Genomic DNA, 144,179 nt, shown 5'->3' with positions numbered 1-144,179 from the left:
TCTCTGTTGTCCATGATCGGCGTCTGAACAGATGCCGCACCGAAGTACCATTTCAATTCTCCTTTCGAAGCAACGCTCCATCTTTCCCCAAATACTATGTAGTCCACAGTGAAAGCAACACGCCTGTTAGAAAGCTCTCTCCATTCTTGGTAGCCAAATGCCTGAAAGATAAAATCGGACAGACATACAAAGCCTCCAAAATGTCTAGCGTGGACCTCCTCCTAGAACTGAATAATAAAGATCAAGCAGATAAGCTGTCTCAACTTACCAGTATTGGCGAGGCGACAGTGATTGTTTCAGCCCATAGAACACTTAATACAAGCAGGGGAGTAGAAGACGACTGAAGAAGACTTTATTGGTTTAAGCGACGAGGAACTGCTGGAAGGTTTCCAGGAACAAAATGTCACCGAAGTACAAAGAATAGTAATCCGCAGAAACGATCAAGAGATCCCCACTAAACATGTTATACTCACCTGCGGAACAAGCGTAATGCCTACCTCTCTCGATGCCGGTTATGTCAAAGTCAATGTGAGACCATATATCCCAAACCCCAGACGATGTTTCAAATGCCAAAGGTTTTGAGACGCGTTACATGCATGCCGAGGACAAACAACTTGCGCTAAATGCAGCTCCAACGAACACCAATCTGAGAATTGCACCTCTTCCCCACATTTTGTTAACTGCAAGGGAGATCACCCAGCTTATTCGCGGTGCTGCGCTTGCTGGAAAAAAGAAAAAGAAGTCATTGCAGTAACTGTTAAAGAAAAAATCTCGTTCTTCGAAGCCCGAAAACGACTGCCATACATTTCGCGACGCAGTTATGCCGATGTGACGAAGGTGGGGGCATCGTCACAGAGGCCTGAGGAGTCCTGCGAGCCCACGCACAGTGGTCCCGTAGTGACGCCTCCCGCCCCCGTGGTGGAAGCAGCCAGACCTGCTCCATCATCTTCGCAAGCCCTGCAGACACCAGTCCCGCAGGGCCCTAAGATCAAGCGATCACCAAGGCACGAGACACGTGTCTCGGCGCCAAACTCTCGGTCCTCCAGCGCCTCAGAGAGGGCGATGGAGGTCGACGCAAAAACCCCGGTGTCATCGACACCCAAGGACAAGCGCTCTCTTGAGCGCTTAAAGAGGGACAAACTCCCAATAACTACCCTAAATAAGAAGGCGATAACCTAATGGGTTATCGCTCCAGGGTATCTGCCTTCTTCAGATCAATGTCACCTAACATCTTTATTATCTCCTATTCACTCGTTAATATAATTTTTTTACCTTTTAATTTTATAATGGCTTTTATGATCCATTCGAATTGTAGAGGTCTCTTACATAACTTGGGTGACATCAAAGACATGTTAATGAACTTCTCTCCTGTGGCCCTGTGCCTACAGGAAACAAACCTAGGCGAAAAACTCAAAAACATTTTAAAAGGTTTCACTGTTGTACGGCGAGACCGTACGCAGACGAGCCGGCTGTCAGGTGGTGTAGCCATTGTTCTGCAGGGCGGTATTGCAGCCAGAGAAGTTCCTATTACCAGTCACATAGATGCTGTTGCTGTCACCGTTTTAGCTCATAAAGCCATCACCATTTGTTCTGTATACATTCTGCCGTGTTCATATTTTACCGTGAAAGATCTAGACTTAATTTTAGACCAGCTACCTGAACCATTTTTAATAGGCAGTGATTTTAACGCACATAACACGTTGTGGGGTAGCAAAACAACTGACACCAGGGGTCAAACACTTGAAGATTTTATCCTAACAAACGACATATGCCTTTTAAACACCGGTGCGGCAACTACTGCCCAAGCACAGGAGCTCTGAGTTGCCTAGATCTGGCACTGTGTTTTCCCTCTCTTTTTGGAGATATTAAGTGGAGTGTTATTGATATACCCTAGGCTAGCGACCATATGCCTGCTGTCATTAAAAGAACATCTCCTTTTCCTACCATCGCACTGAGGCCACCCCGCTGGAAACTCCATCTAGCAGACTGGCCTCTCTTTACTGAAAATGCCACTCTGGATAACATACCAGATGAGCTAACCATAGATGAAATGAATGATAAGATCACTGCCTGTATACTTGCTGCCGCAGCAGAAACAATCCCACAATCATCTGGCTTCCTAAGAAAAAAACCTAAACCCTGGTGGACGAAAGAATGTACGCAAACAAAAAACTACAAAACAAAGCGTGGGGTATCTTTCGGCGATATCCAACACAAGATAATATACTCTCCTTCAAAAAAGCAAAAGCGAAAGCCAGGTACGCATGAAGACAGGCCGAAAGACAGTCATGGAAAATTTATGTCTCCTCAATAAATAGCTCGATAACTTCCAAAAGAATGTGGGATAAGGTTCGTAAGTTTAAAGGCGACTACGCTCCTTACACGATACCCATACTTTCACCCCCAGACACGCAAACGAATTTAGTAGAACAAGCAGATACATTAGGGCAGCACTTTCATGATATATCAAGCTCAGTAAACTACTCTGCAGAATTTCTAAAACATAAACAGTTAGCAGAAAAACTAAAGCTTCCGACCACAGGAAGTTCAGAAACACTGTATAATGCCGCTTTAACACTTCCAGAAATCAATAGAGTACTTACTACTGGCAAAAAAAACAGCACCTGGTCCGGACAGAGTACATTACGCGATGCTGGCTCATTTATCTCCTAATGCAGTTGAAACCTTGCTTCGTTTTTTTAATAAAATCTGGGAAACGGGAAAATTGCCAAAAGAGTGAAAGAACGCCATCATTATCCCTTTTTTGAAAGGTGGAAAACCTCCCACAACAGCAACCAGCTACAGACCGATAGCACTCACAAGTTTTCTTGCAAAGTCCTATCAAGCCATCATCAACATAAGATTGACATACGTCCTTGACACAGAGAACATGCTAGATAACCATCAGTGTCGATACAAGAAAGGTCGCTCCACAACAGATCACCTAGTCCGGCTAGAAGACGAGATACGTGCGGCCTTTCTACACAAACAATATTGTCTCACTGTTTTCTTTGGCTTAGAAAAGGCGTATGACACAACATGGAGATTTGGTATATTAAGGTACTTGGCAGATTTAGGATTCCAAGGTAGAATGCTCAAATGTCTAGCCGATCTCATGTCGGACCGAACATCCCAGGTGCGTTTAGGAACGGCGCTGTCACGTATATTCACCCAGGAAAATGGTGTGCCACAAGGATGCGTATTAAGCACAACATTGTTTGTGGTGAAAATGAACTCGGTCAATAAGGTAATTCCATCCTCTGTAATGCATTCATTATATGTGGATGATCTACAAATTGCGTGTCGTGCATCCAACCTGACCTCCCGCGAGCGGCAAATTCAAATTACATTAAACAAACTAACACAGTGGGCGTCTGAAAACGGTTTTCGTTTCTCAAATGAAAAAACTATTAGTGTTGTCTTTACACAAAAAAGAGGCCTACAACCAGAACCCACCCTTAAGCTACAACAAGCCACACTACCAGTAAAACAAGAACACAAGTTTCTGGGTATTCTGTTTGATAAAAAGTTAAACTTCCTGGCACACATAAAGATCCTTAAAATAAAAACAAACAATGCACTTAACGTCCTCAAAGTCCTGTCCCGGAAGCGCTGGGGCTCTGACCGTGAATGCCTGCTACGCATCTACCGTACTTTGGTGCGCAGCATATTAGATTATGGCAGCATCGTATACGGTTCATCTAGACAATCCTACGTCCGTCGACTTGATCCAGTTCACAACCTTGGACTGCGACTGGCAAGTGGCGCTTACAGAACATCGCCTGTCCAGAGTTTGTATGTTGACTGTAATGAACCTCCTATACAGCAGCGTAGAGAGCTACTAACTTGTTCTTACGTACTCAGAATCCAGTCCTCACCACAAAACATATGTTTCAACGTTGTCACACAGTGTAACTCACGTTTACACTATACAAACAAACCAAACATGATTAAGCCGCTTGTCCTACGATATGAGGAATATATTCGGGATTATAACATTCTTCGCGAAGTCCTTCAGGTTGCGAGAAAACCACAGCGTTTGCCGCCGTGGCACGTTTTCGCACCGGTATGTGACTGGACATTGACACATTTAAAATGAAACACACCCCACATGAACACATTATACAAGAATTCCGCTTTCTACATGACAAATATGAAAATTACACAGAATTTTACACTGACGGCTCTAAAACAAAAGAACACGTGGGTGTGGGGGCCGTAACAGAACATTGGGACGTAAGTATTCCTTTGCCACAGCACGCCTCTGTCTACACAGCTGAAGTCTATGCATTATGGACTGTGGTGAAAAAGATCATCGCTGAAAAACACGAAAACACAATCATATACACTGACTCGTTAGCACGCTGAAGGATCTTCACCTGAAATCCGAATGTGAACCCCTGATAGGGGATATCTTGAACATGATAACAATAAACAAATACGGCCAGTCAATTAGGTTTTGCTGGGTACCAAGTCATGTTGGTATACCGGGCAACGAAGCGGCGGATAGATGCGCATCAATGGCAGTGCACAAAGACATACTAAACACAACACTTCCATATAAAGATAGTATCCGTGCCATTAGGAAGGCCTTAACATCAAAGTGCCAACACGAATGGGACCATTGTACAGAAAACAAGCTACATCTTATTAAACCTGTATTTAGAGAGTGGAAATCATGCAGTCACCAGCAACGGTTCTACGAGGTGATCTTGTATCGACTTCGAATTGGACACACACATTTGACGCACAGTTTCCTCCTCCCAAAAGAAAACCCGCCAACCTGCGTAAGATGCCTTGAACCTCTCACAGTCATACACATCCTAATAACATGTCCACACATCGACACACTGAGACAGAGGTTTTCACACAGCCTATATAATTTGCACACTCCATTACACCCTGGCATATTACTAGCAGATGACCCCCTAGTGCCATTTGCTAACCTGTGCGACTTTTTAGAAAAAAGTGGTTATTTGCACCAGCTATAACGTAATACAGGTTTACCTACTCTAACGTTGCATTTCATTTTGTCTTGTGTGTGGCGCAGCATGGCCTTAGTTGCCTTTGTGCCATTAAACCCAAACTAACCAACCAACCAACCAACCAACCAAATTAAGCAAACATAAATTTCCGTCCTTTATAGATGAACTGCGAGAACCTTATGTTGTTCTTGGCGATTTCAATGCACACAGCTACCTGTGGGGCGACCCTAGTATAGATGCGCGAGGATGTCTTGTTGAACAGTTCCTTTTTTCTTCTGGTGCGTGCCTGCTGAAAAAGAAGCAACCCACATATTACTCTCTTGCAAACAGAACCTTTTCTTCAATAGATCTTAGCATAACTTCCCCGTCTATACTGCCTGAACTTGAACGGGAAGTAAACAACAGCCCTTACGGCAGCGACCACTTCCCTATACTGCTAAGAAGATCTAAAGAAAACGAATATCCACCACAGACTCCTAGGTGGAAGGTCGATACAGCCGATTGGGAGAAATTCCGAACTCTCAGTAGTATCGCATGGGCTGATATGTCGTCTGTAGAAAATGGTGCTGCTGTGGAGTACTTTACAGCATTCATTATAGATGCCGCATCTAAATGTATATCTGAAGTAAGTGGCTTGGCATGCAAACGGCGCGTCCCGTGGTGGAATGACGAATGTAGGATCGCCCTTAAGAAACAGAACAAAGCGTGGGGGTTGCTACGCGCTTCTCCCACTGCGGAGAATCTTATCAACTTTAAAAAAAGTTAAATCCCAAAGCATACGAACCCGCCGACAGGCAGAAGAGAAAGTTGGCAGAAGTTTCTATCGAGTATCAACTCGTTTACAGATGAGGCCAAAGCCTGGAACAGGGTTAATAGGACAAGAGAGCTACAAACATATTCACCCCTTTGGTAAACACACATGGCGATACACTGCAAGATCAGGCAGACTCACTGGGGAGCACTTTGAGAGCGTGTCAAGTTCAACAAATTATTCACAATCCGTTCTCAAATATAAACAAACAGAAGAATGTAAGCCATTCATCCGAATATGTCGACAATATGAACCGTCCAACCGTCCATTCAGTATTACAGAGTTGTGAGCTGCCTTGAGCGCATGCAAGAGCTCTGCACCAGGATCTGATAGAATCATGTATGAAATGCTCAAAAACTTACACAATGATACGCAAGTTACACTACTTACACTTTTCAACACTATCTGGGATGCAGCGTACCTTCCAATCGCCCCCGCAGGGGCGTCTGCGTCAACAGGCGTTTGGTGTGTGGCGACACCACGTACCCGAGCACACGAGGGTTGGACCCTCCTGCGTGTAGCCGTGCGCGGCTTAGCCGTGTCTGGGGAAAAGGGGATCCTGGGGGTTGAGCCGATGCTGGGTCTTTGGACCTTTAAGGCCCCCCCGACGGACGCAACACACCTCTTCGGCCTCGGCTTCACATAGACGGCACCTCCAGACTGACCCACCTGGAGGACATCGGCAGTCACCTTTTCCTGTCTCTCTGTACTCGAATCTTCGTCTTTATCTCTCACTTTTTGACCTTTCCAGTCTCCTTCGCTTTTCTATTTACTTCCTTTCTCCTGGCGGCAAGGGTTAACCTTGTGTGAATAGCCAACCTAGGTTATTTCATATTTGGTTATAGTGGTAACGTACAGCTGGCGTTTGCAGGCCGTGTTTCACGGGTCCTGCAGCGTCCCCTTGTAGGACACCACGGTGGGTGGCTGGCGTTACTGCCGAAATCTCACATATCTTTATGGATAGCTTCTTTCCTCCACTCCCTGGTCGCCCTCAGAAAAGAGGGCGCACCGATGAAGTTTTTCACTTTTTCGGACGCCAAGTCCACAACTTCCCACGTTTCCATGTAGTTCACTCGGAAAAACCCGGCAAACCAGTACGCCCTATTTCACCGTTCCTTGTATCAAGGACTTTGACTGATCTTTTTGGAGCCGGATATAAAGCGACCAGGTTGGCAAGCGGTGATCTCCTCCTGGAGCTCCGCGATAAGAAGCAATACGAGAGACTGCCTAAGCTAGTGTCATTTGGAAATAGCCAACTAACAGTAACCCCGCACCGTAGTATGAACACCACCCGCGGCGTTGTGTCCGACGATGACTTGCGGGAGCTCACTGAGGCTGAACTCTTGGAGGGCTTCAGCGAGCAAAATGTTATCAATGTCAGAAGAACAAAGATGAGGCGAGATGGTAAAGAGATCCAAACCAAGCACCTAATAATCACCTTTGGTTCAAGTGCCCTGCCCGAGTCAATCGAGGCCGGGTACATCAAGCTCCGTATCAGGCCATACGTGCCCAATCCACTTTGATGTTTCAAATGCCAGCGCTTCGGCCACAGTTCGCAGAGCTGCCGAGGCCGCCAAACATGTGCGAAATGCAGGGCCCACGAACACACCTCTGAAGCTTGTGAGAATGCTCTCCACTGTGTAAACTGTGATGGGGAGCACGCCGCGTACTCGCGGTCGTGCCCATCCTGGAAAAAAGAAAAGTAAATTGTAACAGTTAAAGTAAAAGAAAATATAAGTTTCAATGAGGCACGCAGGCGGGTATCTTACCTGCCCAAGAAAGCTTTTGCCGATGTGGCGCGTCAGGGGGCAGCGTCACAACGGCCTTCGGTGGCTGTCCGACCCACAAGCAGTGAGTCGGCAGTTACGCCATCTGCCCCCGCGGCGGTTGCAGCTAGCGCTGCTCCGTCAACTGAGGAGAAGGGACCATCGACCCCGAATGTGGGCGCAGCCGAGGCTGCCTCAACCTCCCAGGTCCCTTTCAGCGCTGGCAACGGCCGGCGCACCCAAATCCGCCAGGGAGCCCCATCGACCTCCGGGCTGGTGGGCGCAGGGGCCTTGCCCTCCAACATCTCGCTGGCAAGAGCATCTGTCCGGCGCCTCACAAGAGGCAATGGACACTACACCTGTCCTCACGGCGCGCCAAGCGCCTAAGGAGCGGCGAGGCTCCCTCGAACGCTCCAGAAAGGGCAAGACCCCAATTACAGGGCCTCGAAAGAGCTCTGTAATCTAATCTGTGAAATCTCTGTAAATAACACTTCTGTTTCTGTACACACAGAACCTATTTACTACCAACATGGATACACAGATAATTCAATGGAACGTCAGAGGTCTTCTTAGAAACCTTGATGATGTGCAGGAACTCATCCAAAAACACAATCCAAAAGTGCTATGTTTACAGGAAACACATCTAAAACGAACACAGTCAGGCTTTCTGACGCAATTCGCCATTTTTCGCAAGGACCGTGACGATGCCAACACCTCATCCAGCGGTGTAGCACTAATAGATGATAAGTCCGTTGCATGCCGTGCTCTGGAACTTCAAACATCTCTTGAGGCAGTTGCGGTTCGGGCCTTATTGTTTGGAAGACTAATTAGTATTTGTTCTATCTACATACCGCCTTACTTTCGGCTCCATCGAACAGAACTCGAGGGATTAATTAATAGATGCCCTGCCAGACCCATACATACTGGTTGGGGACTTCGATGCACACAATACTCGTTGGGAGGATTCCCGATACGATGTAAGAGGTCGAATAATAGAACAAATCCTGTTTTCTTCAGGCGCCTGCGTGCTAAATAAGAAACAGCCAACATTTTACAGCCTTGCACATAACACATACAGTTTCGTAGACTTAAGCATAGCATCCCCGACCTTAGTACGCCGTTTAGATTGGAAAGTTATTCAGAACCCCTACGGTATTGACCATTTTCCTGTGATCCTCGAATCTACAAAAGAACATGATCCTTGCCCACGCGCCCCTCGATGGAAGATTGCATTTGCAGACTGGGAAAAATTTAAAACCCTGACGTATATGCTCCGAAACGCTCTTAACAATTTTAATATAAACGACGCTGTTGCTTATTTTACCGCTTTTATGATTGACGCTGCATTGGAGTGTATCCCACAAACGAACGGGACCCCGAAGAAAAGGCGGGTGCCCTGATGGAACGAGGATTGCAGGAATGTACGGAATAAACAGAATAAGGCTTGGGACAAGCTGCGCCACTCTCCAACAACTGAGAACCTTATTAACTTCAAACACATAAAGTCCCAAGGAAGACGAACACGGCGCACTGCTAAAAGGGAAAGCTGGGAAAAATACGTCTCCGGCATTAACTCCTACAAACAAGAAGGAAAAGTATGGAGACGGTTGAAAACATTAGTAGGCCACCAACCTTACCTCCTGCCTTTGGTTGATGTCCAAGGAAATAACCTTGAAGGCCAGGCTAAGGCCCTTGGACAGCATTTCGAGCATGTGTCCAGCTCCCAAAGTTATTCGGAGTCTTTGCATAAACTAAAACAATCTGCAGAAAGCAAGCCGCTCAATAGAAAGTGTGGTGAAAATGAACCTTACAACCGTCCCTTCAGTGTTGTGGAATTCAGAGCATCATTAAGCACTTGTCAAAGCTCTGCCCCCGGAGCCGACCGAATTATGTATGAGATGATCAAGCATCTGGACTCTAATGCTCAAATGGCTCTGCTGTCCCTCTTTAACACTATTTGGACTACTGGGTTCCCTCCACTGGCATGGAGAGAGCCCTCGTAGTACCCATTCTAAAATAAGGTAAATATGCATCCTCAGTGGACATTTACCGTCCCATAGCTTTAACAAGTTGTCTTTGCAAACTTTATGAAAAAATGATGAACCGCAGGCTCTTACATTTTCTTGAAGAAAACAAACTGTTCGATCCGTATCAGTGCGGCTTTAGAGAAGGCCGTTCTACAACAGACATTCTTGTTCGCATAGAAGCAACTATCCGCGACGCTTTTATAGACAAACAGTTTCTTTTTCTGTCTGTCTTCCTCGACATGGAAAAAGCATATGATACAACATGGCGGTTTGGAATATTACAAGATCTTTCAGAAATTGTTATCCGCGGGAATATGCTTAACATAATTGAAAGCTACCTATCAAATCCCACGTCCCGCGTTAGAGTTGGGAATGCTCTGTCCAGACCATATACACAGGAAACTGGGGTGCCGCAGGGAGGCGTACTCAGCTGTACGCTACGTTCAGCAATACCGCACGGCATGTTCTACTCCCTATATGTAGATGATATACAGATCGGTTTTAAGTCCTGTAACCTCGGGATCTGTGAACGACACATCCAAATTCGACTGAACAGAGTGTGTAAATGGCCCAGAGAAAATGACTTTAAAATCAATCCCAATAAAAGTGCATGCGTGGTATTCACACCAAATACCCGCCGTGGTTGCTCAGTGGCTATGGTGTTAGGCTGCTGAGCACGAGGTCGCGGGATCGAATCCCGGCCATGGCGGCCGCATTTCGATGGGGGCGAAATGCGAAAACACCCGTGTACTTAGATTTAGGTGCACGTTAAAGAACCCCAGGTGGTCGAAATTTCCGGAGTCCTCCACTACGGCGTGCCTCATAATCAGAAAGTGGTTTTGGCACGTAAAACCTCATAATTTTTTTTTATTCACACCAAAGAGAGGACTGACCGCAGATCCCAATATAGACTTAAATGGAGAGCGCATACCTGTAAACACAGAACACAAGTTCCTGGTCATTATTCTGGATAAAAAATTAACTTTCATTCCGCACCTAAGATATCTTAAGCACAAATGCCTAAAAACAATGAACATTCTGAAAATCTTGTCGCACGCAACATGGGGCAGTGACAGGAAGTGCCTCATGAATGTCTACAAAAGCCTTATACGTACACGCCTAGACTACGGGGCAGTGGTTTACCAGTCTGCCACTCCAAGCGCCATAAAGATTCTTGACCCTATTCATCACTTAGGTATCCGCCTGGCTACCGGTGCCGTCAGGACGAGTCCTGTAGAGAGTCTCTATGTTGAAGCCAACGAGTGGTCGCTTCATCTTCAGAGGTCGTACTGCAGTTTCCTTTACTTTCTGAAAGTTAACGCGAACCGCGACCATCCGTGTTACGAAACCATAAACGACCTCGCATCTGCAACGCTGTTTGCTAATCGGCCTGCAGCTAGAGAACCATTTTCTCTGCGCGTTAGAAAACTTTCTGAGGAAATGCAAGTTCCGACTCTTGAGCAAAACCATATGGTCCCAGCAAAGCCACTGCCGCCGTGGCAGTGGCAGAATACAGAATGCGATACATCCTTCGTAGACGTTACAAAACACGCTCCAGAGGCACACATAAGAATGCATTTCTTAGAACTCCAGCACAAGTACCCGTACACAGAATTTTACACTGACGCTTCGAAGTCGCACGCTGGCGTTGCCTATGCAGCTGTCGGCCCATCGTTCTCCGAATCGAACGTTATGCACCCGGAAACTAGCATCTTCACCGCAGAGGCTTACGCAATACTGTCTGCTGTTCAAGAAATCAAGAAAAGAAAGCTACACAAAGCCATTGTATTTACAGACTCCCCATCTGTCGTAAAATCTCTGATGTCACTCAAGAACCTCAAGAATCCCATACTCATTAATCTATATTCACTCCTGTGCAAATTATATTCGTGTAATAAACACGTCATAGTATGTTGGGTGCCTGGGCACAGGGGCATCGAGGGCAACACGCTCGCTGATGAAATTGCCAAATCCATTACAAAAAAAAAGCTAGCAACTCTTCCATAGGTATCGCACCTTCAGACCTAAAGCTATTCTTGCGCAAAAAACTTAGAAGGCATTGGCAACGGATGTGGGATACTGAAACGTCCAATAAACTCCATTTAATTAAGCCACACTTAGGAAACTACGCACCAATAACAAAAACACGGCGAAATGAAGTCATTTTCTGCCGCCTTAGGATAGGCCATACCTATGGCACACACTCTTACCTATTGACCGGTAGCGAAGCTCCAACCAGTTGTAAATGTTTAGAGACACTGACCGTCCTCCATGTCCTGCTGGAGTGTCGGGAAGTGGAATCTCAAAGGAAAAAACACTTCCCTCTAGCGTACCGACAGCAGATTCCTTTACACCCATGTATGTTTCTTGGTGCTGACCCGCTTTTTAACCCAAAAACAGTTTTTAACTTTTTACAGGATGTTGACGCATTAAAAATACTAGGCCCACAAGTTTCGTAGCACGACCTCTAATCAGAGGCTCCTGCTACGAAAACAACGCTTTGTATAGCACTTGCCTCCGGGCCCTTTCACTTAAGGACCTTGTTGAGGCAGTAGTGGTACTGACACATACACATTTTTAGTACCTCACACCTTCATGGTATAACCTTTTAGGTAAACGGCACACCTCACAAGCCATTGTCATTATGTTAACATGTTCATTTCCTGCGTCTTGCCTTATGCCTCTATACAGCCACACCATCTCGTCATAGACAGCCACCATACCCTTTCTTGTTATTTCTCTCACCGAGTAAATAACACCATTGCTTGGCGCTCTTTGGCCATGACTGGCCCTTGCGCCACAAAACCCTATACATCATCATCATCATCACCTTCCAACCGCATGGAAAGAAGCCATTGTGGTCCCTGTTTTGAAACAAGGCAAAGACACTTCCTCAGTGGCAAGTTACTGCCTGATAGCCCTCACAAGTTGCATTTGTAAGGTATTTGAAAAAAAATGATAAACCGGCGACTCATCCATTACCTTAAACTGAGCAATATGCTTGATCTCTATCAGTGAGCCTTCTGAGAAGGGCGCTCCACAACCGACCATCTTGTACGTATTGAAGGAAATATCTGTGACTCATCTGTACGCAAACAGTTTTTCTTATCGATATTCCTCGATATGGAGAAGGCGTACGATACAACATGGCGCTACAGAATCTTGAGAGATTTGTCAGAAATGGGCATTCATGGTAATATGCTAAACGTAATAAAAAGCTACTTGTCCAATCTTACCTTCCGGGTAAAAGTCGGCAATGTGCTGTCACTTCCTTTTACACAAGAAACTGGTGTACCCTAGGGAGGCGTGTTCTGTTCCACACTCGTTATTGTTAAGGCGACACCACTTCGTGATTCCTTAGCACCGGCCATAGTGTATTCCGTCTATGTGGACGACATTCAAATACGTTTCAAATCCTGTAACCTCGCAGTGTGCGAGAGACAGGTACGGCATGGTTTGAACAAGTTGTCAAAGTGGGCAGAGAAAAAAGGATTTAAAATCAATCCTCACAAGAGTTCTTGCGTTCTGTTTAGAAGGTAGAGAGGCCTGGTTCCGAATCGTTGCTTAGAACTGTGTGGGCAACAGATACCTGTAAACAAAGAGCCCAAATTTCTAGGTGTTATACTTGACAATAGACTCACTTTCGTCCCACACATTAAACATCTTAAAGAAATATGTCTGAAAACAATGTGCCTGATGAAACTTCTATCCCAGACTACGTGGGGTAGTGACAGCAAGTGCTTAATGAATCTCTGTAAGTGCCGGATTGGGTAACGATTAGATTATGGTGCCGTGGTATATAACTCTGCCTCCCCGAGCCCGCTAAAGATGCTAGACCCTGTTCACCATCAAGGTATCCGCTTAGCCACGAGCGCTTTCAGAACAAGCCCGATAGAAAGCTTATATGCCGAAATGAATGAGTGGTCACCCCACCTGCAGACATCATACATGAGCTTTACATATTTCCTTCAACTGCGCTCTAATCTTGAACACCCATGTTTTGGTACCGTTACCGACATGACGTGCGCTACACTTTTCAGCAATCGCCCCTCTATAATACAGCCTTTCTCACTGCGTGTGAAGGAGCTTAGCGATGAAATGCATGTCCCGCTCCTTTAGCATCGCTTAATGCAGCTAACCAAGTTCTTACCTTCTTGGGAGTGGCACGTGATAGAATGTAACATATCCTTTATAAACGTTACAAAGCACGCTCCTGAGGCCGAAATCAGAATGCATTTCCTAGAACTTCAGTACAAGCACTCCTGCGCAGAGTTCTACACAGACGCTTCGAAGTCAAATGCCGGGGTATTCTATGCAGCCGTCGGCCCATCCTTCTCGGAATCCGATGTACTGCATCCGGAAACAACCATCTTTACGGCTGAGGCCTACGCATAACTCTCTGCTGTGAAGCATATAAGAAGATCAAAACTTCCAAAAGCAGCGATCTATACAGACTCTCTAAGCATCGTGAAGACCTTAATGTCACTCAGCAAACGTAAAAATCCCGTATTTAATGAACTCTATTCGGTCTTGTGTAAAGCGTACTCATCTAACCAGAATATCGTATGCTGGGTACCTGAACATAGGGGAATCGAAGGTAACGTTCTGGCGGACGAGATGGCCACGTCAATTACATCGCAAGCTGTTAACCCTACCGCAGATGTGCCTGTCATAGATCTGAGGCTTTTCTTACGAAAGAAACTGCGAAACGACTGGCAGTGCACGTGAGACGCGCAAAAAAATAATAAACTGCACGTTATAAAGCCCCAGTTAGGTTTTTGGCCCTCCCTAACAATATCTCGGCGAACAGATGTCCTATTCTGTCGCCTCTGAATAGGACACACATTTGGCACCCATAATTTTCTGCTTACTGGAAGCGAACCTCCAACCTGTGGTAGATGCGGCAAGAGGCTGACCGTCCTCCATGTGCACCTGGAGTGTCGGGAAGCCGAAACGGAGAGAATCAAACATTTTCCGCTTGCATACCATTATTACATCCCTCTACGCCCGGCTATGTTTCTTGGTAAGGAACCGCTTTTTAACACCAAGGCAGTCCTCAACTTTTTAAATGGTGTTGTCCTACATGTTATAAGCCCATTAACTTCGTAGAGCATCCTCGTTCCAGAGGATGCTGCTGTGATAATTGTTTTGCGTAGCACATGCCTCCAGGCCCTTGTGTTTCAAGGACTCTAAGGCGGCAGTAGTGCTCTAGCAAATATTATAACCTGATATATTTTACACATCGTATCATTCTTCTGAAATGGATCTTTATGTTCATAGTACACGTCATACGTCATCGTCATATTCTTATACACACTTTACGCACTTCAGAGCGACTATTTTTAGGGCCCCTTTACAGCCACGTCACACCAACCTCATAGAAATCATAATTACACTGCAAACTCATTACCACAGATATGGCGCTCTTTGGTCATACTTGGCCCTTGCGCCATTAAACATCACACATTCATTCATTCATTTATTAATGATAAAATGGAATATCAGCATACGGAAAACTTCCGGTACTCAATTGCTGTGACGTGCCATTGGCTCTTCATCCTTCTTTAGCGTCCTGAAAAGTATTTCTAAAGAACGCTTCCAAAACCTAGGCGTTAATTTGACTCTTCGGGTAAACCTTTCCTTTGGGGCTACCATACTGGATTATAGCCACTCGAACGTTTGTGAAACCCTCTGCTACTTTCTGAGCGAGAAATAAAAATAATTGCAAGCGAAAACTGCTACTTTTACTTCTTATGCTCGCCAAATGTGGTCCGCAATATTTAGAAGTTTAAACCTTCATATCTGTAACAATAGACGTTTATTTCACATTTACAAGGCACTTATTCAATTTCACCTTATTCTCCTGAAAAATTATAACAGTCTTTCGCCGCCCAATTCATGGTCGATCGCCCTGAGTGGGTTGGACCATTTCACTGGGACTAAAAGCAAGAGCGGATTTGTGGGCCGCGTGAACCTTTAACCGAAGAGGAAGATCAGGCAGGAGTGCGCAAAAAATGGCGGCCGAGGTGTCGACGTCGAGTGACGCGCTCGATATCCGCCTCGAGCTGACCTGGTCGGGCGTTCGCGACCAGCGCAGCCACACGGGCACGTGGCTGGACACGTTCGCCGTCTACTCGGTGAGCGACGGCCCGGATCGAGCTGTCTTCCGCGAGCTGGACCGTTCCAAACCAGGCAAGGACTGCGCGGCCGTCTTCGCCACCTCGTACTGCTTCGGCGAGACGCACCTGCTGCTCTTCGAGCTGTTCAGCGTGAACCGCATATCCAAAGCGAACGAGCCCATAGGTCGCGCTGTGTGCGGCGCCATTGACATGCTCGTCTACCTGGACACGCCCTACACGCGGACTCTGGTGGACAGGAAAGGAGCCAAGGTACCCGGCAGCATCACGGTGGTTCCCCGCGCCGCCAGTCACCCGGGCGGTTTTGTGGCGCTCGAGTTCTCGGCCCGCTCGCTTCCGGTCAAGAAGCTGTTCCGCTCGAGCGACCCCATGCTGGAGCTCTGCGCCCAGGACGGCAACGCGGTCCTCGTCACCGAGGTGGTCTCGCGCAACCGGACGCCGCGCTGGAAGCCGCAGGTGGTCAACTCCGACCGCTTTCCCGGCGGCGTTCTGAAGGCTCGCTGCTACGACGTGAGCCTGACCGGGGAGCGCACCTTAATCGGCCAGGCGATCGTGCTGCTCGACGAGGTCGAGACCGGCACCGTGCTCCCGCTAGAGGTGCCCGCGGTCGCGGCGGCGGGTCTTGAGCCCAGCTTGGGTGACGAGCTGCCCGCGCTGCTCGTGGAGCGGTGTCGCCAGTTTCCCTGGACGCTCATCGACTACCTGCACGGCGACTTCTCGCTGCACTTCGCCTTCGTGGTGGACCTGAGCTCCTCGAACGGCGACCTGAGCGCCGGAAGCGAGATGCGGCGCCAGTACGAGTCGGTCATCCTCGCGTTCGACGACGTCGTGCAGCAGTTCGACGAAGACCAGCTCCTGCCGGCGCTGGCCTTCGGCGCCCGCTCCTCAGCCGGTTTGATCAGCGAACCTTTCGCATTCCTCTCGGCCAAGGGACAGCCTCGCGTCAACGGCGTTCAGGGAGTGCTGGAGGCGTACACCCAGAGCCTCGAACGGCTGCTCCCGTCCGAGCCTTCGGAACTGGCGCCTGCCCTGATGTACCTGGCCCAGCTTTCGCAACCGGCCCGGTATCACGTGGTGCTGGTCCTAACGGACGGCCGACTGGACTACGGGCTGAGCACGCTGGACTGCCTGGCGAAGGCGTCGACGTGCGCCATGTCCGTCGTGCTCCTGGTGATCGGCGAAGAAGGCTGCAGCCGCGCGCTTCGCCGGGACTTGCTGTCGCGCCGTCGTGCGGGCTTACGAGAGTGCGTGCACGTACTCGAAGTGGCACCATACCGCGACCGCATGCACTTGCTGCCGCGAGAGGCGCTGGTCGCAGTGCCGGAGCAGGTGGTGCAGTTCCTGGCGCTCAACGACGTCGAGCCCGCACTTGGCGTCCAGTGATGCGCGCGGCCTGGACTGCTTCGACGCGCACCGTCCGTGCAGGCTGCTTGGTCCTCTGCTCCCGCACGCGCGATGGTTGTGTAAAAATTACGCGACAAAAATTTCAGAGTTTGGTAGTATTTTTTTCATTGTGACGGGCACAGGATAACACATGTATCTCTTTCGAACGTTAAATACTGCGCCCGCATAATGCTTTTTACGTTAACTGCATTAGTGTGACATGCAGTAGAATAATGCCTGTGACACCAAAATTCGTTAAAAAATGCTCTCAAAATGTAAAACATGGTGTTGATGAAGATTGATGTGACATTAAGCGAATAACTCAAGGAAAGAGTCGATTCGCCTCTTCACTGCGCTCGTCTTTCGAAGAATTTGTCTACGATGCCACACGAAGCTGTTTTTTTTGGCAGATGTCGCGCTGCGCTTCTGGTATCTCTGTACCGGGAGCGCGAAGAATTAGAGATCATACCTTCTCTTATAGCAATGCTTTTTCAAACAAGAACAATATGTTTGTTGCAATTTTTTAGTTTCTTATATTGCAATTGTGAAACTTCTCCACTAGGACTTCATTCAGCCTAACTGACTAAAATTGCCTGTATGTTCCGATTGCACTATTGCTTATGCTGGCTAGTGTTTCCAAAATAGCAAGCTTTTGTGAGCGTACAGAAATACGTGGCCGTTTGTTAGTTTCCCTTTCACTGACGCTTCCATACAAAGAAGCGCAGTAGGTTTATATAGTGGAAATGAGGCATCACTTTAAGGGTTACGTGACTGCAGAAATCTCTTAGGACTTTATTATCCTTGCATAGAGAATGCTCTACTGTTCACTCTGCAGCCTATATGGCTGCCTAATATCGTTCATTTGTTTTTCAAGTCCATCACACGCGATGTCCTCCAAGTGACGAACAAACAGGAACATACCACTGACGCTAGAAAACCTTACGGCTAGTTCTCCAATAGAGTTACTTTATATGGCTCCCAAAGTGACTCATATACAGTAGCTTTAGTGAAGAACTGCAAGGGTTACTGTACACGCTTCCCGCAGTAACATCCTCCACCACAGGGGAGCACCACCTACACAAACGACGACTCGGGCTACAGGCACGGAAGGTTTCTTCGCATTAATGCGAATAGCATGGTTTGCCTACTTCAGCCGTTCTGAATCTATCTATCTATCTATCTATCTATCTATCTATCTATCTATCTATCTATCTATCTATCTATCTATCTATCTATCTACTATCTATCTATCTATCTATCTATCTATCTATCTATCTATCTATCTATGTATCTATCTATCTATATATCTATCTATCTATCTTCTTACCCGCCCACTGGCTCAAGTTTTCTACCTGCTTTATCAACTCGGTATGTGCCCCTTGTCGTGAAGCTCTCATTGTCGTTCTCTTGTCATCTAAACTTCGTGACCTTACTCTCGTGTCGTTGTCGTCACGCCATTTAGGCCAACCCAGATCACACTTTTTCACTCAACACTCATCATGCCGACATCGTGACGCCATCGTCGTCGTGCCGTCGTCATACATTCAGTGTCACACCGCCATCCTGGTGCCAGCGCGTACGTTCAATCGTCATTCCAGCTTCGTGATCTTACTGTTGTCAAGCCGTCGTCGTCCTGCCTTCTAACGCCCTACCTTGTGGTTAACAGATTTAGATGGGCTAGTTGGTTCCATCAACCCACCCTGTGGTCCAAGTTGTCTAACACCTTAAGCTATTAGAGATGGGCTCGTGGTCGTGATGCCGTCGTGGTCTTTCCATTGTCAGGGTCGACGTTATTCGGGTTCTGGGCATGTTTGTCGAATTGAACGGCGGGGATGGAACGGCTCTCCGCAAGATCATCGCAAAGACGGACAACGCATTCCGCCTCGTTGGCATAATAGCAAACCGGCACCGAGGAATGAAGGAAAACAATCTCCTCACGCTTATCAACACCTTCGTACTATGTCACTTTACGTACACAATTTCTATGCACAACTGGCTCACAGCGGAGCGAGACAAGCTCAACGCTCTCATCCGCAAAGTGGTCACGAGGGCTCTCAGGCTACCCATTAGGACCCATACCGAGGATCTCCTCAAGCTGCGGGTGCATAACACTGCCGAGGAGATTGCCAAAGCCCAAGAGCGTGCGCAACACTCGCCTGAGCAACACAGCGGCAGGTAAACACATCCTCGAAGAGCTGGGTTACCACCCTGCGGGATTCCCGATGATCAGTACCCCGATCCCTAGGTGCATTCAAGACAAGTTCGAAGTGGCTCCTGTGCCCCGAAACGTCCATCCCGTCCATAACGAGGGCAGACGCAAGGCCAGAGCAGCAGCCATCCCCAAACAAATCAAGCAACGAGACATTAGAGCAAGCTTCGTCGACGCCGTGGAGTACAGCGATGGGAAGACCTTTGCCATCGTTGTGGTCGACTCCAGGGGCAATATTTCCATTAGCGCCTCCATTCGCACTTCAGACCCCGGAGTCGCCTAGCAAGCCGCCATCGCTCTCGCTCTGCTAGACGGTTGTGGGTCCGAGATCTATAGCGATTCGAAAACGGCAGTTAGGGCTTTTCAGAAGGGTTGCATCGCCAAGCAAGCTGGTAGTCTTCTTAGCAGCTCGAGTCGATATGCTCTGACGCATCATTCAATCCACTGGTTTCCCGCTCACGTAGGGTCGGTCGAGGGTGTTCTCCCGAACCTGAATGAGTCTGCTCACGAGGCTGCGCGTGACGTCAGTGACCGCGCTTCCTCTGCAAGAAGCACCGACTCCCCTCCTCCCTACGGCCACAGGGACGCTCCCGCTACTGACAACGAGATTATTAAATTCTTCTACATGTCTAGAAGGGTCTTTCCGCCCCCTCACCCCATGTTGAATAGGGGGCAAGCCGTTTCGCTTAGACTTCTGCAGAGCAGCACGTATCCTTCTATGTCCGTTCTCCACGAGGCTTACCCATACGTGTATCGCGATGACGCCTGCCCCTCCTGCGGGCAGACCTCCACTCTAGCGCACATGCTCTGGGAGTGCGGGTCGACATACCCCAAGTTCATCAAGGAGGAGTGGGACTCGCTTCTGCGTAGCCCCGCTCTAGAAAAGCAAATTCTGGCTGTCCGGCGTGCCCGCGACTGGGCCGGTGGGCTAGACCTGCCGGTGCCGACGTGGGACTAGCCGGGTGAGCGACGAGTTCGCAGTAAAGTTTCTTCACTCACTCACTCAATTACACGTGTTCTCGAAGAATACTGGAGGATGCTCTGCCGACTACTATGATCTCCTCTATGTTGCACTGCATGAAGGCTTCTACCTGCATCCGCTTCGTCCACTCGAAAGGCTACGCGAAACTTCTGCAAAGCATGTTTGATAGAGAGAAAGCAAGGAGCTGAAATATAGGGAGGTCAACCAGACGAGCGTCCTATTTGCTACCCTGTATATGGGGGATAGGGGAACGGGAAATTGAGAGGGGGAAACGAGGAACGGAGTGAGCACCGCACGCACACAATTTGCCGCACAACCGGAGTGCAAACAGTCACCGCGGTCTACACCATTGACGGATGTTACCAGAGTCCTTAATTTTTCGTTACAGAAAATGTTCTGGATTTCGGCCGGTTTTGTGTGGTCTGCTAGAAAGATGACCTCGACGTCGTATTGTGGGCAAGTTGACAAGAGGTGTTCGAATATGGTGTGCGAGGCCTTTCAGAACAATCTTTAATCTCCCCCAAAATACCTTTCGTGTATCTTACCTGCGAGGAGCTCTTGTCAGGACATCTGTTTGGTTTCAGCTTGTCTATACGGCGGAGAAAAGATTGTGCACTAATCATCAAAGAGGTTTGCCGAAGTAAGCGGATAGTTTGTTTCCGAGTCCGTTGAATTATATGCGAAAGTCGTTGGCGCAGCGCTCCTTTTCGTTCCTAGGCGGTCATGGTATCTGCACGGAAGCCGTTGCCGAGCCTCGCGTCGTTGGTACCATGTTTCTTCTCTGTTAAGCCTAGACCACACGAACGCTTGCGGACGCGCGCAAGCTCGCGTGCGCGCGCCCACGCATACACCGACGGTACCGCACGGCTCGTACGCGTTGAAACACAGTGCGATCCAGGTGATAAGCTCCTCTCTGCTATCTCGCGCTCGAAATGCCTCGCGTCAGCGTGCCTAGCTGCGGTGTAGTGCAAGCAACTCTCACTGAGGCAAATTTGTGTGATGCAGTAAAGTAATTTTTTTCTCTTTGCGATGATTTACTAACTCAAAACAAGAACAATGACGCTTACACGTGTTTAAACATCTTGGAGCAGTGTCAATTTACGAAGCGTTGTCTGCTAAACGTCCATGTGTGAGCGCGCGCTCCTGTGGATGCAAACCGCAATTCCTCGCTAGGTGCGGCAGGCGCTAGGCGCGTACTCGAGCTTGCGCGTGTCCGCAAGCGTACGCGTGGTCTGGGCTTTAGCCGCGGTCATAACCGCCACCTGTTGACATCTTGCCTATCGTCATTTTTTAAAATAATTTCTGTTCCTTTTCGGCCGAAGTCATCTCAGCGATTCGCTGGACCACCGCTTCGCCGACACACAAGCTTCGCCTACCTCTGGCGTGACGTCGCCGCCTCTCCCACAAGCCAGCAGGGTCCGGAGGACACCGCCACTTTTCTCTCTTTGTTCTGAAACTCGTTTCTCTGAAAGCTGTTACTACTGGTGTTTAGCACTGTTGTGCCCTGCATCCTTTTCCGACAAATAATCCTTCGCCGGCGAAGTGCAGGTATGAAAGACCCTTCACGCTGCAACGTCGTTTTCACAGGACCGGGGAGCTGGCAACTAAATCAGTGTCACCAGAGATGATGAGCGAGGCGAGCGCACGCCTAGGCTAGACTGAACCCGCATAGACTGACACGCAAAACAAGCTGCTCACTTCGAGCCTACAACAGCCGCCACTCTTCGTGGAAGCAATAACTGCCGTGAAGACCGCTCTACCTGAACGTGACAAGTGGACCGTCACGAATGGCCCACTAATTGATAAAAGGCGTCAACGTCGAGGAATTCCGTGGGAACGGCGTCGACATCAGATTCCCGGTTTGCCACGTCGTCGCCTCGTCTGTGGGGGCAATCGCTCAACATTGGAAGCGGAGTCCGGCGGAACGGTGCGACGTCATGGGCGGGAGTTTGCGACCGATTCGACGTTTGTGGTTGGCCAAGAAGAACAGTGAATTTCTATGACTAGAGAAAGGGGCAAAAGAAGTGCTTATAAATGGATCTTCAATGTAACGTGTGTATGTGAGGGGGGGGGGGGGGTGTTCATGCTCGTTATCTCGATGGCCCGGCACCCGGCACATTACCAGAAACGGAAACGCAATGACCACTGGCACTCCCGAGTCGCAACAGCTGTATGACAGCGGTGGGATACGCTACACTGGGTCCCAACAAAGCTCCACCTCCGTGGCAGCCCTCCCCTCCTTACTGCGCTAGTCTCTCGCCATTCCTTTAGCGCAGAAAGCGCGGCCGTCATGGGAATGACGGTATATGTGTCTGCGAGGCTTGTGTTGGCTGGTTGTAAGAGGCTTCGTCTAAAACATGGATATGGCTACACAAATAACGCGTTCTTAAAGTAAAATCTTCATAAAATGTTTCCGTTCACGCATATTACATCTTCCAGTGAATTTTACTCACCTACAATGCATAACCAAGCGAAGAAAAGCAAGAACAGACTGTTCCAAAGCGAACACGAATCTTGTCTTCTGTTCTCCAACTTTAGCGGCCCACTGATACTTTTTACGTTTCATATAATTGTACATGCCACAACAAGTTCTCATAGTTGAACAAAACATGTTTTTGTGTGATAATAAAGCTAAAGCATTTTACGCGCTGTTCTGCCAGAAAATTAATCGTTGTGGCAATCGGAACTGTGCTTGCTTGGGTATCACAATATACCGGCATTCCCATGCATACCACAGCGCAGCAGCGCCAGATTTCGCTCTAGGTAACATAATGAGAAACTCTATGCCAGTGACAGCATGCCCCAAGCCAATCCAAAACTGCTGCGCCGTCAAAGAGACTACAGCATGCACGAGTGAGAATGACTTTTATTGAAGACAACTAGACGGGTTAATGTTGCCGCGCTTGTACTCCGATGAAGAAGATGACAATGCGAGTATGCATCAGCGTTTTTATTAAGGCGCATCGAAGAAGAAGTCGCGGTTGCGCTCTGTATTAAAAAGGCGACAAGCCGCTGTGCCTCTTGAATAGTGCGCTACGACCCCTGTTTTTGACGTTGCGACAATATTAAAGTGCACTTGTACTAAAGCTAACAATACATAACAGCCCTTCAGCAATAAAGAAAACGTTCGTGCGTTGCGTTTCGCCATTGAAGTGCAGAGGCTGCTTAAACTTTCCTCTGTGACAGACGACGACCATATAAATATCCCGCAATTACCAAAGATTACGCAGTTGATCGTAACAGTTTCTTGTGATAATTTGAGGGGATTCGGACAAACGAAAATTCGGCATGTAGGCTGCAGAAGCGTACGAACTTGGGCTGGTTTTGTTCGTGACTTGAGCGGGAACAGCGCAAAATAACAGGACGTGATAAAAGAACAGGCAGCGGCGCTTACTAAAAGCAAATTTCACTTCCTCCGAAGTAAATGTCATCGTTATCGAGGTGATTACATTCTTCTGTTTACTTACACGCATGGTCCCTTCACATGTTTCCTGGTTTCTCTTGCAAAGTGCTACACGTATATATGCTGCTTGGAAGAAAATAAACATGTCGTTGTCGGTCAGAGCTGTTAACTGTCCCTTTCTCACGTCCTGTTATTTCGCGCTGTTTCCGCTAAAGCCTATAGGGTACTTGCTGGTGCCAACATTTACCACACTCATGGCAAATAAACAGTATCGTGTTAAAGTAATTGCTTACGTGCCTTCCGTTTGCGACTAAAACGATGGTTTCCGCGAGACTACTGTTCCCGTGAAATTTTTTTTAGCCTTTGAAGTCGCATAACGGACAAAAGACATAATTAACGGCTTGAGTGAAACGTGAGCAATGCGGTTTCAGACGAAATGATCCACAGTGTCTGCATCGGAAAGCGAAGCACTATACATATCATAGCGCGGAGAGACAGGGGTAAAGATACAGTTAACGGAAAAGGCGCTCAACTTCCAACTAAGGTTTACTGAAAAGAACGTCGGGCTCTAAATTCAAGCACATTATCATTCATTGGGCATCACATTGGTGACATAAGACTAAGGCCACCAAAACGAAACTCACAAGACACGGGTACCAGCCGCATCTGTGCTGAACTTCATGGCGGAAACGCGCAGACTACCGTAACAGGACGGTAAAGGGCAATCAAGATTGCCTTTAACACTATACTGCAAACTTCTGACGTATATAAAACGTCGCCCACACGCAGAAGCCCTGAAAATCTTGTAAATAAGATCTCACAAGAACAGCTAACAGTTACTTACAGAATTAAAAAGTTAACGAGATGACAAATAATTTTAACAGCAATGCTGCGTCAAAAACCAATAACAAGGAAAAGATACTGTGCGCTGTCTTTGTCGCAGTTTTTATTGCGCTATGATTTTTACTTTTTTTAATGAATGAACTCGCCGAAGAAAATGTGTTGCTACACCACAAATTGTTCAACAGTAGTGAAGGCAATATATTGCACACATTTAAACGACAATCTTAAAGAAAACCACGAAGCCCTGAAACGACGGGCTCGCGTTAGTCCGTCATATCCGCTCGGTGGTCCTGGTTGCGTTGGGGAGTGCCCAGTAAGGAAATGAATCCAGGTCGAACATGGCGTAACCAACTGTCAGGATGCTGAGTAACTCCAGCACCGCGAACACGATGTGTAGCTGTCCTCCAATGGTAATCTGCAAGAACAGCAGTACGCATTCTGTGGATGCACGAATTTGTGTCTGAGATGACATCTGTACCTCTCGCCTACAAACGCTCATTATCCAGCACTTGACCGGAATTTGCTTATCGCCCGAAGACGGTTACATGAGGATGGTTACATGAGTTGAGCAACCGCGCCGCGGTAGCTCAACTGGTTAGAGCATCGCAAGCGTAATGCGAAAACGTGGGATCGTTTTCCGGCTGCGGCAAGTTGTTTTTTCAACCACTTTGATCGTCATTAATTTATCATTTCCTTAATTCAATTAGTAAGTACAAGTAATTTCTCCTATGTGTTCCTTGGTGTCCTTGTTTGTTGGCTTCTCATGATATGATTAATAAAATTGGGCCCCTCGGTTTACCCCCTTTCTTCAATATCTCAACGAAGTGATTATTAAGTGCAACAGTAAGTACCGGTTGTGAAACATCTCACGCTAGCAGCGGATAACGTTGCAAAGTGCGCACGAGCGAGGTCTTGTGGCAGCAGCGGCAGCGCAGCCAACACGCTGTCTTAAACTGTCCTGCAATTTTTTACAGTTGCTGCAGCTCTTGTGCTGGGAACTTGGCTTTGCTCGGATCGACCTAAGCGCCTGTCTGGAATCTAATCGTCAAGATCAAGCTACCTGTGACAGTTGTCTTCACCAAGTCCTGCGTCACGGCCCAAGCAGCCGAAGCGCCACCATCCGCTACATAAGTGGTCGCCAAGCGCTTCCTCGTCTTGTGGCAGCAGCGGCAGCGCAGCCAACACGCTGTCTTAAACTGTCCTGCAATTTTTTACAGTTGCTGCTGCTCTTGTGCTGGGAATGTGGCTTTGCTCGGATCGACCTAAGCGCCTGTCTGGAATCTAATCGTCAAGATCAAGCTACCTGTGGCAGTTGTCTTCACCAAGTCCTGCGTCACGGCCCAAGCAGCTGAAGCGCCACCATCCGCTACATAAGTGGTCGCCAAGCGCTTCCTCGTCTTGTGGCAGCAGCGGCAGCGCAGCCAACACGCTGTCTTAAACTGTCCTGCAATTTTTTACAGTTGCTGCTGCTCTTGTGCTGGGAACGTGGCTTTGCTCGGATCGACGTAAGCGCCTGTCTGGAATCTAATCGTCAAGATCAAGCTACCTGTGACAGTTGTCTTCACCAAGTCCTGCGTCACGGCCCAAGCAGCTGAAGCGCCACCATCCGCTACATAAGTGGTCGCCAAGCGCTTCCTCGTCTTGTGGCAGCAGCGGCAGCGCAGCCAACACGCTGTCTTAAACTGTCCTGCAATTTTTTACAGTTGCTGCTGCTCTTGTGCTGGGAACTTGGCTTTGCTCGGATCGACGTAAGCGCCTGTCTGGAATCTAATCGTCAAGATCAAGCTACCTGTGACAGTTGTCTTCACCAAGTCCTGCGTCACGGCCCAAGCAGCTGAAGCGCCACCATCCGCTACATAAGTGGTCGCCAAGCGCTTCCTCGTCTTGTGGCAGCAGCGGCAGCGCAGCCAACACGCTGTCTTAAACTGTCCTGCAATTTTTTACAGTTGCTGCTGCTCTTGTGCTGGGAACGTGGCTTTGCTCTGATCGACCTAAGCGCCTGTCTGGAATCTGATCGTCAAGATCAAGCTACCTGTGACAGTTGTCTTCACCAAGTCCTGCGTCACGGCCCAAGCAGCTGAAGCGCCACCATCCGCTACATAAGTGGTCGCCAAGCGCTTCCTCGTCTTGTGGCAGCAGCGGCAGCGCAGCCAACACGCTGTCTTAAACTGTCCTGCAATTTTTTACAGTTGATGCAGCTCTTGTGCTGGGAACTTGGCTTTGCTCGGATCGACGTAAGCGCCTGTCTGGAATCTAATCGTCAAGATCAAGCTACCTGTGACAGTTGTCTTCACCAAGTCCTGCGTCACGGCCCAAGCAGCTGAAGCGCCACCATCCGCTACATAAGTGGTCGCCAAGCGCTTCCTCGTCTTGTGGCAGCAGCGGCAGCGCAGCCAACACGCTGTCTTAAACTGTCCTGCAATTTTTTACAGTTGCTGCTGCTCTTGTGCTGGGAACTTGGCTTTGCTCGGATCGACGTAAGCGCCTGTCTGGAATCTAATCGTCAAGATCAAGCTACCTGTGACAGTTGTCTTCACCAAGTCCTGCGTCACGGCCCAAGCAGCTGAAGCGCCACCATCCGCTACATAAGTGGTCGCCAAGCGCTTCCTCGTCTTGTGGCAGCAGCGGCAGCGCAGCCAACACGCTGTCTTAAGCTGTCCTGCAATTTTTTACAGTTGCTGCTGCTCTTGTGCTGGGAACGTGGCTTTGCTCGGATCGACCTAAGCGCCTGTCTGGAATCTAATCGTCAAGATCAAGCTACCTGTGGCAGTTGTCTTCACCAAGTCCTGCGTCACGGCCCAAGCAGCTGAAGCGCCACCATCCGCTACATAAGTGGTCGCCAAGCGCTTCCTCGTCTTGTGGCAGCAGCGGCAGCGCAGCCAACACGCTGTCTTAAACTGTCCTGCAATTTTTTACAGTTGCTGCTGCTCTTGTGCTGGGAACGTGCCTTTGCTCGGATCGACCTAAGCGCCTGTCTGGAATCTAATCGTCAAGATCAAGCTACCTGTGACAGTTGTCTTCACCAAGTCCTGCGTCACGGCCCAAGCAGCTGAAGCGCCACCATCCGCTACATAAGTGGTCGCCAAGCGCTTCCTCGTCTTGTGGCAGCAGCGGCAGCGCAGCCAACACGCTGTCTTAAACTGTCCTGCAATTTTTTACAGTTGCTGCTGCTCTTGTGCTGGGAACGTGGCTTTGCTCTGATCGACCTAAGCGCCTGTCTGGAATCTGATCGTCAAGATCAAGCTACCTGTGACAGTTGTCTTCACCAAGTCCTGCGTCACGGCCCAAGCAGCTGAAGCGCCACCATCCGCTACATAAGTGGTCGCCAAGCGCTTCCTCGTCTTGTGGCAGCAGCGGCAGCGCAGCCAACACGCTGTCTTAAACTGTCCTGCAATTTTTTACAGTTGATGCAGCTCTTGTGCTGGGAACTTGGCTTTGCTCGGATCGACGTAAGCGCCTGTCTGGAATCTAATCGTCAAGATCAAGCTACCTGTGACAGTTGTCTTCACCAAGTCCTGCGTCACGGCCCAAGCAGCTGAAGCGCCACCATCCGCTACATAAGTGGTCGCCAAGCGCTTCCTCGTCTTGTGGCAGCAGCGGCAGCGCAGCCAACACGCTGTCTTAAACTGTCCTGCAATTTTTTACAGTTGCTGCTGCTCTTGTGCTGGGAACTTGGCTTTGCTCGGATCGACGTAAGCGCCTGTCTGGAATCTAATCGTCAAGATCAAGCTACCTGTGACAGTTGTCTTCACCAAGTCCTGCGTCACGGCCCAAGCAGCTGAAGCGCCACCATCCGCTACATAAGTGGTCGCCAAGCGCTTCCTCGTCTTGTGGCAGCAGCGGCAGCGCAGCCAACACGCTGTCTTAAGCTGTCCTGCAATTTTTTACAGTTGCTGCTGCTCTTGTGCTGGGAACGTGGCTTTGCTCGGATCGACCTAAGCGCCTGTCTGGAATCTAATCGTCAAGATCAAGCTACCTGTGGCAGTTGTCTTCACCAAGTCCTGCGTCACGGCCCAAGCAGCTGAAGCGCCACCATCCGCTACATAAGTGGTCGCCAAGCGCTTCCTCGTCTTGTGGCAGCAGCGGCAGCGCAGCCAACACGCTGTCTTAAACTGTCCTGCAATTTTTTACAGTTGCTGCTGCTCTTGTGCTGGGAACGTGCCTTTGCTCGGATCGACCTAAGCGCCTGTCTGGAATCTAATCGTCAAGATCAAGCTACCTGTGACAGTTGTCTTCACCAAGTCCTGCGTCACGGCCCAAGCAGCTGAAGCGCCACCATCCGCTACATAAGTGGTCGCCAAGCGCTTCCTCGTCTTGTGGCAGCAGCGGCAGCGCAGCCAACACGCTGTCTTAAACTGTCCTGCAATTTTTTACAGTTGCTGCTGCTCTTGTGCTGGGAACGTGGCTTTGCTCGGATCGACGTAAGCGCCTGTCTGGAATCTAATCGTCAAGATCAAGCTACCTGTGACAGTTGTCTTCACCAAGTCCTGCGTCACGGCCCAAGCAGCTGAAGCGCCACCATCCGCTACATAAGTGGTCGCCAAGCGCTTCCTCGTCTTGTGGCAGCAGCGGCAGCGCAGCCAACACGCTGTCTTAAACTGTCCTGCAATTTTTTACAGTTGCTGCTGCTCTTGTCCTGGGAACTTGGCTTTGCTCGGATCGACGTAAGCGCCTGTCTGGAATCTAATCGTCAAGATCAAGCTACCTGTGACAGTTGTCTTCACCAAGTCCTGCGTCACGGCCCAAGCAGCTGAAGCGCCACCATCCGCTACATAAGTGGTCGCCAAGCGCTTCCTCGTCTTGTGGCAGCAGCGGCAGCGCAGCCAACACGCTGTCTTAAACTGTCCTGCAATTTTTTACAGTTGCTGCAGCTCTTGTGCTGGGAACTTGGCTTTGCTCGGATCGACGTAAGCGCCTGTCTGGAATCTGATCGTCAAGATCAAGCTACCTGTGACAGTTGTCTTCACCAAGTCCTGCGTCACGGCCCAAGCAGCTGAAGCGCCACCATCCGCTACATAAGTGGTCGCCAAGCGCTTCCTCGTCTTGTGGCAGCAGCGGCAGCGCAGCCAACACGCTGTCTTAAACTGTCCTGCAATTTTTTACAGTTGCTGCTGCTCTTGTGCTGGGAACGTGGCTTTGCTCGGATCGACGTAAGCGCCTGTCTGGAATCTAATCGTCAAGATCAAGCTACCTGTGACAGTTGTCTTCACCAAGTCCTGCGTCACGGCCCAAGCAGCTGAAGCGCCACCATCCGCTACATAAGTGGTCGCCAAGCGCTTCCTCGTCTTGTGGCAGCAGCGGCAGCGCAGCCAACACGCTGTCTTAAACTGTCCTGCAATTTTTTACAGTTGCTGCTGCTCTTGTGCTGGGAACGTGGCTTTGCTCGGATCGACCTAAGCGCCTGTCTGGAATCTAATCGTCAAGATCAAGCTACCTGTGACAGTTGTCTTCACCAAGTCCTGCGTCACGGCCCAAGCAGCTGAAGCGCCACCATCCGCTACATAAGTGGTCGCCAAGCGCTTCCTCGTCTTGTGGCAGCAGCGGCAGCGCAGCCAACACGCTGTCTTAAACTGTCCTGCAATTTTTTACAGTTGCTGCTGCTCTTGTGCTGGGAACGTGGCTTTGCTCTGATCGACCTAAGCGCCTGTCTGGAATCTAATCGTCAAGATCAAGCTACCTGTGGCAGTTGTCTTCACCAAGTCCTGCGTCACGGCCCAAGCAGCTGAAGTGCCACCATCCGCTACATAAGTGGTCGCCAAGCGCTTCCTCGTCTTGTGGCAGCAGCGGCAGCGCAGCCAACACGCTGTCTTAAACTGTCCTGCAATTTTTTACAGTTGCTGCAGCTCTTGTGCTGGGAACTTGGCTTTGCTCGGATCGACCTAAGCGCCTGTCTGGAATCTAATCGTCAAGATCAAGCTACCTGTGACAGTTGTCTTCACCAAGTCCTGCGTCACGGCCCAAGCAGCCGAAGCGCCACCATCCGCTACATAAGTGGTCGCCAAGCGCTTCCTCGTCTTGTGGCAGCAGCGGCAGCGCAGCCAACACGCTGTCTTAAACTGTCCTGCAATTTTTTACAGTTGCTGCTGCTCTTGTGCTGGGAATGTGGCTTTGCTCGGATCGACCTAAGCGCCTGTCTGGAATCTAATCGTCAAGATCAAGCTACCTGTGGCAGTTGTCTTCACCAAGTCCTGCGTCACGGCCCAAGCAGCTGAAGCGCCACCATCCGCTACATAAGTGGTCGCCAAGCGCTTCCTCGTCTTGTGGCAGCAGCGGCAGCGCAGCCAACACGCTGTCTTAAACTGTCCTGCAATTTTTTACAGTTGCTGCTGCTCTTGTGCTGGGAACGTGGCTTTGCTCGGATCGACGTAAGCGCCTGTCTGGAATCTAATCGTCAAGATCAAGCTACCTGTGACAGTTGTCTTCACCAAGTCCTGCGTCACGGCCCAAGCAGCTGAAGCGCCACCATCCGCTACATAAGTGGTCGCCAAGCGCTTCCTCGTCTTGTGGCAGCAGCGGCAGCGCAGCCAACACGCTGTCTTAAACTGTCCTGCAATTTTTTACAGTTGCTGCTGCTCTTGTGCTGGGAACTTGGCTTTGCTCGGATCGACGTAAGCGCCTGTCTGGAATCTAATCGTCAAGATCAAGCTACCTGTGACAGTTGTCTTCACCAAGTCCTGCGTCACGGCCCAAGCAGCTGAAGCGCCACCATCCGCTACATAAGTGGTCGCCAAGCGCTTCCTCGTCTTGTGGCAGCAGCGGCAGCGCAGCCAACACGCTGTCTTAAACTGTCCTGCAATTTTTTACAGTTGCTGCTGCTCTTGTGCTGGGAACGTGGCTTTGCTCTGATCGACCTAAGCGCCTGTCTGGAATCTGATCGTCAAGATCAAGCTACCTGTGACAGTTGTCTTCACCAAGTCCTGCGTCACGGCCCAAGCAGCTGAAGCGCCACCATCCGCTACATAAGTGGTCGCCAAGCGCTTCCTCGTCTTGTGGCAGCAGCGGCAGCGCAGCCAACACGCTGTCTTAAACTGTCCTGCAATTTTTTACAGTTGATGCAGCTCTTGTGCTGGGAACTTGGCTTTGCTCGGATCGACGTAAGCGCCTGTCTGGAATCTAATCGTCAAGATCAAGCTACCTGTGACAGTTGTCTTCACCAAGTCCTGCGTCACGGCCCAAGCAGCTGAAGCGCCACCATCCGCTACATAAGTGGTCGCCAAGCGCTTCCTCGTCTTGTGGCAGCAGCGGCAGCGCAGCCAACACGCTGTCTTAAACTGTCCTGCAATTTTTTACAGTTGCTGCTGCTCTTGTGCTGGGAACTTGGCTTTGCTCGGATCGACGTAAGCGCCTGTCTGGAATCTAATCGTCAAGATCAAGCTACCTGTGACAGTTGTCTTCACCAAGTCCTGCGTCACGGCCCAAGCAGCTGAAGCGCCACCATCCGCTACATAAGTGGTCGCCAAGCGCTTCCTCGTCTTGTGGCAGCAGCGGCAGCGCAGCCAACACGCTGTCTTAAGCTGTCCTGCAATTTTTTACAGTTGCTGCTGCTCTTGTGCTGGGAACGTGGCTTTGCTCGGATCGACCTAAGCGCCTGTCTGGAATCTAATCGTCAAGATCAAGCTACCTGTGGCAGTTGTCTTCACCAAGTCCTGCGTCACGGCCCAAGCAGCTGAAGCGCCACCATCCGCTACATAAGTGGTCGCCAAGCGCTTCCTCGTCTTGTGGCAGCAGCGGCAGCGCAGCCAACACGCTGTCTTAAACTGTCCTGCAATTTTTTACAGTTGCTGCTGCTCTTGTGCTGGGAACGTGCCTTTGCTCGGATCGACCTAAGCGCCTGTCTGGAATCTAATCGTCAAGATCAAGCTACCTGTGACAGTTGTCTTCACCAAGTCCTGCGTCACGGCCCAAGCAGCTGAAGCGCCACCATCCGCTACATAAGTGGTCGCCAAGCGCTTCCTCGTCTTGTGGCAGCAGCGGCAGCGCAGCCAACACGCTGTCTTAAACTGTCCTGCAATTTTTTACAGTTGCTGCTGCTCTTGTGCTGGGAACGTGGCTTTGCTCGGATCGACGTAAGCGCCTGTCTGGAATCTAATCGTCAAGATCAAGCTACCTGTGACAGTTGTCTTCACCAAGTCCTGCGTCACGGCCCAAGCAGCTGAAGCGCCACCATCCGCTACATAAGTGGTCGCCAAGCGCTTCCTCGTCTTGTGGCAGCAGCGGCAGCGCAGCCAACACGCTGTCTTAAACTGTCCTGCAATTTTTTACAGTTGCTGCTGCTCTTGTCCTGGGAACTTGGCTTTGCTCGGATCGACGTAAGCGCCTGTCTGGAATCTAATCGTCAAGATCAAGCTACCTGTGACAGTTGTCTTCACCAAGTCCTGCGTCACGGCCCAAGCAGCTGAAGCGCCACCATCCGCTACATAAGTGGTCGCCAAGCGCTTCCTCGTCTTGTGGCAGCAGCGGCAGCGCAGCCAACACGCTGTCTTAAACTGTCCTGCAATTTTTTACAGTTGCTGCAGCTCTTGTGCTGGGAACTTGGCTTTGCTCGGATCGACGTAAGCGCCTGTCTGGAATCTGATCGTCAAGATCAAGCTACCTGTGACAGTTGTCTTCACCAAGTCCTGCGTCACGGCCCAAGCAGCTGAAGCGCCACCATCCGCTACATAAGTGGTCGCCAAGCGCTTCCTCGTCTTGTGGCAGCAGCGGCAGCGCAGCCAACACGCTGTCTTAAACTGTCCTGCAATTTTTTACAGTTGCTGCTGCTCTTGTGCTGGGAACGTGGCTTTGCTCGGATCGACGTAAGCGCCTGTCTGGAATCTAATCGTCAAGATCAAGCTACCTGTGACAGTTGTCTTCACCAAGTCCTGCGTCACGGCCCAAGCAGCTGAAGCGCCACCATCCGCTACATAAGTGGTCGCCAAGCGCTTCCTCGTCTTGTGGCAGCAGCGGCAGCGCAGCCAACACGCTGTCTTAAACTGTCCTGCAATTTTTTACAGTTGCTGCTGCTCTTGTGCTGGGAACGTGGCTTTGCTCGGATCGACCTAAGCGCCTGTCTGGAATCTAATCGTCAAGATCAAGCTACCTGTGACAGTTGTCTTCACCAAGTCCTGCGTCACGGCCCAAGCAGCTGAAGCGCCACCATCCGCTACATAAGTGGTCGCCAAGCGCTTCCTCGTCTTGTGGCAGCAGCGGCAGCGCAGCCAACACGCTGTCTTAAACTGTCCTGCAATTTTTTACAGTTGCTGCTGCTCTTGTGCTGGGAACGTGGCTTTGCTCTGATCGACCTAAGCGCCTGTCTGGAATCTAATCGTCAAGATCAAGCTACCTGTGGCAGTTGTCTTCACCAAGTCCTGCGTCACGGCCCAAGCAGCTGAAGTGCCACCATCCGCTACATAAGTGGTCGCCAAGCGCTTCCTCGTCTTGTGGCAGCAGCGGCAGCGCAGCCAACACGCTGTCTTAAACTGTCCTGCAATTTTTTACAGTTGCTGCTGCTCTTGTGCTGGGAACGTGGCTTTGCTCGGATCGACCTAGGCGCCTGTCTGGAATCTAATCGTCAAGATCAAGCTACCTGTGGCAGTTGTCTTCACCAAGTCCTGCGTCACGGCCCAAGCAGCTGAAGCGCCACCATCCGCTACATAAGAAGTGGTCGCCAAGCGCTTCCTCGTCTTGTGGCAGCAGCGGCAGCGCAGCCAACACGCTGTCTTAAATTGTCCTGCAATTTTTTACAGTTGCTGCTGCTCTTGTGCTGGGAACGTGGCTTTGCTCGGATCGACGTAAGCGCCGGTCTGGAATCTAATCGTCAAGATCAAGCTACCTGTGACAGTTGTCTTCACCAAGTCCTGCGTCACGGCCCAAGCAGCTGAAGCGCCACCATTCGCTACATAAGTGGTCGCCAAGCGCTTCCTCGTCTTGTGGCAGCAGCGGCAGCGCAGCCAACACGCTGTCTTAAACTGTCCTGCAATTTTTTACAGTTGCTGCAGCTCTTGTGCTGGGAACTTGGCTTTGCTCGGATCGACGTAAGCGCCGGTCTGGAATCTAATCGTCAAGATCAAGCTACCTGTGACAGTTGTCTTCACCAAGTCCTGCGTCACGGCCCAAGCAGCTGAAGCGCCACCATCCGCTACATAAGAAGTGGTCGCCAAGCGCTTCCTCGTCTTGTGGCAGCAGCGGCAGCGCAGCCAACACGCTGTCTTAAATTGTCCTGCAATTTTTTACAGTTGCTGCTGCTCTTGTGCTGGGAACGTGGCTTTGCTCGGATCGACGTAAGCGCCGGTCTGGAATCTAATCGTCAAGATCAAGCTACCTGTGACAGTTGTCTTCACCAAGTCCTGCGTCACGGCCCAAGCAGCTGAAGCGCCACCATCCGCTACATAAGAAGTGGTCGCCAAGCGCTTCCTCGTCTTGTGGCAGCAGCGGCAGCGCAGCCAACACGCTGTCTTAAATTGTCCTGCAATTTTTTACAGTTGCTGCTGCTCTTGTGCTGGGAACGTGGCTTTGCTCGGATCGACGTAAGCGCCGGTCTGGAATCTAATCGTCAAGATCAAGCTACCTGTGGCAGTTGTCTTCACCAAGTCCTGCGTCACGGCCCAAGCAGCTGAAGCGCCACCATTCGCTACATAAGTGGTCGCCAAGCGCTTCCTCGTCTTGTGGCAGCAGCGGCAGCGCAGCCAACACGCTGTCTTAAACTGTCCTGCAATTTTTTACAGTTGCTGCTGCTCTTGTGCTGGGAACGTGGCTTTGCTCGGATCGACGTAAGCGCCGGTCTGGAATCTAATCGTCAAGATCAAGCTACCTGTGACAGTTGTCTTCACCAAGTCCTGCGTCACGGCCCAAGCAGCTGAAGCGCCACCATCCGCTACATAAGAAGTGGTCGTCAAGCGCTTCCTCGTCTTGTGGCAGCAGCGGCAGCGCAGCCAACACGCTGTCTTAAATTGTCCTGCAATTTTTTACAGTTGCTGCTGCTCTTGTGCTGGGAACGTGGCTTTGCTCGGATCGACGTAAGCGCCGGTCTTGAATCTAATCGTCAAGATCAAGCTACCTGTGACAGTTGTCTTCACCAAGTCCTGCGTCACGGCCCAAGCAGCTGAAGCGCCACCATCCGCTACATAAGAAGTGGTCGCCAAGCGCTTCCTCGTCTTGTGGCAGCAGCGGCAGCGCAGCCAACACGCTGTCTTAAATTGTCCTGCAATTTTTTACAGTTGCTGCTGCTCTTGTGCTGGGAACGTGGCTTTGCTCGGATCGACGTAAGCGCCGGTCTTCAATCTAATCGTCAAGATCAAGCTACCTGTGACAGTTGTCTTCACCAAGTCCTGCGTCACGGCCCAAGCAGCTGAAGTGCCACCATCCGCTACATAAGTGGTCGCCAAGCGCTTCCTCGTCTTGTGGCAGCAGCGGCAGCGCAGCCAACACGCTGTCTTAAACTGTCCTGCAATTTTTTACAGTTGCTGCTGCTCTTGTGCTGGGAACGTGGCTTTGCTCGGATCGACCTAGGCGCCTGTCTGGAATCTAATCGTCAAGATCAAGCTACCTGTGGCAGTTGTCTTCACCAAGTCCTGCGTCACGGCCCAAGCAGCTGAAGCGCCACCATTCGCTACATAAGTGGTCGCCAAGCGCTTCCTCGTCTTGTGGCAGCAGCGGCAGCGCAGCCAACACGCTGTCTTAAACTGTCCTGCAATTTTTTACAGTTGCTGCTGCTCTTGTGCTGGGAACGTGGCTTTGCTCGGATCGACGTAAGCGCCGGTCTGGAATCTAATCGTCAAGATCAAGCTACCTGTGACAGTTGTCTTCACCAAGTCCTGCGTCACGGCCCAAGCAGCTGAAGCGCCACCATCCGCTACATAAGAAGTGGTCGCCAAGCGCTTCCTCGTCTTGTGGCAGCAGCGGCAGCGCAGCCAACACGCTGTCTTAAATTGTCCTGCAATTTTTTACAGTTGCTGCTGCTCTTGTGCTGGGAACGTGGCTTTGCTCGGATCGACGTAAGCGCCGGTCTGGAATCTAATCGTCAAGATCAAGCTACCTGTGACAGTTGTCTTCACCAAGTCCTGCGTCACGGCCCAAGCAGCTGAAGCGCCACCATTCGCTACATAAGTGGTCGCCAAGCGCTTCCTCGTCTTGTGGCAGCAGCGGCAGCGCAGCCAACACGCTGTCTTAAACTGTCCTGCAATTTTTTACAGTTGCTGCAGCTCTTGTGCTGGGAACTTGGCTTTGCTCGGATCGACGTAAGCGCCGGTCTGGAATCTAATCGTCAAGATCAAGCTACCTGTGACAGTTGTCTTCACCAAGTCCTGCGTCACGGCCCAAGCAGCTGAAGCGCCACCATCCGCTACATAAGAAGTGGTCGCCAAGCGCTTCCTCGTGTTGTGGCAGCAGCGGCAGCGCAGCCAACACGCTGTCTTAAATTGTCCTGCAATTTTTTACAGTTGCTGCTGCTCTTGTGCTGGGAACGTGGCTTTGCTCGGATCGACGTAAGCGCCGGTCTGGAATCTAATCGTCAAGATCAAGCTACCTGTGACAGTTGTCTTCACCAAGTCCTGCGTCACGGCCCAAGCAGCTGAAGCGCCACCATCCGCTACATAAGAAGTGGTCGCCAAGCGCTTCCTCGTCTTGTGGCAGCAGCGGCAGCGCAGCCAACACGCTGTCTTAAATTGTCCTGCAATTTTTTACAGTTGATGCTGCTCTTGTGCTGGGAACGTGGCTTTGCTCGGATCGACGTAAGCGCCGGTCTGGAATCTAATCGTCAAGATCAAGCTACCTGTGGCAGTTGTCTTCACCAAGTCCTGCGTCACGGCCCAAGCAGCTGAAGCGCCACCATTCGCTACATAAGTGGTCGCCAAGCGCTTCCTCGTCTTGTGGCAGCAGCGGCAGCGCAGCCAACACGCTGTCTTAAACTGTCCTGCAATTTTTTACAGTTGCTGCTGCTCTTGTGCTGGGAACGTGGCTTTGCTCGGATCGACGTAAGCGCCGGTCTGGAATCTAATCGTCAAGATCAAGCTACCTGTGACAGTTGTCTTCACCAAGTCCTGCGTCACGGCCCAAGCAGCTGAAGCGCCACCATCCGCTACATAAGAAGTGGTCGTCAAGCGCTTCCTCGTCTTGTGGCAGCAGCGGCAGCGCAGCCAACACGCTGTCTTAAATTGTCCTGCAATTTATTACAGTTGCTGCTGCTCTTGTGCTGGGAACGTGGCTTTGCTCGGATCGACGTAAGCGCCGGTCTTGAATCTAATCGTCAAGATCAAGCTACCTGTGACAGTTGTCTTCACCAAGTCCTGCGTCACGGCCCAAGCAGCTGAAGCGCCACCATCCGCTACATAAGAAGTGGTCGCCAAGCGCTTCCTCGTCTTGTGGCAGCAGCGGCAGCGCAGCCAACACGCTGTCTTAAATTGTCCTGCAATTTTTTACAGTTGCTGCTGCTCTTGTGCTGGGAACGTGGCTTTGCTCGGATCGACGTAAGCGCCGGTCTTCAATCTAATCGTCAAGATCAAGCTACCTGTGACAGTTGTCTTCACCAAGTCCTGCGTCACGGCCCAAGCAGCTGAAGCGCCACCATCCGCTACATAAGAAGTGGTCGCCAAGCGCTTCCTCGTCTTGTGGCAGCAGCGGCAGCGCAGCCAACACGCTGTCTTAAACTGTCCTGCAATTTTTTACAGTTGCTGCTGCTCTTGTGTTGGGAACGTGGCTTTGCTCGGATCGACGTAAGCGCCGGTCTGGAATCTAATCGTCAAGATCAAGCTACCTGTGACAGTTGTCTTCACCAAGTCCTGCGTCACGGCCCAAGCAGCTGAAGCGCCACCATCCGCTACATAAGAAGTGGTCGCCAAGCGCTTCCTCGTCTTGTGGCAGCAGCGGCAGCGCAGCCAACACGCTGTCTTAAACTGTCCTGCAATTTTTTACAGTTGCTGCTGCTCTTGTGCTGGGAACGTGGCTTTGCTCGGATCGACGTAAGCGCCGGTCTGGAATCTAATCGTCAAGATCAAGCTACCTGTGACAGTTGTCTTCACCAAGTCCTGCGTCACGGCCCAAGCAGCTGAAGCGCCACCATCCGCTACATAAGAAGTGGTCGCCAAGCGCTTCCTCGTCTTGTGGCAGCAGCGGCAGCGCAGCCAACACGCTGTCTTAAATTGTCCTGCAATTTTTTTACAGTTGCTGCTGCTCTTGTGCTGGGAACGTGGCTTTGCTCGGATCGACGTAAGCGCCGGTCTTGAATCTAATCGTCAAGATCAAGCTACCTGTGACAGTTGTCTTCACCAAGTCCTGCGTCACGGCCCAAGCAGCTGAAGCGCCACCATCCGCTACATAAGTGGTCGCCAAGCGCTTCCTCGTCTTGTGGCAGCAGCGGCAGCGCAGCCAACACGCTGTCTTAAACTGTCCTGCAATTTTTTACAGTTGCTGCTGCTCTTGTGCTGGGAACGTGGCTTTGCTCTGATCGACCTAAGCGCCTGTCTGGAATCTAATCGTCAAGATCAAGCTACCTGTGGCAGTTGTCTTCACCAAGTCCTGCGTCACGGCCCAAGCAGCTGAAGTGCCACCATCCGCTACATAAGTGGTCGCCAAGCGCTTCCTCGTCTTGTGGCAGCAGCGGCAGCGCAGCCAACACGCTGTCTTAAACTGTCCTGCAATTTTTTACAGTTGCTGCTGCTCTTGTGCTGGGAACGTGGCTTTGCTCGGATCGACCTAGGCGCCTGTCTGGAATCTAATCGTCAAGATCAAGCTACCTGTGGCAGTTGTCTTCACCAAGTCCTGCGTCACGGCCCAAGCAGCTGAAGCGCCACCATTCGCTACATAAGTGGTCGCCAAGCGCTTCCTCGTCTTGTGGCAGCAGCGGCAGCGCAGCCAACACGCTGTCTTAAACTGTCCTGCAATTTTTTACAGTTGCTGCTGCTCTTGTGCTGGGAACGTGGCTTTGCTCGGATCGACGTAAGCGCCGGTCTGGAATCTAATCGTCAAGATCAAGCTACCTGTGACAGTTGTCTTCACCAAGTCCTGCGTCACGGCCCAAGCAGCTGAAGCGCCACCATCCGCTACATAAGAAGTGGTCGCCAAGCGCTTCCTCGTCTTGTGGCAGCAGCGGCAGCGCAGCCAACACGCTGTCTTAAATTGTCCTGCAATTTTTTACAGTTGCTGCTGCTCTTGTGCTGGGAACGTGGCTTTGCTCGGATCGACGTAAGCGCCGGTCTGGAATCTAATCGTCAAGATCAAGCTACCTGTGACAGTTGTCTTCACCAAGTCCTGCGTCACGGCCCAAGCAGCTGAAGCGCCACCATTCGCTACATAAGTGGTCGCCAAGCGCTTCCTCGTCTTGTGGCAGCAGCGGCAGCGCAGCCAACACGCTGTCTTAAATTGTCCTGCAATTTATTACAGTTGCTGCTGCTCTTGTGCTGGGAACGTGGCTTTGCTCGGATCGACGTAAGCGCCGGTCTTGAATCTAATCGTCAAGATCAAGCTACCTGTGACAGTTGTCTTCACCAAGTCCTGCGTCACGGCCCAAGCAGCTGAAGCGCCACCATCCGCTATATAAGAAGTGGTCGCCAAGCGCTTCCTCGTCTTGTGGCAGCAGCGGCAGCGCAGCCAACACGCTGTCTTAAATTGTCCTGCAATTTTTTACAGTTGCTGCTGCTCTTGTGCTGGGAACGTGGCTTTGCTCGGATCGACGTAAGCGCCGGTCTTCAATCTAATCGTCAAGATCAAGCTACCTGTGACAGTTGTCTTCACCAAGTCCTGCGTCACGGCCCAAGCAGCTGAAGCGCCACCATCCGCTACATAAGAAGTGGTCGCCAAGCGCTTCCTCGTCTTGTGGCAGCAGCGGCAGCGCAGCCAACACGCTGTCTTAAACTGTCCTGCAATTTTTTACAGTTGCTGCTGCTCTTGTGTTGGGAACGTGGCTTTGCTCGGATCGACGTAAGCGCCGGTCTGGAATCTAATCGTCAAGATCAAGCTACCTGTGACAGTTGTCTTCACCAAGTCCTGCGTCACGGCCCAAGCAGCTGAAGCGCCACCATCCGCTACATAAGAAGTGGTCGCCAAGCGCTTCCTCGTCTTGTGGCAGCAGCGGCAGCGCAGCCAACACGCTGTCTTAAACTGTCCTGCAATTTTTTACAGTTGCTGCTGCTCTTGTGCTGGGAACGTGGCTTTGCTCGGATCGACGTAAGCGCCGGTCTGGAATCTAATCGTCAAGATCAAGCTACCTGTGACAGTTGTCTTCACCAAGTCCTGCGTCACGGCCCAAGCAGCTGAAGCGCCACCATCCGCTACATAAGAAGTGGTCGCCAAGCGCTTCCTCGTCTTGTGGCAGCAGCGGCAGCGCAGCCAACACGCTGTCTTAAATTGTCCTGCAATTTTTTTACAGTTGCTGCTGCTCTTGTGCTGGGAACGTGGCTTTGCTCGGATCGACGTAAGCGCCGGTCTTGAATCTAATCGTCAAGATCAAGCTACCTGTGACAGTTTTCTTCACCAAGTCCTGCGTCACGGCCCAAGCAGCTGAAGCGCCACCATCCGCTACATAAGTGGTCGCCAAGCGCTTCCTCGTCTTGTGGCAGCAGCGGCAGCGCAGCCAACACGCTGTCTTAAACTGTCCTGCAATTTTTTACAGTTGCTGCTGCTCTTGTGCTGGGAACGTGGCTTTGCTCTGATCGACCTAAGCGCCTGTCTGGAATCTAATCGTCAAGATCAAGCTACCTGTGGCAGTTGTCTTCACCAAGTCCTGCGTCACGGCCCAAGCAGCTGAAGTGCCACCATCCGCTACATAAGTGGTCGCCAAGCGCTTCCTCGTCTTGTGGCAGCAGCGGCAGCGCAGCCAACACGCTGTCTTAAACTGTCCTGCAATTTTTTACAGTTGCTGCTGCTCTTGTGCTGGGAACGTGGCTTTGCTCGGATCGACCTAGGCGCCTGTCTGGAATCTAATCGTCAAGATCAAGCTACCTGTGGCAGTTGTCTTCACCAAGTCCTGCGTCACGGCCCAAGCAGCTGAAGCGCCACCATTCGCTACATAAGTGGTCGCCAAGCGCTTCCTCGTCTTGTGGCAGCAGCGGCAGCGCAGCCAACACGCTGTCTTAAACTGTCCTGCAATTTTTTACAGTTGCTGCTGCTCTTGTGCTGGGAACGTGGCTTTGCTCGGATCGACGTAAGCGCCGGTCTGGAATCTAATCGTCAAGATCAAGCTACCTGTGACAGTTGTCTTCACCAAGTCCTGCGTCACGGCCCAAGCAGCTGAAGCGCCACCATCCGCTACATAAGAAGTGGTCGCCAAGCGCTTCCTCGTCTTGTGGCAGCAGCGGCAGCGCAGCCAACACGCTGTCTTAAATTGTCCTGCAATTTTTTACAGTTGCTGCTGCTCTTGTGCTGGGAACGTGGCTTTGCTCGGATCGACGTAAGCGCCGGTCTGGAATCTAATCGTCAAGATCAAGCTACCTGTGACAGTTGTCTTCACCAAGTCCTGCGTCACGGCCCAAGCAGCTGAAGCGCCACCATTCGCTACATAAGTGGTCGCCAAGCGCTTCCTCGTCTTGTGGCAGCAGCGGCAGCGCAGCCAACACGCTGTCTTAAACTGTCCTGCAATTTTTTACAGTTGCTGCAGCTCTTGTGCTGGGAACTTGGCTTTGCTCGGATCGACATAAGCGCCGGTCTGGAATCTAATCGTCAAGATCAAGCTACCTGTGACAGTTGTCTTCACCAAGTCCTGCGTCACGGCCCAAGCAGCTGAAGCGCCACCATCCGCTACATAAGAAGTGGTCGCCAAGCGCTTCCTCGTCTTGTGGCAGCAGCGGCAGCGCAGCCAACACGCTGTCTTAAATTGTCCTGCAATTTTTTACAGTTGCTGCTGCTCTTGTGCTGGGAACGTGGCTTTGCTCGGATCGACGTAAGCGCCGGTCTGGAATCTAATCGTCAAGATCAAGCTACCTGTGACAGTTGTCTTCACCAAGTCCTGCGTCACGGCCCAAGCAGCTGAAGCGCCACCATCCGCTACATAAGAAGTGGTCGCCAAGCGCTTCCTCGTCTTGTGGCAGCAGCGGCAGCGCAGCCAACACGCTGTCTTAAACTGTCCTGCAATTTTTTACAGTTGCTGCTGCTCTTGTGCTGGGAACGTGGCTTTGCTCGGATCGACGTAAGCGCCGGTCTGGAATCTAATCGTCAAGATCAAGCTACCTGTGACAGTTGTCTTCACCAAGTCCTGCGTCACGGCCCAAGCAGCTGAAGCGCCACCATCCGCTACATAAGAAGTGGTCGCCAAGCGCTTCCTCGTCTTGTGGCAGCAGCGGCAGCGCAGCCAACACGCTGTCTTAAATTGTCCTGCAATTTTTTTACAGTTGCTGCTGCTCTTGTGCTGGGAACGTGGCTTTGCTCGGATCGACGTAAGCGCCGGTCTTGAATCTAATCGTCAAGATCAAGCTACCTGTGACAGTTGTCTTCACCAAGTCCTGCGTCACGGCCCAAGCAGCTGAAGCGCCACCATCCGCTACATAAGTGGTCGCCAAGCGCTTCCTCGTCTTGTGGCAGCAGCGGCAGCGCAGCCAACACGCTGTCTTAAACTGTCCTGCAATTTTTTACAGTTGCTGCTGCTCTTGTGCTGGGAACGTGGCTTTGCTCTGATCGACCTAAGCGCCTGTCTGGAATCTAATCGTCAAGATCAAGCTACCTGTGGCAGTTGTCTTCACCAAGTCCTGCGTCACGGCCCAAGCAGCTGAAGTGCCACCATCCGCTACATAAGTGGTCGCCAAGCGCTTCCTCGTCTTGTGGCAGCAGCGGCAGCGCAGCCAACACGCTGTCTTAAACTGTCCTGCAATTTTTTACAGTTGCTGCTGCTCTTGTGCTGGGAACGTGGCTTTGCTCGGATCGACCTAGGCGCCTGTCTGGAATCTAATCGTCAAGATCAAGCTACCTGTGGCAGTTGTCTTCACCAAGTCCTGCGTCACGGCCCAAGCAGCTGAAGCGCCACCATTCGCTACATAAGTGGTCGCCAAGCGCTTCCTCGTCTTGTGGCAGCAGCGGCAGCGCAGCCAACACGCTGTCTTAAACTGTCCTGCAATTTTTTACAGTTGCTGCTGCTCTTGTGCTGGGAACGTGGCTTTGCTCGGATCGACGTAAGCGCCGGTCTGGAATCTAATCGTCAAGATCAAGCTACCTGTGACAGTTGTCTTCACCAAGTCCTGCGTCACGGCCCAAGCAGCTGAAGCGCCACCATCCGCTACATAAGAAGTGGTCGCCAAGCGCTTCCTCGTCTTGTGGCAGCAGCGGCAGCGCAGCCAACACGCTGTCTTAAATTGTCCTGCAATTTTTTACAGTTGCTGCTGCTCTTGTGCTGGGAACGTGGCTTTGCTCGGATCGACGTAAGCGCCGGTCTGGAATCTAATCGTCAAGATCAAGCTACCTGTGACAGTTGTCTTCACCAAGTCCTGCGTCACGGCCCAAGCAGCTGAAGCGCCACCATTCGCTACATAAGTGGTCGCCAAGCGCTTCCTCGTCTTGTGGCAGCAGCGGCAGCGCAGCCAACACGCTGTCTTAAACTGTCCTGCAATTTTTTACAGTTGCTGCAGCTCTTGTGCTGGGAACTTGGCTTTGCTCGGATCGACGTAAGCGCCGGTCTGGAATCTAATCGTCAAGATCAAGCTACCTGTGACAGTTGTCTTCACCAAGTCCTGCGTCACGGCCCAAGCAGCTGAAGCGCCACCATCCGCTACATAAGAAGTGGTCGCCAAGCGCTTCCTCGTCTTGTGGCAGCAGCGGCAGCGCAGCCAACACGCTGTCTTAAATTGTCCTGCAATTTTTTACAGTTGCTGCTGCTCTTGTGCTGGGAACGTGGCTTTGCTCGGATCGACGTAAGCGCCGGTCTGGAATCTAATCGTCAAGATCAAGCTACCTGTGACAGTTGTCTTCACCAAGTCCTGCGTCACGGCCCAAGCAGCTGAAGCGCCACCATCCGCTACATAAGAAGTGGTCGCCAAGCGCTTCCTCGTCTTGTGGCAGCAGCGGCAGCGCAGCCAACACGCTGTCTTAAATTGTCCTGCAATTTTTTACAGTTGCTGCTGCTCTTGTGCTGGGAACGTGGCTTTGCTCGGATCGACGTAAGCGCCGGTCTGGAATCTAATCGTCAAGATCAAGCTACCTGTGGCAGTTGTCTTCACCAAGTCCTGCGTCACGGCCCAAGCAGCTGAAGCGCCACCATCCGCTACATAAGAAGTGGTCGCCAAGCGCTTCCTCGTCTTGTGGCAGCAGCGGCAGCGCAGCCAACACGCTGTCTTAAATTGTCCTGCAATTTTTTACAGTTGCTGCTGCTCTTGTGCTGGGAACGTGGCTTTGCTCGGATCGACGTAAGCGCCGGTCTTCAATCTAATCGTCAAGATCAAGCTACCTGTGACAGTTGTCTTCACCAAGTCCTGCGTCACGGCCCAAGCAGCTGAAGCGCCACCATCCGCTACATAAGAAGTGGTCGCCAAGCGCTTCCTCGTCTTGTGGCAGCAGCGGCAGCGCAGCCAACACGCTGTCTTAAACTGTCCTGCAATTTTTTACAGTTGCTGCTGCTCTTGTGTTGGGAACGTGGCTTTGCTCGGATCGACGTAAGCGCCGGTCTGGAATCTAATCGTCAAGATCAAGCTACCTGTGACAGTTGTCTTCACCAAGTCCTGCGTCACGGCCCAAGCAGCTGAAGCGCCACCATCCGCTACATAAGAAGTGGTCGCCAAGCGCTTCCTCGTCTTGTGGCAGCAGCGGCAGCGCAGCCAACACGCTGTCTTAAACTGTCCTGCAATTTTTTACAGTTGCTGCTGCTCTTGTGCTGGGAACGTGGCTTTGCTCGGATCGACGTAAGCGCCGGTCTGGAATCTAATCGTCAAGATCAAGCTACCTGTGACAGTTGTCTTCACCAAGTCCTGCGTCACGGCCCAAGCAGCTGAAGCGCCACCATCCGCTACATAAGAAGTGGTCGCCAAGCGCTTCCTCGTCTTGTGGCAGCAGCGGCAGCGCAGCCAACACGCTGTCTTAAATTGTCCTGCAATTTTTTACAGTTGCTGCTGCTCTTGTGCTGGGAACGTGGCTTTGCTCGGATCGACGTAAGCGCCGGTCTTGAATCTAATCGTCAAGATCAAGCTACCTGTGACAGTTGTCTTCACCAAGTCCTGCGTCACGGCCCAAGCAGCTGAAGCGCCACCATCCGCTACATAAGAAGTGGTCGCCAAGCGCTTCCTCGTCTTGTGGCAGCAGCGGCAGCGCAGCCAACACGCTGTCTTAAACTGTCCTGCAATTTTTTACAGTTGCTGCTGCTCTTATGCTGGGAACGTGGCTTTGCTCGGATCGACGTAAGCGCCGGTCTGGAATCTAATCGTCAAGATCAAGCTTCCTGTGACAGTTGTCTTCACCAAGTCCTGCGTCACGGCCCAAGCAGCTGAAGCGCCACCATCCGCTACATAAGAAGTGGTCGCCAAGCGCTTCCTCGTCTTGTGGCAGCAGCGGCAGCGCAGCCAACACGCTGTCTTAAATTGTCCTGCAATTTTTTACAGTTGCTGCTGCTCTTGTGCTGGGAACGTGGCTTTGCTCGGATCGACGTAAGCGCCGGTCTTGAATCTAATCGTCAAGATCAAGCTACCTGTGACAGTTGTCTTCACCAAGTCCTGCGTCACGGCCCAAGCAGCTGAAGCGCCACCATCCGCTACATAAGAAGTGGTCGCCAAGCGCTTCCTCGTCTTGTGGCAGCAGCGGCAGCGCAGCCAACACGCTGTCTTAAACTGTCCTGCAATTTTTTACAGTTGCTGCTGCTCTTGTGCTGGGAACGTGGCTTTGCTCGGATCGACGTAAGCGCCGGTCTGGAATCTAATCGTCAAGATCAAGCTACCTGTGACAGTTGTCTTCACCAAGTCCTGCGTCACGGCCCAAGCAGCTGAAGCGCCACCATCCGCTACATAAGAAGTGGTCGCCAAGCGCTTCCTCGTCTTGTGGCAGCAGCGGCAGCGCAGCCAACACGCTGTCTTAAACTGTCCTGCAATTTTTTACAGGTTTGTGTAGTTTTTCTTTTTCTAGCTGTAATATCCGATCAATTTTCGTATTCTCGCTGCTGCTGCTGCCGCTGCCTAGTTTTTTGCACCACATTGAAGATCTTTGTTGCGTTGCTTTTCGTCCATGTCACCATGCCTGCCTGTTAGCTGTCTCAGTTATGACTGCCTTAGAAGATGAAACTTGCGCAATATGTGATGTTGACATTGAAGCTGATGCTCATTTCATGACATGTTGCGTCTGCAGTAATATTTACCATCTTGCTGAATGCTCGGGAATCGCCGAAACGACTTTCAAATCAAAGGGGGAAGAGTATAAGAAAGCCTGGAGGTGTCAACATTGCCGCAAGAGCAAAACAAATGCGCCTGGCATGAATGGTAATATGGAACCCTCTGTAGCTTCTCTGCTTCTTGACATCAACCGCAAGCTTGATGAATTATTACCCCTAAAGAAAACGGTGGACGGCATTGAGGCATCATTGCAGTTGATGTCAAACAAATATGACGAAATACTTGCTCAAGTCTCCAAGCATGATGCTGAAATTAAGAGCATGAATTCCAGGCTTTCCAACCTTGAAAACTCCGGTGCCAACGACGAGGTACGAAAGTTGTCTGTTGCATCGAATGATCTGGAATACCAAATCAGGAAACTGAACATTGAAATTTATGGCCTCAAAATGCATGAAGATGAGTCCCTAATCAACAAAATAAACGTGCTTGCGTCAAAGTTAGAACTTGATCCCCTGACCCCTGAACTGATCCCCTCTTGCCGTGCACAGGCTTCCTTCTAAGCCTGATAAGATTCCCTGTGTTATCATACGCTTTGCACAACAATCGGTAAGGGATCAATGGCTGAACAAACGTAAAGTACTGCCAACAGTAGAAAAAGGTGTTTTCATGTTGGAAAACCTAACTACCCATAACAGGGCGCTTTTGAAGACCGCTAAAGACTGGGCAAGTGCCAATGGTTTCAGTTTCGCTTGGCACCGTCGCGGAAAAGTGTTTGTAAGGAAAAAAGAAGGCAGTCATGCCCACACGATCACCTGTGCTGCCGACCTTGGTGAACTGAAATCATAAAACGTGTTTGATAGATAATTGTCTTTTCTACTGCCATGTCTTTCACAGGCTTGTTACCTCCATCAGATTTTGTTAATTATATTGGAAGTTGTCATAATCGGGCGACTACATGTTTTCACCTAAACTGCCAGTCTGCTAGAAATAAAAAAAATGAACTAGATTTTTTCGTTGAAAGCCTCAAATTTCAGTTTGATATCATAATGCTATCTGAGACGTGGTATGACCAACACTCTACCCCATGGTGCCTTCCGAGCTATCAATGTTTTACTAGGTCCAGAACCACATCGCGGGGAGGTGGTGTTAGCATGCTTGTGCAAGGTAATCTTTCAGTAAATTGCATTGATGAATTTTGCCTCTTGACGGAAGACTGTGAAGTCTTATCTGTGCTGCATGCACGAACTATTTTTTCTGTATTCTACCATCCACCCAATGGGAATGTCGAGCGATTCTTGGCGTTTCTGGAGAAATTATTTTCATATGCACATGATCTACAACGTACAGTTGTTTTCGGAGGCGATTTCAACATTGACGTGTTGACTGGTACCGCGGCGAGTCGTGACTTTTTGCTTTTGTTGCAAGCATATGGCTGTCATAATACTATCTCAATTCCAACCAGGGTCACAGCTAACACATCTAACTGTATTGACCTTTTTCTGACAAACTTTCCCCAAGCTGACATAAAAGCCGGTGTTTTCACGTATGGTTTAAGCGACCACGTGCCCATCTTTCTAAGTCTCATCCGTAATAATAAAAGAGAAAACAAATGTAACTTCACTTATCAACCAATTACAATGCACCAGCTTGCACAGTTCCGAAATGAAATACGGCTGATTAACTGGGGGGATGTTTTTGCTGCAGATAATGCAGATGCTGTCTATGAAACATTCTTGCACACTTTTCGAACTTGCTACATAAAACATTTCCCACTTCGTACCAAACCTTCGCGTTCTTCGAAAATCCGCAAACCCTGGATCACGACAGAATTGCTGCGTAAAATCAAGGTTAAAACAAAATTATATAATAAGTTCATTAAAACCCGGAATCCACATGACCTGCAGGTTTTTAAATCATTTCGGAACCAATTAACAAACGAGCTGCGCCGCGCTAAAGACCACTATCATCTCGAATACTTTCAAGCCTGCTGGAATGACAGCCGGAAATTGTGGCAGCGGGCCAACGTTTTGTTGAATCGTGTGCCTGATTATCAGCCTCCAACAGGTATATTGGAAAATGGCAATGTAGTTCCAGACGTGTTTTAGCCTGACACGTTTAACAATTACTTTACCAGCGTTGCAAGTGCACCTATCAACATGAATGCTAGTCGTTACTTATCCGTTGATTGCTCCGATTCAGTTTTTTTGCACCCAACAAACGTATCGGAAATAATATGCAAGTTCAGTGAACTCAACAACAGCAGCGTTTGTGATGTCAATGATATTCAGATTAAGCCTGTGAAATACGTCTTAGATTTCATTGCGCCTGTATTAATGCACGTCTACAATGTCTGCCTTTCTTCCGGTGTATTTCCACGTCAGATGCAAACTGCAAAGGTTTTGGCTTTGTTCAAGAAAGGAGATAAGACATTGTTGACAAATTATAGACCAATTTCTATTCTCCCCGTATTTTCAAAAGGCTTAGAAAAGATTATTTTTCAGCGCATTTCTGATTTCCTCGAAAGCAAAAAGTTTTTAACCGATTGTCAGTTTGCCTTTCGTAAAAATAGGTCTACTCAACTTGCCCTGCTTCAGCAAAAAGAATTCATTTTGGATGATTTTGATAAAGGCCTTCTTACTCTAGGCATTTTTATAGACTTTAGCAAGGCCTTTGACTGTATTAACCGCGAGCTTCTGTTACATAAAATGAATCGCTATGGTATTCGTGGCATCGCTTTAGACCTGATTAGGTCATATCTGTGTCATAGATGCCAATTTGTGCAAATTAATAACATTTCATCCCAAGTTAAACCAGTTTATATTGGCGTTCCGCAGGGTAGCATTTTAGGCCCTCTTCTCTTTAATATATTTATTAATGATATTGTTAATGTAGATGTCCCCACTAAGTTTATTTTATATGCTGATGATGCAACCGCGTTGTTTTCCTCAAGTAATGCTGTAACACTGCTTACAGTTGCGAATTGTGTGCTTAAGAAATTATATACTTGGTCTGTCAAAAATGGGTTGAAAATCAACACAGAAAAAACTAAAGCAATTTTGTTTCAAGCCAAGAATAAGAATGCTCTCCTGAAGGATGACATTAAACTTGGCTCTTCAAAAATCATGCTCGTGAATTCCATTAAAACCATAGGTGTTTTCTTTGATCATGACATGTCTTGGAACTGTCATACTAATTTTTTAACAAACAAGCTTTCTCAAGTTTCAGGTCTTCTTTTCACTATTAAACAGATTCCACAGAAGGTAAAACTTCTGCTCTATAACTCTTCATTTTTTTGCCACCTAAATTACGGCTGCCTGGTTTGGGGCACAACATCTGCCACTAATATTAATCGTATCTTTCGTCTGCAAAAGAGAGCCATTCGTGTTGTGTGCAAAGTGCCATTTGACTTTCCAACTAATTCATTATTTAAAGACTTAAAGATACTTAAAGCTCCTGATCTCTTGAATTTTCGCTTAGCGTTAACATATGGTAAGGAATGCCAGAAAAACATTAACCACGTCAGGTCTATAGCCAACTTGACACGAAATAGAAGCTATTATGCTACAAGATTTCCGGAATATTGGTTTGTGCCATACCCACGTACCAACTATGCGAAACAAATGCTTTCATACACTTTACCGCATTTATTAAAAAGTTAACGAACGATGGTATTGATGTCTGTTCTTGCAGTAAATACAAGTTAATAAATTACTGTGGTGCCTATTAGCCTTCAATCTCTGTATAAGTAGACTTCTCTTTATTGAGTTATATATTTTTTCTATTGCTATGTGCTGTATGTACACTTGTATGAGAACTTTTTTTTGTTTTCTCTCTTACCCTCCCTTTTTTTGCCATGTGTTTGTTTTCTGCTGCTGCTGTCACGAGAAGGATTAAGGACTAGTCAAGTTGCTCTTTTGTAACTTTTTTCCTTATATCCTCCATAAACTTGTATATTTATGGAAATAAATTCATTCATTCATTCAACAGTAAGTAGCGGTTGTGAAACATCTCACGCTAGCAGCGGATAACGTTGTAAAGTGCGCATGAGCGGGAGTTAAAGCACAATAAATCACCAGGACAATAGAAGACAACTTGTGCACGCACAGCGGTTTGCCCATAGTGTCTTTCTGTATCATCGAATTATTTGGCGCTTTTAACGCGATAGCGTTAAGGAGCCCGTGTCGCAAAAAACCCTGCGTCGGCGTCCCACATCGGACGTCGTTCCGGTAAAAAATATTTTCGAACCACCCATACCCAGGCCATCCATGTAACACAAAGAATTTAATGAATTCAATTTCTCAAGGTAAAATACGCACAAAAATCGCAAACTACGACATGCACACAACCTACAGACATGGTATCTCTCGAATTGTAATTTGACTATACGAGAAAACATAACTCTGTTAGGCGAAAACTCAAAGAAACCCCTTTTCCAGCGTTTCTACAATTCACACACTGGCCGTGGCGCCCGCCATTTGCACGCGTATGTCTCAGGCGCCACGGAGTGGCGCGCCAGGTTCCTCGCAATACCTCCAGATGGCGCTCGCCTCCGCCGCATCGTAAAGCCCCTGAAACTTCGTAAAGTAGTGCCACTCTCCTCCTCCGCCTTCACTCCTCCTCGTTTCTCCTCTCTTTCGCGCTCCCTCCTCAACCGTGGCGCCACCTACATTGCTCGAGCGCAGCAGACGACCTTTCGCAGAGCGAATGCACGCATAGCAAGGCAGTGCTCTTTAGGCGTTCACGTTGGCTTTCCAGCTCCGCGTAACTTCGTGTACAGCATAGAATTTCTAGTCGGATGCTTATACAAATTCGGTAACGACAGCTTTTGTTTCATTTTTTGATAACTATTTCTTAAAAAGTATCTGAAGGAGTGTTAACGCTGTGCGCTGACGACTGCGAATGTATCGCGTGCCCTACAATTAGGTACGCAACATTTGTCAAGGGCGTGTCGCAAGATCTTGTTGCGAATGGTTGTAAATAACACGTTTACCATCGAATGACAACCTCTTGGCTTCCAGCAAGCCCTCAGCCTAAAGAATCCGCGCCGCCCTTACCATGTGAATTCGCGGCGCGTATCAGCTATGACGTACAAAGGCTGACGGAGATCACTGCTCTGGAGGTTCGAAAGTGTATTACAAGCTGCAGTGCCGCCAACGTGCGTGCTTGCCAATCTAAGAGCGCGCAAAGCCCCAGAGGTGTGCGCTGGTGCTATTATGCTTCTCGTGTATCAACGCCGACAGAAATACCGCGGCCGATCATCGAGTCGGGACTGTGCGTACACCAGAAAATAAAATGAGTTTTTAGCATTCGTGCGCGAAGCGGGAGCGCGATAACAATGCTTTACTCAATCTCAAACAAGACCACTGTGGCCTTCAGTAATTTTTTCAGGTTAATGACTTATCACGAATAACATTTCATCGTGCGTTGGTTCGTCCGTTTACTAAGTGACGTACTTGTCGCGAACCGAGTTGCACTGAGGTGCATGCATTGAGGACATTTGCACTCCCTTCGAAGTAACATTTGCGAGACATGAATTTATTAGTGAAGTCATGATCGCGCAAAGAATCCCCCCGCCATGACGCGGCCGAAATTGCGGCAAGTGAAATGTTTTATCCATAGGTTAAAATGATATGAAACGGCATTCGAGTTGCAAGTTAACAGTTTATTTTCACACAGATGCATGACAGATTTGCCTTTGCAGTCACAAGTGCGTGTGCACCATTTATTTGTCTCATAGCGTAAATAAACGCACCAGCAAGAGTCCTACAGCAAGCGCGTCTCAATTAGGCATAGTGACTGTAGAAACTATAATAGTGGCATAGACGAGCAAGCGAACGACTATATGAGCGCGCGAACTAAACGAGCGAGCAAACGACTAAACAAGCGTGCGAACGAACGAGCAAACGACTAAGCACGAACGACGACTAAACCAGCCAGGGAACGGGCGGGCGACCGCACGTTTTCTTTGCGAGTGCTCCACCGCCGCATCTTAAGCTTCGCACACTTTAAAGCTCACGCGAATTAGCACATCCGTCTCAATTACCGATGATGCGGTCGCTCGACGACGAACGCACCGCGTAACCCGGTTTCGGGAGAGCACGCACGCTTTTCATCGGTGCCTCTGTATCGCAAATCCACCGGGCGACCGCCAACGAGGAACACGAACAAATGTGGCAAACAAAGCTAACCTATCTAAAGAAAGCTAGTAATTAAGTAACCACAAAAGGCAGAGAGTTGCTCTCCTGAGGCACTTTCATGATCGAGACTGAAATTTTATCAAAAGGACTGCGCTGAATCTTAAAAATTTCGTAATCACGTTATCGCACGCAACCTCGCGTGCCCGCGAACTCCAGCCGGTTGGCGTTCAAAACGATTAAGCGCACCAAATATGACCAACACGACCACGTAGTGCGCATATAAGCAAAGCAGACGTTGCGTAAAAATCACGTTATAGCGTGCGTACAAATGACAACATGCACAGTGAACTGTGCAATATCTACTACGTTATTGCCCGCAGCACAATACGCAAGCCTGGCACATACAATACTCTGAGAGAGCCACAACTTACATCACATAGTCGCGCGGAGGAAGTTGGTCGGAAGCTCTCCCTGCCGATTCGGTGAAGCCATGTCTTTCTTCTTAACCCGTTGCGCTTACCGGACGGTATCGCGTACATATTCTTGCCTTTGCTAAAACTATATTGGCATCCAAACGCGCAGCAGGTCATGGTAACAGAAAATGACGTGAAGCGACGTCGCACTTGCCACAAAACATCCATCAAGGTGTTCACAAGATCGAAACAACACAGAATAGGAACGGAAGGAATGCCGCCAACAAGCGCCGCTTCTCGAGCAAAGATGGCACTGAAGCGCGACTGTAAACAAACGAAGCCGGCGCAAGGGGCCACGTGATGCCATTAGGCCAATAGCGACGCGGCGTCGGCTTCGGCCAGAGCGCTGGAGGAGGAAGCGGCATTCTTCAAAGCGTGGCACTACTTTACGAAGTTTAAGGGGCTTTACCGCATCGTAGCATCGCCGCATCGCCGCATCGTTTCGCATTTGGATTTGTGGCGGATGGACGTGCTTTTCGGGGCTCCGTGGCGACGACGAAATCATAAGTTTTTGTGCATGCTTTGAGCTTGCTTCTGTTTTTTATTTGCTGGTTTTTTTGCATTTATATAGTAATTGGGGGTTTTTCCTTTTCTTTCCCTTGTTTTGTCTCTCGTATTTCGGGCGCGCGGGTGTGCTTCGTGTAAATCTGTTTTGCAGGATGATTAGAGCGTCCTTTCGTGCCACGTGTTCCAACACGTGCAGCCGGGTGGGACGTTGAGTGTTTGTAGTCTTTAACTAGTAGCTTGGAAGTGGCAAGACAAATAGCTATTAGCGGTTTTACTGTGCGTGTTTGGTAGAAAAGTGAGAGCGTGGCCGCGTGGTTGAGCGCGTGCGAGAGCGTGTCATACCTTCGGTCTCCGCGACATTCTTTATTTTTGAAACAGTGGTGACAGTTGCTTTGCGGCATTCTGGGGATTTGGATCCTGTGCGTATCGTTTTTTTCTAAAAGGCACGTGCTCTGCATTGATATAGTATTATAGTATTTGCAAAAAGCCGTGCAATACATGGCGAGAAAGCCGGTAAAGCAGGCAGTACGGGGGGGGGGGGGGGGTCCCTCAAGGCAGATGAGGAGCGGGTGAGAATGGAGAGGGCGTCGAAACAACCGGCACACAATGTGATGTCGATACTAGGCTGCAGAAAATGGAGGCTTTCCAGGAAGAGCTTCTCAGACAGGTGCAAGAGCTCAAAAATGAGCTAAACAGTGAGCGTGAGGCACGGAAGGTAGTTGAAAAGAGACTTGAAGCAGCCGAGGAAAAGCTGAACAGGGCCGCCATTGTGACCCAGAATGTGCGTGACAATGGAACGCAGACCCCCGACGCGACACGCGAGGGAGGGTCAGAGAAATACGTCGTACGCAGGCAGGGTGATGAAGGGTTAGCTGGAAAGAGCAGCACCTACCTTGAGGCCGCTACGCGGAAAAAGCAGGAGCCCAGGGGACAATCCCCCTTGTCAAGTCCGAATCACCCGGAAAATGACAAAGGGAAGCAGGGGGACGTAGGAGAAAGTGAAATGGTCATTATCGCTGGCGATTCAAACCTGGCTGGGAGCTCAAAAGCAATTGTGGAGAGGGTCAAAGGCGACAGAAGAGTGGCGGTAGGGACATTTCCAGGCCGCACACTTTGTTCTATCATGGAGCGAGCAAAAGAAAAGCTCGCGGAAAATGCCCACGTGCGCAACCTCGTCATAGTAGCAGGTGGGCTAAATGACGTCCTAAACAGGAAAGGGCCAGGACTAGCCCAGCGCTTGGCGAAGGGGGTGGACGACTTGCGTGAGCTATCCCCTCAGGTGCAGATCGTGGTGTGCACGGTACCGGAGGTGCCTGTGCGTGACAGTCACGTACAAAGAGCCGTAGTGGCTGCTAATGAGGCAATCTGGAAAATGAGCCGAGAGAAAGGCTTCGAGGTTGTCGAAGTAAACAGGGAAGTGAGAAGTTGTGGTGGTTTTAAACGAGACGGGATCCACTTCAATTACAGGTTAGCACGAGAAGTGGGCTGGCGACTTGGTGGTCGCGCTGTTGCTTTTTTAGGGGGCCCGCAGGCGCTCAGGAGGTCAGAGTAGATAGTAATGAAGAGGGTCCCCTAGGGCAACATCAGAAGTGCATCGCCGTCGATAATAGAAAAAGGAGGAAAACAAGAAAAAGAGCTCGCCATGCAATAGGCTACATAAACATGCAGGGCGGCAGAAGAAAGGAAAAGTGGGCAGAGATTGAGGAGCAGTTACACAGAGAACAAATAGGGGTGTATGCGGTTACAGAAACGCACCTTAGAGACTTAGAAGAGCCGCGAGTTATTGAGAATTATGTTTGGGAAGGGTGCAACAGAACTAAGTCGGAAAGAAAGGGAGGGGGAGTCGGAACGCTCATCCATCAGGGAGCCAAATGGAAAAGAGTAAATTCACAATGTCAAGAGCATCTTTGGTTATCGGGTACAATGAGTGGGAAAGAAACTAGGCTGGGTGTTACGTATTTGTGGACCGGAAAAAACTGCACAGAGAAGAATAAAGAGTTAGTGGAATGCATAAGCGCTGATATTAAGGGTTTCGGGAGTGGTGCTGAAATTGTCCTATTAGGTGACATGAATGCCCACATACAGGATTTAGATGGCTATACCGACAATAACGGGAAGTCAATGCTGGACCTTTGTGAGCAACATAACCTCGTGATCGTGAATACAGGGCCTAAGTATGAAGGACAGGTCACGTGGGCAGTGGGAAACCGGCAATCAACCATTGATTACTGTCTGATGACAGAAGGAATTCATGATAAGTTGAGAGAAATGGTCATCGATGAGGAAGGGTTTAACAGCATAGGGAGTGACCATAAACGCATCATATTGAAAATGGGATATGTAGTTGGGAAAGAGAGCAAGGAGAGCAAAATGGCCAGTCCAAATTTGAACGCTGAACAAATAGCAAATACAATCACTAGAGTTGAGGAAGAACTTGGCAAATGGCCAAGTAAAGAGTGGGAATATGGTGAGCTTCTAAGCGTAATAACGACAGAAATACGGAAAGAGAAACAACATGTTCGTTGGAAAGGAAAAAAGAAACCAAAAAGCTGGTGGAACAAGGAGATACGAGAAGCGATCGCCGAACGACAGAAAGCATCTCGAGAGCACAGGCAGGCAAAGAAGGCGCAGTTGTCACAGGATGAAGTAACTAGTAAATGGGAAATATACCGGGAGAAAAAGTCTATGGTTCAAATACTGGTGCAAGCAAAATTAAAAGGTGAAAGTGAGCGTTGGTTGTCAGAAATACGTGAGAAAAAGAAGGCCGCACCTAGAATATTTTGAAACCACATAAATTATTAGGCAGGAAGTCAACAACAATACAACAACATATCCTAGACGAAGATGAAAGCAGACTGGAAGGAGAAGCGGCAATAAATTACATCCGAAAAATAACAGCGGAATCTTTCCAAGGCAATGACGAGGTTGTATTTGAGGAAAAAAAGAGCATGAAAGAGACCCAGGAAAAGGAGCTGATTCTGACAAATTTAAACTGGAAGAAAGCGGAAGAGAAAATTCCTAAGCGCACAGCCACAGGGCTAGACGAGGTTCCCGTTAAGCTGATAAATGAACTAGGACCAAAAAGTAAGGAAGCTCTGGTGAAAGCAGTGGAAAAACTTTAAAGGATAGACGGATACCAGACAGTTGGCGACAAAGTAGAATGAATTTAATTTATAAAGGTAAGGGGGAGAAAGACAGAATTCACTCGTATAGACCGTTGACCATTACATCGGTAATATACAGGCTAGCAATGCAGGCAATCAAATTAAAGCTTCAAGCATGGACAGAGAATAATGGCATTTTGGGAGAGCTTCAGAATGGCTTCAGAATAGGTAGGCGTTTGGACGATAACTTGTTTGTTCTTACTCAGTGTATTGAAATATCAAAAGCAGAAAGCAGACCGTTGTATGTGTCCTTTTTAGACATTACAGGAGCCTACGACAACGTAGACCGCAACATTTTGTGGGATTGTATACAGCTTTTGAGAGAGATTTACCTAGAAAATACCGTTTGCGTTGAATGGGAAGGGATGAGGAGCGCGGAGAAAGTTCATATCAACAAGGGACTGAGGCAAGGGTGCCCTTTATCCCCGCTGCTGTATATGATGCACATGGTGAGGATGGAGAGGGCGCTGGAAGGAAGTAATATCGGGTTTAATCTCTCATACAAACAGGCAGGTACAGTAATAGAGCAGCAACTCCCAGGTTTATTTTATGCGGACGACATTGTGTTGCTCGCTAACAAGCAAAGCGATTTGCAACGTCTGGCTAATATCTGTGGACAGGAAGGCAACAATTTAGGTTTGAAATTTAGTGTTAGAAAATCAGGTGTTATGGTATTCAATGAGAACAGTGAACAGACAGTGGAGATACAGGGCCAAGAAATACCTCGGGTAAAAGAATACAAATACCTTGGTATATGGATAAACGAAGGCAATGGATATATGGAAACACAGGAAAAAACCATAACAGTCAAGGGGAAGAGAAATGCAGCCATAATGAAGCACAAAGCGCTATGGGGATACAATAGGTACGAGGTCCTCCGAGGTATGTGGAAAGGGGTAATGGTTCCAGGACTTACTTTTGGAAATGCGGTTGTTTGCTTTAAATCAGGGGTACAATCAGGACCCGACGGGAACCAAAGGTCAGTGGGTCGCCTCGCATTGGGCGCTCACGGGAAGACTACAAATGAAGCTGTGCAGGGGGATATGGGCTGGACTAGTTTTGAAGTGAGGGAAGCTCGCAGTAAAATTGAGTATGAAGAACGGCTGAGGAATATGGAAGAAAGTTAATGGGCTGGGAGAGTGTTCAGGTATCTGTACAGGCAAAACATTGATTCACAGTGGAGGAAAAGAACTAGGAAGCTTACCAGCAAGTATGCGGCCTGTGGGGTGGGCAACACAGCAACAAGGAAGGTCAAGCGGAAAGTCAGAGAGGCTGAATTAATCTCATGGGTGGCGGCAATGGAAAAGAAACCTGCCATGAGTAACTACTTAAGAGGAAAAAACGAAATCAGGAAAGAAACCATTTATGATAACTCAAAGGGAAGCTCATTACTTTTCGAAGCGAGATCGGGATGCCTTAGAACACGCACCTATAAAGCGAGATATAAGAAGGAAGAAGAAGCATGTGCTTGCTGCGATAAAGCTAGGGAAACGACGGAGCATATTTTATTAGAATGTGAAGACGTCTACCCAGCGGTCGATTTAGGCACCACTGGCCTCCTTGAAGCCCTTGGGTTCAGCGGGAGCAGTGGTAAAGCAAACAGGTCCGCAATAGACATTAGTAAGAGGCGATTGGAGGATTGGTGGAAGAAAAGTAGGGAAACGACAAAAGACGGAGACGTACAAAAGCACAATTCGCAATAGGGGATCAGAAAGTTTGGACGCGGTAGTTCGTAGTGTTTTTTTTTTTCTTTTTTCATTGGTTAACCTAGGTAGGATATTAGGCAGCATAGTAGCAAGAGCTTGGTGGCGCAACCCACCGCCCCGTTCCAAAGGGGACGCTCATAACATCCATCCATCGCGGTCCACGCAAAAAACCGCGTTTATACAGGAAAGCCCGCCTCGGTGCTGTTACGTTTCGCCTACGACGCGCGGTATAGCCGGCGCGGATGCAACGGACGCCGGGGCTTCGTTCCAAGCAGCGGACATTTTGGCCCGTTCAGCGCCGCCGATACGCCTCCCCGCCAAGCGCGTCCAGGCGTGTTTCAGTGCCACGTGTCTTCGTGTGTGCGTGTGTGTGTGTGTGCCACGCTTGTCAAAGCGCAGCAGCCGGGGAGAGGAGCTCCCCAAGTGTGAAGCGAGGAGGTCTGTCCGGCGCCCGGCCGGCGGATGCGTCACTACACTCGTCTCAACTTGTCTCTCAGCGTGTCCGTGCCCAGTCACGTGCGCATCTGACGAGACGTTCCTCCTTGCCCTCAGCTGCGAGACTATAAAAGCAGCTGCCCCCGGACGCCGAGAGAGAGGCTCCGATTTCTTCTGTCGAGTTACGTGCTCTCCCGTCTCTCACTTCGGTCGACCTGACCGCCCGCTCTTTTGCGATGTTAGAATAAACCAGTTGTTCTGTTACCAGCCGACTCATGCTTTGCCGGGACCTTCGGATGCTTCCAGTGCCCCAGGCCGCCAGGCCAACGCTACCCTTGGGGCTTGCGACCCGTTTGCAATAACGGGCGTCAGCACTGAGATTCCAACAACTCGTGCCAGCACTGAGATACCAACAGCTGGTTGCCAGCGGTGAGATCGCGACAACGGAGGCCAGCAGCGAAGAGATGCGGTTGACTGTATGCTGAGCAGCACAACGACCATCCGGGAGCAGTGCAACGAGCCCTGTGTGATGACTGGTTGCCTGCAGCGGAACGACTGCGCTGAATTCTTGGCTGCGAGGTTTGGTGAGTGCGGGACTTTCTTCTTCTGAGTTTTGCCAGGCTTTTGTTAGTGTCAGAAACAGAGCTGGTAATTGTGGTTGTCGTTGCTGCCGGGTTAGTTTGCGGCAAGACAATAGTAGGCAGTAGAGAAAGCAGCATTCAGAGCAGCCATGGATTTGAAGTCGTTGCGCAAACCGAAATTGCTGGAGCTTGCAAGAGAGTTGGGTCTGGATGTCTCAGACAAACTCAGAAAACCGGAACTGCTAAGGGCTATTCTTGAGTTAGAGGCTGAGGATGACGAGCTGTCGGAATGCCTTGAGACCATTGAGGAGCGGGCAAAAAGACAGGAGCGCGAACTTAAAGAGCAAAAAGAAAGACATGAGCTCGAACTTAAAGAGAAAAAAGAGAAACAGGAGCGCGAACGAAAAGAGCAGAAAGAAAAAGAAGAGCGCGAACACGCTTTGGAAATGAAGCGTCTCGAGATAGAGATGGAACGCGCTCGTAATGGAAGTCAGGCACACGGTGCAGGAGAACGAGTATCGTTCAAAATGACTGACCTGATGCGGCCGTTTAAGCTTGGAGAGGACATTGGTTTGTTCCTGGTTAACTTTGAGCGAACGTGCGAGAAGCAGGGGTTCTCTCGGGAAACGTGGCCACAGCGCTTGCTCACTTTGCTACCCGGCGAGGCGGCCGACGTAGTCGCTCGCTTGAAAAGAGAGGAGGCAGAGGATTTCGACCTAGTGAAATCGAGTCTGCTAAAAAAGTACAGGCTGTCCGCGGAGGCGTTCCGTCGGAAGTTTCGGGAAAATGAGAAAGGCAAAAGTGAGTCATATACAGAGTTTGCCTACAGGCTTATGTCAAACATGCAGGAGTGGCTCGAAGACGAGAAAGCGTTTGGTGACCACGAGAAAGTTCTGCAGTGTTTCGGGCTAGAACAGTTTTATAGTCGGTTACCTGAGAACGTGCGGTACTGGGTCTTGGATAGGCCAGACGTTAGTACGGTGGCTAGAGCCGCTGAGCTAGCCGAAGAGTTTGTGACGCGTCGGGCTCGTGGAGCTAAGGACGGTCAAAAGGGTGAATTTGGCTCCAAGTTTGAGAGGCCGAAGTTCACACCCATGAGAAAGCGGTTCGAGACGAGGCAAGCGCGCGTGTGTTATACGTGCCAGAAGCCGGGTCACTTTACGGCGCAGTGTCCGACCGAACGTAAGGAGACGGCGGCAGCCGAAGCCGAACGCAGAAAGCGGTTCGAGACGAGGCAAGTGCGCGTGTGTTATACGTGTCAGAAGCCGGGTCACTTTTCGGCGCAGTGTCCAGAAACAAAAACAAAAGTCGTGTTTTTGTCTTTATGCAGCACTGACGAGAACATGAAGCTTCTCGAGCCTTACATGCGAGACCTCCTCGTGAACGGGAAAGAGTGCCGAGTGCTTCGCGATTCCGCAGCTACAATGGATGTAGTTCACCCCTCTTACGTAGAACCCGATGTGTTCACGGGCGAGTGTGCATGGATCAAGCAAGCCGTGGAAGCTCATAGCGTGTGTCTGCCCGTAGCAAAAGTGCTTATTGAAGGACCTTTCGGAGCGCTTGAGACGGAGGCCGCAGTGTCATCTATGCTGCCCCCCCCCCCCCAGTACCCGTACCTATTTTCGAACAGGTCCGATCACCTCCTGCGCGAGAAGGGGCTTTTGTTTGGTGAGGCTAGCGTTCAGGCCTTAACCAGATCGAAGGTTCGGGAGCTCGCTGCAAAGGCGGTAGTTGCGGGACCGACGTTGTCGAACAATGAGAAAGGGTCAGAGGTGCAGCAAGCTGATATTCAGAGCACGCCCGAACTGAATAAAATTGAGCCTGTAGCGTTAAAGGCACCAGATACTGGAGAGGAAATTCCCGATGCGGGAAAGTTAGAAGAGCTATCTGCAGATTTGCTCATCGCGCCTACGTCAGATGGACTTAATAGGTTGCTAAAAGTCAGCCGGTCGGCTTTGATAGCCGAGCAAAAGAAGGATGGCAGCCTAGAAAACATACGCTGCATTGTCAAGGAAGGTGTCGCCAAGAAAAATGCTCGCTTTGTGGAAAGAGGTGGGGTCCTGTACCGAAAGTATCTAGACCGCAGAGGAGTGGAGTTCGATCAGCTGATCGTGCCTCAGTGCTACCGTCAGGATCTGTTGCGCTTGTCGCATGGGGGTTCGTGGTCCGGACACCTAGGAGTTAAGAAAACTAAGGACCGTCTCTTGCAAGAGTACTATTGGCCAGGGTGTTTTCGGGACGCAGACCACTTTGTGAAGACATGTGACGCCTGTCAGCGGGTGGGCAAACCAGGGGACAAATCGAGGGCGCCGTTGAAATTGGTACCTATCATTACGGAGCCTTTCAGACGGCTCGTTATTGATACAGTGGGACCTCTGCCGGTAACAGCCACGGGGTACAGACACATTTTGACTGTGATCTGCCCAGCGACAAAGTTCCCTGAAGCAGTGCCGCTTAAAGAACTAAGCTCAGTTGAGATAGTCAATGCACTACTGTCCATATTTGCGCGAGTTGGTTTTCCTGCGGAAATCCAATCAGATCAGGGCACAGTGTTTACTAGCGCTTTGACGACAACTTTTCTCGAAAGGTGTGGGGTAAAGCTGTTAGACAGCTCAGTGTACCACCCACAGTCGAATTCCGTTGAGAAGCTCCACTCCGTCATGAAGCGCGTGTTGAGAGCATTGTGGTTTGAACAACAAACTGACTGGGAGCTGTGTCTGCCTGGGGTGACGTTGGCATTAAAGACCGCGCCGCATGCGGCTACGGGGTTTTCGCCAGCTGAGCTAGTGTACGGTCGCTCGCTGCGATCTCCGCTTCGCATGCTTCGAGAATCGTGGGAAGGCAGGGGCGACGACCCAGTCGTGGTGGAGTACGTGCTTAAGCTCCTCGAACGCTTAAGAAGGGCACGGGAGTTGTCAGGTGAAGCAATGGCAAAGGCCCAGCAGAGGGCCAAGGTTTATTATGATCGGACAGCCAGGGCCCGTCGTTTTGAGGTGGGCGATGAGGTCATGATATTGCGCACATCGCTAAAAAACAAACTCGACGTGCAGTGGGAGGGCCCAGCACGGATTGTTCAAAAACTGTCGGACGTTAACTACGTGGTCAGTCTGCCAGGAAAACGGAAAGCACAGCAAGTTTACCACTGTAATCTGCTCAAACCCTATAAGCAACGGGAAGCAGTAGTATGTATGATGGTAAACGCTTCCGAAGAGCTACCGGTCGAGCTTCCGGGACTAGGCTCAGTGACGAACAGGAAAGACACCGATCAAGTCATTAGTGACCTAATCAGTAAAGCATCGCTGTCGCCTGAGCAGAAAACCGAACTACACCAGCTCTTACAAGAGTTTCAAGGTCTGTTCTCTGAGAGGCCTGGTAGGACTTCTGTCCTTACTCATGACATAGAACTTACCTCCCCAGAGCCAGTACGATCCAAGGCGTACCGGGTGTCACCCCGCCAGAGCGATATTATGGAGGCTGAGGTAAAGAAAATGCTACAGCTCGGTGTTATTGAGGCGGGTGAGAGTGATTATACCTCCCCTTTGATTTTAGTTGAGGTACCGGGCAAGGAACCTCGTCCTTGCGTCGACTACCGCAGGCTTAATTCCATCACTAAGGATCAAATTTATCCGATCCCTAACATCGAGGAGCGCCTTGAGAGAGTGAGTAGCGCGCAGTTTATTTCCACCCTAGATCTTGTCAGGGGTTATTGGCAGGTTCCACTTACAGAAGAGGCTAGTAGGTATGCGGCGTTCATTTCACCAATGGGGACATTCCGTCCTAAAGTTTTGAGTTTTGGTTTGAAGAACGCGCCATACTGCTTTTCAAGCCTCGTGGATAAAGTGTTGCGGGGACAGCAAGAATTCGCTTTACCGTATCTAGACGACGTAGCGATATTCTCCGCATCCTGGCCTGAGCATATGGCCCACTTGCGGGCAGTGCTAACCCGCCTGCGCGATGCGGGATTGACAGTCAAGGCTCCCAAGTGCCAGTTAGCACAGGCCGAGGTTGTCTACCTCGGTCACGTGATTGGTCGGGGTCGTCGCCGCCCCTCTGAAATAAAGGTGGCCGCTGTGCAAGACTTCCCGCAACCGCGCACGAAGACCGATATTCGGTCGTTCTTAGGTGTCGCCGGCTACTATCAGAGGTACATCCCCAGGTACTCTGATATCGCGGCTCCCCTGACGGATGCTCTAAGAAAGACAGAGCCGCAAACAGTCGTCTGGGATGAGACAAAGGAAAGAGCTTTTAGCGCCCTAAAGAGCGCCCTAACAAGCCAGCCTGTGCTACGATCGCCCGACTACACAAAAGGGTTCGTTGTTCAGTGCGATGCTAGTGAGCGAGGCATGGGCGTTGTACTGTGCCAACGGGAAAATGGAGAAGTAGAACACCCCGTCCTGTATGCTAGTCGTAAGCTGACCAGTCGTGAGCAGGCGTACAGCGCCACCGAGAAAGAGTGTGCGTGTATCGTGTGGGCCGTTCAGAAATTGTCATGCTACCTAGCCGGCTCGAGGTTTATCATTGAGACGGATCACTGCCCTCTCCAATGGCTGCAGACCATCTCTCCCAAAAATGGCCGCCTCCTGCGCTGGAGCCTCGCTTTGCAACAGTATTCCTTTGAGGTGCGTTACAAAAAGGGGAGTCTCAACGGTAACGCCGATGGCTTAAGTCGAAGCCCCTAACGTGGGAATCAGCCTCAAAATTGTTTGTTACTGATGTTTTTCTTCCTGAGGCAGGATTTTTAACATATTGCTTTTGTGTAGTGTTTCAAAGTGATGATGTGCTTTCTAGTGCAATTTTCCGATTTGTGGACGCGTTCTGAGTGCTGCTAAACTACTGTAAGGAACTAGGCAGTAGTATAATAGGGGAAAGAGCCTGGCAGGGCTTAGTGAGGGTTGTGCCGTGCTTGCTGACTGAGCGGTTGAGTTTCGGCGTAGTTCTAACGCTTGCCGGGAACGAGAACAAAAATGTCAACTCTCCCGAAGTCACTTTGCAGTGTCCTGTGTGAACCTGAACGAGAGAACGAGGCCTTCTCTGTGCGCTGCGCTCAAGAAACGCCGAAGGACGACCGACTTCGGTTATGAGCATCATCAAGCGACATCCCTCCGGACAGCGGATGCAGTCCCCTGACCATCGGGATCTCCTTCCCCCGGCGGGGCGGTCTGTTACGTTTCGCCTACGACGCGCGGTATAGCCGGCGCGGATGCAACGGACGCCGGGGCTTCGTTCCAAGCAGCGGACATTTTGGCCCGTTCAGCGCCGCCGATACGCCTCCCCGCCAAGCGCGTCCAGGCGTGTTTCAGTGCCACGTGTCTTCGTGTGTGCGTGTGTGTGTGTGTGCCACGCTTGTCAAAGCGCAGCAGCCGGGGAGAGGAGCTCCCCAAGTGTGAAGCGAGGAGGTCTGTCCGGCGCCTGGCCGGCGGATGCGTCACTACACTCGTCTCAACTTGTCTCTCAGCGTGTCCGTGCCCAGTCACGTGCGCATCTGACGAGACGTTCCTCCTTGCCCTCAGCTGCGAGACTATAAAAGCAGCTGCCCCCGGACGCCGAGAGAGAGGCTCCGATTTCTTCTGTCGAGTTACGTGCTCTCCCGTCTCTCACTTCGGTCGACCTGACCGCCCGCTCTTTTGCGATGTTAGAATAAACCAGTTGTTCTGTTACCAGCCGACTCATGCTTTGCCGGGACCTTCGGATGCTTCCAGTGCCCCAGGCCGCCAGGCCAACGCTACCCTTGGGGCTTGCGACCCGTTTGCAATAACGGGCGTCAGCACTGAGATTCCAACAACTCGTGCCAGCGGTGCGATTCTAACAGTGCACAGCGTTCGCGGTCAGCGTTTACCGGTAAACATTACGGTTACATACGCTTATATAGCAAACGGGGATAGCGGATATTCTAGATGACACTGAGAGGAAAAAAGTGGAGCTGGGCAGGCCATGTAAATCGCAGGGTAGATGACCGGTGGACCATTAGAGCTACGGAATAGGTTCCAAGCGAAGGGAAGCGCCGTGGAGGGCGGCAGAAGATTAGGTAGAAGGATGAAATCAGGAAACATGCAGGAGCAAGTTGGAGTCAGCTAGCGCAAGACAGGGGTAATTGGAGATCGCAGGGAGAGGCCTTCGCCCTGTAGTGGGCATTAAAATTGGCTGAAGATCATGCAGCACCAAAGTACAAAGATGCAAGCCGGTACGTATTGTGATTGTTTAACAGCAACCGTTTACAAATTTTGAAGGCGCTGAGAGACTACACGAACAGTGCTGTGTCTTCTTTATATATATATATATATATATATATATATGTATATATATATATATATATATATATATACTCTTCACACCTTGAGATTTATACCAGGCCACATTTATGACAACACTGAAAGTTCCTTTAGATTTATGTTAGGCAATCTTTGTGATTACTGTTACTCGATAGTCACAAACCAACAATTTTCACTTCAATGTCTGGTTTTCTTACTTTGTAGCCACGTTTGTTTTTGCACAACTCCTCCTCTAGCAAGTCGCCTCCGCATGAGCACACAAGAAGTACTGCGGAGTGACAGCGTCACTGAAACGGTTAAGAAAAACTAAAACTGACAGAAGTACGGTACAGACACTAACTATTCCAAACACTCACCATGTCAAGAGCCGACAGGCCACCGCAATCCCTGAGCAGAGCGTTATTCTGCGATGACGTCGATATAGAGAAGGTGGCCGAGGCCAGCCGAGTCACGGGCAGCATCAGCATCAAGGGGTTCACCTTCCGGGCTCGAATCTGCACCGCCCACATCGCAGGCATCGGTCGAGCACTCTGAGTGCTTCATTGAAGCCGGTCTTAACCTAGCAGGGCCGTTAACGTTCATCAGAACCAAGGTTTGACCTGCTACAACTAAACAAGCTCGTAAGGAAGAAAACAAGGACAAAATAGAAATGGCTAATAGTAAGTGCCAGACAAGAAGCATTTGTCTAATTCGGCTGGGCCTTGCGTTCCCTTCAGCAGTGGCCTTCCAGGACACCCAACTAACTATATCTAAAATCACGCCAACAGATTGTAAACCTTCGCCAGATGGAAAGTATATAGCGTACATAGCTGAGCTTACTGAATTTCCGTGAGGCCGCGTGGAGAATGGAGTGAGATTAGGTGCGAGCCTGCCACAATAGCTTAGTGGTTCCGATAATTGGTTTACTAACCAGGAAGTCACCGGTTCGACTCCTAGTCGCGGTAACTGTTTCATCTAAAGGATTCCAGTTGTTATAAATTAGCCCACAGCTAGACATTACGGCGTCTCTAATGGACTCGGGGCTGCATTTCGGATGTTGAAATTCCGTGAATGAAAGTTACTCAGAATAAGGCTACTAAGAAATGACACTGGGCCTCGCGGTTGTCTTCTTCGTCCGCTCAACTGTTACGCCCGACGAAGGTCTAAAAAACATGGCGCAAATACTTTTGTGCGGCACACTCGTGCTGTCTAATTAGTAGTCGTACCTGACGGCTCATTAAAATTATATGACAATGTACCCTCAAGAACACCGCCACCCCTCTCGGGCACAGGAACGGCGACGGTCTATTGACCAAGACTGATCAGATATCTTTAACGTCAAAGTTAAGTCACGTACATACTACGTGAGCGGCGAGAAGAATAAGGCAATCCGAGGAGGTCAATGTTTTGTTAGTCACAAACTCACGAAAAAAAAATAGAAAACAGGCAACGAAGCCAGATAAAGCACAGGGAAAATGAACAGTTATGTTTGAATGAAATGTACGAATAATGCACAAAAAGAAAGAATGAAAGTGGACGGAGAAATAAGATGGGAGTCGAGTTACGCTAGATATTCCGCACATTATACGTAATGAACAACGTTATTGACCACTTTCTTGGGCATTTTCGCAAGCGTACACGATCAGCCGTGGGAGTGTTAGCCAGTGCCGCTCACGTTCGAGCAGACGAATGTAGAACGTTCGTCTAACCGCAAGCCTGGCGCTGTAGCGCGTTCGTCGGCGCCACGTGAGTGACGCATGGCTAATCTTGCCCACATACGCACACAGTGCGGACCCTTAACGACAATCTATACGCTACGGGACACACGCGCGGCGCTTTAATTTCGCCGTGGAACCTTGCGGGATCAGTGTTGATATGGACGCACCCTTCCATTCCTTGGCTTCACCCCACTGAGGCTTCGGCGGCGTCAGGCCATCCTGTGCGAATATGCATCCATCCATTCGCACAGACATACAAAGGACAGTAGACGGGTGGATGGCCCCGCGGTAGTTTAGGTGGCAAAGCACCGCACGTGCGTAATGAGCAAGGTGTGGGTTCGGCTCCCACTTGCGGCAAGTCATCTTTGCGTCCGCCTTAACTCCACCTCCCCCAATCCCAACCGCCAACACTCTTTGCATTCCTATTTCTACATTTAAATAAACAAAATAATTAATTTTATCTATGCTTTAGCTGGTTTCATTGCCTGTTTTTTCGCATGGTTACGCATACCACGTTTTGCTTTTAAACGAAAATATGTTTTAAAAATTGCCGGAAGAGGTGCTGCCTCCTCCTGTGGTTTATTATGAAGAGGAGATTATTTTCACGAAAATCACAATGTTCAATTAGCCAAGTAACGTAGCTTCGATATTCTTTATTAGTCACTTATTTTGCTATCCAACGAATAAGGCCACTTAGCGGAAATTACCTGACTAGGTTATTTTTATCTAAGTTGTCCGCAACAAAGTGTCCATCCCGCAACTGTGGTAAGACAAAAAAAAGGGCTAATCTCGCAGTTTATTCCTGCCTGAATCGAGCGATCGAGTGGGGCGATTTGAAACGTGTTAACTGAAACATCGATGTATTTCGTGGCACATTTCAGGGACGGATACCTCGAACCTGGTGCTAAGGTAACGGATATCCCCTAAGCACATATGACTTCATACAGTGTGCACCGAACTAAATAATCGAAGAAATCGGGAGCGCAAGTCGGTAATTAGAACATTGTGATTTATCATACCGTTAAGTATACAACATCAGCCTCTTCAAGTAATCCACCTGGAAAAGCGAAATTGCGCTGCATGCCATAGTCAATGTTTCATTAAAAAAATGAAAATAAAAACTCACTGTTATAGTAACGCGGTAGACGCCGGCTCTAAAGCAACACGGCATAAGAACGGTATAAAAAAGGTACAGCCCTGTTCGAAAGAGAACTATCACACTTTGATATTGCGGCATATAATGATATTCCGTTGTACACTTTTAGTTTGTTGTGTTTTTCTGCGAATCCCGTCATTGTTCATTCGTTCCCCATGCGCCGTGCGGTGAAATGTTAACGAATTTGCGTATACGTGTCTGTGAAACCGAAAACGAACCTTCAGTCCGACGTCAGCGTTAGTGTCTGTCCACGTGATTCTTCGCTTGTCTGTTTCTGCACCGCGGTCGCTTTCACTGTGGCTCTACGAGGCCACTCAGCAGCGGCGTACATGTCGTGACGTTGTAGTGGCGATGCAGAAGGAAGCTTTGCCAAAAGTGTTCGATAACGGTCTAAATCTTTTTCTGGTGAGACCACTCGTGCCGAGGAATACACGCAACGTCAAATCGCAACAACGGCGAGGACGGTCGTCAGTCCTGGATTCCGACTCACGGATCATGGTAGCTAGGGGCGTCTTCTCTCCATTGATAACTTGATAGCAATGATAACGCTGTGAAAGCGCTCGACGGCAGATAAAGCAAGATAACGCGCGTGCGATATTATGAGGACAGGGAAGGAAATATTTGCACTGTAAATTCGCTTTTATAATAATGCCTGTTTTGCTGGCGCTTCTTCATTTGAGGAACTTTTTTTTTTTTATGGACTGTACAAACTGTGATTTTTGTACTGCCCTTTAGCGTATACTTCTACCTTGATTAACAAAAAAACATAAATGCCAAGTGTTTATACGAGCTGCTTCTGGTTCGGCTCGACAATACGGATTATGCAGCGGGCGTGGCGGTTGCTTTCACTGGATTCCTCAAATAGCGCGCCGTCTTTATGTTTTCCCGCGCTTCTAGCCTATAATAATTATCCGAGTCGCCTACAGGTGGTGTCATGCCCCACTATATAACCTCGCTAAAGGTCTAGGCATCAGCACTCACGATGGTGTCCAGTGTGGGCAGGAGGAACGAGATGCCCCTGTCCTTGCTTGTCAGCTCGGCCGTCACTGTGGACAGGGCACCCAGTAGCGAAAGGAACAACCGCGACGTCTGGTTGGACATGCTCTTCACCCACGACACCAGCACGTCGTTCATGCCGGAACGCTGGGGCCGTTCCGGGCAAGGAATCGGGCAGCCACATGCAATCAAGCGAAGTCAAGGTAGTTTGTCGGTTCAGCTACCTATTATAGGACGTTCCTGTATTCTCGAACATACACCTCCACTAAAAAAAGAACAGGCTGGAAGCACCGCCTCTAGGCTTAAAGGGACACTAAAGGTTACTATGAAGTCAAGTTAAAGTGATAAAGCAGTGCTCTAGAACGTCAAAGGCGTCAATGCAATCGCGAACAGAGCTTTAGTAGCCGAGAAATTGAGGTGAATGCATGACTCGATTTGAGACCCCCCAGCGACATGCCGGTACTAGCACGATGACGAAGGCACTCCTCATCATAATTTATGTCACTATAGTACTCAACTACTCGTATTAAAAAATCAATTCGTTAGGTTATCAGACGGAAGAAAATGCTACTTGTCTACCAGTGGCGTAGCCAGAAATTTTGGTCGGGGGGGGCTCACGTTGCAGCTCGGCCTCCCACTTAAGAGGAAACATTAGGTCGGATGCTCCTGTCTAAATACATGTAGAAGGAGAATTCGTTTTTCTCGGCAACCACTGCACCAAATTTGACGAGGTTTGTTGAATTTAAAAGAAAAACTTAAATTCTAGTGAACGTATGTTTCGAATTTTCTATCTAGGTCGTCAATATTTTATTGAAAGTGGCAAAAATCGAAAATTTTCAGAAAACGAGACAATTAAGTTTAGAACTCTGTAAATCAGCAATGGAAATTGATATCACAATTCTGTGAATCGCACATAATAGTACATCTACAGCGGACAATATTGATGTGTTACACATGAGTCTCAAAAATTTAAGTATTATGGAAGTACGGCTTTTGCAGAACCCTTGTACATAACATTACTAATCCACGTAGGATACAAATTGACATATCGAATTTGTCCGCTTTGAATGGTGTAATGGATGCCGTTTACAGAACCGCGCTATCTGTTCTTGGTGCAGAGCTATTAATTTTTAAACTTCGTGCTTCTATGTTTTTCGAATTTTTCAAAATATTTTAAACAAAGTTCCGGGCCCTAAACTGAAATTCCGCTTCCCACAGACACTAGAATTTAACTTAGTCTCTCAAATGCAACAAATTTCGTTAAAAGCGATTCAGGAGTTATCACAGAAAAGCGTTTCTGCGTTTTACATGTATCTGAATAGGCAGCGTCAGAGTAGGGCCCGAGCTAAAGCTTCCTCTCAAACAATTTGCCTAGGGATCAAATACATGAATAATAACTGCATTGCCATTGCCAAAGATGCTGCAAACGAATTCTTGAACGCTAAGCACTGTCAATACAAGTAAAATATGTATTTTTTTCATAAAAGAATATATTCGTATGTGCCAAAAATTGTGCCCCAATAACTGATGTCAATGCTTTCATGTGTTTTGTCTATTTAATAAGGAAAGAAGATATCACACGAACTTTAGAACTACATCAGTTCGAAGCCAACAAAGCAGTGCATTCCACTGATATGAAAAATGTAAAGGCCATGAAATGAACAAGTTGAGAACAAATATATTAATGACACTTTGTCATACAAGATCCTCGTTTACATTCTTGTACATATGCAACGGCCAGTGAAAAATCTCAATGACGCTGTCATTTGTTCCAGCGTATTACGCAGCAGCAGCTGTCACCGGACGTGTATCGTAATTGCACCGAAATTATAGTCGCAACAGAGCACGTATAAAAAGCAGGAGTTCTGCAGAATATACGAGGGCGAGTCAAATGAAAGTGAGCCAATGCGAATATATGACAAACGGGGTACTATAATTAAAAGTAGCCCCCATGAGCATTTAGACATTTGTCCCATTGACTAACGAGTCGCGCAATTCCCGTCTCATAAAGCTCCTTGGGTTGCTCCTTCAAAACCTCTGCAACTGACTTTCACTTCATCGTCCGAGACGAATCTGGTTCCCTTGAGCTGTTTTTTCGTTTGCCCCAAAATGTGGAAGTTGCAAGGCAGCAGGTCTTAGCTGTGTGGCAGATGTTGCAGCGTTTCCCGCTTGAACTTTGCCAGATTTGTATTAACCCCATCAGCGACGTGGGGACGGGCATTGTCATGGAACAAGATGACCTCATTCGTCAATTTTCCACGTAGCTTGTTCTTGATTGGGGCACACAGCCGATCCCGCGTTTCACGATATCGGAAACAATTGATAGTCTCTCAAGACTTAGCAAATTCTATGAGCAATGGCCCCTGACGATCGAAAAATAAAAGTCAACAACACCTTTCTGGCAGAAATGACGGCCTTTGCTTTCTTTGGGGTTGGTGAGTTCGAATGTTTCCATTGTCAGCTTTGCCGTCGTGTTTCAGACTCTTAGTAGTGGCGTGATGGTTCGTCTCCGATCACAATTGCAGACAAGAAATCGTCACCCTTATTGTGATAGCGGATCAGATGAGTAAAGGCAACGCCGATCTTCTCCGTATTCTGGCGGTAGTTCAAAATCTTGCGCATCCACTGCGCGCACAAGAGCTGATAACCGAGATGTTCATGAATTATGGCGCGAACCAAACCGTGACTGATATTCACACGCTTAGCCAGTTCATCGATGCTTATCCTCCGTTCTTGTCTCATCAGCTCATCAACCTTTGCAATTTTGTTAGGGGTGATTGCACGATGGCTTTGGCCCAGTCGGGGATCGTCTTTGCAACTTTCAGGTCCTTTTTTGAACCGTTTGTTCCAACGCTTCACAGTGGCCAATGAAATGCAATGTCCCGTGTACACGGCAGCCATACGGCGACTAATTTCTTTTTGAGAAACACCTTCAGCTGTCAAAAACCTCACGGCACCACGCTGCTCAACTTCTGGAACGTCCATTACGGCACGCAACCATGTACAACCCAGCGTATGAGAGCATTAAAGAACATTTATCCTCACACCTGCGTGTCACTTTTTAAATGAGAGATCCCTGTGTGCTACGCGCAGGCCTTGCAGATAAACAACAGAACCATAATTGCGCGCGGTAGGTAGGCTCACTTTCATTTGACTCGCCCTCGTACATTAAAAATGCGAAGATACAATGGAATATACGAATGGGAAGAAACAGCTTGATAAAGGGCAAAAAAGTGCGACTGGAAACAAAGTTCACTGCACGTATACACAACGCCTCGCAACAAAATATTTAAACATACGTATAAATAAGTCTCTAATAAATCTACGTATCTAAGAAAAAGTCACGGTATATAATGCGTCAAACTAGGCAAATAAACATGTTGCGCAATCATAGATTCACAGAATCCTAGATCCTGGCCCCATTCCATCCACTCCATCCGATGTATCGCGCGCGACGGAAGGTGGCGCGCTTGCTCCTCACGTTTCTCCCTTGCGCACACAAGACAGCCACCATCGTCGGCTCACCCATTCCCCCCCACCACCCGCACGCTTTCACTTGCACATACAGCATGCGGCGCGGGGTCACGATGTTATCGCACTTGGACTTTATGCGGAACATGAGGACGACGGCGACGGCAGGAATGCGCCTAGAGTGTCCATGTAATTGCTATCGCAATAATATAGTAAGAGTATCCGGAAACTGAAGCGTCCCATGGCCCATTTCTTTCCGCAAAAGAAGTAACAAAATAGAACTTTCATGATGCGACAATTTGCTGCACCGCAACAACGCTTTTTTCCTTTTGTGAGGCGGGGGCACCGTAATAAAAGAACGCAAAGTATGTTGGTCACAATCGAATGCTTACTTTGGGCAACTAATATGGCTATTAAAGGAATGTCAAAGAAAACACGAGACGCTTGGTCCACCAAGAACCATGCGCATACTGCTCGGTATCCTACACCGGCGAGACAAGACTTTCTGGAGAGGTTGCGCTCAAGCGAACGCGGTGCAATCCGTCGAGCCCCCACAGTGATGGCGGCTAGCGACCATTGTTTCTTTTTCTCGTCTGCTAGCCAGAAAGCATCCAAAACTCTGCCAGGCGAAAATGCACTCGGCCAGAGAAAACCGAACGCGCACCGAAGTGCGCTGCTTGATGGGCGAGGCAACACGAGAAAAACGCATGCGCTCTGGCTGGCTCTGGCAGCGCGCGGGTAGGGAGCGAGAACAAAAAAATTGAAGAGGCTCAACGTGTCCTCTCGATTAAAAGCAAAAGTAGAAACAATAAATAAGAACGTAGTTACTTTTGCTGGCTTTAGTGTCTTCACTGGATGCTTTGGTGCAGGTGAAAAAAAATGTTGATATTTTTTTATGTGACATGACGGCTGTTAAGAATGGCCGTACGGGGTGGCAACGTGCCAGCTTTCAGCCCGCTGCACGTGTTCCAAGCCCACCAGACGGGGCGCCCTTCGGAGAACTGCGAAGGGCCGGCAGCCACGTGGCGCGCGATCAACTCAGGAAATTGGTAGTTGGCCGAGCCATCCGGGACAAAGCAGAGTTCTACGAAGCCCTCTGACGTCGGCACTGAAAGCTGGGCGGTACCGAGAACTGTCCGGCCTTTTCACCTGTGTGTGTGTGCAACACGAACATTTCCGTCCACGGGGAACTCAAACGTGTGAGCCTTTGTGTGTGTGGGCCGTCCTGCGGGGGGCGGCTAGTTTGCAATGACTGGACGAACGTTTCCGTCCACTGGGACTCCGTCCACGGGGACCTCGAAGAGTGACGTCGAACGATGACGTCGAACTATGACGTCAAGCGAAGAGCTTATAAGCAGCGTTTGCCGGCTGCTAGTGGTGCTCGTGTCGTGCTCGTTGTCGTGAGCTGAGTGCTCCTTGTCAGGCTAGAAATGTACTTGTGAGCGGTGTGCTCGTAAGCTGTTTGCTGTATGTTAGTCTTGCGGGCTCCATATGGGAGTCGCGCTAGACTGCCAATGTATCTTGCTTAAACTGTTAATATCTAAATAAATCCTGTTCACCGAGTTCCTGTCTACGACCTTCATCTCCTTCAAATGGTGGCAGCGGCGAGATAGTCCGACGACTCCTACATCTGGTCGACAGCGGTAGGATCGTCCGACGAATCTAACACGGCACGAATGAACCACCACAACGCTTCGTCTCATCAGGCCACGCTGCGGGCTTTGTCAACTTGTCTGATAGTGTGTTAATTTGGCTTGTCTCGTTGTATGGCCCGATGTACGACTTTGGAAAGGTCAATGCACCTTTGGCGTCAAATATTTATGGGAGCATTAAACTTACAATGTTCCGCAATTGAAAATCTAAAGCGCACGTTTCGAAATGTCAATGCACCTTTCACATAAGACGTTTATGAGAACTTTATACCCATAAAGTTTCGGGATTGATATCCACGCGCTCCGTAACTTCCATGATAGAGTGTAGATTCCGCGGCCTCCGCGAGATGCCGCGGCGAGCCCGTTCGCCATCAAAACGTCCTTGAAACTTTGTGCTCGGATGGGGCTAGTTGCGTTATGTGACTCTCGGTGCATGGGCGTTGCCGCGAAATTCAGCCCGAGTTCGCAATTTTCGCGGTGAAATGGCTTTTCGAGCGTGAAAAAGACGCTCTAGACAAAATCCAGAATGATTTCCGGCGCCGGGGGTTGCTTTGGTAGACGGTGCATGGATAGCTCGAAAAAATTTTGGGAGGGGCTGAAGCCCCATAAGCCCCCCCCCCCCCCCCCCCCCACCCGGCTACGCCCCTGTTGTCTACTTCTATTCGTTTCTAAGAAAAAATACCATTTTGACGTTACCCTTCAGTAGTATGGGTGGTCGAAAGATTTCGTTTTCGCTCGACTCTGCGCGCTCGACTCTGCGCCGCACGCGCTTTGGAGTTTCAGTTGTTTCGTTATCGCGTCATGCTGCGCTGGTTCTGCTGGCTCGTGAAACTTGCATTTAGAACAAGCAGCGAGAATGCCACGTCCATGTGATGTTGTGGGATGCGCGAACGGTCCGCGGAACTTGGCCAAGGGCAGTTGCAGCGGCGAATCCAACGTTACTTATCACTGTGTGCCAACGAGTGAACCTCTCCGTTCGAAGTGGTTAAGTGCCGCACCTCTGCCACAGCGCGTTGACAAAGAGCCGAAAAATCGCATAGTGTGCTCGCTGCACTTTCGTCCAGAGAATTACGAGTTCAAAGCCGACATAGTGAAGTCGTGTGGAGTGCCTTTCAAAGCAATGCTTTCCCGTATAGCGCTGTTCCGTCGGTCTTGCTAGCGTTCTCCAAAGCGCAAGAACAACATGCAGGTCAGTTTTCCTTCAACTGCAGGCATTTGGTTTTCACGAAGGAAAAGCTACAAATGTGCGAATATGTACAGCCATGATATACAGTTGCCGTCGTAGTAGCACGCAACGACGCCGGCAGCGCGAGCCCTCAGCAGCAGGTCACGATCATCAGTGCTTAAATAGCTGAAGTCGAACCCAGCATCGCGAGCCAATGTGTCGTTGTCAGGGTCGTCCATTGCAACGAGCGTCAATGTTCGCGTCATAAAATAAAGAACCAGCTTATCGTCGCGCACTTTCCCTTCCGCTAGCCACCATATAGTTCCGCTTTCGCGCTGCTGTCGGCTCTGTCGTGGCTCTGTTCCTGGCCGTGCGTTTTCGCTTTGCGCAGAAAAGCCGTAGTGCTGTCTGCGGGCGCTGTTTTATTCACCGACGGCGCAACGTCGCTATGAGACCATGACGTCACCACTCCTCGATAGGAGGGCGGGCGATTCGAACTGCGCTAGAGGTACGTGGACGCTTCAGAACGCATTTTCTCTTAAATTAAGTCTCTTCTTCGCATTAAACAAGCGTTTCGAGGTTTCTGGGATGGTATTTCAACAGTCCACGTTGACTTAATATTAACCTTTAGCGTCCCTTTAAATAGTTAAACTTCTTTGCAGTTTTTAATGAATCTGCTTTAGAGGTATGTGAAGCGGAAGAAGCCGATCGCATGATAGAGGTGTGTGCATGTATGTATATATATATATATATATATATATATATTACTGTAAATGTAGCGCATGAGTGGTGGAAGAAGTGTGAGCGGAAAACACGAGGAAGAGGGGTAGGACGTTTTACCCCCGTCTCAGGCTTGCCTTGATTCCTTCTAACCTAGTTTCTTGTATGCCCTAACAGTATTGGTGTAGGCGGGCAGCAATATATATATTGTAATGAGGAAGAAGAGCACAAGAACAAGGCCAGCCAGATCATCTCTTCAATGCCTGCTGTGCAACCAGTGGGCCAGCCGGATCGCCAGTGCTTAGCACGAGTGTGAGCCGTTCGGGCAACCAGCTGTTCGTGCTTTGCGTCACCTGCCTTCTCGGCTACGAACAGACGTTACCATCGGAACTGTTCAGTACACCCATTACAATATATATATATATATATATATATATATATATATATATATATATATATATATATATAATACGTCAGGCCGGCGTGGCCAGCTTATTCTTTCAGGGTAACAATGACGCTATCGATGTTCCAGAAGTGTAACTCAGCAATCTAGCTCATCCTTTGAACAAGAACCAGGCGTCACGCGCTCACCTGGAAGAACACGACATGCACTTGCCCACAGGCGGTGAGCGCCATGCAGCTCCAGGGGAAGCGGGCCCTGGCCGCCGCCCAGGGCAGCACCGGAGCTGTCGATGCTGTGCCTGGCTGCGCAGGAAGCGAGAACAGCGACAGCGAGAGCAGGAGAACGAGGGTTTCGGGTGTCACTTGGCTGCAAGCAGAGAGGGCGTGGGGACCGAGGAGGAGGCGAGGCAAGAAAAAATAGGCTGTATTCGCGCGAAGCAAGATAGTTGAAAATGTCAAGGCAGTAGAAACGCAGTTTTTCGCCTTCCAAGCAGCATATCATAGAAAAGTTGCAGATTTGCCCACTCACTGATAGCGATATCAAGGCATTAGAATGTCACACGAAGTTTGTAGTTCATGACCAGTGTAGGACGGAGTAAGCATTCGCTGACACGCCTGGTGCAGTCAGGCGCCCAAAGAGACACGTGAACAGAGTTAGCGTTGTTAACTACCGTGAATACCCGTGGTAACAACGCTAGTGCGATGAGGAGCGCGTGAAACGGGGAGCGCGCGCGCTTCTTCCAAAGAGTAAGTTCCTTCTTGCCGCTATCATTCTGCTGTGCGGCGCCTCCGGACCACCAAGCAGATCACGTGACCACGAACACTGAGTGCGCGGTAGGCCTACGCGCGAATAGGTGCGCGTTGCCCGCCTGCTTGGGCAACAAGGCACAGCGGCAGCAACGGCGACGGCGCCAATAGCTTTGAACGTCCGTATATCAAAGTAAAATTAGTAATTGGTTTAATGAACTAACCACAACTGAAAACTCGTTCAAGCTCATAAAAAACTTATATGTAGTATTGGCGGCGAGGAGTTACGGAGTCGCCATCTATCGGAAGCGCCTGGCTGGCGTAGTATGAGGGATCACGTGGCGCGCTCCTCATACGTTTTGCTGTCAGCGCTCACTGAAAGCACCACGCACGAGCTCTCCCGGACATTTCTGTAAGTACTTTCGAAACGAGAGAAGTTTTTACTGTCTAAATAATAATATTGGGCAAAGTGAAAGCACAGAATCGTTAACAGACGCTATCCCTTTACCGAATACGTACAGTGAACGCCACGGCGCGCGGTTGCCGCGATGGAGTCTCCCGAACCGGCTTCTTGCGTGAAAGGTACGTAAACGCTGAGAGCAAACTATGTGAAATATGTTCTTATAGTGTTTGTACAACTGAATGGAGCGTAACAGAATGAAGCCTCAATGCAGCGATCGCACAGATTCGCAGCGACCGACTGCGCGTCTGCATGCTTGTCCGCGCACTGTTTCGCTTTCACCGCGTGCGCGTTTTCTCACCGTGCCATGAGCTTTAGGCCGCATAATATGAGCATTTGACAGTACACAAGCAACCATTGTTGCGTGGGCGCTATCAGAGTTGTTCAAAAATAATTTCATTGTAGAGACTTCGACGGGGACTGTGATGTGCCGTCGCGATGATTCAATCTTTTTTTGCCTCTTCTAAATTCTTGGACGTTTCAGTATTATTTCTCGAGTTGCGTCGCACTGTATGTTTATCGGTGTTCTCAGCGTGCAATTTCCCGCTGCTTCTTTTTTGTAATTCAGTGCATTAATTCATAACACAAACATGACCATATGCCATGATTTTTTTAATGTGCTTCTTACCGCTCCCTTTCCACTCCAGTGAACTTGCCAGTATCTATAGCGTCGACAAGTTCATAGACCAAACCGCCATGACATTAGTCGGGCAGCGGACTCGGGCGAGCGTCTCAGTGCGCGTTTTCCGAACATCACAGACCCGGCGCCGTAGCAGAAATGTTCCTCGCGTCTGTGCTTGCTGCATGCCCGAGTTGTAGCCGATGGCTGTTTGCCGGTTTTATGTTTCGTGAGCCAAGCTTCACGCAGCTTCTTGTCCTGCGGCTACGTGTGAATAAGGCTGACACCGGGCTCCGTTGCGTACGTCCGACACTGCGGCACCGAGCAGTAGCCTACCAGGTTGCGCGCCTTCAAAGGCAGCCACTACCTATTGTGGTGCTTTCAAGCGTTGTAAAGGAGACACTCGAAGCGGGAGAATCTCGCCACTAAATGAGGACCGCAGCGTACGAGGGAATTTAAACTCTCGTTTTCAGCTCGCTTCGGCGTTCCCGAAGCAGCCGACGCGGACGCTATGTCCACGTGATCCCTAATAGCACGTCACGCCGACGGTGGCGCCAGCTTTTCCAGTGGTGGAGCTCGAGGCCAATAGACTATGTCCTAGGTCTCCTGAGCCTAAATCAGGGTTTTAAGCAATCACACTCGGCGTAGCAAAAACGATACGTTGGGCATTACCGGGTCAAAATGACTGTAACCAGATTTTAGACAGAATTCGGCAGCAACAGTGGAGACGAACACCTACCTTCTAGAGAAAACGAACGTCCACGCCGACTTCGGAATGGCTGAGACGACCAACGCCATGATAGCGATTGCCAAAGTAGAGAGTTCCCGGAAGCTGTGCAAGGGGGTGAAAGCACACATATAGCCACGGACGCATAACTGGGACTCATACCAACAGTGCACCAATATAAGGTGTCGAGATGTATAGCCTCTCTGATTTCAATATCTTATAGTGGATATATTTAGTTTGTCCGTAAACTTCGTAACGTGTGCGAGTTATTGGGTTGCCGCGGACGGCAGTAGCAAGGCTGGTGGTGACATCGTGTGGCGTGTTAACGTGATAGCGTTAAGGACCTCGTCTCGCAGAAAATCTGGCGTCCGGTGTCAGACGTCGCATCGGCAAAAAGACATTTTGAACCACACATAACCAGGCCGTTCATATGACGCAAGGAGTTCAATGAACTAATGGAATTTCGCAAGCTAAAATGCATTGAAATGTTGTAAACTACAACTTACACACTACCTGTAGACGTTATAGCCCTCGGACTGTAAGTTGAATGTACGAGAAAACATCATTCTGTTACGCGAAAACACAAACAAACCACTTTTCCAGTGTTTCTACAAATCACAGACAGGAAACGGTGTCCGCCATTTGCGCACACCCGCGCGTAAATATCTCATGCAGAGTCCACGGACCAGGGCGCCCGCTTCCTTGAAAGACTTCCACATGGCGCTTGCCTCCGCCGCATCGCGAGAGAAAGGCTTCGAGGTGGTCGAAATAAACAGGGAAGTTAGACAGTGCGGTGGTTTTAAACGAAACGGGATCCACTTCAATTACAGGCTGACACAATAGGGCTGGTGAATTGGTGGTCGCGCTGTTGCTTTTTTAGGGGGCCCGCGGGCGCTCAGGAGGCCAGAGTAGATAGTAATGAAGAAGGTCCCCTAGGGGAACTTCAGAAGAGCATCGCCGTCGATAGCAAGGAAAGGAAGAAAGCAAGAAAGAGAGCTCGCCATGCAATAGGCTACATAAGCATGCAGGGCGGAAGAAGAAAGGAAAAGTGGGCAGAAATTGAGGAGCAGTTAAATAGAGAACAAATAGGGGCGTATGCGGTTACAGAAACGCACCTTAGAGACTCAGAAGAGCCACCAGTTATTGAGAATTATGTTTGGGAAGAGTGCAACAGAACTAAGTCGGAAAGAAAGGGAGGGGGAGTCGGAATGCTCATCCATCAGGGAGCCAAATGGAAAAGAGTAAATTCAAAATGTCAAGAGCATCTTTGGTTATCGGTACAATGAGTGGGGGAAAAACTTGGCTGGGCGTTACGTATTTGTGGACCGGAAATAATTGCACAGAGAAGAATAAAGAGTTAGTGGAATTCATAAGCGCTGATATTAAGGGTTTCGGGAATGGTGCTGAAATTGTCCTATTAGGTGACATGAATGCCCACATACAGGATTTAGATGGCTATACCGACAGCAACGGCAAGTCAATGCTAGACCTTTGTGAGCAACATAACCTTGTTATCGTGAATAAAAGGCCTAAGTGTGAAGGGCAGATCACGTTGGAAGTGGGAAACCGGCAATCGATCATTGATTACTGTCTGATGACAGAAGGAATTCATGATAAGTTGAGAGAAGTGGTCATTGATGAGGAAGGGTATAGCAGCATAGGGAGTGACCATAAAGGCATCATTTTAAAAATGGGATATGTAGTTGCGAAAAAGAGCAAGGAGCGCAAAATGGCCAGTTCAAATTTGAAGGCTGAACAAATAGCAAATATAGTCACTAGATTCGAGGAAGAAATTGGCAAATGGGCAAGTAAAGAGTGGGAATATGATAAGCTTCTAAGTGTTATAACGACAGAAATACGGAAAGAGAAACAACAGGTTCGTTGGAAAGGAACAAAGAAACTGAAAAGCTGCTGGGACAGGGAGATACGAGAAGCGATCGCCGAACCACAGAAAGCATCTCGAGAGCATAGGCAGGCAAAGAAGGCGCAGTTGCCACAGGATGAAGTAACCAGTAAATGGGAAATATATCGGGAGAAAAAGTCTATTGTTCAAATACTGGTGCAAGCAAAATTAAAAGGTGAAAGTGAACGTTGGTTGTCAGAAATACGTGAGAAAAAGAAGGCCGCACCTAGAATAGCTGCCTTCCCCTTTGCATAGCTCGCAACGCTTTCTTTACTTGTACCAGCGTTACTTGTGGGATGTCAAATTCCTCTACACTATTCCCTCTCCCATTATCGTCGTGGGTGTCACAGGTATCGTATAAATCTCTATAGAACTCCTCAGCCACTTGAACTATCTCATCCATATAAGTAATGATATTGCCAGCTTTGTCTCTTAACGAATACATCTTGCTCTTGCCTATTGCTAGTTTCTTCACTGCTCTTAGGCTTCTTCCGTTCCTGAGAGCATGTTCAATTAATTCTATCCATATCATACTTCCTTATGTCAGCTGTCTTACGCTTGTTGATTAACTTGGAAAGTTCTACCAGTTCTATTCTAGCTGTAGGGTTAGAGGCTTTCATACATTGGCGTTTCTTGATCGGATCTTTCGTCTCCTGCGATATCTTACTGGTATCCTGTCTAGCGGAGTTACCACCGACTTCTATTCCACACTCCTTAATGATGCCCATAAGATTGTCGTTCAGTGCTTCAACACTAAGGTCCTCTTCCTGAGTTAAAGCCGAATACCTGCTCTGTAGTTTGATCCGGAATTCCTCTAGTTTCCCTCTTACCGCTAACTCATTGATCGGCTTCTTATGTACCAGTTTCTTCCGTTCCCTCCTCAAGTCTAGGCTAATTCGAGTTCTTACCATCCTATGGTCACTACAGCGCACCTTCCTGAGCACGTCCACATCTTTTATGATGCCAGGGTTCGCGCAGAGTATATGGTCTGTTTCATTTCTAGTCTCGCCATTCGGGCTCCTCCACGTCCACTTCCGGCTATCCCGCTTGCGGAAGAAGGTATTCATTATCCGCATATTATTCTCTTCTGCAAACTTTACTAATAATTCTTCCCTGCTATTCCTAGTGCCTATACCATATTCCCCCACTGCCTTGTCTCCAGCCTGCTTCTTGCCTACTTTGGCATTGAAGTCGCCCATCAGTATACTGTATTTTGTTTTGACTTTACCCATCACCGATTCCACGTCTTCATAGAAGCTTTCGACTTCCTGGTCATCATAACTGGATGTAGGGGCGTAGACCTGTACAACCTTCATTTTGTACCTCTTATTAAGTTTCACAACAAGACCTGCCACCGTCTCGTTAATGCTATAGAATTCCTGAATATTGCCAGCTATGTTCTTATTAATCAGGAACCCGACTCCTAGTTCTGGTCTCTCCGCTAAGCCCCGGTAGCACAGGACGTGCCCGCTTTTTGGCACTGTATATGCTTCTTTTGTCCTCCTAACTTCACTTGAGCCCTATTATATCCCATTTACTGCCCTCTAATTCCTCCAATAGCACTGCTAGACTCACCTCACTAGATAACGTTCTAGCGTTAAACGTTGCCAGGTTCAGATTCCAATGGCGGCCTGTTCGGACCCAGGTATTCTTAGCACCCTCTGCTGCGTCACAGGTGTGACCGCCGCCATGGTCAGTTGCGTCGCAGCTGCTGCGGACTGAGGGCCGGGGTTTGATTGTTGTGTTCATATAGGAGGTTGTGGCCAAGTACTGCACCAGGGTGGCCAATCCTGCTCTGGTGAGGGAGTGCGTTACCGGTTTTGGTCACCGGGATCAGGCCGCACTCCAGGCCTGTTTGTGCAATTTTATCAACACGCGGATTTCTTTTAATCCGGTGGGAAATTGCGCGGCACCGGGAATCGAATCACGGTCCTCTTGCACGCGAGGCGGATACTCTACCTCTACGCCACCGCTGCACCCTAAACACCGACCAAGCACATAGTATTACCTTTTGAATCCAGTATTCATCCCGAAACATTCCGAACAGGGCACACAAAGATCAGAATACGTCCGTATATTCTCAACCCCCGACGATGTTTAAGTTGCCAGAGTTTGGTCATGATTTCCAAGCATTCCGAGGCCACTTCACCTGTCCCAAGTGCGGATCGAATGTCCACTCTTCTGAGAACTGCGAAAATGCACTCCACTGTGTGAACTGTTATGACGGCATGCTGCGTACTCGCGCTCGTGCCCGTCTTCGAAAACAGAAAAAAAGAGATGTTTACACTGAAAGTTAAAGAAAACACGTCATTCCGGGAAGCACGGAAACGCATGTCATTGCTGAAAGGCGCAAGGTACGCTGATGCGTCGCGTAAAGGGGCAGCAGGGCAGCAGCCTCAGGCACTCCTCCGGCCCAGGCATAGTGAGCCGGCAGGTGGGTAAATCTGCTCCGCACCTCCCGACCAGGGCCATTAAATTTTTGGTTGTCGGGTCTGGGAGCCTCTCCATGCGTGGCGAGGCCTCAAGCAAGGTCACAAAGCCTGCACAGGTGGGCATCCAGTGCCTCTTTCGAGGCAATGGGCACTGCACAATGCTCCTCGACGTTGGCAGCGTCGAAGGAGCAACGCGGCCCACTTGACCGCTCAAAAAAGGAAAAAGCGGCTCGAGGGACTGCTTTCAGAAAAGGTTCATAAACTTAGGAATTCCTTGCACACAGATAACTTTATTTCTTACAGAAATGGATACCCAAATAATCCAGTGGAATATTAGAGGGCTTATGCATAATTTAGACGACATTAAAGAACTCCTATATAAATTGCAACCAAGGTTCTGATTCTCCCAATCAAATCCTCCCAAGGAAATGTTCTGGACCAATATTCCATTTTTCGAAAACACAGCGAGAATGGCCTCCTCGCCGCATCTGGTGGTGTGGAAATCATAGCACAGAGGTCTGTTACCTGCCAACAACGACGCCTACAAACAAATTTATTAATAATAATAATAATCATATCCTTTATATCATGGAAATAGTACAAATTCAAAAACCAGTTAACCCAAGCCATAAATGCTTGTCGGCAGTCAGCGACAAGTACTAAAAAAAGCACGGTTAGCAATCTATAAACTGAAGCAAGCTACAAAACAAAAGCAAAGTACAACACAAGAGGAGGCTACAATACCAACGCAAAGTACCAAAAACAAACGCGAGCTGCGAGCAAAAGCAAGGGGCATAGCCATCAGGGGCAGTAGCCATTAGAGCTACACTGCTTGACAGGCTTGTGACCGTCTGCTCTCCCTATGTCCCATCTGACTTTCTTCTGGAGCTTAGAGAGATTGAGAAACTAATACAGCAGCCCCACGAGCCACACATATTGACAGAAGACATAAATGCCCATAACATGGACATAATGCCCTGGGACGATCCAGGGAGTGTTATCCAAAATCCAAAACGAAGCTCAGCGTCTTCTACGAGTCTCCAACTGCAGAAAATTTACCTTCAAGCTTCGGACAGGGTGAGGAAAATAAAAGGACGGCAAACACACTCGATGCCGTTAGTGAATAACCAAGAGAATAGCATGGAAGATCAAACGAATTATCCTGGGCCCTACTTTGAACATGTGTCTAGTTCTGCGCTCTACTCACATACTTAAGACATAAAGAGGGAATAGAAAGAAAGCCAGTGGAACACAAATGCAGACCAACTGAGAGGTACGTATAACAGTTCTTTCAGTATGGCTGAATTGTGCGTTGCACTGATCTGCTGTAACGATTCTGCGCCAAGACCTGATCGCATTTCATATGCAATTGTCGAACGGATACATAATCACGCTCCTCTCATTGTTTGATGCAATATGGGAAGCGGAGTACGTTCCGTCTTCTGTATAAGTCATAAGCCATTATAATTCCCGTCGTTAAGGAAGGAAGAGAACCATCCTTGGCCAGTAGCTACAGACTAATAGCACTAATTATTTGTCTGTGCAAGCTCTTCGAAAAGATGATAAACCGGCGCCTAATCCACTATTTAGAAACCAACAAATTATTACAGCCGTAGTACTGCGGTTCCGGGAAGGATAGGTCAACGACAGACAGTTAATCCACATAGAGTCAAATATAGGAGATGCGTTTCTACACAAACAATTCTTCTTGTCAGAATTTTTAGACTTGAAGAAAGCGTACGACACTGCCTGGCGATATGGAATTTTACATGATATCTCTTCAATTGGTGTCCGCGGAAACATGTTAAACATAATCGAGAGCTATCTGTAAAACGCACATTCCGTGTGAGAGCTGGCACTGCTCTGTCTAGACCGTTCATCCAGGAGACCGGCGTTACTCAAGGTTGGGCGCTCAGCTGCGCACTATCCATTGTGAAAATGAATTCTTGGCGCTCAGAATTACCCCGTACAACGTTGTTGAGTTTTTTTTCTTCAGTAAATATATGAAATCTGCAGGCTGTGTTGGTGAAATGTTTAACAAAAGTACAAGTGATAACGCTAAAGCAGGACATCTTCATGAAGCGACGAAACTGTCTTATATACACGTTCATCAAAGGGACAAGAATTTCTGCGGGCCAGCTTGCATCTACGCCGCGTTCAGGGGCGCAATGCTGACGGCTGGTTATCCCGCAGTTGAAGAAAAGCTTAAAGCAGACAAAACAAAACCTTACTTCCAGTGTCCATGAAGGGTCAGCCTGTTCTCAAACACTCCCGGAGGCAGCCTACGCTCTTCCTGGCGAATCTTCGCTCTGAAACAAGGTTGAAGTTTAGAAACACGCGGGAAATATGATGCCCACGACGTAGCCTTGGCTAGCTGTTTTCATTATACGGCCAATACGCATAAGAACTCTATACAAACAATTTGTCATTACATAATTCCCTAAACACACGCACTCATTTGTAGAGACAGGATCTCCTGGCCCACAGATTAGATTAAGTTTGTGTGCACGGCGTGGAGACTTGCTAAGTTAGCCAGAGCTAACCACTGAGCGAGAGAACGCAAAATGGTTCGCGTAACCTCAATCAAGAGATTGGAACACAACAGTAAGTTTCGGTAGGAAACTAGGGTAGCTGATACTCCTGTTGGAATATAAGAAAGCAGTTTAGAATAAGAGGATGTCAAGTTCTTTTGCTTTTTCTTCTTTTTTTTTGCCTTTTAAAAGGTTATGCAAGAAGCATGACCACTTTCTTGACCCGTAGCCCAAGGACATTACTCGGTACAATTAGTAATTATTAGTCAGAAGCAGGGCAATTCATTGAGAATTCAATGCAAACGTGGGCATATGCAAGGACATGAACATTAGAAGAACGTTACAATAATGCACATACTAGCAGAAAGAAAAAAAGCCGAATAATCAGATCCAGCAGAGCAGAAGTGTTTATAAAGACAGCGGCGCACAGACAACAAATAGTCAGTAATATCACGGCAATACTAAGCCCACATAGTAATGTTTTGACAACGAGACAAGCAAGAATAATGAGGAAGAAGTCAAGAAGAAAAGTTCATAGTTCAGGAAACACGAACGGGTCACCAATGGCTTATTCGACTTTAAAACGTGACGAGGGAAACGAAATGTGTCATGAGCTGCCAAGTTTTTGACGGAGTGATGATATTAGAAAGTTCACAGGCGTGCGATGAAATCGGCAGACAAGACTGGGGTAATTGGAGGCCGACAATGGATTCAAATATACAATTAATATTACTACTAATATTATTACTGTTGCTGTTGTTATCGACAACTTGTTCACTAACTTAATTTAAGAAACACTTTTGCAGAGTTTCTTGGGCAGTTCAAGCAAGTATATAGCAGAGCGGCAGTTGTTGGTGTTGACCACTTCAAGTATGCTCTGTTCATATCACTCAGTGCTTATACATATTGAAGGTTATGTTCACGATACAGAAGAATCGTCATCTGTCTTAGCGTAGCGCGAAACTAGCAAGTAATACTGGTTTCTCAGAAAGCTGCGCCTTCGAAGAATACCTCAGAGTAACGAAAGCCTTTGTTGCACACCATCGACAGGATTGGGTAACAATAATAGCTACAATCATGTTTGGGGCAGTGGCTCACTCACGGGGGGAAGACACGCCAGCTAGCGATGTTCGAGCATTCTGACTGTCTTTTTTACGCGATGTTCAATAGATATCGTCTGCACGTTTTACATGGTCTCTGATATCGCGGAGGCTAAGTAGGTTGTTGGTACAGGGTGGCACTCAGCGATCTTGGAGGTAATAACAGGATCACGATGCAAGGCTTCTTTATGTGACGAGAGCAGGCTGATACCGCTTTTCGTTATTGTTATTCTTTTACACGGTGCACGAGAGTAATACATAGTCAGCCGGCAAAACAGATGCTTTTATATGAGGTCGGGAATTCCGTACGTTATGGTTATACACACTTAATTTCGTCATTTCGTTTGCACGACCCACTAAAATCACGCAATAGAGATACTGAGAAATAAAAAAAATAATCTTACGAGCACTAACACGCGTTTCGCTAAATGGGTCTCGATGTCACCACAATTATTAAAATAAAAGGACTCTCTACTGTGTTTCAAGGACCCCCTATGTTGTAGCGCTACAGAAAGTCTACCATTCGAAGTGTCTAAACGCGCAGTGGTTTCTCCGAAAGGCTAGTAAACATTTTTAGAACTGAACCTCTTGTACTGTGTAGCCTCTTAGTAAAGCTTTGTACGGATGCCTACAACACTGACGCGAGGCAATCTCGGATGCATCACTCCGTTCAACGTAACTCCGTTCATTTGCACAAGTGGGCGCCACGTTTCTAACTGCGCTAGCTGGAGACAAAAAGAAATTACTCCCTCACGCAAATAAAAGCTGGCACAAGATCATGAAATACAATGTCAGGGACTACAATATTGTAAAAAAAATTCCTCTCCCTGCATGTTCTTTTTTTTGGGGGAGGGGGGGCGGTTACGTGACGCTACTGGGATTAGTTGCGTTCTTTCACCGCCGGGCGCCGCCACATGTCGTCCTTGCACCACTTTCAGAACCAAATCAAAAATGTAATTCCTTGTTTATGGGATACAAGCATGCTTGTTTCTGTCAATGTGGCTCGCACTCTTCTTATTCCCATTACAATCTAAACACATGTTCTCAGCGGTAGACAGTTCATTTAAGCATAATATCCAAGAAGGAACAACCCATTGGTCTCAGGATCCGGAAAGAAACAACTTTCATAAAGTTCATATTTGCATATTCAAGAACAGTTGGTATTATGAGCTGAGATTACAGAGAGAAGCGTAGCGGCTGGTAAAACGCAATCGAGCACGCGCACATTATTGTCGTGTGGTTTTTGTGAGTTCTATGAAACAAAAAAGTAAACGCGCTGAAATGGAGCTCAAATGCACGGAAAACGCAGCACTCATTCTTGCTGGTTAAATTTAGAGCGTCGAAAGGGTGTTCGGTTAACAGCAATCGACAGAACACATATCTTGTGCACCCCCCGCTTAACAGAGGGAAACGATGTAAAACGGCGGACAACGGAAACAATAGCATGCGAAATTAATACTCGATTTATTTTTGATACCAAGTACCCAGTGGTGATTGACTCATCTCTCTTACCGTTTCTATATGGAGAAATACTCAGTTTTCAAATGGGAACATACTTCTCCGAACGAAATGTTCAGCTTGTTACTCAGTAACATACCGTATTTATCGAATATATTGGGTGTTAATTTTAGCTGCATAATTTTTTTAAATATTGCCTGTGGCAAATAGCACAATTCTAAACCCTTATCTAAATTACGCGACGAAGCTGTCATTACTTCCAGGAGAAATCAAGATACTTAAGTTATTCGCCTAATTCCGCTAATTAACATTTAAGATAATTACTCTGCAGCACATATTTCAATCTACGAATTGTAGGTGGTGCGTTTGCAAGGCATATCGACTTGGAACGAATTCTGAGGATGGCAGTGGTTTCGAGATATGCGCCGGCAATGTTGCGGCAAAAATACGCTGTTATCCGACTTAACTTTCAGAAAAACGTCTGTTTTTATCAGTGAAGTGCAAAAGTAGCTGGAACTTCAATGCATTTCGTCGGACACCGAAAATTAACCTCTCAAAACTGGTGGAGTCCTGAGTATTCGTTCTAAGTGGATATGCCTTGCGAACTCACAGACTACTCTTCGTAGATAAAAATAAGCGCTTTAGAATAATTAACAGCTAATTAGTGTACTTGCGATAATTATTCAATTAAGCATTTTTATTTCTCGTAGAAGTAATGCACGCTTTATCGAGTAATTTAGATCAGGAATTACAACCACAGGCATTTTTTTTTTATAAATTCGGTGCAGGTAAAAAAAAAAAACATCTTTTAGGTCGACCCCTATATATTGAACTCGTCGAAAAATAAAAGTATAACTTCAAATACGGGTCGACCTGTATACTTAAAAAAAAAGAAAAGAATAAGCTATAAAAGTGACACACCCTGATTTACCATAAGCACAGCTACCAAATCTTGCTTGTCGATGCCACAAATTGCATCCTCGCCGGAATTGCCAGAGAACTCAGTCTCTTCGGATGTTTCGCAGCCGTCCTCGGCACCCCAAACAGCGCCTGCCTCGATGCCATCGGGTGTGTTGGATATGCATTTCTTCTTAAGTCCTGTAGGGACAATCTCCGCACAGGCTATGGAGCGTGTGAAACTAAGGAACTCCCTTAGCTCGGTACTATTGCTAGCTTTGTTTACAAATATAGGCCGATATTCTTTGGTCACGAATATAGGTCGATAGCTCACTCCGGGTAACATTTCAGAGAGAAAAAAAAAAGTCGACCTATTTTTGAATGTATACACGGCGTATATGTCGAATGATGACCAGCGTGAAGAAGCTAGCCGCAGTGCTTCTCACCGCTCCGCCTTCATCCTCCTCAGCAGGTAACACCACAGGTAGAGGGTACACAGGAAGATGGTCGGCATTGAGTAGAAAGTGAAGGTGAACCTGCCCAGGACGTGGTACTCGGGATACTCCCTGTGTGTGGGACAGCGAAGGTTGTGCGGAAGCCGACAGTGATCGATGCTGTCAGCTTCAACGTACCGGCATGCAGATCGTTTTACGGGAACGTTACTCGCATCGCGCTCTCTTCAGCCGGCGAGCAGGGATATAACGGCCTTTGAGCCAACATGTTCAGTCGTGAGCGAAACAGCGGGCCGGCGCCTGCGCCCGGTGACTGCTCCGCTCTCAAGCTTTGAGTAGGAGCAGGAGCCGGCAACGGGAGTGCTGATACCTCGCTCTGGCTAGTACCAAGTCACTTCATGTACAGCGGAGTTTTTAAAAAAACAGAAAGAAAACATTTGCGTTCATAATTTGAAGTTACTCAAACATTTGAAGCATAAAAAGGTCCGTTTACACCGCCCACTGCTCATCGCTCTACCTTTTTTTTTCCTTTCATTTTTTTTTTACAGTACAGTTCAAATTTTTGCCGCCAGGAGCCGCGATATGTCACCAAGCGCGCACCCTAAACCTTCCAGAAGCGCTTAATTGAATTGAAAGTGGACGGAAGCATCACCCGGTCAAAAGTCGAGATAAACTTAAAGCTTACCTAAGTTTATAAACTATGGTGAGAAAAAAAAAAGCAGGGAAGAGATTGATGCGACCGGATCCGTTTCGAGCATAGGTAGCGATACAAATTACATACATAGAAAATTTTTCAGCAAGAACAAGAAATTTTATAAGGATGTATACAAAAATGGCAGAATAAAAAACGTGTACAGTATACCTGAATAAATCAAGCAGGCTAGGCGACTGTTTGTCACCGCCTGGTTTCAAAGCGGACGCCAATAAATGGTCATCATCATCAACAACAACGCACGCTAGCCGCTGAATCAACACCGCGCGCTGCGCCAAAAGCAGGACCACCCACACTGCTAAAGCATACTTTTCCGCTATTGCGCGCTAGGAATGCGTAAAGTGGAGAAGAACGAAAATGGCAGCTTCGCCGAATCACTAACTGCGATATCAATATTTAACGTTGCGCTTGAACCTAGAACTTCTCGTACGGTGTTCACACTATGCTCGGGTCCGACTAACGCGTACGCGTACGCGCGTGTGCCAAAATTTCGGGCGCCCTGAAAAGTTTCAAAAGGCCGTGTAGGGCCTGTAATATGACACCACACAGGCGCCACTATGGTGCCCGTAAAGAGCCAAGTTTGTAAAATTGCAACACTGTAATGTTTGAGCACTGACGTTGCTTGGAACTGTTAATATTTCATAGTCTGAGGATAATTGCGACAAAAGACACGCGACGTGAGTTTTATATTTCGTAATATTAGTTTGTGGGCTGCCATTCTCGAAATCTTCATAAATAATTTTGTCAAGAAAGTAAGAGCTGTTGTGAGCGCTTTCAGTGGTTGAATGGTGCAGCAATATAACCTGCATACGCGGCATGAACCTACGCATATCCACGCATATCAAACGCCCGCCAAATGCACGCAGGGTGGCTTAACGAATTTCCTCGTTCTACTGCTTAGCGCGATGTCAAGCATTGTGTTCCTGATTTGGCGGATTGCATTTCATTGGGAGCGGTATGCGAACACGGGGTGTCGCGTTCACGCCACTCGCTCTCTCAACCGCTGCCTTAGCGCGACGACCAGCTAAGCGAAACTGGTGTCATGCTCACGCAGGATACGCTCCAAGTTCATATGTCTAGTAAACCCACCGGCAGCAATTCGTAAATTCTAACATACGCCCTAGAGTAAACCGTTAAACCGTCATTTATGGAAATGTTATTAATTACTCCATCACACATTCTAACTCTTAAATAAATGTAATTAACCATTTTTTCACGGCTCGCTGTTCGCGGTCTTCTCCGTTGTGCAGTTTCAATTCGCTGCTCTTCTGCTTCGCTATTCGCTTGCCTTCTTTACCACAAGTATTTATATGTTTGGGTGCAGAATAGAGGATGGGGCGAGCACCCGCTACACCCGTTCGCTACACGGGCTCCTGTCCCCTAGCATGCCGGAGACTTAGGTGTAGGTCGAAGCTGGTCGAGCCAGGAATGTAGCCTCTCGAATACCCCTGTTAAGCGGGCAAGTTAAGTGCACTTACGGGGAGTGCACTTCGAGGCCTTGAGTGACACATTAGGCTACGCGGTGCTAGACGGGAAAACAGGGTGCACTCGCACTAAAAGAAATGGCGACAGTCTAAAACCATGTTTTTGAAGATGTAGATAAAAATAAAAAAAAGCTTCTAAAAAGCGATTCCTTTAGTGCTATTATAAATCAAAAACAATCGTAATCTATATTTACTTAACAAAAACGAATATTTTTATCATGAGAGTGTTGCAAGTAAAGGCCGGCCAAAACGAATGCCTAGCCAATCCAGAACAAAATGGTGGCGTGCGACGAGGCGGCATTTGATCATGCTAGAACAGAATATCAGCGAGTTATGCTCTGATTGTTTTGTTAAAAGCTGTTCAACAGCTAGAATTAACTTCTGTGTCCTTTTTCTATGCATTACATTTTGTACCGTTGAAACCGCTGGCGGCGAGGCTACGTACTCGACCAGCAAAGTGCGTTCCGTGAACGCACTCCGACCGGAGCGCACTCTTCTGCGAGTACACTCAGCTTGCGACGTTTAGATTTGGGAAAGTGCACTTAAAACAGAGTGCACTCTCCGTAAGTGCACTGGCCCGCTTGTCAGGGGTATAAGTGCTGCGCGGCCGTTGGCGGAGTGCCTTCATGGTTGCCGAAAAACTGGCCTGGAACGCGGATTGCTGACCATCTCGGTTGCGCTGGCTCCGAGGTCATCCTTGATTGTTGTTCGCAGCTCCAGTAGTACTAGGGGTAGCCTTTCCACCCAGTACTGTCTGTCGAGCGTGGTGGTCAATGACGACTCCAGTTGTCGGTGAAGACGCTCGACCATGCCGTTGCTCTTCGAGTGGTAAGCCGTGGAATTATGAAGGCGCGTGCCGAGCAGTCTCGACAGGGCGTAAAAAATCGAGCTTTGGAATTGCCGACCTCGGTCACTAGTTACGCGCAAAAGGCAACCATACCACGACACCCACGTAGCGACAAACGCTTCCGCCACTGCTTCGGCCATGATGTCTTGTAAGAGGCGTGGCCTCAGGCCACCTTGAGTACCGGTCGACGCACGTGAAAAGGTGTCTGAAACCGTGGCAGGGCAGAAGCGGCTCCACCAAGTCTAAATGCACATGATTGAAGCCCCACTCTGGTGGTCAAAATGGCTGCACCGCTGAACGAGTGTGCGGGTCACTTTCAACGGCTTGACAGCTTCTTGCCGAGCTTCGAAGATCTTTGTCGATTCCTGGTTAAACGAAGCGGTCTATGCTAGGCCTCTGCGTCTCTCTGATACCCGGATGGCTTGGCCCATGCACTGAATCGAATATTGGCCGCCGAAACTGATGGGACACGAACGGGCGAGGAGCTGCCTGCGATGTGTCGCACGTGACAAATGTTGTGTAGGGAAGCGGCACCTCCGCAAGCTGGAGCGACGAGCCTTTCTCCCGCAATTGGCGCAGCTCGGAGTCGTTTTGCTGGGCGGAGGCTAGAGCTTGCAAATCCACAGGGACAGCAGGCACAGCGCCCATCCGCGAGAATGCTTTAGAAATCTGATTTTAGGTCCTAGAGGTCTGGCGGATGTCCGAAGAAAATTCGGAAATAAAGGAAAAGTTGCCGAAGCTCACGTTCTGAGTACGAAGAACTGTTGTTCGTGACAACGAAGGTTAACGTCTTGTAGTCGGTCATAATGTAAAAGCTACAGCCTTCAAGGAAAAATCAGAAATGCTTGATGGCGCAATAGATGGCCAACATCTCCCTCTCGAAGGTGCTGTAGCGGGCTCCTATACATTTGAGGCGCTTTGAAGAGAAGCCCAGCAGCCTCCACCCTGCAATCGTGCTGCTGCAGTACTGCACCCACTGCTGTGGTCAACCCGTCTACCATAAGGAGAGTTGGCGCGTCCGGCAACGGGTGAATCAGTAACACTGCAATCGCCCACCGCGTTTTGGCTCCCTGAAAGGAGCGTTCGTGCGGCGGGTACCAATGGAAGTTGGGCGTTTTATTGGAGTCGCGACGCAGCAGGTCGGTAAGCAACCGAAGAAGTTGCGCATGCGACGCTACGAAGCACCTCTTAAATTTTATGAGACCCAGAAACTCGCACATCTTTTGGAAAGAGGTTAGAGAGCGTGAGTCCTTGATTGTCCGCACCCGTGATTTCAGTGGCTTGATGCCTTGGGGTGAAATGCGATCGCCGAGAAAATTCAGGGCTTCAACTACGAAAATGCATTTCTGGGGCTTTAGGACCAGGCCGTGTTCATGCAGTACGTAGCTCAAATTGAAGGCGAAGGTGCTCTTTGTGCTTTTACTCTGTGTGACTTGCAACGAGAATGTTGTCAAGGTAGACGAAAATGAGCGGGAGTCTGCGCGTAACCTCGTCCATGAGCCTTTGAAGCGTTTGCGCCGCATTCTTCAAACCGTAAGGCATACGGACAAACTCAAATAGCTCAAATGGAGTAGTGATTGCTGTCTTCGGAGCGTCGCTGGGTTCGACAGGAATTTCGTGGTACGCGCTCATCAAATCGATCTTGCTGTGTATTTTGGTTCCTGTGAGACGAGCGCCGAAGTCATGTATGTGCGGAAGGCGATATTGATCCGGAGTAATAACGGCATTCAACGATCGGTAATTACAATAAGGCTGCTAGTCGCCGCTGTCCTAATTTGGAACCAGGTGAAGAGGTGGAGATCAATTGCTGGAGGAAGAATGAATAACGCCGAGCTGAAGCATGTGTTCGAACTCACGGCGGGCGACTTCCAACCTCCGTCCAGTGAGCCTCCGTGGCCGCGCGGAGACAGGTGGGCCGGTGGTGGCGATATGATACGTCGCCTTGCTTTTCACGGGCAGCGCATCGTTTCGGGGCTTGGTAAGTTGCAGATACTCATCAAGTATCTTGTCGTACGTTGATACCGGTTGAAACGTACGGATGCCTGATGAGGTGAGGTTGGGCTGCAGGCCAAGTACATTGAGGGATATCAAGTTATCCTTTAGGCGCCGATCGCGAACACTCGCATCTAGGTTGAAATGGCTCAGCAAATCCGCTCCCAGTTCGGCAAAGCTGACACCAGCGGTTACAAGCGCCCATCTGTGCAAGCGCCGGCGTCCGATGTCTAAAGTTATTGACCGGAGTGTGTGCGACACGATGGCACTGGGTTTCTCTGCGTAGAGCGTGGGTGTGGACTTGCCGCGTTGGCGATCTGCGGCTGCGGCGGGAACGATGGACAGCTGGGCTGCGGTGTTGACGAGGAGGCAAGTGCTGGCGATGCGGTCGACTACGAAGGGTAGGCGGCTTACGCGAGGGCCGAGAGAGAGAGAGAGAGAATAAACATTTTTATTCGGGGAATGAAGCTTCCGAGAGGCGTCCTCATTCCAGAATGCCTTGAGCTCGGGCCGCGTCCTGGGCCCTCGCAATCAGCCGTTGCTGATCCTCGAGGTCGGAGCTGGCCAAGGCTCTCTCCCAAAGCTCGTTAGTGGGGTCGATGTCGCATGCCGCCGTTAGCGACTGCCCAGTGCGTTTCCCGTTCACGAACAGGGCTGGGTGCAGCAACTTCCTTGTTCGCGAAGGCGACGGTGGCACCAGCACAACTGCCGCGGCGAGTCTCTAGGTGCGCTGCGAAACTGTGAAGGCGAATGGTTGCGCCCAAGTTGGTCGCCAGTGTTGCCACCAGTCATAAACTTCTCCAGTGCATTGGTAAGGCAGTTGAATATTTTCTCAATGCGCGAGAGTCGTTCTCCTGACTCTGAGACTCTTGCAGCGGCGATAGGTAGCTCTGCCGCAGACGAGCAGTCGCATATGCAGTCAGTTAGTCGATCGAGACTCGTCTCGTCGGAACCCGGCGGTAGCATGCATGCGCACTGTGGGAAGCGTTGAAAGTACAGCTCGCGCAAGATTGGAAGCTGGCTCTCGTTTGCGGAGTGCTCACTCAGTAATCGACGCAACCGGTGCAGGAGTTGTGACGGTCGCTGATTCCCGAGTTCCTTAGAGAGTAGCTGTTGGAGCCTACTTTGTTGCGATGGCTCGAGGCTGTTGCGATTGCTCGATGGCACGACCTTGTGTTTGAGATCGTTGTATGCTGTGGCCTAAGGTGCACCCTCTAGTAAGTCGTCTACGGCATCGGCGATGTGAGGGGGTAGCGCGAATACGACGTGCAGGCACTTTGCTGTCTGTGCAGTAATGCGCCGGGGGGGAAAACGGGCATCTACTGGCATAAGCCGAACTCGGGGTTTATTGGAACAAAATCTGGGGAAGCTCAAGCTCTGCGGCGGTGACAGGAGATGTAATCGTGGCGCCGTCTCTGTCCGCAGCAGTAAGGGCAGCGTCGTCCATGGCTAGTGTTCGAAAAAAAAGACGTAAATGTCCTGGGTCGCCACTTGTTGGGAGCTATGTTTGGCGGAGGCAAGGAATACACGTTTGGACAGCTTGAGAACGGGGAGTCGACTCGCTTTATCTAAAGAAAGTAGGTTTGCCGAGTGACAGTGGCGGCACCCCAGTCGGGAAGCCGCTTAGGTTCGAGCAGGGGTCAATGCCCCCCACGGCGAGGCAAACTGGATTTACGGAAGAAGGGCAATGACCCTCATGGCGGGAACAACGAAGTGACGGACGGTCGTTACACATTGAATAAGTGCAGACTTGTTTAAGCAATCCTTATGCATTTACAGAAAGCTTCGCTGTGTATAGATTCCAACAGAGCACGTTGGACCTGCTGCATTTTCCCTCTATGTTATGAGTTATGTCTTGTTGTGCACTGGTTTGTTCTACTATATAATGTTGTGTTATTTATGTGTGTTATGTGTTGTAAAACGCATTTGTACAGTGTGCGCACTTTTTAGTGCTGCTTGTAGATGTATATACTGGGTGTTCAAAATTAAGCTTTATGGCTTTCTTAAAGTTAGGCGCCGGGAGGCACGCGAAGGCCACCTGTACAAATGAGTTATGTGGCCAGGGGGACACAAAGTGAGATGATAATTACCGCTGTCAGCAGCCCAATTAACTAAGATTAAATAATTAACTTTTTATTAACTGCAGTAAGTATGTACGTTTGTATTCAAAAGTTAGAGGCAGTCATGCTTTCACACGGTTTCACTTGGCAGAATTCTTCTGGCACGTCTGTGCTCCGAGACATACGACTCCAAATTGTTATTGTCGTTCGCATGATTACGCATGGAAGGGAGTGAGGATTGGCGCAAAGCTCCTCCCTGATGTGGCGCGGTTGTTGCATGCAGCGTTTAGAGTGACAACAGGGCGGAGGCATAGGCAAAGATGATAACTGTTCTCCTTCCCCTCTCGGCTGGCGAAACAAAGATGTGACAGCGTATTTGAGTTGGGGCGCGCACGTCTCGGGCGCGCACTTCGGGATGGGCGTACCGGCCCTGCCTTTGAAACTCGGCATCTCTGGAGCGCAGCTTCGGGTGGGCCCTATGATGACGAGCCCCTTCACGAAGCAATTGTCGCTGACGCTCGTGGTTTAGGCAGCTTATTCCTCAGGAATACGCACTACTGGTGGTCTTCCCATAGTTGTAGCTGGGATGGAATGTGCGGAACCACTAATCCAAACCTCCATATATTGGGCGCAAGGCGAACCGCTGGAGGTGCGGGAGCTGCGATCGTTTTGACGATTGGTTGGATTCGTACGAGAATTGACGTGGCAGCCGGCACTTCTTGCTGGCGCAAGAAGTTCCGGCAGCCACTCGCTGCTAGCATCGCGTTTCAATCGCTGGGCACTTTTCGTTGGCCGCGAACGGCCAGCATAGTATGTGTTTCTATCGCGGCAGGGTAGAATCAATCGATGCTGATCTGGCTCGATCGCCGAAAATGCACCTTGTGACAACCGTGTGAGATTCGCGTATAAGATAGCATTCTCAGAGGACGACAGGGGTCACTCCAACCCTTTCCCCCTGTCGAGTTATTCCTTTCCTCTCCCGCTAGGTCACGTGGCCCCTTTTTAGCCAAGTCCGACAACGACGGCACAAGGTATGCATAAACAGTTTCGCTGTAAAAAGCTCTATATCTCATTTTCGCCACAGCGTAAAAAGAGGCACTGTCCACCAAAGAACACCTCCCTTCCTTGCTATGCTTTTCGGGATAGAGTCAGTTTATATCTCACTTGGCCATGTATGCCAGCAGGTCGTTGAAGGCCGGGGAGTGGAGCTGCGCTGTTGAAGCCAGCGTTGAGCAGTAGATGACGGCCGTCAGGAGGCACCGGCGTAGCCGCTGGCGGTACTTCCTGGGTTCGTATGAAATCAACGGACCTCAGAAACCGCTTACCCACACGCCCTTATACTACTGCGTACGGGAATGCTCTCTCCCATGTAGCATTTCCCTTTTTTCCTTCAATCCCCTTTGCCCCGTACACTAAAGCCAGCCGGACAACCCTCAGATGAACCTCTCTGCCTTATTTTCTCTCCAATCTACTGTGGATGTCTTCATGGTTGTTTGTCTTTCAACAGACGTTCCGCTGATTAGAGCGGGTTTGGAGCTTTTTCGGGGAGAAAAGGAAGGAAAGCTGTTCTCGGTTTTTTCAGATATGCTCGGCCGGCCATGCCCAGTCTCCATTATTAATTTTGATATTGAAAAATGATCTCTTGCTGCTAGAGTTTCCAAGAGAACGAAAGCAATCCTAGCTTTAGCGAAAGAATGATCTTCATTAAATAAATATGGAAGTGTTCTGCCAGTCAGAAGCGCTTTCTAGTTTCACAAATTTTACCGAATCCGCAATTTGATCAACTCCTACAGTAAAGAAGTGTACTGGCTATGGCTCTAAATATATTTATTGATGGAGGGCCGGTCAATAGCATTCATTCTCGCTAACTACCATGGAGTATCATCGATATGATATGGATAAAAGAATCGCGAAAACAAAACATTGCACAATATCAGCCAAAATCCTGATTTTTGCTCATTCTGCATCTACGTGTTGTCACGTACGAGTTTGCGCCGATGTGGACAAAAGGACGTTGGGAAGTGAAGAGGAGGTTGAAGTGTCTCGACGATCGGTAGATGGTGTTACTCTGGCTACTGAGCTACGACCCTGTAACTCTATATATTGTAAATAGATATATTTTCTCCCCGTAACATTTTGGTGCAGGTGCGGGGTACTATCGCCACAAGCCGGCCCTGGATCTTCGCAGCGGGCGTCACATCTGTTCCGCTGTTATGGCCACTGACGCTGCCTCCGCTGCTCAGGCACCAGCGGAAGTAGTGCTAACCCAGCTACGTCACCCGGGAATCTTCACGTCGAAGACTGGCTGACGTCGTATGAACGCGTCGGTAAGCACAGCAAGTGGGATGCCACACTTTTGCTGGCCAACGTCATCTTTTACTCTGGAGGAACCGCGAAGATATGGTTCGAGACGCATGAAGCCAACATTAGAAGCTGGGACTTCTGCAAGGTAAAGCTACTCGATCTTTTCGGACGACCTGTGGGACGTCAAATAAAGGCCAAGCAAGAGCTTGCGTCTCGTGCCCAGACATGAACCAAATTGTACGTCGCGTATCTTCAAGACGTTCTGGCTCTCTGCCGTAAAGCGGACGCGGACATGCTGGAGGCCGATAAGGTTGGATACATATTGAAGGGCATGGCGCACGATGCGTTCAACGTCCTGCTTTGCAGGAGCTGCTCAACGGTTGAGTCCATCATTAAGGAATGGCGGAATTTTGAGCAAGCGAAGAGCAAGCGCATCGTACAACGCTTCGACCACCCTCCGCATACGGCTGCCACTTCCTCCTGCAACTACACAACCCGTGTCATATTACGACCCTCCGGCGTCACATCCGCCTACAACGCCAAGCTTGACACAAGTCATCCGTCGGGAACTTGAGGCTATGGCTCCAAGTTCTCACTGCGCCTATGAGCATGACATGACCATCTCGCTCATTACAGCTGCTGTCCGCCAAGAAATTACAAACATGGACATCCAATCTGCCGTCCGCCCACGTTCCACCCCTACCGCTCCTGTCATTGCCTCTGCTGCACCTCGACAGTCGTTCCCGAATCAATATCGGAGCCCCTCTGAGTGGCGAACACCGGATGACGGGCCAATATGCTTCGCTTGCTCCCGGGTCGGACACATCTCCCGCCACTGGCGTAGTAGCCGCTGGTTCTCCTCGCCTGCACCATATGCTGATCGCCGCTTCGACGGAGACCCTCGGCCTCTTTCGCCCCTCACTGAACCATACCATACTGGTCTTCCCTCTCGGGGAAACATCACTAGCCGCTCGCCCTCGCCGCAACACCGTCAGTCCCGTTCGCCTACACCTCGACGTCCCTCGTCCCCATCCAATGCGGGCCGCTTCTCGGGAAACTAAGCAATGCAGCCCCCGTAGGTGAGGCTGCATTGACGACTCGGACTGCAAAACCTCTGCTGACCCCTGCTGCTCGGCCGAACATTGCTGAAATTTTTGTTGATGATGTACCCGTTCAAGCCCTCATCAATGCTGGCGCTCAGGTGTCGGTTATGTGATCAGATCTTCGTAGCCGTCTCCGTAAAGTCCTGACACATACCGAGTCGCATGCCGTCTGAGTAGCTAATGGCAGTACAACAGCCGTGATGGCAATGTGCGCCACCCGTCTTACCATTGCCGGCCGTCCAGTGTTAGTCATGTTCACTGTACTGGCCGAGTGTACCCACGAAGTGATTCTTGGCATCGACTTTCTCACTGCCCATTCAGTACTTATTTACTGTGCAACCGGCACCCTTCGCCTTGAACTGCCCCATTACTTTGCCGACCCGACCGACGAACAAAAGTCCCGCCTTCGTTCTTCTGAATTTGTTCAACTGCAACCTTACGCTGCGACTTCCGTCCTCATGTCGCCTTCTCCACCACTTCGACATGGTCCTTACGTGGTGTCCCCACTTTGCGACGTCCTCCTGGCCCTTCAAATAGCACTACCAAGCTCAATTGTGACTCTTGTCAACATTCAAGCGTGGCTTCCTCTTCTGAGCTTTGGTTCGTGTCTGCAAGTGCTTCCTGAGGGTGTATCTGTCGCTGTGCAGTCCCCTTTGGAAGACTGTGTAGTAGCTGCTCTTACGCCGGAACCACGATTCGACACTGCTGCAGCTTCTGTCCCTCCTACTTCACGCAACGACAAGTTTACTCCAATGATAGCTACTGATTTACGACCTGCTTACGCCGACGCCCTTCGCCGCATTCTGATGTCCTATGAAAACATCTTTGATTTTGGCAATCGCCCGCTAGGTCGAACCCGTGTGGTCACCCATCCAATTTACAGTGGTGATGCTCCTCCTATACACCGGCGGCCGTACTGTGTCTGCGGCTGAACGCCAGGTGATCCAAATGGAGGTGGACAAAATGCTCTTCAAAGATAGTATTGAGCCTTCCTGCAGTGCGTGGGCGTCAGATGTCGTTTTCGTTAAAAAGAAGGACAATACCTGGAGATTTCGTATCGATTACCGTCACCTCAATAAGATTACCAAAAAGGACGTGTATCCGCTTCCCCGTATTGATGACGCGCTGGGCTGCTTACACGGTGCCAGCTATTTTTCGTCGACTGATTTGCGCTCTGGCTGCTGGCAAATTGCAGTAGATGAACGAAACCGCGAGAATACCGCCTTCTTCACTCCAGATGGTCTCTACCAATTTAAAGTGATGCATTTCGGACTGTGTAATGCCCCTGCTACCTTCGAGCGCATGATTCACTCTCTTCTGCGCGGATTCAAATGGACCACATGCCTCTGGTACCTTGATGAGGTCATTGTTTTTTCACCGACCTTTGATAGCCACCTCCACCGTCTCTCAGCTATCCTTGCTGTTTTTCGACGAGCTGGCCTACAACTAAATTCTGCAAAATTCCATTTCGGCCATCGCCAAATAAGAGTACTTTGTCACTTGGTTGACGCTGCTGTCGTCCAGTCTGATCCTGATAAAGTTCGTGCCGTTGGTGAGTTTCCACTTCCGCGTTCTTCTACCGATGTCCGGAGTTTCCTAGGGCTGTGTTCCTATTTTCGGCAATTTATCCAGAACTTTGCCGAAATCGCTCGTCCTCTCACAGACCTCCTCAAAAAGGACACCACTTTTCGTTGGAGTCCAGACCAGGCTGCAGCAATTTTAACGTTTATCAGTCGCCTTATCAATCTACCCGTGTTGGGTCATATTGATCTACATGCCTGCACAGAAGTTCGCACTGATGCCAGCGGCATGGCATTGGCGCTATCTCTTCCCAACGACAGCGAGACACCAATCGCGTGATCGTGTATGCTAGCCGTCTTCTTTCAGCACCAGAGCGCAACTACTCCATAACAGAACGTGAGTGCTTGGCCCTTGTTTGGTCCATTGCTAAGTTCCGCCCTTACCTGTTCGGTCGGCATTTCACCGTCGCGACAGATCATCATGCCTTATGTTGGCTATCCTCATAACTCAGAGACCCGACAGGCCGTCTTGGCCGCTGGGCTTTACGCCTGCAGGAGTGCACCTTTCCCGTGTGCTATAAATCTGGGCGGCTACATAACGACGCCGACTGCCTCTCCCGCTATCCTGTCGACCCTCCGGATAGCACCGAAACCGATACATATACCTGCGTTTTGTCGAACTCCGGCTTCTCACGCATCGCCGGCGAGCAGCGTCGTGACCCATATTCGCGATCCATCATCGAACGCCTTACCTCGGAGCAACAGGGCGTTTCTATCTGTATGTTTGTTCTCCAGGAAGGGACCATATACCGGCGCAATATGAATTCACATGGTGCTTAACTGCTTCTCGTCGTTCCCCAGCATCTGCGCTCGACAATTCTCTCGCAGTTACATGATGTGCCCACTGCCGGTCATTTGGGTGTCTCCCGTATACGTATGACCGTGTGCGCAGGCGATTTTTCTGGCCTGGGCTATATCGCTCTGTTCGAAGCTACGTCGCTGCCTGCGAACTTTGCCAACACCGCAAGAGGCCTCCATTGTCTCCCGTTGGGCACCTTCAGCCTATATATATTCCCAGTGAGCTATTTTACCGCGTCGGCATGGACTTCCTTGGCCCATTTCCAACTTCATTCTGGGGCAACAAGTGGGTGGCCGTTGCAACGGACTATGCCACGTGTTATGCCATAACGCGGGCCCTCCCTATGAGCTGCGCAATTGATGTGGCTGATTTTCTCCTTCATGAAGTGATCCTACACCATGGTGCCCCACGTGAGCTACTCACTGATAGAGGCCGCTGTTTTCTTTCTAAGGTTGTCGACGACCTTCTTAGCTCTTGCTCTACGCCCCACAAGTTCACGACGGCTTACCACCCACAGACAAACGGACTTACCGAGCGTCTCAACCGTACACTCACGGACATGCTCTCCATGTACGTGTCTGATGATCACCGGGATTGGTACTGCACTTTACCCTTCGTGACGTTTGCATACAATTCGTCGCGTCACGGTATTACTGGTGATTCTCCGTTCTATCTACGATATGGCCGTGACCCACTCCTGCCTCTTGAATCGCTGCTCCCTTCCCATGTCAACACTACCACGTTCTATGCTCACGACGCCATTGTTCGCGCGGCCACAGCACGTCGCAGTGCCCGTGACCGTCTTCTGGCGTCTCAGGCTATCCAAAAGCACCGTTACGACAGTTGTCGTCGGGACGTTCATTTCAGCCCTGGGTCACTTGTCCTGCATTGATTAGCCTCCCGTCGTGTCGGCCTTTGCGAAAAACTACTGCCGCGATACGTCGGGCAATACCGAGTTCTTCGCCAGGTCACCAGCCTCACATATGAGATATCACCTGTGGCTTCGACGTCTTCTACCCCTCCAAGAACTGATACCGTGCACGTTTCGCGACTAAAGCCCTATAACTCGCACACTGATTCCACTCCCTAAGAAGCATCGAGACGATGCTTCTGCCGCCGGGTGTTAACGTCACGTACGAGTTTCTGCCGCTGTGGACAAAAGGACGTTGTAAGGTGAAGAGGAGGCTGAAGAGTCTCGACGATCGGTAGATGGTGTTACCCTAGCTACTGAACTACGACCTTGTAACTGTATATATTGCAAATAGATATACTTCCTCCCCGTAACAATATAAATAGCACGGTTTTCACATTTTGTCAGTCTATTGCCATACATGTTTCTGAAGTTTCAGGCGAATATCTCGTGCAGATAACAGTGCCCTAATTCACTTCGCCTTAATTAATGCCGAAAGTAGTGGGTTTGATTCTCGTCCTTCACAATGTCAATTGGAATCAAACTTGGAGATATCGCCAGTTCGCCCATATCTTCAAGTGGTTTCGACTCCCTTAATCTATCTTAATTAACGTTGCCTTAACGCCACAAGTCGTGCAGACGCTTCTTCGCCTCGGCTTCACGCTTTCTTATAAAGAAATCGATGGCCTAATTCGTCCTAAATAACATCAAAGGTTCGACTCCCACCAAAGGTCCAGGGTTCGACTCCCTGTGAACTTCGGTGCCATGAATTTTGATGCCATAACACCGGACATCGGATTTTTCGTAAACCCCGTACTGAACTGTAACGTTATCCCAAATCAGACAGCCAGTCATGACCCATCGCCAGTCATCCCAGGACAGCCTAACCCAGCTAGCCAGTCAGCAAGTCATTAGAGTGCTTTAGATTAGGGGGATGCAAGGTGTTGGGGCCCCCAAGTGCTAGGGGGTCTTAACGCCTTGCGTCCCTCTAATCTAAATCTCTCTATTCAGTCTATGAATCCCGATGGCCGTTTGCGTACTCACAGGACGTGCATGTTTCCCTCGGGCAGCAAGGCGAACTCGCGCATGCGCTGTCGGAAAGCGCTGCGATTTCCCTCCATGAGTCCGCTGTCCTCGGCCGTTACGTACAGCGTGGAGCTCCGCTCCTCTCGGTGATTGCGCGTAACGGGAGACGGCGCACCATTCTCGGGGGCCGCCCCGGTAGCCTGCAGAGAAATGGTACGATGTCGAAAACAGCTCAGCTCGAGCGCCTACCCCAAAGCGATCTTCGCGAACTGCTTCTACGCATGAACACTCCGCTTGCATGCGTGACGAAACGCAATGCCTAACGTCGAATCACTGACCACGCACTCACTTTATTTACGACAGCAATTATATGGACATCCAAAGCGGATTTCCGCCGTCGGCGTTGGTGTCGTCGAGCTGTTCACATAAAGCCCAAGTACGGTAACATGGCGTCCGCGCGCCGCATGGTGTAGGTGCGAGCGAAAGTTTGCGAGGATGAGCCGAGAAGTATGGTGGCTTGATACAACGGTGTTTTCTCGTGCTCCCGAGGGAGCAAGGCAGGGAGGGTGCGCGCCATTTTCTCATGCGCGCAAGGAGTGGAGCGGAAGGATGTGCGCGCGCTAGGAGGAGGGGAAGGGGGCAGGTTGGCGTGCATCTCCTCTTCTACTCCAGCTGCGGCGGCCATGTGCGTCCTATCTTAGCGGCAATAAGCGCTGGCTTCCAAGCTGATGCGCTGATAGCTTCGCGTGCGCTGTGTGCTCGCGCGCCTAGTGCGCGTTGAAGCGAGAGGCAGCCACGAAGGGGAATTCGTCCTCCGCTGCTGCCGCTCTTCATCACGGCCGCTTTCGAACAGCGAGTGTGCGCGGTGATCGAGTGACACGTCCTCATGTTCGCCTGTATGCTATGTGTCAACGTTCTTGTTAATTTAGTTAGTAAGCGAATGTTCACACCAATTTATGCACCTGATAAAATGACTGACCTTACTTCGCGTAGCTTTTTTAATAATTTGCTATCGCAATCAATGCTTTGCCTGTCGAGCGAAACTGAATTCTTTAATGCAAAGATTTCTTTGTCTCTTAATAAGCGCTTCGATGCAGACGCGACGGTAGGTAAATAGATAAAGGTAAGGTAAGGAGGGCGTTGATAAGGTAGGTAAGTAGGTAGGTAGGTTCCCGTCTCGGTCCCTTTGAAGCCTCTTTAATATAACCGACTCTCACAACTGCCACCATGTGAGCGAGCCGGAGGTCGGGTGATGCACAACGTTGATTGCAGATGCGAAGGGGCATAAATATAATTTATATATATATAGAACTTTTTCAAATCGGCTTGTTAATACCGAGATAGAAATATTTCAGTGCCGCGAACGCATGATTTCAGCAGGCGGGCTCCACTGCCAAGCAAGACCCTTTCTCCACTCGCGCCCTCTAGCCTCCGCAAGCGAAATTTCTTCCCTGCGTTCTCTCATACCGGACCTCGAGGATTGCGTGACGCATACGTCACAGGCCCCCCCTTAAATTTTTCGTTCTCCTCGCTTTTTCTTTTTTTTTTTTCTTTTTTTTTTTTTTTTTTTTTTACGGCGTCGCGCGCGAGTGCTCTCTCGTTCGCGCAGCGCACGATTTTGCGAGCTGGGCACAATGACATATGAGTAGCAGTATAATTCAGTGCTGCACGAATACTAAGGCACAACAAGAGGATCGCAGAGCATGATCACGCACTGGAACACGGTAGAATATTGCATAGTTTCGGTACCTGCGCACGTCACCGCACAACTGTGGAACAAGCAGACGAAGCGGAAGTACATCTCTCTTGCTTCGGTGCGGAGTAAAACAGAAAGCACGCAGACATTCCGTTTGCGTGCTTCATCATTTTTCTCAACTTCAATTCGTCAATTCAAGCAATAGATCACACAAATAACAGATGTTTGCCATGAATGATTATCGAAGTCACGTGTCACTGCGAGCGACGTCACACTGCGCACACGAGCACGTAGGCACAGGGACACGAGGACAACACCGTCCGGCGTGGGGCGCGGTCGCTGCGAGGGAAAGGGAAAACTGCGTTCGGATTGAAATTTCAGACCGTTCCGCGGCGCGTAGCGATGTAATTATTTGCAAACACGATCGCTGGCGCCCATTGCATGCTCTGCGCTTGTCAGCTAAATATGGCCAGACCTGGTGAGGGGCCCTCTAAGCAATTATTCCACCAGTCTCACGTAAAAACTTCGATTACCTCGCCAACCTTTGCTTTGCAGACCATATTACACTGTTCTGGTGGAGAGGTTGCAGTTGGTGAACGCTGGCGATGACTTACAACAAGTGATAAACAACAACGTCTGTGGTAGGTGTAACACAGATGCTCAGCAACCTCACCAGGGAACACTGATTTGTGATTACCAGTTAGCCTCTTGAAACTTTAAAGGAGTGCGTTTATCTAGGACAAGTAGTCACATGGAGACTGCACTTCAAGTAGGAATCTCCAGACGAATACAACTGGACTGAATTGCAGACCCTTTCAAGTCGTGAACATGCGCATATCCTTGAAAGCTTATAATCCTGGAATTTTGACATTATTAACTTATACGGACACGGGAACGGATAAACAGCGCCACGAAATGCGCGGACATAGAAATCAAATGGACGCAGCAAGTGCCTACTACAAACCAAAGCTTATCAGAAGCGCACGAGTGATGTAAAGGGTTTTCAAAATTCAAGAGATCAAAATAATGGATAATAACCTAATGACAAGATAGTACAAAATTTGTTTAGGACGAGGGGCGGTGAAGGGTGTTTTTTTTTTTTTTTTACCGTTCGTTTGCTATCAGAAAAAGACTGAACCTTGTATTGAGGGGCAACGGGGAAAGAAGTCGTTGCATCGGCGTTCATGCTAGTTTCTTTCCAAACATTCCAGCAGAAATACATTTCACTGAAATCTAGAAAGGGTGCTAGAACAACGATAGTGTTCAATCGCAGTGTGCTGGAACAAGAAGAGTGTTCTAGCACCCTTTAAAAAACTACTTGAACGCTTTCTGGCAGCTTTCTAGATTAACTTCGCATCACTCGATGCCAGAGGTAGACATCTACGTTCATGTGACGAAATATCGAAACGTGCACCTTGTACGTACGCAGCACCACAAAGGCCCGTGCCCCTTTCTTGACAATCTTGCCGGTCGTTTATAAAATTATAATACCTCAGCGGTGACTGAAGATCGGCGACCCTGGACCGGTGCGCCTTCCGGGACCGATTTGTCGGTAACTGAGGCCCGCTGCGTGTCGATGCTGTCGGCTCGTGTGATCTCCGCCGTGGGCAACTTGTCGGTGCGAGTCGGTTCTCCCATTGTGTCGCTTCGCGCATCGGGCAACGCTAAGCGGAAAGAAGGCGCATTTCATTCTGTATAGGCTCCGTAGTGTTTCTTTTAATGCTATGCAGACGAGAAACCTGGCGGAAGCTTGTATGTCAGTATTTAAAAATGGACATTAAAGACAAACGCGAACTCGGTTTACACTGGTAAAATATTCGTCTGCACTACAGGTCCAAAGGGCATTGAGCGAGGTGGGGGAGGGGGTTATTACAATCAAAGCACAAGCAAACTCATATAAGGAGCAGGATCACAAATCAAGTCAGTTAGGCCCCATTCGCACGCATACTTTTAATAGTGTCAACGCCAACCGGCTCCTTGAGATGATCGCCGTGCGTGTCACATTGCGTAGCAGGAGTTCGCGGTAGCACGCGCGCGCGCGCCAGTATTTCTTTAAGCTAAAGACGCAGAAATGAAACGGTCAGATTTATCGCATTCGATAAATTGCTTCACGAAAGCATGCATTGCATAGATTTCAATATGTGCGTTGGATCTGCATGTCGACTCATTTCATATCATTTCTTCTCTTACGTTTCGGACGTTTTTAGCAACTTCGACAAAATGATACCGTCATGATTTCTCGTTATTTTCCAACATGCTTGTAGAAGACCTCGTTATTGCCATCTGATTGTAATGGTGTAAAAAAAAGAATAAGAGAAGGAATAGTGATAACGTTTCCGCAGTTTGACGCATTTTCTGATGTAGACATGCTTGAGAGGAAGGTTTTGCTTGGATACAATCGCAGGGTAATGTTGGAAGATCCGTGGCGTTTCCTTAATGCAGATGCTTTGTTAGATGCAAATACAAATTCATTTCCATCATCGCTCTTCACAACACTACAGCGACGCTGAGGACAAAGACGCGACAAAGACAAAGGCCTGTGAAGGGTTTTGACAGGGCCTGTGCTCTTTTCCCGCACAGTAGAGACCGAACAGGGCAGACACTGAAAGTATTTGCCATGTCGTAAAAAAATAAAGTTAAACCTAAAGTGCCTTTTAGTTACCCGAAAATATTAGTACGATAAGCACTGAACAGTTCTTGAAGCACAGAAATAAAGTTAGAAAACATGAATGGGCTCTTTTGCATGGTAAATTTCTAGTTTAGAGGCTTAGCAACGTGTCTCTAATCGTCTGTCTGTAGTTGGTGCTTGTACTGGGTGTCGCCCAGCGGTTATTATTTCGCGTGTCAAACGGAAGGGTTCTTTCTTTTAGAGGTATGAGGTCCCTCATTTATACGAGATTGTGTTTCGCGTTCACTCTGCAGCACTTTATAAACTTTGTTCTTCTTTTTATTCCTCACTCCCCTTAGCACTAGTGTAGGGTAGCAGACCGGACGCTCGTCTGGTTGATTTTCGTGCCTTTTCTCTATTTGCCGTCTCTCTCTCTCTCTTACCACGAAGAAGTATAAGTCCCTTATGGGCTGCAGCTTCCGTCTACAGAAATGTACCACGTGTCTTCTTTTTTTCTTAGCTTCACCAAACTTTGAAAGATAACGTATGGCGGATAGCACAATTCTAGCACTTGACTAAATTACTCGATGAGGAGGGAATTACTTCCAGGAGAAACGAAAAGGCTTAATTTATTATTCATTCATCACTTACGGCACGTGTTGCAATTTACAAATTGTAGTTGGTAAGTTCGCAAAGCGTATCCACTTGAAACAAATTTTCAGGATGACACCAATTTCGAGATACTAATTATCAAAGTCTGCGACCAAATACTTCGAGATTTCAGTAATTATTCTGCTTCAATGCATAAAACAGCGGCTACTTTAAAAAAATTTAAGCGGAACAACAATGCATTGTTAGCGCAAGTCTGACGGTGCAGATCTCGAAAGTCGTGTCAACTCAACCTCAGAATTCATTCCATGTCGATGTTTTTTTTTTTTTCAAGTTGACCAGCTACATTTATCCAATTGCAATAGGAGCTCCACATTAATCAGTAAGAGCTTAATTAGCAAAATTTTGTTAAGTAGTCATACGCATTTGATTGCTCGTGCAAATAATTTCTGTATCATCGAGTAATTTAGTTCTACGGTTATAATAGAGCTATCTGCCACAGGTAATTTGTTAAATTTGGCACAGACAAAGAAATCACGCCATATTTAGTTTGCGCATCACTGGCGATAGTGAGAATGGCTTTATTGAGCAAAAGATATATTTTCATTTATTTTAGGTAAAGTCATGCCTGCATAAATTAGTGACTATAGCTTTCAAGTAAGCCAGCTACTCCGAATAGTAAAATACACCAATGCTCAGCGCGAGTGTTCTATGATCCTTTTTTGTGGAATATTACTGAGAGTATATTTACTACTGCAACAAATTCTGTATTATACAACTCAAGAATAAGGCTTAATTATGTCACCTGCCTATAACCTTATTATTCAGTTCGAAAATTGCGTGCCTTACTTGCATTTACTTACTCACTTAATTGCATTGATTACTAAACAATATGTACATGCATGTTGCTTACCAAAATAAAAACCTCAGGGATATCTTGATTACCTGATGGCTCTGCTTCTCTAAGAAATTGATAACCAAAAATTATTCTCAGTTCAGGGAGCAAATCATTCAACTTTAGCCTCGCCAGAACGGGCCATGGTGCAAAGGATATTAGCCGTTGGAGGCGCGAATGGGATAATTCTTTGCAGCTATTGGTTGTTCTCAAGGGGGAGGCTAAACCTTAGCTGACATTCATCGTTGACATTCAAAACGTTGACATTCATCGTCGACTGTATCTGAACGATATTTTTTCTCGCTCCTGGACGAGACTACAAACTTTATTTGTAGTAGGAGCAGTATGTGACTTTTAAAGGAAGGCTGTGAGGACACCTCTAAAGCACTGCACAGGGGTGTGATGAGGGGAATAAAAGATGAGAAGAGGAAGGGGCCTCCCCGGTCAAGGCCAACTGTTTCGTTACAACCTGGCTCGATCCCGAAGGAGGTGCATTCTAAGACAGCGTCTCGAAGCGTTGATTTCCACGAGGCAAGAATGGAAGATTCTGACACACTACCGTTCCTGACGCAAGGAGAGCGGTTAACTCTGGCCGAATGTAAATTAGCGCGTACACACGCGCACTAGCTCGTGTCATCTCAAACGGCTAGTTGGCGCTGGCACTGCAGGAATCATGTAATCGTGGCCTAATGGTGCGGAAGATTTTGTCACGTTGCCACGACAAGGGAAATGGAACGTATGGGCACACTTCCGTCTCGTCAAAATATTGCGATTGTCTATCGCCATTCTACAGCAGTATTTTCTCATCTCCGCCTTTTGTACATCGAGCTATATACTCTTGGCCGCTTTAAGCCTTGTGAGAAGCTTATAGCGAAGCAATTCGCTCGCGGTAGACTCACGCTTGATGTGGGGATCCAAGAGCACGAGGCTGAGCTCGTCACACACGCCGTCCACGACCGAGAGGAGCAGCAGCGTCGTCACCAGCGAGTTGAATACGAAGCACATGATCATGCTGCCAAGAGCGGCTGCCGTCAGCAGGCTGGGCGGAAGAGGGCAGAAATCTACCGTGTGTCGCAGCTAACGTTATCCAAGCTGTTCAACGAAAAAAATATATATATTTAAAAAACATGGTTCACGGTACAATTATAAGACCTACGGTGTTCACTCTTCAGCGTTCTGAAAACCAAACACTGGGAGCAGAATTGTCCTTCGTGCTGCCTCTCGTTTAAACACGAACTAAGCAGCGCGAACACAGCGCATACGAAGCTATCGGCCCGCAGCGAACCAACGCTCTGTATTCATCACAGGTCGCTTGCAAAGTAGGGCCTGTGCGACCGCGCCCAGCCACGTCAGGCGCAGTCGCCGCCAGAGTAGGAGCAATACACCCCCCCCCCCCCCCCCCCGCCCCGCCTTGCGCGCGGTGGAAGACGGTGCGCTTCCACCTCACTTTCCTTTCCTCCACTCCCGAGATCAAGCAACACTTCGTAATTAACATGCCTGGGCACTCTGTTTCATCACCCCATGCTACTTGGATCGAAATTGCCACTGTCAAGCCCGGCATGACGAAAGCGGTGACGTCAAAATCACCGCGCCTTCTTCGGAAGCATCGCCATAGATCATTCAGCAGTCGGGCAAGGTAACATGACGTCATGAATCGAAGTGCACAGGCCTTGTGCTACCTAGCAGGTAATGGCTCGAGCCACCACCCTCGGCTCAACCTCGCACGCTCCCACTTGCGCCCACAGCATACGGCGCACGGCCACGGTGTTATCGCACTGGACCTTATATGGAACATCACGGCGATGCTGCCGGCGATAACGACGGCGGAAATGCGCCTGCAGTGTCCATATAGTTATCGCAATGATAAATAAATTTCCCACGATGCGGTAAAGTGAGCCTCGGCTCCCAGATTAGTCATGGCGTACCGGTAATGCGCTTGTAATTGCGGGATTCATCCGAGCCAAACTCTGAAAATGTTGGTTAATAGCGTTCTGGAGAAAGACGGCTCGATGTACGTGCTCGGTAAATCAGTAGAATATCCGATTAATGATGTAGGAAGATCACCGGACACCTCGTGGCGCTGGGTCCCAACCTGACCAGCAGGTGGAGCGCGGCGCGCCTCGCCAGCGTCGATTCAGCCATGGCTGCGGCGATGGTCGTGGCCGAGACGAAGTACAGCTGAGAGGGCTGCGACAAAGCCAGGGAAGTGCATGGTGAGAAACGCTTCAGCAGTTGTTACTTTATTGTAAAGGCTCGAATATTTGCACCCTGCGGCTCACCTAAACAGGCACGCAACAGAAACACAGAACACGAACGGGTGCTACTCCCAACGACGTTATAATATAGGTAGTGACTACAATGACGGCGCCCGGCACTTTAACATCTGCACTACAGTGACGGGGCCCGGCACTTTAACATATACACTGCAGAGGCGGGGCCCGGCACTTTAACATCTACGCTACAGAGGCGGCGTCCGGCTCTTTAACCATATTGACACATGACAAAAATACGAACATATATATGGACATGTTGATATAAGAACGGTAATCGAGGTCCCATGACCATGATCGTATATGACAAAAGGTGGAGAATAGCGTTCTTGCGGTTTCGCTAAGTTCCATGTTTGGGGCCCTCCTGCATACACGATACATTTTTGTTGCACATTAATATTTTCTCAGCGATCAGTGATCAAATTTCGATACATCTTGCGTGAAGGTTGGGCTGGAAAGTGGCTTCTGCGTAGCGCGTAGCTCGTGGAGAAATGTTTAGGAATTTTTCCCAGAATAAGAAGACAACAAAAGAAATAGTGTTTGAAACAAACAAGTTGTTATGCTAGCATGAGAAAATACTCACGCATGACAAAAAAAAATTGTGCATGCAGGAGGGCCCCAGACTTCGAACATTGCGAAATCGCAAAAATAGCATGCTCCATTTCTTGTCATATAAAACGTTTTCCCAAGAAAACTAGAGCATTTCGAGCTAAGGGTTATTCCTTTGTGTCACCATATTCGCCCATCACATATAAAAATTCTATAGAAAACAAAAAAATGGTAATGGGACTATTGATTAGCGTAATCTGAACACGCCTATGTTGAGAAAACTTTGCATAACTTCGAAAATATCACACAATTCCGACAAAACCACACCTTACTTTTTGGCGCAGATGTAACAGACGCACATTTAAAGTGCAGCCACTTCAGGCACGCGTCACACTCAATGGCGTTATCATGAACCCTTTGCCGACATGCAGTACATGTCCACAAACTATGATTACGCTTCTGAGTAATTGTTGCAGTGAGCGCGGCCCACCCATCATCGGTGAAATAGTTCCGCATTTCACCCATCTCAACTCTGTCGTCCAGAACTGCTGAAGGAACTTTCTCAGGGGCGACTTCAATTCCTTTTTTACCAATCTGGTGTCCCCTGATAGCCTTTGGAGACATGGAACAACATACCCTCCAAAAAAAAGCACAAAATTTCGGCAAAACTACAATCATATTTATTAGCTATAAACCACTGATTTAGTGCCTGTATTCCTGCTTGGCGTTCTCTTCTTTGCGGTTTGATAATTTATGTAACTGGTAATAATTTTTATGCATGCTGTAAAAAAATTCTTTTTTCTTGTTTTTAATGTGCTAATGTGTTGCATTCATCCTCTGCATTGATCCTCCTATGCTTGTACCGAATGTGTATTGTATTTCGCATCCGGACCCATCCACTAGCTTGCGCCGGTTGGGTCCAACAGTTTTTTGCGTATGCACTACCTATGATGATGATAATCAAGAAAGAAAGAAAGAAAGAAAGTTTACTAGAATGGAAAGGGAACGGTATAAAGCGAATTAAAAAAAGGCATGGCATATGTTGATGCTTGTGTAGCACAAAACAATGAATGCTGTACTAGATTAAGAAGCAGCGGGTAATTGCTCGCTTAGAAGACCGATAAGCATCCAGTGCGATGCAACTTGAGAAATAATGATATTGAAGCTTCGGAGACATTAGAAGAAAAGAAAAAGAAAACACTGAATCATCGCGACGGCACAGCACAAGTCGCCGTATAGACTTCGAAGTCCCTAGCTATAACGAAATTATTTTTGAACAATTCTGATAGTGTACATGCAACAATGGTTGCTTGCGTGCGGTCAAATGCTCATATACTGCGGCATAAAGCTCATGGCACAGTGCGAAAACGCTCTCGCAGCGAAAGCGAAACATTGTGCGCGGATGCATGCAGACGCGCAGTCGGTCACCGCGAACCCGTGCGATGGCTGCATTGAAGCTTCATTCTGTGATGCTCCATTTGGTTACACAGACGGCCCACTATAAGAACTTATTTCCCATAGTTTTCTCTCAGCGATTCCTACCTTTAACGCAAGAAACCGGTTCGGGGAAATCGATCGCGGCGCCCGCACGCAGTATCCCAGCTTACCGTACGTAGTAGGTAACGAGATAGCGCCTGTAAACCATTCTGTGCCTTCTGTTTGTCCAAGATTATTATTTTAAAGGTAAGATGCTTCTGTCATTTCGAGAGTACTTGCAAAAATGTACAGGAGAGCTCCCGCGTAGTATGTTTATTTAGCGCCTATAGCCAAACCTAGCTATGCGGAGGGCGCCGCGTTATCCCTCAGACTACGCAAGTGAGGCGCTTCCGACAGATGGCGACTCCGTAAGCACTCGCCCCCATTAGAGTTTTTGTAGGAAACTCTATGCTCGCCCCCAATACCGACCATACCGACATCGTTATAATGACGGCCCCGTCGCTACAGTATTGTTGTTAATGTGACGGGCCTCGTCACTGTAGTGCTGTAGTTAAAGTACCGGGCCCCATCACTGTAGTCACTACCTATAACATATGTGTTATTGCATACGGGTACCCGGGTGTTCGGAGCGTTCCGCTCACTAAGCAGCGACTCACGAGTCCTGAGCGGGGACAGGCGGAGGGTACGGCGGTTACGTAGCGATGAACAAAGAACATTTAAAGGGGCCCTGACCCACACTTTTTATCGAAGTGGAGAAAGGCATTTAAAGTGAAAATAGGCTATTTCAGAAATACTTTGCCGGAAAAATAATTCAATGCGTTCAGCAGAAGCGGAGCCATTGTCAATCAAAGGGACACTAAAGGCAAATAATAAGCCAAGCTAAAGTGATAGATTAGTGCTCGAGAATCTCTAAGGCGTTAACGTTACCACGAACAGAGCCTTAATAATCGAGAAATTGAGGTAAATGCAGGCCATGGTTAGAGGCTCCCCCGGGCCATTCAAGCACTTGCCCGATGACGAAAGCACTCCTCGTTTAAATTCTGTCGCTAGTGCACAACCATCCGTTGCAAAAAACATCATTGTATGGTATTATAAGACGAAATAAAATGCTATTTGTCCAGTTCTATCTCATTATTTAGAAAAAGAACTCATTGAACTTACACTTGTCATGACGCGAGTGGTATAGAGGTTTCATTTTCGCTCAACTCCGCGCGGTTCACGCTTTCGCGTTTCACTAGTTTTGTTATCGCGCAGTGATGCGCTGGTGATGGTGGCTCGCGAAATTCACACATACTGCAAGTAGAAGAGAACTGAACTTCCATGCGATATCCCGGGATGGCCGAACGGTTTACGCCACTTGAACAAAAACAGCTGCAGCGGCGAATCCACCACTCTGTCTTGGCTCGGTCTTTCGGGCGGGGTTTTACTCACCGACGGCAGCAAAGGAGCAGCAAAGGGCATGGCGTATGCAACGTCACCACTCCCCCGGTTGGGTGGCGGGAGACTTAACTTTCGAAAAAGGCATTCGGACCCTTCAGATGCAACTTTCTCGTAAACTAAGTCTGTTCTTGGCGCGGAACAAGCGTTGCGATGTTTCTGGAATGATAATTAAGCAGTTCACGTCGATTTAGTATTTGCCTTTTGTGTCCCTTTAAACACAGCCTCTACTGTGCTCCCGCTCCTTCTTGAATGTCTTGCAGTGTGAGGGCTACGGCGCAGTGGGGCGTGCCCACAACGCTCCGCCTTCGAGATGCCACCGTGGCGCGCAGTTCACATTTCATTTTGGAGACGCCAGCACTTGCGCCTTTGGTGCCTGTGACGCGCTAAACCTGAGCCAAACGCAGTTGTACTCATCGAGCCGCAGTGCGCTTAGGCCGTGGACTCGTGGCGGCACCCCGCGGCGGCCGCGGTACCTGCGCGATGCAGCCGACAGTAGCTTGATGTCAGCTATCGGCCAATAGCAGCCGCCTAAGGGAACGGTGAAATAAAGCCTCCGATGATGAAACAAAGCGTCCAGAAGAGAGTGCGGACATGGCCTGCTGTTTAAATGAGAGCGTTTGAGACTTCGCGATCCGCTTGCGAGCTCAACGCAACGCGTAGGACAGCAAAACTTCGCAGATATGTTTATAGCAGCGTATGCTACCCGCGGACTACGTCACTTCACCAAGCCCGAGGCCCCTTTAAGTACATCGTTACGGAGCGATAAGCACTACACCAACGCACCCCAGCACATGAGCGTTGGACCCTCCCGCGTGTAGCCGTGCGCGGATTAGCCGTGTCTGGGTAAAGGAGAACACTGGGGTTTTTTAGTCGATGCCGGGTGTTCGGACCTTCAGGGCCCCCCGGAGGAGGCAAGACACCTCTTCGGCCACTGGTTCACATAGACGGCACCTCCAGACGGACATACTCGGGGGAAACCGGCAGTCGCCTTTTTCCGTCCTCCTCCTTTATCTTTTTGCTTTCTCTCCCGCTTTTCCATCTTTCCTGTCTTCTATGCACTCCTTTTAACTTCCTATTTCTGGGCAGCAACGGTTAACCTTATGTAACATATCCAGTCTAGGATACATATACAGGGTGTTCCAGCGAACACTTTCAAAAATTTTTAAAGGTTGCCTCTGGCAGATAGCTCAATTTTATACACGCTTCACTTTGCTGAGCGCTAATAGCCTCTGCGTTACTGGGGTATGGGACATTGCACTAGGAGGTGTCAGCCATAGATGATACTTTTCTGTCGACGTTACGCACCGAAGAATTCCGCAATCCTAGCCGTAGACAGCTCTGCTGTAAAACACTGGTTTATCTGTGTAATTACATGCACCACTGCTTAAGTAGACGCTCCGGCATGCTCACCGTATACTTTTCGAGCGTGCCTCGCAAACACGAAATCTCCAAACAAAGGACATTTCGGGGAAACAATTCGCAGAAAGAGGCCGACTTCCTGTGGTATCCGCTTACTTTACCGGCGAAACGGAGTAATCGACGAGGCAGGATCGACGAGACAGCGCTGTTGTGTCGGTTTCTTTCTGCGTCCTCGTTCAGTCGCCTTTACACATTATATCATTGCTAATTTAGTTCGTAAGCGAATGTTTGTAAGTTTACACGGCCGATAAAACTTCTATCCTTACTTCGTATAGCTATTCACTAATTTGCTATCGCAATCGGTGCATCGCCTCCCGGATGGAACTGCCACTTGATGTTTTTCTTCGCATATTTTTAACTGCAGTTTCGCCTACCATGCACCAGTGGGGAAATTCGCTCTTGTGGCGCAATTCCCGTTTACCTGGCGGTATACCCGCTGACGTTGCCGCCTTTTGACTGTTATTGGATGAAAGTAGTACACGCACAAGCCTACGTGTCATCGCTCGTAACCACTGCAGTCACTCAGATAATCTTTGCAGTCTTCTGACAAATACTTCGGCGCTGTATGATTAACGAGAAAATCACAAAAGTCTTCGCTCACCGCTTCGGCAGAGTGAAAGCCTTTTAGCCCAACGTCTCCCATGCAAAGCCGTTAAAGAGCGCAAACGTGATGTTGAAGGTCATATTTGGCAAGAATGCGCCTTTTGAGAGTCGAAAAGAAAAAACCCAACGTCGACGCCGAGCCTCATTCGCAAGAAAAATCGCATTACGTGAAGGTCACCGTGTACGTGTGATGATGTGATACTTGCAGTGATCCAAGTTGACGTCAAAACAGGTTCATTGAGGAGCAGCAGATGCCCGTTGGCTCCTGGGGCCCATAGCCAGTGGCAGGGTTTAAGGCCCGACGTACCGGAAAACGAATTTTCGCGTGTGTGCTTTAGAGAAAGGTCGCCACTTGTACGAGGCGGCCCACATTTATGCCACCATGCAGGTGCTATGTGAAGTAGAAAACTAGTACGAATTGCGATACAAAAGCACCTCGACAACAGAGCTCACCGGGGTAACATAAGACGTGCAACTCCAGCATTTATATTTCACATGTTATTTCCTGTGCACGTTAACATTGTCGCGTATACAATCATGTAAAGAAGGGAGGAGTACAAAAACATCACCGACGATGTTTGAAAAACGTAGAAAATCCATACGATTCGTTATGTATGATGGGGCCTCTTGGCTGTGTGCCACTGACTATGTGCCCCAGGAACCAACGGGCGTCTGCCGCTCCTCAATCAACCTTTTTTGACGTTACCTTAGGTCACTGCATGTATCACAACATCACGTCCACGCGGTGTCGTTCACTTAGTGCGATTTTTCTTGCAAATGAAGGGCGGCGTCGATGTTTTTTTTTGTTTTTTTTTTTTATCGACCCACAAAAGGCGCGTTATTTCCATTACGTGAACATCGCGTTTGTGCTCTTTAAGGACCTTGCATGCGAGATATTGAGCTAAAAGTCTATCGCTCCTATCGAAGCGGTGCACGAGGACTGTTCTGATTTTCTCGTTACTCAGACAATGGTCAAATATTTCTCAGAAAACTATAAAGATTGCCAGAGTGACCGTGGTGGTTGTGAGCGATAACATGTAGGCTTGCGCGTACATTCTTCGGCTCCAATGGCATACGACGTCGAGGCGGTATCGCTAATTCCTTCTCTGGTGTTTGGTAGGCCAAACGTGAAGTGAAGTGAACACTCCAGGAGAAAAACAGTGATTTCCACCTGTACGTCAGCTAGCATCATTCGGCCCATCTGCGTGCGAAACCAAAAAATACATTCACTTGAAAACAACTGCGGGAGATCTTTCGTTTGTGCGTACCAAACCAAAAAAAAAAAAACATTCACTTCAAAACAACTGCGGGAGAGCTTCCGTTTCATCCTATTTAACTGTTTTGATAAGGATAGCGCTTGTTCCATCATAAAAGGGTGCTTACCTCTCCTCCACTGGGAAAGGGAAAAAAATTCGCCCTTGTGTTCCTCCCCGAGTTGCCACACCACACAGCCGCGCAGCACGCCTTGCGCCCTTTCCTAAGTTTTTTCCGAAATTGCCGCAACGCTCGCCGCTACAAATAAAATTGTTAACTCCAGAGCATACGAAAAAACGTGCATGTGCATAGAAAGCGACAGCAGCAGACTAACACAATGACAGCCGAAGCGACGAAAGCGAAAACGCGATCTGCTGGCGCAACAAATGAAGCGACTGAATTAAAAAAATAAGACGCCGAACAAGAAAATGGCCATAAACAAACTTTATTTCTACACATAATTGCGTCACTTTATTGCCGTGTAAGTTGAAAAGGTAAAGCGACACATGCAAAACTTATTGAATGTTCCTTTGGCTAGCAGTGTCATGGCGACGCTTTATTGACAATACTGAAACTAGCCCCACTGTCCACCCTCTGGTGAACACTGGGATCGAACCCCCTGACGCTACACACACAGCAGCGCGATATTCAAACCGCACGCATGCTTCTATCCAGCCGACGTCAACTACAGTCGAACACCTCTTTATGGAACCGAATGACCTGTTTAACGAAGGAATTACTCTGTCCCTGTTCTTGTGTGAGCTGCGCATTGAGCGACGTTTACAATGAAGTGATCGGTATAATGAAGTATTCCAGACGCCCCAAGAACTTCGTCATATAGGCTTTGTACTTACACTTCTTTGACAGGACCCACATAGCACGAGCTAGAGACCTAGTCTGCGCTGTAGCTGCCATTCTGACACTAGAGTTAATGACTTTCTTCCTTGCGTCACGATCGGGAGCGTGTCAGTTTGTCCCATTCTCGCCTCGTGCCAGGTGACGCTTTGGGACACTGTGTTAAACTGCACCCCTGTCTTCGGGGTCGGCTCTCATTCCCCCGTCCTTTCCCGTAGCTGAACGCTACGAAGGTAGGTGCTGCGAGACATTGTACTGCCTTCGGGTTCGGTCCAGACTGTGTCGTTCCTTTCTTGAGTAAAGAATTCGCCGTCGATTACGATACTCCCGAATGCGAAATCTATGCGCGACTTGGTGATATCTTAATTGCCTGGCACGGACAATCTGTCTCGTGTGGCCCGTTGCAAATGGAGTGAAGTGTGCCGCGACTGCCTCACTAATCGAGAGATCGCAAGAAACGGCGCGTGGGTAACGCATGCGCGCGATTCGCAGCAGCCGCCGCAGAGAGCCCTTCGCTCATGCAGTGCTTTGCGTCCATATATGGTATCGGTCGACGCGCTGTCCGCATGCCATCGGTGAACAGACGACAGCGCACTACTTCGGAGCCATCTCGTCACCGTAAAGCCCGTCTTGCGCGGTGGCACGCTTCACTTTTCATGCTTTCCCCATACCCTCTGCCTGATGGTTCCGCTGCAACCTCCTCCTCCGCTTTCCTCCTCGCGCTCTTATCGCTATCACCGTTTTTCATGTCCCGCAGCGCTCCGCGTTCGCTCTTTTATCCTTGGCTGCGCTCGTTTGCTCGGTTACGCCGACAGTCAACGTAAGAACGTACGCCTAAGAGGTGCACTTTAATATTATGGACAAAAAAGGAGACGTGGGTCTCCCTTTTTTGTTTCTTGAGCCGCTTCGCCGATCTCACATGTGTCGGTACGTCCCCATTCTCTGTTTGTTGAAATTATATTTATTTTTGCAATACGTCGTCATTCTTAATGCCTTAAAAATTAGCCCGACCTTCGGCGATGTTCCATTTCACACAGCTTGGCGCGACGAGAGCCGCCGGTGGTGGCAGGTGTGAACACACCGGCGCGTTTGCGTTCGCCGTCGACGCGCAGCAAACAGTAGTGTACCGGACGCAACTAGAGCACAAAGCGCGAGGAAGGAAAATATACCCTGAAAGCAAGACTCATGCACTGATAAGGCAAAATGTCCAATAAAAATCTGAGTGCTCGCCTTCTTAGCCCAAGTTCCGGAGGCGTTACAGCTGCGGAGGCGAAGATGGGCATTTCCTATGGCACAGGAAGCTCTTCCATATGAACGGCTCTTTTATTCACGTTTGACCTACTAGACCATAGCAAAGCAGCGTCGCAGATGCACAGTGCTCAGTGATTGAAACGCAATATTCAGAGTGCACGGCTGTCACCGCCTTTATTTTTTTCTGCGTCGCAGGTGATGTCTAGGTAATTGCCGTGGGACCAAATGCAGTCACAATGCGTCACAAGGGTTCTCGCACTCACTGTGTACCACGATGCATCAGCTCGGTGTCCCCAGCGCATACAGTCGATGCCAAAAGCGTCGGCGACCATGCGCTCCGAGTGTCGCGTCTCATTTGCCGAGCACTGTACGTACTGTTGCCTATAGACCACGCGTATCCAGTCTTTTCGCCGTTCAATCTAGTGAGGCCGCGATGAGAAGAAATGAGAAGGCCGCGATGAGATGTAGGCTCTAGGAAAACGAGTTAAATATGGATCAAGCAGGTAATGGTGCTGATGAGAAACTTAAAGGCAGTACTCTCGTATATATGCGTTGCGAACATTTATTCTTCTTTTTTCACTTTCTTTTCTCAGGTGCAAGAACCTCCGGTGTGCAAAGGCAAAGGCGCCGAACTGTGAGGAACAGTTCATGCGAAACAGAGAACTATTCGATGCCTGATTAGCGCACATGCTAAAGGCAGTGTGTTGTTCAATCGAAGTGACAGGCAGAGAGTCTGCAAAGACTGGTACTGCGTATTGAGTGACCATATGCCCTAAAAACACGGCTTGGTCCTGACTCACACAGCTGTTCTCTTAGCTGTCGCAATTTATGCGCCGCGGTGCATGGCGCTCACAAGGATGCTATTTCTAAGGATACAACCGATTCGGCCACGTACCAAAATTACCCGGTCACCAAATCGCATGCGCCTCCAGGCGTATCAACACGCTTTCTCTCGTTGCGTGGTCGCGGCAGTTTCCACTCACCCCAAAATAGATGGCGCACACTTCCTCAGTGGACATGGGTCCCAGAATGGGCACCAGGAACACTGGCAGCAGGGCACTGATCGCGGCCGGAATCTCGTTGACCAGCAAAAAGCAGTTGAGCACGCAGATCTCGAACACGCACCGGAGCTGCTGCTTGGTCCGGAGACAGGACGGGCATGGTGGACGAAAGCAGTAGCACATACAAAATAAGGATAGAATCGCAACGAGGTGTCCAGTGACTGCGGCACACGCACATACAAAGTTAGAAGGCAGATCAGTTCTGCGGAAGGCCCGCTAGATAAAGGAAGACTCACGATTAGGAAAAGTATCGTCTGCCCGAATCTAGCACTAACCTACAAAGGGAAACCAAAATGGGCTTCTCAGGAGGAAGTCTTCGCAGTTCAAGGAAAATGTGTCCTTGTCCTAGGGATCTAAACCGTGACTAATGCCTTTCCGGGGCTGTCGCTCCACCATCTGAACCAACCAGCAGGCTGGCTCATCGCAGCTCGAGGGCGAATTGGTCCGGGTACAACACGGACAATCGACACTGCCAATTTTCCCTCTCATGAAAATTAGAAGGCAGTAAAAAAGGATAGTGCTCGCGCGAAGTACGGATGGTAAGGTTGTGTGAGTCAGCCGTGGAAATGCAAGACGGTATACACGGAACGTCGCTTCTAATCGGCCATTACGTTTCATAGGAATATTGTACTAATTAAAACCGGTCGACGAATCGACGTTGCTGGAGCCAACGTTTCCGCAAGTCGGACGAACTCGAATATCCTTGTGGAAACGCTGGATCTGTTTCGGCCACCCATGATCATTTCACGTCTCCAACATCCTTTTGTCATCTGTCTTGTTTAATATCATAGAGCCGTATCTAGCGCGTCGATTATTGGCGCTCTTTGGCCAGAGCTGGCGCTTGTGCACGAAACCCCAAGGGCCAATAAAACGAATCAATTGATTTGGCTACTAAGGAATGGCGAAGAGTACGGCTCTCCATTTCATTGCGATAGCAAAGATACGGACGCTCCAAGTGCATTAGCGCGTTGGCGCCGTCGTGCTGTCACGTTAATCACGTCTCATGCGCGGCCACCGTCCGGTCGGTTACAAGGTCATCCGAGAGGCTTTCTGTTTCATTTTTTTTGTATTTTTATTCGGTAGACTCGCCGCAAGGCAAATGTACAAAAATTATGAAGAGGCACCAAATTACTGCATGCATCCTTGTTTCATGCAGGTACCGCAGCACCGAATTCCCGCATTCAGTGTCCCTTGTTCAACGGGTCAGGAACATTCGGCTTTCGTTTTATGCAACGGGTTAAGTGCTCAGAGACATTCGGCTTTCGTTTGGTCTCCCTAAGCGTCTTGTGCCTAACGTCCTTAGCACCAGGACGCAGCCACAAGAGACGACGACTGTCCGCCTTACAAGCACGTGCCGGGCACCTATGGGCCACGTCGTACAGTTCTCATTTGCATATCCCCAAGCGCAAGTGACAGCTGCTGTCGGGGCCACTCTGGCCCGAAGCTTCCGAAGAAAATGCCAAGAATGGCGTATTCAGTGACGCTCAGTGCGTTTGGAGGCAAAAAATCGACGAAGCCAAGTCGATGCGTTCTGCTGAGTCTGCTCTGCCGGAGTCGCGGCACCGTTCTGGCTTTAGGTGCTGGCGTGATAGCTGCGCGCACACACATTAGTGTTCGAGCTGCGGAACTGTGTGCATCCGCTGGTACAGTGTACTGTAACGCAGGTCTGGGAGCAACGAATAATAAGCGTCGAGCTAAATCTATTTATTACTGTCATTGCATCGCGTGCTACCTCGCGCCATGTTGCTTCCGAGCAATGTTAGAACACCATGTGAGGAACGCCGCGTGGGGAGTCCAAGAAAGCTGTCGCTTTACAATGGCGCACATGAAGCCGCAGTGATTGCCGCAATTTTTATAGTTCTCGCACGACTGGCATCGAAGCAATGTTAAGCGCTGGAACGATATTTCTTTAGGTTTTCCCGTCTGCTCTCTTCAGCTTCATTCAACTGTGCGAGCGCGTCTTTTTACTTGAGCTAGGAAAGTGCAGTTAACGTCTTGAAGGGGCAGCGCAAGACGACAAAGACAAAAGACCGCAAACATACAGGACACCGCATTTCCTGCCTTTCGTCTTTGTCGTCTTGCGCTGCCCCTTCAAGATGTTGACCCAGTACCATCTCGCTCAAATATCGATTCTTCTACTGTACTTAACGTTCGCACTGGTTCGTGAAGCATCTTGTCTTATATGTAGGCTTATCTAAAGCCCCTTAAACTTCGTAATGCAGCGACACTCTCCTCCTCCACCTTCACTCCTCCTCGTTTCTCCTCTCTTTCACGCTACCTCCTCGACCGTGGTGCCGCCTACACTGCTCGAGCGTGTAGCAACGGCGCCAACATGCACTCATCGCCACTCCGTAGACGCTTCTCAAGCAAAAATGGCGCTGATGCAGGGCGCGAGGGCCCACGTAATGATATTAGGCCAATAGCGACGCGGCGTCGGCCAGAGCGCGCGAGAAGGAGGCGGCGTTCCTCAAAACGTGTCACTACTTCACGGAGCTTAAGGGGCTTTACGCTTGTCGTGTGTCATATATATGTGCCACCGGTATGTTAAATCGCGCAATCTTTTCCTTTGATACCAAGTTAAGGTTAGTGCTTGTGCTAGTCCCACATCACAATGCCTGGAGCTTCTAGTGTGTGACGCGCCCTATAATACACAAAAGGAAAACAGACCGGAAAAAAACGCAAAGCTGCGCACTGTATATAACAGCCGTGATTCGCGACGGCGTGCTATACCGCGCCATAAAGCTGCTCCGCATCAAATACAATGATTTCAACGAGGGATGTAGCATATGCATTGATAGCGCCAGTTGGTCAACGCGCTACATCCGGAATGGCAAGTGATAAACAACACAATGTACAACCGCCGTTAGATTTCAGCAGACAAGCGAACGCTCCTGTCTCGCTGCCTAATTTTAACAAAGCCGGCTCTAAATAGCAAGCATCCGATGCTTCAAACGGAATATGCATTAGGCCAGCACATTCAAGGTATACCCCAACAGGAAATCTCCTAGAAGGACTGAATGCTGGCTTAGTTTGTATTCTACGATAACGAAAACTAACGCGACACGCACGGCACGAAGACGCACGAAACAGGCGCAGATGTGTGCGCTTTTGTCGCACATCCTTCTCGGTACATTCGCGCTATCTTTCGTGACTAAGAAATGTCCAGCAGCCTGCGCAGGCAGAAGCAAAATGGCTGTTAATGCGTCAAGTACGACGGAGGCGGTACATCAGTGACACAGTACACAAAAGCGATCTCAACTTCTGATCGCTAGTCTTTGCGGACAGCCTTTAGTTTTCAAGGCGAACCTTCGTAGTCCGCGTGAAATAGTGCGCGTATCGGCGGAAACAGCGTCACCTCTGGCGCTACATGCGTCAGGAGTGACGCGTGTACTTGTGCACCAGGCACTGGAAACACTCACGGGCGACAGGTACACGAAGATGGGCGTGAGAAGCGCCGGCACCACGACGAGTACGATGCGCCTCCAGTGGTCGTGCAGCCAGCGGGGACAGCGTCGCCGATCGGCGAGTGGCGTCGGCTGCGTCGCCATTGCACCCGCCACTTGGCTCGAGGACGGCCGCGACGACTTGGAACTTCGGAATCGGCTTGCAGTTCGTCGTCAGCTTCTTCTTCCTCCCTCCACCGAAGTGGGCGCATACGATATGCCGCGTAGTGGTTGTTATTGTTGTGGTTGGCATGAGTGGACCCGGTTTACACTCTTAGCCCGATAACGTTTATTAAAGGGGTATATTCTCAGAGATTTGTGCACCTTTAATCTATGAGTTAAACATCAACCTTTACAAATTTAAATTCTATTAAAGGTAAGTAGGCGTGCAACTAAACTAGAGGTTACAACACTTTAACGTCTAGTATAGGCATACAGTATTGAGCGTCTTTGCCTAAATGTAGAGGTTACTTGCTACAGTATACCGGTTGAACCATTAAAATGTTTACACATGGCGGCTTGCTGCAGTGGAGGTCCCAGATGGACACCGCGCTGCGCATGCTCCGTATATAGCCGGTGTCGCCTAGCAACGGGGACGCGGCTCTTCTTTCGTTCGGGCTTCTTTCTGCTTGCGCCACTTCTTTCTTACGCGCTTCTTTCTGCGGCGGTATCAGGCAGCCTACAACCATGCGCGGAGATATGTGCGCTCTCGCGGAGGACGCCCCTCGGTCAGTCCTTTTCGGAGGCTGCCTTTATACGCGCTTGCGCTTCGAAATAGTTCACGTGTCCACCTCATGCGGTTTCTGGGGCAAAGTGTGTCCCTGTGTCCCTCTCAGCCTAAGAAAAAAAAAGAAACATTGCGTTTTGCAGGCAACTTAGACCTTACGCGTACCGCAGCATCTCCTGTTCGACCTCCAGGATATGAAAACAAAATAATGCCACCTACTCCCCAAAAAGGCGCAACAAAGGCGAGCGCGGGAGCCACAAAAATTTATTTACTTTCTAATAGTATATTGTAAGTGACAAACTCATATTCTTTTGGGTTACAATTGTGCAGCTGCTAACCAATAAATGAGACAAATTTTCGCTTTGCCAACGTCAAGTGTTCCGACCATTGGCTCGCGCTGTAGCTGTTTTTTTCCTCCTGCACATGCATTTGTGTTTACTCGGTGGATTGCTCCTAAGGTATCATTTAGCATGCGAAAATAAAAAAAAATTATTTCAGCTGACTGGTCTTTTTTAATTTTCGCATGCTGAATCATACCATTGGAACAATCCACACAGTAAACGTAAATGCATACGCAAGAGGAGAAAAACAGCAACAGCACGGGTCAAAAGTCTCACCGCTTGAAGTTGTTCACGGGCAAAGCGAAAATTCCTTTGTTAATTACTTAACAGCTACTCAATTGTACCCAAAAAGAGTATGCGTCTGTCACTTACTATGTCATTCGTAAGAAAAGATCTGTTCTCCCGCGCTCACCTTTTTTGTGCTTTTTGAGGGGTACAGAGCATTTTTTTCACTACATATCTTTGCGGTCGAAGAGGAGGTGCTACGGCTTGTGTAAATTCCAAGTTGCCAGGAAAACGCAGTTTCCTTTATTTTTCTTTTTTTGCTTAGACTGAGAGACACAGGGACACCCTTTGCTGTAGAAACCACACGAGGTAGACAGGTGAGCTATATCGAAGCGCGAGCGCATGGAAAGACAGTGTCCGAAAAGGACTGGCCGAGTGGCGTCCTCAGCGATGGCTCACATTTCTCCGCGCACGATTGTAGACTGCCTAATCCTGCCGCGGAAAGAAGAGCACAAGAAAGAAGAGGCACAAGCAAAGAGAAGCGCGAAAGAAAGAAATGACGCACCTATGTTGATTGGCGACAGCTGGCTAGGCGGACCATATAAAGAGCGGGGTCCATATAAGATTCTCTGCAAAAAAACCGCTCAGCTGAATGGGGTAACAAAAGGTTGCTTGCATTTAAATCACTTAAATCGTTGTATATCAGCCACCAAAAGGCTACTGCTAGTATCCTTTCCGATTTCTGACGAAATGAAACTCCCCGTGAGATAGTCTATTACTCCACATTTGAGCAAATATGTAACGGTAATGTTCCCAACAATACAGTTCAAAACACAATATGAAGGCCTGAGGAGAAGGCACAGTTAGCTTGCATAGATATTTCGAGTATAAACCGACAGTTCCACAACTATAGTATAGGGTTGTTTAGAATGAAATATTTTTATTTGAAAATACAACATAGAATACACCACAAATACAGCAGACCTTGCTGGCACATGACTAGATTTGAAACTTCAAAAGAATAGTATCACTTGCATAATATCACAGGAAATCACTTGTATCATATCACGATGTTTGAGCCATGCATGTCATCATTAAATCCGTGTTAACTGTCTATGCAGAAGTTTGTACTGCAGTCAGGAAGCAAGAAAACGAGGCAATGGTTAAGTATATGAGATTGCAGGCACTAAAGCATGAATTGGACACTTGTGTTCAGATCCACCTTGGACACTACCGGAACAGAAAGCTTTACACATCCTGTGCAGCTTTAGAGCAGGACAATAAACACGCTCCCAATGCAATGTAGCAAATGCAAAATATATACAGAGTTTCGGCTATGGTGACACCTAAATAAGAAGACGGGGCCATAAGGCCATGCATGCTTCCAAGCCAATATAAATGTAAATTGGCATCAAGACCAAAAACTAGGCTTTCAGCCTACGTCTCAACAAAGATAATATTAAAAACAAATTTTGCAAATAAAGCTATATACATGTCCATGTAAGCACTGGAGGAAGAATTTTCTCTGTGCATGTGAGCAGTAAGTATCTCTCAAAAGTAGTAACATTAGCATCATAATACACTATGAGCTATACATGACGTGAGTGAAATGCTGTTAACTGTTGTATAAGTTTGCACTGCGGTTAGCAAACAAGAAAACCAGGAAAACTTTAACTGGACCATTATGTTACAGGCACAACAGGAATGGGACAAATATTATACCACCTTTGAAGACCACACAAGTATTGTTGCACACCCTGGTTTACATTAAGAATATGGCTCCAAAAACACTCCAAATGCAATATAGCAAAGGCAAAAATGCAAGATTAAAAATGTTTGATTATGGGTAACATCTGAAAAAGAAACACTACCATAGAGCCATGCACAGCGCTTCCAAGCCAATATCATAGGGGAAGCGGGAGGGAAACAAAAAAGCAGCCTTTCATTCTGTAATTCAGCAAGAATAAAATTAAGCACGGATGTTGAAATTACACGTCTATACATGTTCATGCAAGTAGTACAAGCAATACTTGCATACATGTGAGCCAGGCACGTGCCCAAGGGGGGGCCCGGAGGCCCCCCCCCTCGAATTTAAGACGCATACCCCCCCCACCCTCCCCGCACACATTCCTAAAGCGCCACCAAATCAATGTGGAAACTTGACAGCTATTCGGCGGTCACCATTTTGCTGCCTTTTTCAGTCATTTTGGACGGCGGTGGTTATCGGCATCTCCTGGGGTGTGAAGGCCAGTTTTCTCATCGATTCGGTGCCCACGCGATTAACTCGAGATGCATACAGCTGTCACCGTCTTTTCGACGTTCACGCGCATCGCTGTTGCTTCGTTAGTTCAACCTTCTTTCTTTAGACTGATCCAGGGACCAGGAAAGGGATTCGGTTCGTGGTTAGCTGGTCTGTATGCGCGTGGAACAAGTTGCGGCCAGAGAAAACGCCAATTGCGTTAAACTTTCGTTTTGCTTCATTATTTCCTCAAGTAACGGCTCGTCGCGACGCTGACAGATTCTCGGAAGCATATACCTGCGATATGGGTTAGATAAGGTGCAAAATAAAATAATACGAGACAGCATCCATCATCAAATCCTGCAATAACCTTTAAACTCATAGTCAATATGACTGTCACCCGTTAACTCATCTGGTTATTCCCTAATTGTAGAGCTCTTTTCGTGCAAAATTGCCGACTGGAAACAAGCGTCGCAAGGAGTTAAGAAAGGAGGCGATCGACTAAGAGAGAGAGAGAGCCAAGGCAACAGCCAAACAGGTAGGAAAAGTGAAAATTAACAAATTTAACCGTTGTTTATGAAAATATTTATGGACCAACATCTTTTTATTTAAGAAGGAAGTAGAACAGAAAAAGGAAGTGGAGAACAATTCCGCGTGTTCTGAATGACGCTTCTACAGTTATCATTCGAGCCGCCTAACGTAGCCACTTCTCTGCTGTGCTTATGTAGGTGTTTTTCTAACCTTCCGCGGTGGGCGTAGTGCGTCTAGAATCGCAGCGTCCTGCGCCCTACGTGGTTGTACGGGACTGGCAGCCACGCATCGTTGCGTAACTTCCTAAATATCAATACGAGTCGGTTGTGGCACTTGGTAGAGCAAAACGAGGGATCCAAACGAACTGTGTTCCCGTCATTGGACTACAACAATTTGCTCTCGCGTACATCTGGTCAGAATACCAGACATATGTTCATGTTTACACAGACGGCTCCGCGTCACCAAAGGCATCGACAGCAGCTGTGGTGATACCAGCCCAACAGATGACTCGAGGTTTCATACTAGACCATAATTCTACATCAACCGCTGCAGAGCTTGTGGCTATTCGGGAAGCGATTCGCCACATCTGCGGGGAAAGACTTCAAGAGTGGTGCATTTTCACGGACTCAAAACCCGCGCTGCAAATTTTGGGATGCTTCCTGCGCCGCACCGCATATCAGGTTCTGGCACAGCAGATCACCGAGCTTCTTTCATGCGCTCAAGAAAAACACCACCGCATAGTGTTCCAATGGATCCCGGGACACTGGGGGCTCAACGGTAATGAGATGGCCGATGCTGCAGCTAGACGCGCCCTCAGCAATGGCCTGCGAACTATAGTGCCATTCTCCAGACCGGACATCACATGCCTCCTGTCGGAATTAATGAGGAGTGCGACGAGAAGATACTGGGCCCAGCCAGACGCTCGTCACGTCCGCCTTAAAATGCTGGATCCCGATATGAAATTCCCTATTCTGCGTGGAATTCCACGCCCTCATACATGCCTGATACACAGACTGCGATTAGGCGTCGCATTCACGAGCAAATATTTGCACATTATTGGACGGACAGACTCCCCGGACTGTTCAGTGTGTGGTGCTGTAGAGACTATAGAACATGTGCTCGTGGTGTGCCCTGAGTATGCGCGCGAAAGACTGACAATGGCTGATACATTAAGACATTTACAAAATGGACCACTGTCGGAGGACCTTTTGCTAGGCGCATGGCCACAGAGTTGGCAGACGACAGAGGCAATGCGTGCACTTTCACGTTTCCTAGGTGACACGGGCCTGGACTCACGCCTGTGATACCAGTTGTGTGATGTGTCCTTCACTTCGTTCCTCCCATTATCATCCCCCATTGTGACCTTTTTTCTTCCCCTCTTCCCCTTCCCTTACGTAGAGTAGCAGGCCAGGTGCTCCATCATCCGGCCGACCTCTCTACATTTTCCAATCACTAAAATACTTCTTCTCTTCCAAACGAACTGTGATTGTTCCGCAAATATATATTTCTCTATATAATTCTTCAAGAGCTAATTCAAAAAACGCTAGTATAGTCGGATACAACTTAAGTCTGCAATGAAGCCCCGCTCACGCCCTCACAACCGCCAGCCACTGTTCCTCCGCGAGGCTGCAAATAATTCGTACTTCAAACTTTTCCTGCTAACCGCATAAGGCGGTAACCACAAAAATAAAATTATTAGCGCGTAATTTTATACCTCTTGCCTCGCCTATTATAGCGGAATGGCCAAAGCCTAATTCTTTATTGAACTGAACTAACATGCTTGCTTTGCTGCAACTATTTATTGTCAAGTGTCACTTCAGTTGGCAGTGAAGTTTCATGAGTAAAACGGGTTCAGCAGTGAAATGAACGGAACCGCAGACTTTTGAAGAGTGAAATGCTCACACTCCATGCACTTTGTCCATGTCTGTTGCGCACCTCATTGCTTCCGCCGATGCAAAGACTCTTCAAGAAGAGCAGACGCTTCGGAGCTATCAAGTACGACGCCATTTTGAAAAGGCCGCATGACCACGATTTTGTTTGCTTCTGTGATTGGCTGGCAAAGTAACACAACTCCGCGCTGTTTGTGTGCCTTGGTTGCCAACTGCTGTTTTTTTATAGTTGTATTCTACTAAAGTAATCTTTATTTTACACTTCGGCTACTTGACTTGTTCTTAGCAGTGTTCTTCCTGCGCTTCTTTCCTGCGCAAATCCATTTGACGTAGTTCCTTGTTTGCCAAGTAATGGAGAGGTGTATCGCACAGGCGTACCTGTAAAGAACACCTTATTTCATTTCTATTTTGTGCGTTGCACTTTTATGGCGAATGGTGGACGTTATCCACATTTGTACTAGTAAAGTACCCCCCCCCCCTCATTTGCATAGAAGTTACCTTGGGTTGCCCCCCCCCCCCCCCGAAATAAAAATCCTGGGTACGTGCCTGATGTGAGCTAATAGTAAAATCTTAGCAAATACACCAGAGGAATATTTCAAACATGCTGGCTAATGTGTAGCAATGTAAAATAGTAAGGTCATCACACTTCAATTGTGACGCTGGTATGATGCAACACACACGCCACCACAAATATCCAGTATCACCTTAAATAAAGTGTAGCTCATTGGTTAACATTTGTAGGTATTTAAAGTAACTGCTCACATTGCAAATTGAAAATCAAGGCTACTGAGTTCGATCACGTTGTTATATACATTTCTATTGCTGGCACCACAAGTATTCACTCTCAAACTCTCCTTTAAAGCCCGCTGATCTTGTTAAACAGGCTATCCTAACCATGATAGAAGCTTTTCGCTGTGTTTTACTACAATAATGTATCAGGATCACAGAAGGCAATGTGACACTAACAGCACACCTATGGCATCTATAGGTGTTACGTTCGTTTGTACGCGGACAGTTCGGGAGCTCAAGGTTGCTCTCTTTTTTTTCTTCTCGGCCATGAAGCAATAATGAAAAAAACAACCTTCGAGCACGATCATGTCTGTTTGCGGCCAGTATGTCAGTTGTTAATTCCCCGATCTCCAGTGGCAGGCACGTACCCAAGGGGGGGCCCCGGGGGGGCCCGGGCCCCCCCCGAAATGAAGTGGCATACCACCCCCCCCTCCCCACTCACGCCACCACTCCTCACACATTCCTAAAGCGCCGCCAGATCTATGTCGAGACTTGGCAGCTGCTCATCGGTCAGCAGTATGCTGCCTTTTTCACTCCTTTTAGATGGCGGTAGTTATCGGCACCTCTTGTAATGTGAAGGACAGTTTTCTCATAGATTCCGCACCCGCGCCGCGATTAACTCGAGATGCGTTCAGTTGTCGCCATCTATTCAACCGTCACGCGCATAGCTGTTGCTTTTGTTAGTTCAACCTTCTTTGTTTAGGCTGATCCTCGGACCAGGAGAGGGATGCGGCTGTTACTCAGCTGGTCTCTACTCTCATGGAACGAGTTGCGGCCGGCGAAAACGCCAATTGCGTTTAACTTTTCCCTTTGCTTCATTATTTCCTTGAGTTACGGCTCACCGCGACGCTGGCAGATGCCCGGAACCATATACACGTGATATGGGTTAGATAAGGTGGGAAATAAAATAATGTGAAAGAGCGTCCATCATGAAACCCTGCAATAACCCTTAAACCCATAAGCAAGATGATTCTGGCCGGTTCCTCGTCTGTGTTTCCCTAATTGTATAGCGCTTTTCGTGCAAAATTGGCAACTGGAAACAAGAATCGCAAGGAGTTGAGAAATTAGGCGATCTACTAAGGGAGAGAGCCAAGGCAACAACCAAACTGCAAGCAAAAGCGAATAATAAAAAAAAGTTAGCCGTTGTTTATGAGACTATTTATGGATCAACATCTTTTTATTTAAAAAGGAAGTAGAGAAAACGCCGCCGGAAGTGGAGAACAATTACTTGTTTTGAATGACGCTTCTACAGTTATCGGTCGAACCGCCTCACGTAGCCACTTCTCTGCTGTGCTTATGTGGGTGTTTTTCTAACCTTTCGCGGTGAGCGCAGTACGTCTAGAATCGCAGAGTCCTGCGCTCTACGCGGTTGTATGGGACTGGCGGCCGCACAGCATTACGCAGTTCACGGAACTGTCAAAACTTATCAACAAGGCGAAAATAACTGATATTCGAAACTATAACATGAGAAACACTGAAGAAGCCGTAAAAAATGAACGCAGCCTGAAATCAGTAAAGAAGAAACCTGGCATAGGACAAACCATGATGTATGCGCTAAAAGATAAGAAGGATAATATCATCAGCAATCTCGAAGATATAGTAAAGGCAGCGGAAAAATTCTAAGCTGACCTGTATACAGTACCCACAGGAGTCACGATACCTCACTAAGAAACAGTAATGAACAGGATACAGAAACTCTCCTATAACTAGCGATGAGGTCAGAAGGGCCCTGCAAGATATGAAACGATGAAGAGCGGGAGGAGAAGGTGGAATAACAGTCGATTTAATCAAAGATGGAGGAGACATAATGCTTGGAAAACTGGCGGCTCTTTATACGAAGTGTCTATCGACTGCAAGGGTCCCAGAAAACTGGAAGAATGCAGACATTATACTACTCCACAAAAAAGGAGACGTTAAAGAATTGAAAAATTATAGGACCATTAGCTTGCTCCCAGTATTATATAAAATATTTACCAAAATAATCTCCAATAGAATAAGGGCAACACTGGATTTTGTCAACCAAGGGAACAGGCTGGCTTCAGGAAGAGATACTTTACAATGGATCCCATCCATGTCATCAATCAGGTTATCGCGAAATCTGCAGAGTACAATAAGCCTCTCTATGTGGCTTATATAGATTACGAAAATGCATTTGATTCAGTAGAGATACCAGCACTCATAGAGGCACTACGTAATCAAGGAGTAAAGAACGCTTACGTAAAATGCTTGGAAAATATTGCTACACGCGTGTGGTATTTGTTTGTTTGAACAATGCGCGTGGGCGCCATCACTCCAGAAAAGAGGAGGAAGAATGAACTGGGCTCGAGCTGTGAATCTAACCGGTCAGCGCTGCAACCGTTGTTGTAAATATAATCTGTAAATAGTTTCTCGTCTTACTAACTCGTCCTTCGTGTAAGAATATCTAAAGAGGTTCTACAGCTACCTTAATTCTACACAAGCAGGGAGATACCTGTAGAGAAAGGGGTCAGACAGGGAGACACAATTTCTCCAAAGCTATTCACTGCGTGCTTAGAAGAATTCAAGCTATTAAACTGGGAAGGCTTAGGAGTAAAGATCGACGGCAAATATCTCAGCAACCTTCGGTTTGCCGATGACATTGTTCTATTCAACAACAATGCAGATGAGTTACAACAAATGGTTGGAGACCTTAACAGAGAGAGTGTTAAGAGTGGGGTTGAATATTAATATGCAGAAGATGAAGATAATGATAAATAGCCGGGCAAAGGAACAAGAGATCAGGATCGCCAGTCGGCCACTAGAGACTGTGAAGGAGTACGTTTACCTAGGTCAATTAATCACAGGGAACCCTGATCATGAGAAGGAAATTCACAGAAGAATAAAAATAGGTTGGATCGCATACGGCAGACATTGCCAGCTCCTGACCGGAAGCTTACCATCATTATTGAAAAGTAAGGTGTGCAATCAGTGCATTTTGTCAGTGCTGACATATGGGGCAGTGACTTGCGAGCAAGTTAAGGACCACCCGCCATGGTTGCTCAGTGGCTATGGTGTTGGGCTGCTGAGCATGAGGTCGCGGGATCGAACCCCGGCCATGGCGGCCGCATTTCGATGGGGACGAAATGCGAAAACACCCGTGTACTTAGATTTAGGTGCACGTTAAAGATCCCCAGGTGGTCGAAATTTCCGGAGTACTCCACTACGGCGTGCCTCATAATCAGAAAGTGGTTTTGGCACGTAAAACCCCATAATGTAATGTAATGCAAGTTAAGGACCGCGCAAGAGCGATCGAACGAATGTTGCTAGGCATAACGTTGAGAGAGAGAAAAAGAGCGGTTTGGATCAGAGAGCGAACGGGTATAGACGATATTCTAATTGACATCAAGAGGAAAAAATGTAGCTGGGCAGGTCAAGTAATGCACCGGTTAGATAACCGTTGGACCATTAGGGTTACAGAATGGGTACAAAGAGAAGGAAAACGCAATCGAGGACGACAAAACACTAGGTGGAGCGATGAAATTAGGAAATTCGCGAGCGCTAATTGGAATCAGTTGGCGCAAGACAGGGGTAATTGGAGATCTCAGGGAGATGCCTTCGTCCTGCAGTGGACATAAAACAGGATGATGATGATGATGATGATGATGATGATGATTATGATGATGATGATGATGTTGGATGTGGTGGGCCCCCCCCCCCCGAAAAAAAATCCTGGGTACGTGCCTGTCCAGTGGAGCCTACAAGAACAGAATAGTAATCTTAAACTCTTATATTTACTTGTTTAAGTCGCATTGCAAACAGCTATCAAATGTAATGCAAGAGGCATAAATTAACCACAAACAGATAAAATATTACCACAGAACATATTGTCACATGGTCGTGACGTCAAAGAACACAGTAGCAATACTGTGAAAGGCAAAACTAGCTTTTATTGGGCGAACCTGTGCCCACAAAACAGGCTACACTTAAAGCACAACGAGGGCGGCGAACACAGTCGGCGATCGTCGAAAATCTGATCAGCGGATCAAGCGCGTCGGCTTTTATACAGCAGTCGTCGAATGTTCCAGACTAATCGTTCGGACCCGCGTGCCTTCCACAAAGTTCTACACCATTCGCGTCACGCGATGAAATCAGATAACACAAGGTTCGGCGACAACAGACAGCCTGGTAGAAGCATCGATAACTTTCCAGAAACTTCGGATACATGCAGGCGCGTCCCGCGCTGTGCGATTACATTTGTTAGGCGGCGAAACGTGGTCGCCCGATAAAGATAAGTACACGTGTCAATACCCCCCTCTTAAATAGCATCGACCCGATGCTGCATACAAATGAAAGGAATAAAGAAAAACACCCGTAGCAAAGAAAACAAAAATAAGGAAGTTCGTCAGCGTCCGTAAAAGGGTTTGAGACGCACCACGTGGACCACTTCAGATCGTGTGCGGCGCCGCTGTGAATGCGAAATTCCGTCTGGCACGACTTCATAGTCCAGTGCGCCAATACGTCGAATGACCTTGTAGGGTCCGAAATAGCGGCGCAATAGTTTCTCACTCAGTCCTCGTCGGCGTATCGGTGTCCAAACCCAAACACGGTCGCCGGGCTTGTACTCGACGAAGCGTCGTCGGAGGGTGTAGTGTCGGCTGTCGGTCCTCTGTTGGTTCTTGATCCGTAGGCGGGCGAGCTGTCGGGCTTCTTCGGCGCGCTGGAGATAGCTAGCAACGTCAACATTTTCTTCGTCAGTGACGTGGGGCAGCATGGCGTCGAGCGTCGTCGTCGGGTTCCTGCCGTAAACCAGCTTAAATGGCGTGATCTGTGTTGTTTCTTGCACCGCCGTGTTGTAAGCGAAGGTTACATACGGCAGGACAGCATCCCACGTCTTGTGCTCGACGTCGACGTACATCGCTAGCATGTCGGCGAGGGTCTTGTTCACGCGCTCCGTGAGACCATTCGTCTGCGGATGGTAGGCAGTTGTCCTCCTGTGACTTGTCTGGCTGTACTGCAGAATGGCTTGGGTGAGCTCTGCCGTAAAAGCCGTTCCTCTGTCAGTGATGAGGACTTCTGGGGCACCATGTCGCAGCAGGATGTTCTCGAAGAAAAATTTCGCCACTTCGGCTGCGCTGCCTTTTGGTAGAGCTTTAGTTTCAGCAAAGCGGGTGAGATAGTCTGTCGCCACGACGATCCACTTATTCCCGGATGTTGACATCGGAAACGGCCCCAACAAATCCATCCCAATCTGCTGGAATGGTCGGCGAGGAGGTTCGATCGGCTGTAATAATCCTGCTGGCCTTGTCGGTGGTGTCTTGCGTCGTTGACAATCTCGGCAAGTCTTGACGTAACGGGCGACGTCGGCGGTCAGACAAACACCCTCTAGAGAACTTAAGGCCTTCTGGCTGACCCTCTCCCCTTGAGCTACGTCACGCAGAAGAGGCCAACATAGAAGTTCCGTGCAGCGCGCTGCGAAGCTACTAGCGGCGTACCTGCGTTGAAAATGAAGCGCGGAAGACATACAATAGTTAACCCCGGCTATTCGGAGAACACAGAGGGGACGACGGCGGCGACAACAATTCGATTAGTTCCAGGAGCCGTGCCGCTCCTCGCATAGCTTCGCGGTTAAACAAGTCCCGGCATGCTCGGCCATGCTGCCGCATGCTTCCGAAGGCACATTTTTTTTTCTAGACGTGACCAGTGCATGCAGTCTCAACACTTGTGCTGTGCTTGCGATTGTGTGTACCGCGAGTCTTCATTGCCTCGGAATGTGGAGTGCCATGGCAAGATATGCCTAATAAATGCTGCGTGCCCGATTGCCGGATCAATTACAAATCGGGGGAGAAAAATCACGTCTTCAAGTTTCCGCAAGATGAAGAAGCCCAGAGTGCCTGGATTAGGGCGATACCACGTGCATCATACCATTGCATCACCGATACCATTGCATCACCGCACTCCAGGGTAAGATGTTCAGCACTTCTTGAAATAGTTACTTTTGAAAAATGCGGGAAGGTTAATTGCTCAATTACAGAAAGGCCCTTTAAATCAGGAATGTTAGAATAAAATTTAGAGCAACTTTTAACTTCCTTCTAGGTTTCTGAACTTCACTTCATTGAGGCCGACATCGTGCGGGAGTTCTCTCACCTCGACGACCTTACAAGGCACACCGTCACTGCACCACACTCACGCCTGCGTCTTCGCCCAGGCGCAGACCCATCAAAGTTTCCTCAATGTGCACCTTATCCTTGGAAGCCAAGCACCTCGAGGGAGGATTCCGATTCCAAGCGCATGCGTCTTGAAGCTGCTTCTTAGAAGAAAAGCGTGTGAAGCGTCTGCTGAAGCATTCCGCAAGGAGAAGGAAGCGGATAAGATTCTAAACCTAGAAGACCTGATGCAATTTATCACAAGCAAAAAGTCTACGTTCAGGAAGAGGAATTTACTAATCTGCCAAACCAACGTCGTTTAGACACTGACCTCACGCTTGAACTGCTCGTCAGTGATGATTCCTCAGAGTTCGACGCTTGCGAGGATGGACACGAATGTCAATTTGTGTTAAGGCACCTTTTGCGGTGCCTTAACACGAATATTTTATTGAAGAACTACTGCTGCAAGATGAATGACAAAATATTGGATACCAATGCTAAGGCAAGGAAGAGAAAAGCTGAAACTCTGCGCAAAAAGGTAGCTGTTTCCTTGTAAATAGTTGCACGAATGTTTCATATTCCGTTTCTGTACTTATTTGAGTTGTTGTAAATTAGCGCACTGTGGTAATTAGTGCGTCGACAGCGAAATCATTCATTTAAGCATAATCTAGATTGCAATAAGTACATGTGTCCCCAATAAAATTGTTCATACGCAATTGTGAAACTAATAGAGTGCGTTACATTCATTATTGCCGCGCCATAAAAACCATAGGTACAAAAATACGGAAGGAAAAGTTTTTATGGATTCAATTTATTTGAAGTAATAGATATTAAGTGTGGGGTATAATAAATAATAATTATTATTATAATGCACAAACAACGTACATTACAAAGACGACAAAGCGCGACGCTGTAAAAAAGGTGCTGGAATCAATACCTGCACGCTTTACAAAGCTGTTTTGTATCTGTGCCTCTAAATAAATGCTTTGTAAGGTGCCTGCTGCTCATTCCGCAGTTTAGACTGAAGAAAAAGTGTGGAGTGGTCAATAAAAGCATACGGCTGCTAGGTGAACCAAGCCGCGATCCCTTCATTCAACCCGTATCCCCGAGCGTGCCGATGGCCTCTTCTCCGTGACGTCACTCGCCGAGCACTCAGGTCTTCTTGTCTAGGAGGTGTTGGTCAGACGCGCCCAGTAATACCTTTCCTGTATTCTCGACAGCGTCCGGGAGAATCGGAGGTGCCCAGCGGTTGGATCGTCGTGTCGGTGTGGATCGTCGTGGACGCAGCGCTGACGGTACAACAAGAAGGTAGCTGGCGCGGACTGGTGAGAAGTTCTTGTTCACGAGCAGGTTGTTTTGTAGCGTGAACGAAGACAACCCGCGCTGAAATGCCCTAGGGACAACGTCGGTGTTCCTTTCCAAATACTCGACGAGGCCTTTTAGCTCCGGGTCTGCTCGTTGCTGTTTAGTGAAGTCTTCCGCGCTTATTATCCCAAGGAAGGCGTCGTCATCCTCGTCGTCTTGCGGCGGGGGATCGATGGGGGCGCGCGATAAGCAGTCGGCGTCGGAGTGTTTTCTTCCGGACATGTATATTGACACGTGTACGTATCTTTATCGGGCGACCACGTTTCGCCGCCTAACAAATGTAATCGCACAGCGCGGGACGCGCCTGCATGTATCCGAAGTTTCTGGAAAGTTATCGATGCTTCTACCAGGCTGTCTGTTGTCGCCGAACCTTGTGTTATCTGATTTCATCGCGTGACGCGAATGGTGTAGAACTTTGTGGAAGGCACGCGGGTCCGAACGATTAGTCTGAAACATTCGACTACTGCTGTATAAAAGCCGACGCGCTTGACCCGCTGATCAGATTTTCGACGATCGCCGACTGTGTTCGCCGCTCTCGTTGTGCTTTAAGTGCAGCCTGTTTTGTGGGCACAGGTTCGCCCAATAAAAGCTAGTTTTGCCTTTCACAGTATTGCTACTGTGTTCTTTGACGTCACGATCACGTGGCATCTGGTGGAGGTGCTGGGTAACGATTCCAGTACCTCGCGAAAAGAGCGAGCCCAAGCTCTACTGGAGACCAGAGCGCAGCTGCCGAATGAGACGATTGCGATCTTCACTGAGGAAATGAGCCGTCTCTTCCGCCACGCCGACCCAGAAATGTCCGAGGAGAAGAAAGTCCGCCTGCTGATGCGTGTTGTAAAGGAGGAACTTTTTGCCGGAATGGTACGAAGCCCACCGAAGACCGTCGCCAAGTTTCTTCGCGAGGCCACCAGCATCGAGAAGACACTCGAGATGCGAAACCGGCAATTCGACCGCCGCACGAACTCGACAAACTACGCCGGAGTTCAGTCACTGGCCACCGACGACCTACGCGAGTCTATCCGAGCTGTCGTGCGGGAGGAGCTACAAAAGCTGTTCCCATCATCACGGCCTCAAGTGGCTTCGATTGCCGACGCCGTGCGTGAGGAGCTCCAACAACAACTTGGAGTAGCCCCTGAATCGTCGCAGCCTGAGCCGCAAGCGATGACCTACGCCGCCGTCGCACGCCGTCAAGGTCCCCCTCCGCGACCGCGCCAGGGCCCTGTCACGCCGCAGTTCCGTCGTTCGCCGCCGCCGCCGCCAGCACGACCACCCGTCGCCCAGCGCACCTACGCGAGGAAGACGGACATTTGGCGCGCTCCTGACCACCGCCCGCTCTGCTACCACTGCGGAGAAGCGGGTCACGTCTACCGACGATGTCCATACCGGGAGATGGGGCTGCGAGGTTTCGCCGTGAACGCTCCGCGCCCGCAGCAAGGTGAACGCCCCCGCGATATCGCCGACTACCTCGCCGCTACTCAGTGGAGCTCTCGACGACCATCGCGTTCGCCATCACCAGGCCGCTACCTGTCGCCGCAGCACCGACCATACACTGGCCCAGCCCGGGGCCGGTCAGCGAGCCCATATCCGGAAAACTAAAAGCAGCGACCGATGGAGGTGCGGTTGCTGTTCGTCGAACTGACGAAGATCCTCCGCCGCCGACGAAGACACCGAAGAAACTACCTCGACGACATAACGACACGCCGCCGTCCCGACAAAATCAGGCAGCCAAGACTACACCGACGAAAGACGACTTGACGACGCGACGTTCCAACTTCAGTTCAACACGACGCAGCCGTGATCCGACGCCAAGACCTAACTGTAACGCAAGACAAAGAACCACCGACCTCGACGTGCTTCTCGACGGCCACGCAGTCACCGCCTTAGTAGACACAGGAGCCGATTACTCCATCATGAGTGAACCCATCACCGCCCAGTTGAGGAAAGTTAAGACTGCATGGGAAGGCCCTCAAATTCGGACCGCTGGAGGACACTTGATTACGCCGACTGGGATCTGCACGGCAAGAATTACCGTTCAAGACCGGACTTACCCTGCCACCTTCGTTATCCTCCAACAGTGTTCACGAGACGTCATTCTCGGCATGGACTTCCTGAATCAACATGGCGCAGTCATCGACCTGAAGTCGAAATCGATAACGCTGTCGCAAGATCAAGCGATACCGCCGGAGAGCTGTCGTAGTCACCACGCCTTGAGTGTGCTCGAAGATCAAGTGAGCATCCCGCCGCGCTCCAGCATTATTATTTCCGTCGGCACCGAAACACCCGCTGACGTAGAAGGTGTCATCGAGGGCGACCAACATCTACTGCTCGACCGCGAAATTTGCGTCGCAAGAGGGATCGCTCGACTCCACGGAGGGCAAGTGGAAGTTATGCTAACCAACTTCTGCCAAGAGTTCAAGCACATCAACAAGGGCACGACAATCGCATATATCGAGGAAATTGTGGAAACCAGCAATGCCTTTGTCCTCTCGGATTCAGCCGCATCTACCGCGATGAGCATAGTCCCCGAACCAGAGTTCGACGTGAATCCAAGTCTTCCTATGAGTAAGCAGCAACAGATCAGAAGTCTTCTCCGACGATACAAAGACTGCTTTTCGACGTCATCGAGGATTCGACAAACACCAGTTGCAAAGCATCGCATAATAACCGAAGAGAGCGCTCGACCACCCCGCCAGAGCCCTTACCGAGTTTCGACGCGAGAACGTGAAGCTATTAGGCAACAAGTCGACGAAATGCTGCGCGACGACATTATCCAGCCGTCGAAAAGCCCGTGGGCCTCTCCTGTAGTCCTGGTGAAGAAAAAGGACGGAAGCCTACGCTTCTGCGTCGATTATCGTCGACTGAACAAGATCACGAAGAAGGATGTGTACCCCCTTCCACGGATAGAGAACGCATTGGATCGGCTCTGCAACGCTAAATACTTCTCGTCGATGGACCTCATGTCTGGCTACTGGCAAATAGAAGTCGACGAGAGAGAGATGGCGAAAAGACTGCCTTCATCACGCCAGACGGCCTCTACGAGTTCAAGGTCATGGCATTCGGACTGTGCTCGGCGCCTGCAACGTTTCAGCGCGTCATGGACACGGTGTTAGCCGGACTGAAGTGGCAGACGTGCCTTGTTGGATGACGTCGTTGTCTTCGA

At 48.9% G+C, this 144,179-nt stretch overlaps 2 protein-coding genes across 3 annotated transcripts; one reads left to right on the top strand and one right to left on the bottom strand.

Moving 5' to 3' along the window:
* Positions 1 to 15,603: 15,603 nt before the first annotated feature.
* LOC126519223 (copine-9-like) lies at positions 15,604 to 17,109 on the top strand. Its single transcript, XM_050168842.1, has one exon. The coding sequence runs from the start codon at positions 15,604 to 15,606 to the stop codon at positions 17,107 to 17,109; it is 1,506 nt and encodes a 501-aa protein (XP_050024799.1).
* Positions 17,110 to 24,614: 7,505 nt separating this feature from the next.
* Positions 24,615 to 127,104, bottom strand: LOC126519226 (Na(+)/dicarboxylate cotransporter 3-like). 2 transcript variants are annotated; one of them, XM_050168843.2, is made up of 14 exons: positions 126,789 to 127,104; positions 123,292 to 123,441; positions 113,302 to 113,417; positions 112,130 to 112,269; positions 108,610 to 108,782; positions 105,441 to 105,622; positions 98,865 to 98,984; positions 90,600 to 90,719; positions 86,399 to 86,476; positions 79,845 to 79,937; positions 77,469 to 77,646; positions 69,855 to 70,016; positions 66,377 to 66,514; positions 24,615 to 24,961 (listed from the first exon to the last, which is right to left on the bottom strand). In XM_050168843.2, exons 1-14 carry the CDS (start codon positions 126,915 to 126,917, stop codon positions 24,818 to 24,820), a joined length of 1,923 nt encoding a protein of 640 aa, XP_050024800.2. In that variant the 5' UTR covers positions 126,918 to 127,104; the 3' UTR covers positions 24,615 to 24,817. The 2 variants fall into 2 exon arrangements, with proteins under 2 accessions (XP_050024800.2, XP_054921274.1); XM_055065299.1 differs by lacking the exon at positions 69,855 to 70,016.
* Between the last annotated feature and the right edge of the window lie 17,075 nt (positions 127,105 to 144,179).

Source organism: Dermacentor andersoni, chromosome 10, assembly GCF_023375885.2.
Source record: "Dermacentor andersoni chromosome 10, qqDerAnde1_hic_scaffold, whole genome shotgun sequence".
Classification (NCBI taxonomy): Eukaryota; Metazoa; Arthropoda; class Arachnida; order Ixodida; family Ixodidae; genus Dermacentor; species Dermacentor andersoni.
The sequence above is the reverse complement of the archived record's forward strand: the minus strand, read 5'-3'. Positions and strand labels throughout refer to the sequence as shown.

Coding starts and splice junctions, on each gene's coding strand:
- LOC126519223 (XM_050168842.1), top strand. CDS start 15,604: ATGGCGGCCGAGGTGTCGACGTCGAGTGACGCGCTCGATATCCGCCTC.
- LOC126519226 (XM_050168843.2), bottom strand. CDS start 126,917: ATGGCGACGCAGCCGACGCCACTCGCCGATCGGCGACGCTGTCCCCGC. Junction 123,442..126,788: donor TCTTCGTGTACCTGTCGCCC/GTGAGTGTTTCC, acceptor CGGACCAAGCAG/CAGCTCCGGTGCGTGTTCGA. Junction 77,647..79,844: donor ACGTTCGTTTTCTCTAGAAG/GTAGGTGTTCGT, acceptor CTCTGCTTGCAG/CCAAGTGACACCCGAAACCC.